Source organism: Equus asinus, chromosome 15 (genome assembly GCF_041296235.1).
Source record: "Equus asinus isolate D_3611 breed Donkey chromosome 15, EquAss-T2T_v2, whole genome shotgun sequence".
NCBI classification, from domain to species: Eukaryota; Metazoa; Chordata; class Mammalia; order Perissodactyla; family Equidae; genus Equus; species Equus asinus.
In genome coordinates, this window is record NC_091804.1 from 35,271,252 (window position 1) to 35,415,127 (window position 143,876).

At 42.5% G+C, this 143,876-nt stretch overlaps 4 protein-coding genes across 5 annotated transcripts; 2 read left to right on the top strand and 2 right to left on the bottom strand.

The window, feature by feature from the left end:
• The first annotated feature begins 470 nt into the window (after positions 1–470).
• Positions 471–87,584, top strand: STK4 (serine/threonine kinase 4). 2 transcript variants are annotated; one of them, XM_014859855.3, is made up of 11 exons: positions 471–611; positions 6,001–6,081; positions 12,074–12,202; positions 13,618–13,732; positions 17,512–17,676; positions 23,720–23,887; positions 25,502–25,639; positions 28,081–28,209; positions 28,872–29,058; positions 49,538–49,695; positions 83,512–87,584. In XM_014859855.3, the coding sequence occupies exons 1-11, from the start codon at positions 577–579 to the stop codon at positions 83,668–83,670; spliced, it is 1,464 nt and encodes a 487-aa protein (XP_014715341.1). In that variant the 5' UTR covers positions 471–576; the 3' UTR covers positions 83,671–87,584. The 2 variants fall into 2 exon arrangements, with proteins under 2 accessions (XP_014715341.1, XP_044603984.1); XM_044748049.2 differs by lacking the exon at positions 83,512–87,584 and adding an exon at positions 68,430–68,588.
• Positions 87,585–96,115: 8,531 nt separating this feature from the next.
• On the bottom strand, positions 96,116–105,138 carry KCNS1 (potassium voltage-gated channel modifier subfamily S member 1). The gene is made up of 3 exons (XM_044748681.2): positions 104,848–105,138; positions 101,580–102,622; positions 96,116–99,364 (listed from the first exon to the last, which is right to left on the bottom strand). The coding sequence occupies exons 2-3, from the start codon at positions 102,603–102,605 to the stop codon at positions 98,894–98,896; spliced, it is 1,497 nt and encodes a 498-aa protein (XP_044604616.1). The 5' UTR covers positions 102,606–102,622; positions 104,848–105,138; the 3' UTR covers positions 96,116–98,893.
• A 6,742-nt stretch (positions 105,139–111,880) lies between these two features.
• On the bottom strand, positions 111,881–117,121 carry WFDC5 (WAP four-disulfide core domain 5). Its single transcript, XM_014859841.3, has 4 exons — positions 116,913–117,121; positions 113,164–113,304; positions 112,935–113,075; positions 111,881–112,548 (listed from the first exon to the last, which is right to left on the bottom strand). Exons 1-4 carry the CDS (start codon positions 116,995–116,997, stop codon positions 112,544–112,546), a joined length of 372 nt encoding a protein of 123 aa, XP_014715327.2. The 5' UTR covers positions 116,998–117,121; the 3' UTR covers positions 111,881–112,543.
• Positions 117,122–140,330: 23,209 nt separating this feature from the next.
• On the top strand, positions 140,331–142,045 carry PI3 (peptidase inhibitor 3). The gene is made up of 3 exons (XM_014859857.3): positions 140,331–140,518; positions 141,377–141,652; positions 141,881–142,045. The coding sequence occupies exons 1-2, from the start codon at positions 140,440–140,442 to the stop codon at positions 141,649–141,651; spliced, it is 354 nt and encodes a 117-aa protein (XP_014715343.1). The 5' UTR covers positions 140,331–140,439; the 3' UTR covers position 141,652; positions 141,881–142,045.
• Positions 142,046–143,876: the final 1,831 nt, after the last annotated feature.

Sequence of the window (143,876 nt, forward strand, 5' to 3'; positions counted from 1 at the left end):
TTAAGGAAGAGGGTGCGGAAATTTGCAGGCTGATGCTCTGTGACACCCAAGAAGGTGTTCGCGGTCCAGCTTCATCTGGAACAAGACTTCTACCAGCTAAGAACGGCGGAAAACCACAAATACTTCCAGAGGTCCCTGGAGCAGCGCTTCCCAGGAATCGCGCGGAACTTGGCTTGAGAATCCGTAGTTTTCATCAAGCCGGCGCTTCGCGAGCAGCCTCAGGACCCCCATCTGAGAAATAAGAGGCCGAGACCGAGGCAGAGATGGCTTCCCAATCTGGGTACCGGGTGGGTGTCTTGGGCCAAGGGGTTCTCAACGACAGCCTCGAGGCCGGCTGAGGACGCTTGCGGGACGAGTCTCCTAGACTGCTGGGTTACGGATCCGCGCCCCGGCGCGCCACGTGACTCAGGGCCCGCACCACGTGATCCAGCCCCGGTCCTTGTGGCCCCGCCCCGCGCCTCGCCGCTTCCGGTAGGGGCGGAAAGCGGAAGTGTGGGAGGGTCTGCTGGGCGGGCTCGGGGAGGTCCCCGGGGAGGATGGAGCAGTGAGCGGGCTTGGGCGGCTGCCGGCAGCGCCATGGAGACGGTGCAGCTGAGGAACCCGCCGCGCCGGTGAGGGGCCACTGGCTCAGAGGAAGGGGGTCGAGGGGAGGGAAAGGCGGGAACTGGCGGAGGAGGGACACGCGTTGTCCAGCCGCCGAGGGGAGGGACCTGCGGGGCGAGGCGATCCGGCTGATGGGGCACCTGCTGAGTCGGGGACCTCTGGCGGGTGGGGGTCCGGGAGAGAGAAGCAGGCGCCGAGGGGGATAAACGTGGGGCTGGTTAGGGAGAGCGCTTGCTGTAGGCAGACATCCAGGGGGACTGCCGAAGGGAGCAGCTGCTGAGGAACGTGGGGACAAGTTAGGGAGAACACCTGCTGAGGGCTGGGGGCCACTGGGGGAAGCTAGCCTAGAAGGGACTCACCGAGGTAGGGGCAATGCTGAACCGAGATGACAGCCTGTGAGGGGTCTGTCTAAGGGATGGGTCGGGAACAAGCTGAGAGGAAGGCTGGGTGGACGGGGTCCCACCTGAGGGGTGCAGCGGGGGAGGATCTGCCGGGGGAAAAGCTTTGCTGCGAAGGCTGAAGGTCTGTCAAGAAAGGTTGAAGGTCTCGCAAGGGAGGGAGGCTTCCTGGAGGATAGCATTTACGAAGATGTTCTTCGTCGTGTCCCCATTCTAGGGTGATGATGGCAGTGATGGCATCTGTCATGCCTGATGTCCAGTGCCTTCCTAATTTTCCTCACATCCTCCTCAGCGCTTCAAACGCAACACTGGGAGGTAGATAAGGAAGTAAGAGGATTTTTTTTTCAAGCTGGGCAAATCGAGGCCCAGAAGAGTTGAGACGCAGACCCCTGTGTTTCCTTCTTTACTCTAGGCTGGGTCAGTGGACCCGGCCAGCCTGTGCCCTTTTCAGGCCTCTCTTGTTTTGTGAGTATCAACTCCAGGTCCTCTTGATACCTGGAATTATTTTAAGTCCAGATCAGGGAGGTGGCTGATCCTAGAAAGTCTGAACTCCTGAGTTGGTTGCAGTTGTATCGTTGATTTGCTCTGTGGACACCAGGGTCTTAGGTCACTCTGCCACATTGGAGGAAAATGGAGAGTAGAGATCGAGGGAGTCGTGCTTCCCTGAGGTGCAGTGTTGTTAGCTTCTGTTTCACAGAGACCTCTGACTTCCTGCAGCAGAATGAGCACTAAAGTAGGAAGTGTTCAGTGTGTGGCAGTGCGGGGCGATGGAGAGGTGAAGCGAAGGGATTGACAGCCTGGGCTACACATTTGGGGTTTGTTTGAAGTGCACAAACACTGCAGAAGGCAGATAGCTGGTTGGGATGGACTCATAATTCACCCTAGTGTAATGTGCTGAGACTGAAATAATAATGATGATATTACAATCAGATAGCACCTACTGGGTGCCAGACACTGTTCTCAGTGCTTTCCTTGTCCCCTGTTGAACCATAGGAAAATGCTGATATTTGACCATTTTTGACCTGTAAATATGGTAATTCTGTATGGCTCAACTTATTGTTGACTCATTTGATCCTCACAACAATCCTATCAAGTAGTTATCTCTATGTCTCTATTTTACAGGTGATAAAACTGAGGCACAAAGAGGTTAGTGGTTTGCCACAGGTCCCACAGTTAGTAAGTGGCAGAGCTGGGATTTTAATCCAGGCTGTCTGGTCCGAAGTCCATGCTCTTCACTGCCTCACTCTGATGCCTTTCTGGAAGTACCCGTGTTTCACAGGGCCTCGTGTATGTTAGCAGATATTTGCCATAGCACCGTAGTGATCCATTTATAAATGTACGCTGGTTATATTTCTTTCTGAAATATGTTGGTTCTTTCTCCTTGGTTTCTTTCTCTGAGGGCTTGCTTTAATTGGAAAGAGGATTAGGAATCTGAGTTTTGTTTCTGCCTTTGCCTTGTGTTGTATGATCTTGGGCAAAAGAGTAGAACTTTTTGCTTTTTGACACTCATTCCTGTACCTTTTGGGTTTTAAAAAATGTATTAAATATGCAAGAGAAGAGCATTGCAAGACAGTTCTTGAATGACTGGTGCTTTCCTGTTTATCGTAACTAATTTGCATCATAACTAATCTGCCTAATTTGCAGCAGATTAAGTTTATTAATCATTTGTATTAGTTTGTTAGGACTGCCATGTTGGTTTCACAGACTGGGTGTCTTAAACAGCAGGAAGTTATTTTCTCTGGAGGCTACAAGTCTAAGATCAAGGTATCAGCACGGTTGTTTCTTTGAGACCTCTTTCCTTGCGTTATAAATGGCTGTCTCCTTCCTATGTCTTCATATGGTCTTCTCTCTGACTGTGTCCTCGTCTCCTCTTAGAAGGACGCCAGTCATATTGGGTTAGGTCTCACCCATATGACCTTGTTTTACCTTAATCACCTCTTTAAAGGCCCTATCTCCAAATATAATTACATTCTGAGGTACTGATGGGTAGGACTTTAGCATATGAATTGGGAGGGGTGTCTTCATTTAATTATCATTTAAAAAACGTCATGAGTTTATCTTATATATTTGTTGTTGTCCATATGAAATTCAGTGTGGAGGGAGGGATAGGTACACATAAATAAAAGGAACCTCACCAGAGTTGTAAGAGGGGAGAAAGAGATTTGAGAATTAGCCAAACCTCTGAGTAACTACTTCATAAACACTCTTATTTGTATTTGGAAAGATGCAGATGTCTTTTCAGAGAGTCAGATGGCCTGTGTTCCCAACAAGGAGTGGCAGTGCCAATGCAGGAAATGCTCTTTGTGTTCACGAGTTTGACATTTGTGTGTGAGTGAGTGATGATAGATTAAAGTCGATGGCTTACGTAGGAGTTTATGATTTTAAAAAGTGAGTCGCCATTAGCTAATCATGGTGTGGTGGAAGGTGTAGAGTGCATTTCTGGGATGCTGGCCATCCACGTGGCCTTCTGACTTAGAAGAGGAACATCCACTGGTATTTGGTCCATGGAGGCTGTGTTGGCCAGGCCTGTGTGGTTTATGAGCAAGCAGTGGCACTAGCTACCTAGGACCTGGGGAAGTCCCACCTGAGAGCTGAATCGTCAGAGTCGGGCTGTTTGGGTTATAGTGCTTCTTCCATGAAGACTCTTGGTATAAAATATCATTGAGTGACTTATCAAAAGATTTTCCAGGGGCCGGCCCCGTGGCTGAGTGGGTAAGTTCGTGTGCTCCACTACGGTGGCCCAGGGTTTTGCTGGTTCGCATCCTGGGCGCGGACATGGCACCATGGCTGAGTGGTTAAGTTCGTGTGCTCCACTAGGGCGGCCCAGGGTTTCGCTGGTTCGCATCCTGGGCGCGGACATGGCACCACTCGTCGGGCCAGATTGAGGCAGCATCCCACATGCCACAACTAGAAGGACCAACAACTAAAATATATAACTATGTACTGGGGTGGGGGTTGGGGAGAAAAAGCAGAAAGAAAAAAAAAGAAGATTGGCAACAGGTGTTAGCCAGGTGCCACTCTTAAAAAAAAAAAAAGATTTTCCATCCATAGAAATCTTATTTGTTGATAATCTAGTAATACTTTTTAGGGCGAAATTGTGTTTTACTTTGAAAACAAAGATTGGTGATAAAGGTTTATGATCCCCATCGTTACATTCATTAATCCATTCAGCAAATATTTGTTGACCACATCTGGGTTATCAGGCACCAGAGATATAAAGATCCCTTAAGCCTGGAACAAAAACAAAGAAAAAACCACTTAGATTGTTTTAAAGGAGTATCTGAGCAGTCATATAAAGTTTGTCAAAGTATTATCAGAGGCTTGCAGCTGTCTCATGGCAGTGGCTCTTTCCTTTGTGGTCTCTGTAATAGTTGAAATAGTGAGTTTTGCTTTTTGTAAACCACAAAGTCAACACTTAAAAGGAACACATTTGATCTTCCTTTATATAAACTGTTTATAAAATTTTAATTATGCTTGAGAAGTGAGGTATTGTCCATTGTTTATACAATTACAATTCAGTGCTTCACAAAAAACCCCTGGCTTCTGGGATGTACATTCTAACTTCTGAGTTCGTAGAAATTTCGCTTCTCAAGTTTAAGAGGAGTTTCACTTCAGCCCTTTTTGTTTTGAAGCTGGGAGTTTTTGTGATGTCAATGGAATTTAATTTTTAGGACCTTTGGATTTTCAAAGGTCAGTGTGGTCATTTTGTTCTGTTAATTTTCAGGTTGTGGCAGTTATTGACTTGCAGCGATTCTGCCTTTCTCTAGGACGTCTCTTCGATGTTTATAAAGTTCAAGAAGATTGTTCTTTTGTGATCAGTGTTTAGGTAGATACAGTTGATGTGTCCAGGGGTTTTTTTTTGTCTTCTGGTTTTGCTGTTTTCTCTAGGAAGGTACACATTTGTTTGTGTGTGTGTGTGTATTTTTTTAATTCAAGTCTTTTCTTGTAAAAATTGGTACTGTCCAGTTTGTTTAAACCTTTTTCTTTGCGAAGAAATCCAGTGTACCTACTTCCATATTTTACCGTTTCCTGCACTCTCTTTTCTTTGTTGTTCTTTGTAGTTTCAGGAAGCCATTGTATAGACTATACACAAACACAAGTATTCCTTTGCAAGCTCCTTCTTTAAGCCTGTTAATAATCTTCAAAGGTCCCAGAGTTTTTTTTAAAAAATTGTTAATTTATAACCTCCCAATTTTGTTATGGTTATCTGGCATAGTCAGAAAAATCTGAATTATCTGAAAGTTGTAAGGAGCCATATATCTTTGATTCTGAGAACTAGGCAAAGGTACATAGCTGCTCATGAGAGAGTCTCTGTGAGACTATTTGAAACTCCCAGCTGCCTAGTTATTTTTCACTTCTGATCATGTGTAAGTGTATCCTTTCCACTTTCTGTTTCTGTGATACCTGTAGAATCCATGTGTTTGGACAAAATATCCAAAACCTTGCTAAAGGAGAGCAAGCGTCTTGCATGTCTTCCTTGGCCTCCAGTCCAAGACCATGTTTCAATTTGTAGTTAACCTTACCCTAAACGTCTTTTCTGAAGAGATAGTTATGCCTTTTTAATTCATGGAATCTCAAGATTTAAATGGATTTGAAAGGTTACGTCGAGTGCTCATATCTACTCTACCGCATTTCAGCCACATGATGATTCATTTTCTGTTTAAATTCTCCAGTGATGGGGAACTCAGAACTTCTGAAGGTGGTCTAAACCATTTCAGAACAACTTTTATTGTTAGAAAATTCTTATACCTGTTGAACTGAAGTCTGCCTCTTGGTAGCTCTCCACCGTCTGGTGTTGATTTTGCTCAAGGGGTGACCCCTTTCTATAGAGCAGCCCTTCTGCTCCCCTTGAAAGTCTCGTAGCTTACCTTTGTTGTTATTTACTATGAAGACTTTGTGGAGAAATTCCTAAGATGCTAACTGTGAAATATTACTGTATTTTGTGTTCTATTTGCTCACAAGTAAAATGTATTTCATGTTTATATTTCTTCATTCACAGGCAGCTGAAAAAGTTGGATGAAGATAGTTTAACTAAACAACCAGAAGAAGTGTTTGATGTCTTAGAGAAACTTGGAGAGGGGTGAGTGTACAGAAAGTAAAGGTAGCCCAGTAGGTCCCATTCTTTTTCCTTAGAGAAAGGATATGAACCTTTCTCATGGCAATAATTTACAAACCTGAGGAGAAGAAAAGGGAGTGTTGCATATCGGCACTGCTCTGGGTGCGGTGGGAGATAGATTTACAACTTGAAATGCCCTTTTCCTCTTCTCCCCCATGAGTATTATAGACAGATGTAGTGATTCTTGGTCTTTTTAACACCAAGGACGTCTATTGTTTTCTCTCCTGTAGAATCCACGGTTTGCATTTTATCTGTTTAACAGATAACACTAATGAGTTTATACTTCATTTAAAATTTTTTATTAATCAGACATTTGTATTTGCTGTTCATAGCTTCTGATTGATATGCAATAATTGTTGTTTCAGTAAAAAACAATAGAATTCAGCATTTTGGTTAGTCATTGCAGCTTTGTGAAATACAGTAAATAAATCAGATAAATCAGTCACTACCTTTGCAGCCTTCTGAGAGATCCAAAACCCCAGGCTGGGAACTAGTGGATTTCATGAAAGAGATTTGTGAATGGGTGTATAAAATATGGGGGAAATGGCACTTAATAGTAGACAGTGGCTGTCATTGACTTTTATGGTACAATAAAGGTTGCATCATACTTTTTTTTACTTTTACATGTCTTTTTAATTTAATCCTTGTGTATTTCTTTCTTCTTTTGTAATGACCCGGACATTAAAATATTAGGGACACACTCTCTTAACTGTTTGTTGTTGTTAATTTTTGAACAGATAATCAATTCATATGATTCAAAATTATAAAAGCATGAAAGTGTATATAATGAAAAAATCTGCCCTTCCCTCTGTGTCTCAGCCACCCCAACGCAACCAGCATAGCAGTTTTTTGTATATCCTTGGGAGATAGTTTATACATATTTAAGCAAATTGTGTGTTTATGTGAGTGTGTGTGTATGTGTGTATATTTAATCTCTTGGGAGTACTTCTGGTTCAAGAGAAGACCTGAAATATTAACTTTTAAAAATGTCTATTATCTAGTTACTGTATGCTCTTGTGTATGCTCTTTAAAATCAGCTTTTATATGTCGTTAGATTATTTTGGGGTTTAGTGTTATTTATGTCTAATATAGATAAATAATGTTAAATCCAATCGTGGATTCCATGAAATAGGTTTTCATGGACTACCTCCTTGTAAAAAACATTAGTCATCATCTTTTTGTAAGTTGGAAAAATACTCTTTGGAATCAAACAGGAAATCAAGCATAGAAGGGAAGTAAAAGATAATCCCAGCTGTGCTGCTATAGTACAGGATGAATGGGAAGACTGCAAGTTGACTTGGCCGCTTTAAAGGTACGGAAGAACGACAGTCCCTCCACGTCTCTTGCCCACCATTTTCAGCTTTAGCTTGGTATCCTTGCTATTTTCCTCAAGGCAATGAGTCCAAGGTCCTTAATCTAACCATGCTTACAGGTTAGACTTGGAATAAGATAAAGAGCGGTAGGCATAATTGACTATGTAACTAACTTGTCTCTTTCATTTTTAATAAACGTGTGTTACGGTAGTAAGAGCATAGACTCTGAAGTTGGACACACCTGGGTTAAAGGCCTTGCTCTGCTGTCTGTTGGTTATAATAAACATGTAAGATTGCTTAATATTTTGAAGCTTCACAAGCCTTAGCTATAAAGTGGGGATAATAATAGTATCTTTTGGGGTTGTGGCGAGTATTACATGAGATAATGGAAGTAAAATACTTAGTATAGTCCTTGTCACATAGTAAGTCCTCACTAAGTGGCAACTCTTATTATTTTATTTTTAAATGTAGACACTGAAGCATTTTTCAGACCTTATCATGTCAAATCAAAGTTAAATTTTAAAGTATATTTAGAGGGGCTGTTGGCACAGCAGTTAAATTTGTATATTTTGCTTTGGCGGCTCTGGGTTTGCCAATTTGGATCCCAGGTGCAGACCTACACAGTGCTTGTCAGGCCATGCTGTGGCAGGCGTCCCACATATAAAGTAGAGGAAGATGGGCACGGATGTTAGCTCAGGGCCAGTCTTCCTCAGCAAAAAAGAGGAGGATTGGTGGCAGATGTTAGCTCAGGGCTAATCTTCCTTAAAAAAAATAAATAAAGTATGTTTAGGTGTTCTTGAAGGGAGCTTGGTTTGGGCTGATGGCGTTTGGGGAATGTCAAAAGGAAACCACAGACAGAGAATCTATCAGGAATATAAGGAAAAGCTAAGCTAATTATGATTATTTTTAATTGTGCTTTAGATCAAAGACCTTGGAAATTTCCCCATAAAGATGTCACCAGAGTAAAAACAAACAAAGCTTCAGATCTTTCTCCCCATGTTGTTGCCATATTATTCTTTTAAATGATACCACAAATGCTCTTGGATTTCTATCATCATGGCAGAATGAACCTGAACAAGCTTCATTTAACCAGCAAGATCTTGAAGGAAGACCTTAACGGCACTTACTTTCTAAACACAAACTGCCATGCTATCCTAAAATTGTTCTGGAAAATGAAAGGATTGCGAGCTCTTGCTGACTTGCACCTTGTGAAATGAGCTCTGGCTCAAGGACCATATTGGATTCTGGAGGCTGCAGTCACTCTGCACTTTGAGGGAATGTGTGGATCTGTGGCCCATAGAGCCAAAGCTCCAGACCAGGATGACGGGACAGCACTGGGAGAGTGTTTTGAATTAGAGCCTAGTGTCCTTTTCCTTCTATTAAAGTTTTACACATTGACTCATTTAAGTTTTTATCATAGGATGATAGTGAAAACATCTTGCCCATGGTTTCATAGCTATTGAGTGGTATTGTTAAGACTTGTACCTGGTTAATTTGGCTTCAGATACTGTATTATTTCTGTGTTTCTACATTGATCCTTGCCTTGTATGGTTTGTGTGAACCACCTACTTCCCTGCTATCTTTGTTCTCTGCCAGTTAAAATTCACTGAGACACTGTAGTTTTTGTTGAACGGAGACAGGTCTTAAGGGACTTGCCTGTAAGTGAGCAGGATTGCTGCAGCCTTCTAAATCCTCTTCAGATTGCGGTTAAGTGCAGTATGTGGAACATGAATCTTAAGTGCTTGTATGAACTATTGGAGCTTTCTTTGCTGTCAAGGTGGCGTAGGATGGGATGAGGCTCCTCAACAGTGAACTAAAGCTGAAATAATTTCCCTGAATACCACTAGAAGGTATCATTTGCCTGGGGAAAAAGCGAAGGTACTGATCTGACGATTTGAACTGGGCCTGGACTGCCTTCAGTTATGGTATCTTGAGGGGCAAAAACCCCAGATTCCTAATGCAAGACTCGGTTTAAGTTGTACGACCTGGATGACTGGGCTAAGGGAATCATGAAACCATCATGACGTCATGAAATGCTCATGACAGTGAGTGTTGTGTAGAGGAAAATCCTTCAAGATAAAAGGAAACCTATGCAAGGAAATCCACTGCCGTGAGATCATCAGCAGACCTAGCAAATGGGAGAATTCACACTGAAGGAAATAGAAATAATGGAACAATCTGAGAAGCAATTTAATGTGTTTGCTTACGATTTTCAAAAAGATGAAAGAAGGTAATAATATCCTTAAAGAACATGAGATTATTAACCTGAGCAATTAGCCACATAAAAAATAAGATATTGGGAATCTTGACAGTGAAAACTACAATAATTAAAGATCTACAGCCCGATAAATTGCATAAACAGTAAACTAGACAAGCTGAAAGAGAATTTGTGAATTGAAAGATAGAAATGAAACTGATCACAAAATGCAGGGCAGAGAAATACAGTGTTGGAAACCAGGAAGACAACATAAATTGAGGCGGTCCAATATAGCTCTAATATGAATTCTAAAAGGACATATTAGAAGAGAGAGAGGAAATAAAGATAGAATGCAGAGAATTTTCCAGACTTGAAGACAGATATGTGCTTTCAGATTGAAGAAGCTTATGAAATGCCAAATAAATCGACTTCTGGTTATAGTAAAATTCTAGAATATTAAGGACAAAGAGGAAATCTTAAAAGCTACAGAAGGAGAGATTACCTATGAAAAACGATAACTTGGTGCTAGCTGACTTCTCAAGAGCAGGAGCTGGAAAACTGCAGTATAAGTGCCGAAGGAAAGCTATTGCCAAAGAAGAATTCTCTATCTAGCAAAACTTAGTCCAGAGTGAAGGTGAAATAAAGACATTTTTACACATATGGGACCTAGTGTATCAAGAATAACTGTGGATGAAAGTAACAGAATACCTAACCATCAGTGGCTAACCATTAAGGGCATTTCATAATAGCAGCTAACCAATAAGGGCAAGTAATAACAAATCTGGTGGTGATATAGATTCCAGAATGGTTAATTGACTCGATAATGGTTTAGCATTTGTGTAATTCTCCTAGTCTCAAGATGGCTGCATTAGTTTCGAGCGTCATGCCTCACATGACAGTAACCAAAGCAGGAAAGGAAGTGGCAGGTAAATGGGCCTTCTTGTGTACTTCTCTCTCATCAGGGAAGAAAGTCTTCCCCAGAAACCTTCGGCAGAATTCCTCTCCGATTTCTCTGGCCAGAACTAGCTCATATGCTTACTACTAGTTAAGTCACTGGCAGAAGGGAATAGGAATACTGTGACTGGCCTGGACCACTGGGACCAAGCATTTCCCACCCTAACAAATTAGGGAGTTATCTTAGCAAGGAAGAAGGGACAGTGGTTGGGTTCTTCCACCATGGTCAGCGGTTGCCTTTCCCTGAAGTTTTATGTAATATTTAAGGATCATTATACTAGTTTTGCCAATATAAAGGATTCTGATGGAATGAAATTTTTTTATGTGTTTTGCATGGACTTTTTTTTTAAAGTTTTGTGTTACTTTCACATTGAAACAATTCTTGAGCATCATTTCGTTAGCTGGAACACTCAGACACTTTGATATGTTAGGTGGCACTGTTATTTTGATCTTTTTTCACCAAGACAGTATGAAGAAACAGGTGTGTTTGGGAAATATGAAAGACAATTTACTCATTATTATTTAACTGACAGCCATCCAGGATTTCAATGAAAATATAACCTGTGTAAGATAATGGTGATATCTCATTTTACTGTCACAATTGTCCTGTAAAGTAGTTCATATTGTCATTTTACAGATGAGAAAATTGAGGTGCAAGGTTAGTGATATGTCTGTAAATGGTAGCTAATATGTAGTGGTGGTAGGACTCAAAACCTAGGTCTTTAGATTCTGAATCTAATGCTCTTTTAGCTCCCAAATTGAATGGATACATATGCTTTTTATTTTGATGATAAACTCTTAAGGGAAGGCGGAGTAAAAGGCCAAAAGGATTTGTATGTGCTCTGTTCACCTGATACTAGCATTTAAAGAGGTTTAGATTTTTAATTAGTTTCTGTAATATTTTAAGTAGTATTACAAGTAAGAGGAGCAAGGACTGAAAAGACTCGTAGTGCTCGAGTGAACACTAGGAAACAAAGACCTCCACTTTTGTGCCCTAGTATAGATGTGGAGAGAACATAGCCTTTTTATTCAGACACAGCTGGATTCAAATCTGGTACTGACCACTTATTTGTCACTTATGTGACCTTGGGCAAGTCATGTAACTGCTCTGAGTCATTTCACATTTACCTGTAAAATAGGGATAATGGTGCCTTCTTCATTGTTTTTCTGTAAGGATGAACTGAGATGATGCACAGTTTCTAGCAGAGGCAGAAGGCGTGCAATGCATGGTAGCTACTATAATAATTATTTCATACTAATACATTCAATAAAATTTCAATGTGAAGTTTTAAAGATGCCATATTGTGTAGTTCTCTTAATGACAGTTTCTTCCCAGAGTGCTTTAGCTATCTCAGTTTTGCGAGTGCAGCTAAGTATACATGTATTAGGCCCTTAGGGATATAAATTCGAACTGTGAGTTGCTTGTGTTTTACCATTTTTTATGTCTTGGCTTGCTTTGACTTTGTAAATGTTTTCCGTCACCCAATTATAGGTCCTATGGCAGCGTATACAAAGCTAGTCATAAAGAGACCAGTCAAATTGTTGCTATTAAGCAAGTTCCTGTGGAATCAGACCTGCAGGAGATAATCAAAGAAATCTCTATAATGCAGCAGTGTGACAGGTAAGCGTGCGGTGTTGCCCTGAGAGAACGCGACTTTACATTTGTCGTGATTTTGGAGTTTGATGCCTGGAGTTGCGTTTACTTGGATATTTTGCAGACGGGCGGGTCTAGTGGAATCACTGTGCGTGTTCTTTTCAGAAAAAAAAAGAAACAGTTTCAGTAGCTAAACTTTTATTGTTTCTATTTTTGCATAGTTTTGTTTTGTTTTTTCAGTAAGCTCTTTTCAAAACTAGGAAGAAGAGGCAAAGGGGCAGAGTTGGTGCTGGTTTTTTTTTTTTTTTTTGATAATGATCTCTTTTACTTCCTACTGAGAAAATATTTCTACACAGACAGCGAAGAAGAGAGAATTCAAATGCCTTTAGCCCTGGAAACCTTAGAGTATCAGATAGATCTATAAGAAGGGAATATTATTTATGTATTATTGTTCCTTTCTTCAGGTTTTTAAGAAATTATTTAAGCCAAGAGCAGTGAAGTATTTTATTTTTGAGGAACTAAGATTTGTCAAATGCTGTAAGCAGGAAGTCAGGCCAACAGGCGACCGCAGAAAAGCACGTGGTTTGCTCTTAAATTCCATGACAACATGAGTGATCACTGTGATGGTAATGCTGTTTAGATTTGAGAGAAACACACAGTTGGGGGCAATACCAGCTCTGGAGAGTTGAAAGGAGAAGGAGAAAGGCTTGCACTTGAGTCTGCATCCATCCTTCTGAAGCTCTTTTGGTCAGCAGATCAACTTGGTGCTTCCTATTTGTGAAGCTTCAACATTAGGGCAGGTGGGCTGCCTACTAGGAAATTTGCCCAGGAGCCCTTAAGTCTCGCAGACTTGGGAATGCAGTCATTTCTCTTCTGCTTGCCTCCCTTTCTTTTATTCTTTATAGTATTTTTTGGGTTACTCTCTACTACATAAAACCCTCGTATTTCTTGATTGGATTGACCAGAGTAAGGTAGCAGTTTTTCTTTTCCTCCTCCATCAGATGCGTTACGGAAGCTCTTTCCAGTTGGCAAATTGGGACTTTGCCATTGTTAATAGACTACACAAGAGCTGTGTTCCAAACAGGGTGTGCACATTTCTCTAATTTCAGAAGAGGTATTTTGAAGAGCCTACTGTGTGCTGAGCACTCTAAGGGAATCCAAAGAAATACAAGGCTGAGTGCTGGTCTTCTGGGAGTTTATAGACTAGACTTAGACATGCTGAGTTAAAGGACCCACACCGGTTTTGCACTTTTGTTATTTATTATTCTCCAGAAAAGGTATACAATTTTACATTGTTATCAAGAGGGTGCCCATTTTAACCTTAAATATGAATAATTGATCTTTTGAGCTGGGTGATTAATTTTCATGGATTTAATGGCATGGATTAATAGAGATGTTTGAAGGCTGTTCCACTAATTTGTATTGTCTCTCTCTCTTTCTAGCCCTCATGTAGTGAAATATTATGGCAGTTATTTTAAGAACACAGACTTGTGGATTGTTATGGAGTACTGTGGGGCTGGTTCTGTGTCTGATATCATTCGATTACGAAATAAAACGGTAAGTGTACCTTCTAGAATAGTGCAGCTGGGCTAGTCTCTTATACCACCTCCTTTTCTCTGCCTTTTGTTCATATGCACTCTCCTGCGTCCTTTTCTACAGAGATGACCGTTGAATTTCCCCCTTTCCATGGTTCTTTCCCCCTCTTTGCTTTTTGATGACTCCTAAATGTGGCAATTTTGATACCAACCCAATCCAGTGGTATTTAGATACTTCGCTTATTTCTGACTAAAAAATGGCTATCAAATCTTGCATCTTGGCTAAGCAATGAGTTTTAAATGTTTGCATTTGGATTTGGTTCCTCCTATCCAGGATGTTTACAGACTAACTTCCGCTACATCCTATTAGTCAGAGACTAATCTCTGTGAAAGATTATTTGCTGTTACTGTGATTGTAGGATAAAAGCTAGGAGTCATGGGTTCTAGTTCAGGGTTAATTGCTTAAACTCTTTGTTTATTCATTTTGTAAACATTTCTAGAACACTCTTCCAGGCCTTAGGGATCCAGGAGTAAATAAGACAATGACCCTGCTCTCATGGCTGTGCATTTCCCAGTAGGGCAACAAAAAGCAAATTAAGGACAGCTAGAAAAGAAATACCAGGTAGCAATAATTGCTATGAAGAAAAAGAGTGTATATAAAGTGATAGCGCTTGACGGCCTACTTGAGAGTCCGTGGTTGGGAAAGGTCACTTAGGGAGGTATAATTTAAAGTAAAACTTGAAGGACAAGGAGCTAAGACTTCTAAAGAACATTCTAGGTAGGGGAATAACCAGTGCAAAGACCCTGAGGCTGGAATGAGTTTGGCCTGAGTGCTGGAAAGAAGGCCACTGACTAGAAAGGAATAGGATGAGGTGAGATGGGTGGGCAGGGCTGGATTAGATTGGGTTGGTAGGCCGTGATAAAGAGCTTGAATTTTATTCCAGGTACAGTAGGAAAACATTGCTGGGTTCTAAGCAAGTGAGTGAGCCATCTGATTTAAAAAGTCTTAAAAAGATAACTGGGGCTTCTGGGTAGAATGTGGGTGGATAAGAGTAGAAGCAGGGGATATCTTAGCCTTTAGTTTAATTTAGTTTTAATAGGAAAAATAGGAATAATAATGGCTATATTAAATATTTGCAGAATTTTGAAAATTAAATATATGCAAGTACTTTGTAAATTGTGAGGTGCTATACAGATTATAAGGTGGGAGTATTTTAAAACTCAGTTATAACTTTTAGATTATCCATACTACTATATCCTTTTCTTAATTTACATTATTTAGGATTCCTGTGATTGTCTAATCCAATAGCAAGCTCTTTAGCTAGGAATAATATCCTAACATAAGATATATTGAAAGAAGTCCCAAAGCTTGAGTGATTTATTGAATTAAAAATTGGATTCCAGGGCTACTTATATGAAGCATTAAGTTATTTTGTTTTAGGTATTTTGAAACAATCCAAAATTAATTTTGATGGTGCTCTGGATGTTTCTTGATGTTTTAATATTAGTTTATGATTTTTATGTAATTTTTTACTATTAAGTACTGATCTTTAATTATTACACATTGTTTTATAATATATTATTTTTTTCTATTTTCTGTTTTTAAAATATTTTATTTTTTATTTTTATTCAAAATAGTTAGTCTGAATTGAGATGTGCTGTAAGTATAAAATACCAGATTTTGAAGAATTAGTACCAAAAAAGAACATTAAAAATCTTTAATTTTTTTTTATATTGATCACATGTTGAAATAATATTTTGGATAAGTATGATTAAGTAAAATCAAAATTAATTTTGCTTGTTTCTTTTTCTTTTTTAAATGTGGCCACTAGAAAACTGAAAGTTACATTTGTGGCTCACATCCTATTTCTGTTGGATAATGTTACCCTAACCAATTGATGAGCTCAGCTGGTTAGAATAAGAGATCACTAAGCAAGTCAGGAGCTTTGTTCTTTTTGGCCACAGAAGGTACCCCAAACTCTAGCTTGCCACCTTGCCAATAGTGGTTGCTTGGGCTTTAGTGAAAGCTTTATCATTTATTAGCTCTGTGACCTCCGGCACAAATTACTTGTCTGTGCTTTAGCTTCTTTATCTATAAAATAGTGATGATAACAATAGTACCTACCTCATTTGATTTTTATCAGGAATAAATGAGACTACAAAAATAGTGCCTACCATAGATTAAATGCTTAATAATTATTAGCTATTTTTAATATTATCAATGTAGTGCCTAGCTCATAATAGATGCTTATTAAATATTTGATTGATTTTTTAGTAGTTATTAAACCCTGTGTATTCTTACATGCCTTGTATCATTTGATTTTTCATGACATTCTTGAAGAAAGGTGATATTCCTATTTATAGATTGAGAAACTGAGAGTAAGAGAAGTTCGATAACTTGCTTAAGTCACATAGCTGGAAAGTAGAGCCAACACTCAAAAACTAGATCTTTCTAATCCCGAGTCCCATGTTTTTTGTACACAGCATACTCCCTCCTAACTGTGAGTTGTTTGTCATAGGGGAACTGATTGCGAGTGTGTTGATTGGTTGAGTCTGTTTAGGACTTGCGTTGGATCTGCACAAGGTCAACACTGGCCTGATCAGATAGTCTGTGTTAATCTCTAGCATTCTTGCTTTCATTTATTCATCATCATTTAACAAATATTTCTTCAGAACCTACTATGTGCCAGGTGACTTTCTTGGTGCTGGGGATACAGTAGGAAACAAATCTAAGATATTTGAAATGGAGCTTATGTTTCTAATAGGGAAGACATCATATAAATAGGTATACAAGTAATGTTTAATATGTCAGATGGTAATAATGCTACATTGACCAATAAGGTAGATAAAGGGGTAGAGAATGATCTAGGAATGGAGGGAGCTAGGGAAGGCCTCTCTGATTTTCTAATGAGAGGTGACATTTGGGCAGAGACAGTGAAATAAGGTGTCAAGTTGTACAGAAATCTGGATGAAGAGCATTGTAGGCAGAGAGAACAGCAGATGAAGAGGCCCAGAAGTGGGAGCGTGCTTAGAGTGTTTCAGGAACAACAAGGAAGCGTACATGGCTGAAACAGGATGAGCAAGGTGGAAAGTGATGGAAGATGAAAGTAGCTGGGAGCCAGGTCATATAAGATCTTGGTGAAGACTAGCTTTAATTTTGAGTGACTTAGGAAGCCATTGGAGGGTTTTGAGCAGATCTGGCTTACCTTTTAAAAGGTTCGTTGTGGCTGCCGTGTGGAAAATACATTGTAGGGCGTCAAGGGCAGAAGCAGTGAGACCGGTTAGGAAACTGTTAGAATAGTTCCGGCAGGACATGCTGGTGGCTTGGACCAGGGTGATTACAGAGGATATGTTTGGATGTATTCTGAAGATAGAGAAGAGCTAAGGCTGACCTCAAGGTTTTTGGCTAGAACACCTGGAAGAATGAAATTGCCTTTTGCTGAGAGACAGAAGCTTGTGTCAAGAGTAGAGTAGGCTGGGTGGGTGATAAGGAAAGGGGTAGGGTGCTGGTAGAAATAAAGAATTTGATTTTGACATGTTATACTTATGATACTTACTGGGTCTTCAACTGGAGATGTTGTGTAGGCAGATACATGACCGATGTTTGGGAGAGATCTGGGCTGGAAATAGAACCTTGGGAGTGGTTAGCGTAGTGCTGTTATTGTAAGTTGTCAAATACTGTTTACACGTTGAATGAGAGTTTATATTTATATTCTAGGAAAGGAGTTTGGATCTATTTTTTTTGCTTTTTCAGATGTCCTGGTGTAAACTGACAATTTTAACTTTTCATTCTTTTTTCAGTTAACAGAAGATGAAATAGCTACAATATTACAATCAACACTTAAAGGACTGGAATACCTTCATTTTATGAGAAAAATACACCGAGATATCAAGGCAGGAAATATTTTGCTAAACACAGAAGGACATGCAAAACTTGCAGATTTTGGGGTAGCAGGTCAACTTACAGTAAGTAAAAATGCTCCTTGTCTTGGTACTTTCAGCTCTCTCCTGAGAAGGAATTCCTTTTGTTTGTTTAAAAAATATAAGACTTGACTTAATTGTATTAGTAAAAAGATTACAGAATGTACCCATAGGTCCAAAAGAGCTAGTAGGTTATTTTAGATCCTTTCCTGGGGTTCAGATCCTATAGTTTAACTTTAACTTTGATAAGAATAAAAACTAAAACAAGAAATGGTGGAGTAGAAGTTTAAATTCTGTTGGGCTACATATCATATTTCTAAAAGGAAGAAAAATTAAATCCATCCTGCCTTCCTTGAATAAGACATAATGTCATCTCATTCAGCCTCCAGGTAGCAGTGGGTGCTTACTTTACTGAAAACGTTCTCCTCATTTGGTTCCAGGACACAGTCTCTTGATTCTCCTCCTACTGCACTAGTGCATGGCAATCAAAAAAACCATGTTTTCAAAACAGGAAGTCTAGAATTATCTGATACTGTAAAATATATAAGTATATATGAAATATATGTAGAAAAATAGAAACAGTTCTGGACAGGTATGTACTAAAATTTGCAACAACATTATATATCAAACAGTTCTCTTGGGTGGTAGAATATATGTGTATATGTATATATATATATATTTGTTTAAGTAGAGGTTGTTTTATGTATTGTTTTAATTTTTTAAAATTTTAGATTTACCTGGAATATGTTAGGGAGTTTCATAGATATTGCAACAACACAAGAATTGCTTTGATTTAAAAAAAAAAAAAAAAAATCAGGAACTTATTCCAGGGCCGGCCTGGTGGCGCAGCGGTTAAGTGTGCACATTCCGCTTCTCATAGGCCTGGGGTTCGCAGGTTTGGATCCCAGGTGCGGACATGGCACTGCTTGGCATGCCATGCTGTGGTAGGTGTCCCACATATAAAATAGAGGAAGATGGGCACGGATGTTAGCTCAGGGCTGGGCTTCCTCAACAAAAAAGAGGAGGACTGACAGTAGTCAGCTCAGGGCTAATCTTCCTCAAAAAAAAAAAAGAAACTTATTCCATATTGTGATTTGTGGGCCCTTCAAAATATTTTGTTAACACATAAGTAAGCAGTACGAAACAATATTATCTAAATTACAATCTTAATAAGGAAACCAAGTTGGAAAAAATATCCTTCTGGTGCTGTATGAAAGGTATAATATTATAATTAAGAATATCAGTTGCATTTAGTAATTATTTTAGTAATTGACATTTTTCACAGAAATAGAAAAAATAATCCTAAAATTTGTATGGAATCACAAAAGACCCTTAATAGCCAAAGCAATCCTGAGAAAGAAGAACAAAGCTGGAGGCATCACACTTCCTGATTTCAAACTATCAAAGCTCAAGTAATCAAAACAGTGTGGTAGTAGCAGAAAAACAGACACACAGACCAATGGAACAGAATCAAGAGCCCAGAAACGAACCCAGGCTTATATGGGCAACTACTATTTAACAAAGGAGCCAAGAATACTCAATGGGAAAAGGATGGTCTCCAATAAATGATCTTGGGAAAACTAGATAAAAACATGCAAAAGAATGAAATTGGACCTCTATCTTACACCACTCACAAAAATTAACTCAAAATAGATTAAAGACGTAAATGTAAGACCTGAAACTGAAAAACTGCTAGAAGAAAACATAGGGAAAAAGCTCCTTGATGTTAGTCTTGGCAACGATTTTTTTGGATATGACACCAAAAGCACGAATAACAAAAGCAAAAATAAACAGTGGGACTCCATTGAGATTTTGATTGTGATTGTGTTGAATTGTAAATCACTTTGGAAAATGTTGCCATTTTAATGACATTGCCTTCCAGTACATGAACACAAGATGTCTTTCTATTTATTTAGATCTTCTTTAATTTCTTTCAGCAATGGTTTTAATTTTCAGTGTGCAAGTCTTGCATTTATTTGGTTAAATTTATTCCTAAGTAGCGTTTTCTTTTTGATGGTATTTTAAATGAAATTGCTGTCTTTATTTTCAGATTGCTCATTGCTAGTATACAGGATTACAGTTGAATTTTCTATATTGTGTCCTGCAACCTTGCTGAACAAAGTTGTTTATCAATTCTTTTTTTTCTTTTTTCTTTTTCCACTAAAATAGTGAGACTGTTGTATAGGGTGATCTGGCTGGGATGTTTCTTTGGGAAACGTCCTGTGCTACTAATTGAGGTTCCTCTGGTGCTGTTAACTTTAGATTTCCTCTCTGACTGATCTTGCCTAGAGGCTGTAGGCCTTATTGTCTGCCTTCAGGGAAGAGGTGGTCACCGTGGGCATTGTTTCAGCATTTAGCACATCCGTGCTCACTTATTGTTCCTGATCACACACTCCTGCCCCTACTCTGCTTTCTAGAGATCCTTGTTTCCTTCTCCAGAGAATATGCATGCATTCTCATAATGCCAGGGTGGGGCAAGGGAAGCCCAAAAGTTGCTTGAAGGAAGAGGTGGGTCTAGGGCTCTAACTGCTTAAAGAGCTTTCAACCCGATCTTCCTGTTGTTAATCTCACTTTCACCCCACCTCTGGATACCTGATGCCACCAGATTCTAAGCCTTTTAGAGGGGTTGGTGTTAAATCAGACTGTTTCTTGGCTTCCCCAGAGACTGACTCAGGATTCCATTCTCATGGTCTGTTTAGTCAGTTACCACTCGTCCATCTGCTTTCTAGCTCACAAGATTTTGTGGCTGTGATTTTTTTTTCCCTTTATATTTTGTTCTTGTGAACTTATTCCTTAAAAAAAAAAATCCTTTTAGTGTCTTTCCAGTGGGTTTTGGGAAGGAGCAAAGTAGAATGTATTTGTTCAATCTGTCTTCTTTCCAGAAATCTACAATATTGTTTCTGATGGCAGCATGGGTATTTCATTGTATGGATGTACTATGATTTATTCAGTTCATTCACTTAGTTGGACATTGGGTGCCCATTTGGGTTGCTTATAATTTTCTGGCCATCATAAACATAAACTCTGTGATAAACATCCTTGCCTCTGAACTTTTCAGCATCCTTCAGTATATCCTTAGGATAATTTCTTAGCATTGGAATCTGGGTCAGAAAATATATGAAATTGTAAGCCTTTTGATGCATATTGCCAAAGTGCTTCTAGAAGGGAGCAATTTATGTTTCTAACTGTAATATATAAATGTGTCCATTTTCCTTTATATTTGCCAATACTGAATGGGCAATCAATTATATCTTTCTTACCATTTTCAAAGCAATTAAATATTTTTACATTTGATTATTGGCCATTTATAATTCGTCTTTTTGTAAATTTACTGTTCATGTTATTTGTCAATTTTTCTAATTATGTTGATTTTTAAAATCTATTTGTTAAAAAAGATAAACCAAAACTGAAAAATTTATATGTTAAAAATTTTTTTTAAAGATTTTATCTTTCCTTTTTCTCCCCAAAGCCCCCTGGTACATAGTTGTATATTTTAGTTGTGGGTCCTTCTAGTTGTGGCATGTGGGACGCCACCTCAGCGTGGCCTGACCAGCAGTGCCATGTCGGCGCCCAGGATCCGAACCGGTGACACCCTGGGCCTCCGCAGCGGAGAACTTAACCACTCAGCCACGGGGCTGGCCCCTAAAATTGTTAATTCTTTGTTATATATGTTGAAACGTCTTTTCTTAGTTTGCTACTTTTTTTTTTTAATTTTAATTATTTTTTTTAAATAGAAGTTTCCAAATTTTATGTGGAGAAATCCGTCTACCTTTTGTCTGGTGGTTTCTGCCTTTGATATCATGATTTAAAAGTCCTTTTCTGGGGGCTGACCCCGGGGCCGAGTGGTTAAGTTCGCGCGCTCCGCTGCAGGCGGCCCAGTGTTTCGTTGGTTCGAATCCTGGGTGCGGACATGGCACTGCTCATCAAACCACGCTGAGGCAGCATCCCACATGCCGCAACTAGAAGGACCCACAACGAAGAATATACAACTATGTACTGGGGGGCTTTGGGGAGAAAAAGGAAAAAAATAAAATCTTTAAAAAAAAAAAAAGTCCTTTTCTGCTCCAACATTATATAATTGTACATCTGTACTTTATTTTAGTACTGGCTTTTATTCTTTATTTTTCAATTGACAACCTATTTGAATTTATTTTGGTAAAAATATGTTGTAGGAATTTAAGTGTGGAGTTTTACAAATGACCAGCCAGATACCCAGTGCTTTTTTTTTTTTTGCATAATCTATCCTGTGCTTGCTGATTTCAAGTGACATTTTAATCATATCTTCAAATTTTATATATATATGTGTGTGTGTGTGTATAGATGTGCATGCCATAGTCTGTTTCTGGACTTAATATTTTTCCGTTGATCTGCTGCTGAACTCATAATTTTGTAATGCAGATCTAGTTGGGTCAGTTTCCACTCATTGCTCTTAATTAAAAAAAATTTCTAGCTATCCAAATAGCCATTTCTAATTGAAATAATCCTGTGAAAACAACTTTGACTACCACCATTTGGAAACACCCCTACAAATTTGAAGTTTAAGAGCTAAGGAAATGACTAAGCAGTAAGTTATTTCCTGTGTTAATTTTTGACATAGGACTGACAAAGTCAGATTGATTTAAAAATGTTACCTATCATTTGCTCCTGACTTAAGGTATAACCTAACTTCAGCCACAGGCATTTCAGAAGGAACAAGGGTGATGATGACGGGAAGCCCTATAGCATATTTAGTTCTGTTTAAAATCCTTCTTTTGCTAAAGTACAGGAACTCTAGGAAGGTTCTCTTTCATTAGGAATGTATGCAGGTAGTTATTTGCCCATGGGTATTATAGCCATGTATTCTTTAAGCCCCAAACTAAGACTTTTGATATAGGTTTTCTATATATATAATATATATAAAATATATAGTTTTTCTCTCTCTATAGAAATATATATATATAACTTTTCTCCGCCCCTCTCCCCTGATTGTACATGTAATCATGCTCATATAAACTATTAGAGTCTTACAGAAGTATATGGATGGAAAAATGTGGGATGGAAATTAAAAGTCCTAAGTCAGTCTACCTTCTAGATAGAACTATTAATAGTTTGGTGATATTGCTTGAGGTTTTTTTTTTTGCTATGCGTATGACAGTTTTTATTATCAGTGGTTGTTTTATTATTGTTATGATCATTATTTTTGTTTTACAAAAGCAAGGCTATATTGTGTATAATATTGCAACTTAGTTTTTTTGCTTCACAGTATATCTTGTATATTTTTTCCATGCTGGAAGAATGTATCTTTTTTTTTAATGTGGCATTTTACTGTATGGATATTTATTGTATTTAACTTATCCCCTTTCAATGGTCATTTGGGTTATTTCCTGTTTTCCGTGTTTTTTCTCCCCTCTATTACAAGTATTTCTACAACACTTGTACATGTATTTGGGACACTTAGGCATAGGATAAATTTCTTTCTTTTTTTTTTTTTTAAGATTTTATTTTTCCTTTTTCTCCAGCCCCCCAGTACATGGTTGTGTATTTTTAGTTGTGGGTCCTTCTAGTTGTGGCATATGGGATGCCACCTCAGCATGGCTTGATGAGCAGTGCCATGTCCACGTCCAGGATTCGAGCCTGCAAAACCCTGGGCCGCCGAAGCAGAGCGCATGAACTTAACCAGTCGGCCATGGGGCTGGCCCCAGGATGAACTTCTAGAAATAGAAAATTTAGATTTATGCATAGGATAAATTTCTGGAAATAAGATCAAAGGATATGGACATTTAAGTTTAATAAATATTGCCAAATTGCCTACTAAAAAATTGAACCATTTTAAACTCCAGTAACATATGTCAGTGCCTGATTTTCTATGCTATTATCAGGATTAGTTATTAATTTTTTAAATCTTTGTCAATCTTATTTTAGTTTGTACTTTAATGATTGAGAATCTTTTATGTTTTTAGGTCATTTGAATCTGTTTTGCAACTTGCTTGATCATGCCTCGAGTGTGGTTTTATATGTATTTCAGGGAAAAGGCATTTCTTATTGTTGGAAAAGTCTCTTTTTCTGTAGTTTTAATGCTTAGTGTTGCCATCTCCCCTTTGTTTTGTAGGATACCATGGCCAAGCGAAATACAGTGATAGGAACACCATTTTGGATGGCTCCAGAAGTGATTCAGGAAATTGGGTACAACTGTGTGGCAGACATCTGGTCGTTGGGAATAACTGCCATAGAAATGGCTGAAGGGAAACCCCCGTATGCAGATATCCATCCAATGAGGGTAAGGAAATGGACAGAAAACCAGGGGGTGGTTAATTACTGGTCATCATTACAAAGTTAGTTAAACGGCTTACCTGGTTAGATGCCACACAACAAATGAATTAATTGTATATAACTGATAAGTGTCAGTCTGGACTCTGGATGATACACTTCCACTGACTGTAGTTGTAGGCACTAATTAATTCAAGTGTGGTCCACCTCTCTCCATTCCAGAGGTTGTGTATTGATAGCCCTCAGGCGGGAGGGCCACTGAAACTGAAATGCTGAGTTTGACTTGTGCAGTATATATATTTTTAATAGTTTAAATGATTGCATTTTAATGTAACGACAGTAACTGGAGCTGAGTAACAGTCCTCTCCTTTACACTGGGCGTGGGCTTTCCCCTTATCCGTCTCCATGATTCCCTCTTCACCAAGTATCAAGTTGTCATTTACTGCAGTGTTTTCTCTGGTTTTTCTCTGAGTACTATTAAGAGGAAAGCAGACTGTTTTTTTGAGCTCATGTCACTAACACCCAGCCTGGTTCATTTGTTGCCATTTTCCTGCCTGGCCCTTACAGGTGTTTGAATTGGTAAGTTCTGGTTTGTGGATCCCCAGTCTCTCTTCATCTAGAGGCTCTGTACTTGTCAACCTCCATCTAGAGTGTTAAGGGCCCATAGACCCAGTTTCCGCTGAAACTCCCTCACTGTGACACCCTAAAGCGTTTCCAGGCTTTGCTCACCCCCAGGACCCCTCATCACAGCACTCTTGTAAGACCTCAGCGCTGCCTCGCTCAGGGCCTCCATAGTCCTCTCCATCCCTCCCAACCCCAGCCCCTCCTCTTCTCTGATTAATTAGTTCTTCTATTAAAAGACTTAACAGTTTTTTGAAAAGTATCCATGTGTGCAAAGATAAACTCCCCTCACTTTCGGAAAGCAGAAGTGGGAGAGGCAGGGGGAGGATTTGCTGGTTACATTTTTAGTTTTAAAGAATAGAATTTAAGCTTCTATTGCAAAGAATTTTATTTTTCAAAAATCCATGGCTCTTCTTTTATTGGAAACTTAATAAGTAATAGTTTTATTTTTTTGAAATGTAGAATTTAACTGCAGTGTCGTGAGCCAGCTTTCTTTTTCCAGGTGTGTTAGATTGGTTTGGCTTGGAGGTAAATGAATCCCTTGTGATTTTGGGGACTTCTGGGTTTATGATCTTGCAGTCACTGCTTACATCCAGTGGTGACGGTAACTTAGCGAGGAGGGAAATTTGATAGCACTGGGGCTGAGGTTATCTTCAGGATATGATACTCCTTGGTCTTGCCTTTTCCCTTTGACGGGCAATGTACCATGGTTAGGAAAACCCAAAAGAAGCTTGATGGATATTGTGAGGTCACGGGACAAGAAACATATGAAAGAGGGAGAGGGAGAAGAGGAGGAGGGGTGGAGAGGGGAGAGAGAGTGAGCTACATCGGGTTCTCCAATCGTCATACTTCCTACTTTGAGATACTTAGAATTTTGTTGGAATTTGGATGGGCTCATCAGTGGATAAGAGAAAAATCATTTTATCAGGCTTCACATGTATTTATAGTCATTTTTATTGGAGTGTGAATCACTTTTATTTTACCAAATCTTTTTTTTAACCAGGCAATCTTCATGATTCCTACAAACCCTCCTCCCACATTCCGAAAGCCAGAACTGTGGTCAGATAACTTCATGGATTTCGTGAAGCAGTGTCTTGTAAAGAGCCCTGAGCAGAGAGCCACAGCCACTCAACTCCTCCAGGTATGAATCACCCTGAGATGCTGCCCTTCTGTTTTATTCACATGGTGACCAAAAGATGCTGTTAACCCACCTACATGGAGATGGTAAAGAAGTGTAAGATGTTCCCTGCCTTTAGGGGAGGTTTGAATCTAACTGAGCAGAAAAGGCATGGAAAAGAAGGCTAAATCATTGAACAAGATAATAGCTCAAGAAAATACAGGATTCTATGGGATTAGAGAATGGGAATTGCTATTTAGTGAGCACCTGCCGTGTGCTGGGTGCTTTGCACATCTTATGCTACTTAATCATCACATAGACCCTGTGAGGGATGGGTATTACTTCACTTCTATAGTGAGAAAACAGATGCTTAGAGAGGTTAACTCGTTTAGAGGCGCTCACTGGCAAACTGCAGAGCCAGGTGTAGAACCTAGGTCTTTTTGACTCCAAAGCAGGAGTGCTATCAGGTCTGCCCAATTCTGACAAAGACCGGAGATTAATGGCAGGTGCTGTTGTAGCTGACGATTGGGGGAGGCCACTTTGGACTGGAGAATCAGGAATGCCTCCCTGGAGGAGGTCACCTCTGGGCTGGATCACAAAGAATGGGTGGGATTTGGCAGGCAGTATGCTCAGGGATTAGGAGCTTCGATTCTGAAGTCACACTGCCCAGGTTTGAATCCTGGCTCCCTCTTCACCAGTTTTAGGACCTTGGGCAAGTAACTTACCTCTCTGTCACTTTAGTTTTCTTTAAAATGGAGATGAGGTACCTGCCTCATATGTTGTGAAGATTAAGTGATAGAATATGTGTAACTTTGAGCAATGTTTTTTACACATATTCAAGATGGTATGATATGGATTCGACAAATATCTGCTCTTATTATTGGGCTAAGCCAATAGTTTTCAACCATGCCAGACCCAATGCCCTCTTTTTATAACCAATATACATATTTTTAACACTCATTACTGTTCTGGAATGAAATATAATAAATAAGACAATAAAATCTATTTATGCCCATAATTTAAGAAAATCAGTATAATGTCTGTGATACAATGGAGAACTGTAAAGATACTAATTTGTAATAAAACAATGTGTGTGTCAGTATAAAAATGCTCTAGCTTGACTGAGCTTGCAGACACAATAAAGTAGTTATACCCCTGTAGCTACCGTCATGAATGAGTTTAAATGTAAGAGCAGTAAAAAGAACAGAAACCATTCCATTCAGGAAATACAGGAAAATGAATGGGTGGACACTAGCATTAACGCCAATGTTAGATAAACAGACCAGACTTATTTGTATATGATAAGAGAAGGGAAATGATCTTATAGATTTTCCAAGTGGAGAGAACAAGGAAACATGATAGTTTTGCAAATGAGCTACGTCTTATTTCTTAATGGCAAATTCTTTTCCTGTCCGGATGGGGCACTGATAAAGTTTTATGGAGAAGAAATCTGTATTGTGATCCCAGCACACCTTGAGACAGACTTTCAATCTCTGGAGTGCTTAGAAAGCCCTTGGAGACTATATCCTTTGATGGGTGGTGGGGAATAGAGAATGGATTGCAAAGAGGACACCGGGGACAATATCAGAGTAAATTTGGAGGACAACAGGCAACCCCCCAAAAGAATTTCCATGTGTACCTCTCACAGCATAGATTTCTTATCATTGTGTTATAAACATAAATGACAGAAATGTAAGATGGTATTAACATTAAAACTTTTAAAGCCATTTCTATAAATGAAATTCAGCAATATCCCTGTGTTTCAAGTGTCTTTGCTGATTGAATACTCTTTGAGCCTACATCTGTTACATATTTCTGCAGTAACTACACCTTTGCACTAAAATCCTTTTTACCTGAATATTTGGTTGGAAGTGTTGTAGTATATTGAATAGAAGAATAAACAGGATGAGTCAATTATTCATGATTTCTAACTGTCTTTATTCCACTTAAGTCCCCTCTTCAAAATCACCTCCCAAATTAACAGACTTTTTCTTATCTCTTGAAAAAAATTTTTGGCATTATTTATTAAAGTGTATGTGTACTCTGAAACATTTGGAAGATGTGCAGAATATGCCATAGGTCATTATTGTACAGGACTCTTTCACGCTTTGCAGGATTGCTGGTATCCCTGCCTCCCCTCCCGTGCTGTTCGTGCTCTCTAAACACTGTAACAAGCTCCCAACACATTTACAAAACTTCCTCTAGGGGGTGGTATGACCCTGTTGAGAATCTCTAGATTTGGAAGAGAGAAAGGAAGGAGACGCTCCAGCCAGGCTAAAAAAGATGGGCAAAGCCTGAATGTGCATCTGCTCTGAGTTATAAAAGGAGTGTGGTTTAGCTGTTGTCCTAGGCATAAAGAGAAAGATGAGATTCATTGATTGACTCAACACGTTATGAAGTACCTAGTATGTTTGGCACTGGGGCCGTATAGACTGTCTCCATTGTTTTCTGCTTTCTTGTTTAAGCACCCATTTGTCAAGAGTGCCAAAGGAGTGTCAATACTGCGGGACTTAATTAATGAAGCCATGGATGTGAAACTGAAACGCCAGGAAGCCCAGCAGCGGGAGGTGGACCAGGACGATGAAGAAAACTCAGTGAGTGGCAGGCATGGCTGTGGGCCTCAGGCATTAATGCTTGTTATTTCATGATTACCAAGCCACGTAAGACGAGTAGGAGATGCTGGAGCCGCCTGGAGCTGGACACTCTTTTTGTATGATTATGTCCTCTCCTGGACCGAGGCTTCCTGGAGGCTTGCTGAATCTGTGCTTGTTTTCCTCACAGTGCTTCCTGAGACACTTACAAATTTTATTCTTTTGCCTCCATATCTTTTATTCAATTTAACTTTTTATTCAGGAAAGAGAATGCTCAGGTCTGAGACTTGGCTTTCCCGTGCCCTTTTGGGGAATCTAGAATCCATACTAAATATGTACATTTTACACTTACAGACTCCCTCACAACCCTGAGTTTCCAGGGGTGCTCACCTCAGCTCCTTACATCTATGTTGAAAACTCTGTTAAGATGGAGAGAAGAAGGGGAGGGGAAGAGAGTCCTTGAGGGTTAGTTATGCTGCTCTCACATCGGTAAATTTAGGATCTTCTTTGGTTAAATAAGAGTGCTCTCAGTTCTACAAAGTAGGTTTAGAACTGAATAAGTGTCAGATCCAGAAATATTTACATCAAGATGAGTGATAGTTATTCAGAAAACTCAAAATCTTTTGATCAAATTAGCCCCAATTTGCTCTTTTGTCCTTTTACAGGAGGAGGATGAAATGGATTCTGGCACGATGGTTCGAGCAGCAGGTGATGAGATGGGCACTGTCCGAGTAGCCAGCACCATGAGTGATGGGGCCAATACTATGATTGAGCACGATGACACGTTGCCGTCACAGCTGGGCACCATGGTGATCAATGCGGAGGACGAGGAAGAGGAAGGGACTATGAAAAGTAAGGCTCTGATGAAATACACTGACTTCTCAGACAGACCATAAATGTTCCAGAGAAAACAGGTTCTCAGGGTCCACACAGGCTCAGTCTTGAGGGCCTCTTCTGCTGTCACAACCACAGGAGGAAAAACATTGGAGGAGTGTGGCAGGGCAGGGGTTTGCGGAGGGAGAAAGCTGGCGTGTGGAGGCAGAGGCAAGAAAGCATCAGCAAGGAGAAGGCATTTACTTTTAAACCTGAGTGGCCATTCTCTCAGTGAATGTTGTCACCTTTTTCTTCTTTTCCTTGATCTGTGGAGTCAAGCACATATGTTGTTTTGATGCATAATTCAAAGTGTAATGAAATTCTGAGCTCTTTACATATCTTCAGTCTATTTTCATGATACCATGTGTGTCTAACCCAGGTTTGCCAGTACTCAGTCAGTCTGTTAAGGATGACTACCAATTTAAAAGCCCTATCAAATCGCTTCTAGTTTAAACCCACCTCTGCGCTTTTCTTATCCTGCTTATCCTTTTTGCCTGTGGCTGAGGCCTAAGACCTGTGCTCAGCTCCCATCTTTTTTTTTTTTGAGGAAGATTAGCCCTGAGCTAACTGCTGCCAATCCTCCTCTTTTCGCTGAGGAAGACTGGCCCTGAGCTAACATCCGTGCCCATCTTCCTCTACTTTATATGTGGGACGCCTACCACAGCATGGCTTTTGCCTAGCAGTGCCATGTCCCCTCCCGGGATCCGAACCGGTGAACCCCAGGCTGCCGAAGCAGAATATGTGCACTTAACTGCTACACCACTGGGCTGGCCCTCAGCTCCCATCTTAAAGTGCCGTCCTCTCCTCTCCAGTTATTTCCCTCCCCCTTACTCTGCATCACAGACTAACTCACAGAGGAAGGGAATTTGGGAGTACAAAATGGTAATAATTGAGTTGTATACGTGTAATTTAGCCTGAATTTTACATAGGTTTAAAGCATCAAGTCTCTATGATCTTCTCATCTCTTTTTTTTTTCTTCCTTTTTGAAAATGTAAAGTTCCTTCCTCTAAACCAGGGATTGGCAAACTATGGTCCACAGGCCAAATTTGGCCCGCGACCTGGCTTGGCAATAAAGTTTTATTGGGACATAACCATGTCCATTCATTTACATATTGTCCTTGACTGCTTTTACCCTATGAAGGCAGAGTTAAGTAGTTGTGACAGAGACCATATGGCTCCCAAAGCCTGAAATGTTTGCTGTCTCATACTTTACAGACAGAAAAAGTTCTCCAACCCCTGCTCTAGACCCCCTGCTTTGTGATTAATTCAATTAATAAATTTTTCTTGAGTACCTACTGTGTCCCAGGTACTTTGCTGGATGCTGAGGATACAGCAGGGAATGAAGAAACTAGTCCTTGCTCTGAAGGAACTCATTGTCTAGTGTGGGGACAGACTCGCTTCAGTGTATGAAGTGAGTTCTAAAAGAGGTAATCTGAGGGTGTTGTGGAAGCAGAACAGAAGAGTATTTAATTTAGACGGGATTACTGAAAAATTCCTGGAGGAGAAAGGCAGGAAGGTTGGCAGTGGGTAGGGTGGGTGGAGATGTTCCAGCAGAGGCAGCAGTGTACACAAAGTCCGAGAGGCAGGAAGCTCGGTGGATGAGTTCAGGGCAGCGGCAGCTGGTGTGTGGTGGCTGGACGGACAGTTCCAGGGCTGCGGTCCTCAGGCGGTCCGCTCTAGTTTTCACCTTTCAGGTCTGTGTATTTATAATCAGCCCTTTGTTTTTGAAGGGAAAAGGTTTTTCTTTTTCTTCTTTCTGTTTTGGGGCCAAGACTCATCATCTGTGTTTGGCTTCTGGTCAGAATTATGGAGCTGGTGAAAGAGTAGTAATACTGTTGATGGATGTGTAAATTGGTGTCACTTTTCTGGAATGTAGTGTGTATCAAGAGTTTAAAAAGTTCAAACCTTTGACCCAGTAAATTCCACTTCTAGGAATCTGGTCCAAGAAAATGATTGAAGATATAGACAAATTATATTCAAGAATTTTTCCAAATGTGTTACTTATAATTGTAAAAAAAAAAATCTGGATTAACTTCACTGTTTAGTAGCAGATGATTGGTCAAATAAATCACGATACATCCTTAGGCTGGAACGCTATACCATACAAAAACATTGGAAATCCTGTTTTTGAGAAATTCTTAGTGAGTTGGGGAGATACTTATGGTATGTTACTGAGTGAAAACGAGAAGGAATCAAAATTGTAGCATGTCTTCAGTTTTACAAAAGTGAAAAATAAATTAACGTATGTTAACGTGCATAGAAAAGACTGAAAAAAACAAAAGTCTGGAGGGACATAAATCAAATATTAAAAGTAGTTATTATTGGTAATAGGATTATAGGTATTTAAAATTTTATTTTCCAAATTATTAACTAGAGTTATTACCAGAAAAATATTCCCACCGAAAATACTGTTGATGTCATAATGTGTCCTGTAAATTAGGACTTTGAACTCTGCATTGCCTTAAGAATCCTTTTTTTCTCCCTTGTTCCTCCTCTTACTGTTTTTTTATAACCTTAAAAATGGATATCTGCAGAGTTTGTAAAAACGTTATCACTCCTGCTAGTCTGTTTAAATTCTTATTGCATCAGTGTTCTTAGGGTGTTTTTCATCTCCTAAACTCAGGATCGAAGCCCCCAGACACATTGTGTGGCGTAAGTTGTCAGGTGAATGCTATGTACTAAATTTGGTTTTTCTTTGTTTCCTTTTAAGTAGCCAGTGTGATTTGTTAGGAAGGTTTGTTTTGTAGTAATGAGCGGCTGACCTTTAGTTCTTTTCATTGACTCTGAGTGCTGTAACTTCTACTTGTTTTAAGGGCTGTAGTTATGCAGATGAATATAATCACCATGTGATATAACTAGGCTGACCTATTAACATGTGTTGTGCATGCACGTGTTATGGAAAATCTGCCTTTTTTATTTAAAGAATTAATTTTGTTCCAAATGTAATTTTCATATTTCAACTGCTAATTAATTCAATAGGTTGTTTGTTCAGTTTTTGAGCTTGGGTAGTTTTAGCATGTCTAATGAAAAACAGGCATCTTTTATTATAGTCATGATAAAAAACATTTAAAAACCTCAACAGTCACAGCTGAGTGACATTAAATAATCTCAGTTGACAGTCTGCTACAGGTCTTATAATTCAGTTTTGGGGTCACAAATTTGACAGATTTGCTACTTATTTTGAGATCTTTACCCCTTATTGTTTTAGTACTTATTTAAACTGTTTTTTATGGAAAATTAAAACATATACACAATTGGACAGAATAAGATTCATGACCCCAATGGACCTGTCACCCAGTTTCAAAAATGATTATCTCACTGCCCATCGTATTTCATCCTCCCCCAAAAGAAAATAACAGACTGAACTAATTGAAAGCATATCTCAGATATCTTATCATTTTTTCAGAACTGAGTTGTAAACATTTAAAGGAGACTATCTGACTATGCCTGGCTCAGGTACTATCTGTGTTGTATTGGATAATTACTTTCCTTGTCTGGGCCTCCGCGCCCTAGTCAGTAAAATTAAAGAATTACTAAGCTTATTTAAATTTTCTTTCTCCCTTACAGCTCTAATAGTCCACACATTTGTAAAAATTATATACCTCACACCTAATAAGAACTGAAGTTTCTAGAAGTTAAAATTTGTGAAAATAGACTTTCATCTAGTGCCACTTATATGAAATGTTTAATCCTTGAAAATTAAAATTATAACTGTTACCCTCTGTAAACTTAAGAAAAGACATATGTACCACTATGGTTGTTTGCATTAGTTTCTAATTTTAAGGAAACTTTCATATTAAACTAGGAAGACTCTTGCATTCATAATTCATATTTAGGGCATCTAGGTCAGAAACTTTTCTGAACTTTTTGGTACACTTTTTGACAACTGACTATATTTTACAGATCTAAAAACATTTATTCCTTGTCTTAGAAAAGTTAGATATTTCATTTTCCTCTATCCTCCTTTACTGTATTAAAAATTGTTATACCAACAGTATTATAGCAATGTTAACGCACTGTTAAGAAAGAAAGCAGTTCACCCTCTCCAGCGGAGAACTCCTTTTCTTGACCGTATGCCTGTATGGTTTCTATACAGTAATTATTTGCTAGATATTCTGTTTTCTGCTTAATAAGCATATGTATTTTTCATGTTGCTGCATAGTCCTTTTTATATTTATCACACTTCACAGTGGTTTTTAATCATTTACCCATTGCTGGGCATTTTGGTTGTTTCTTATTTTTCACTGTTATAAATAACTGCAGGGAACATCTTACATATAAACTGTTCCTTCTTTTTAGTGTTTCCTGGGAAAAATTTCCAGAAGTATTTGAATACTTTGTGTGCATATTGCCATATTGTCCTCCAGAAGGTTTGTACCACGTTCCACCAGGATTAATAACAGCTGTCAGCATCCTTAGTTTCTTCCCTTTATATCCATTTCTCCTTTATATTTTCCATCTTTTAAATCTCTCTGTGCCACTTTGTGTGTTTTCCCTAATTTTCTCTTCTAATTCTATAATTATCTTTTCAGCCACGTCTAATCAACTGTTTGACCCAGAGTTTGTTTCAGTGGCTAAAGTTTTTTCTTCCTAAAGTGTGTTTTTTTTTTTTCCCCAGAAGATTGGCCCTGAGCTAACATCCGTTGCCGATCTTCCTCTTTTTTTTTTTTTTTCTTCTCTCCGAAGCCCCCCAGTACATAGTTGTATATCCTAGTTGTAGGTTCTTCTAGTTCTTCTCTGTGGGATGCTGCCTCAGCATGGCTTAATGAGCAGTGCTAGGTCTGTGCCCAGGATCTGAACCAACGAGCCCCGAGCTGCCAAAGCAGAGTGCATGAACTTAACCAGTCGGCCATGGGGCCAGCCCCTCTTCCTAGAAGTTTTAATTAGTTATTTTAAAATATGCTTTTTCTCCTTCTGTAATGTCCTATTCTTGTCTTACAGATTTTATTCCTTTATCTCTTTGAACATTATAAATGTCTTTATTTTAAGGTATCTTTTAGATCAATCTATTATCTGGAGTACCTTGGGTCTAATTTCTGCTGTTTGTTGTGTCTGCTCTCTCTCATGCTGTTAGACTTCTCATGCTTTGTGATGTTTATTTGTGAGCTTATCTTCAGTGGAAAGTGCTGTCTTTGGTGGTCTCTTGTGTTCCTTGGGTCGTATAGTATCCTGTTGGGGCTTTAAGGGGTATTTCTCTCCAAAGCAGTCTTTAGATTATTTCTCATTTCTAAGGCATGCTTGTGGTATAGCAAAGGGAATTATATTTCTAGAAGTTAACTCTTTCCATACCTTACATGGGCAGAAGCCGTTCCTAAGACATGTCCTTCCTTTAGCTTGTGGGTAGAGTCTTGGCTCTTGTCTTTATGCTGGGAGTTGAGTTCTAGGCCCCTCTTTATAGATATGTCTTAACTTCTGTCTTTATCCTGATTCCTTTTCCTACATCAGCATTAAAACTAGTCTCTGTGGTTTGGTTTTCCCATTGGGTCACTTAGCTCCGTGCTCTGGGTTCCTTTCTTGTTTTTGCCATCTTCCTGTCCTGGTTGTGAGCACTTCATGTTTTTATTTTGTTTTTAAGTCTAGAATTTCTATGTGTTTGGAGCAGGAGGGGAGGCCTGTAGTGCATCAGCTCATTCAATCGTCTTGACGATGATGTTTCTATATTTTCTGTATAAGGGAACAGGTTCAGAGTTGTTATTTGCTCATGGTCACATGGCTAGGAAGTGGTGGATCTGGGAATCGAAAGAACTCCAGAGTCTGTGTTCTTTTCGTTCTCCTGAATTTCTGATTTCTTTTGGAAGCCTACCCTTACATTAGTGGGTATTAGATCCGTAAAATAAAACTCATCAAAATTCAGGGTAAGACTGGTGCTGGCTTCTGAGGAGATTTCAGAAATATCTTTTTCTTGAGAAACAATTATTTATCATATAAAATTATACTCAGGAGGAGAGATAACTTTCTAATCATCATTAATGATTAGGCACTTAAAATATGTCAGGCACTGTGCTTTATCTTTTATAAGCACTTCACATATTTTAATCGTTAGGACCGTGCTGTGTAGTAAGTATAGCCACGCCCCATTTTACAGCAGCAGAAACTGAATCCCTTAAGCAAGAGGTTAAGTAACTTGCTCGTGATTACATAGTGAGCAAGAGAAGAGCCAAGACTTGATGCCAGATATGTTTGGTTTCAGAGCTCATGCTCTTAACCATTATATTATGCTGCTCCTAGCAGAGCCCCTTTGTTAAGTTGTTGAGGGCCAGGACTGAGGCTTATGTTATGGGCCATACATTGGCAATAATATCCCTCTCCTTCTTGGTTGTTTGAATAACTAGCTATGTTTCCCCCAGGATTTCTAGATGCAAAGGGCAAATGGTTTTCAAAGGGGACCTGCCTCTGTAGATGGGGTAATGACATTGTTACATCTGAGGCAGTATGTTTTGGTTGTGTGTATCTGAATCTACAGTAAAGGATCAGATTGTGGTTGGAGGGAGGGGATTAGAGTAGGGTGAGATTTGATTTCTTTAAAAGAGACTCAAGAACACCAGTAAGAACTACAGAGGTGAACCATGGCCCACACTACTGTGAAAACCCATGTCTGCATAAAATGTCAGTTTGGGAACTTTGGAAGGCTATTTGTCTACATAAGTGGTGTTTTTTTGTTTTGTTTTGTTTTTGATAAGGGCAATGGAAGAACTTTGTTTGCTCCCAAGAACTGAAGGGCACATTCCTGAAGTGACGTGAGAGGGTCTCTGTTGGTCTTAGGACCATTGTACTTGCTCTGGGCCAGTAGAGGGAGCTCTGTGATAGGTTATGAGTTAAAATTGTGTTCCCGCTTGTGTGCACAATCCCCTTACCATGGCAGGCTTTATTCTATATCAAGATCTTTATTTATTTTAAAATCTGTTTTAAGTAACCACAGCAACACTAGGACAATGTCTTTATTTTATTTAGGTAGCAGATTGGATACCTCAGACTTGGCACAGTTCAGATAAGACTGAGGTCAGCCAAAACGTCGCAAAATAGTTTAAACCTTTCCTTTCTCTTCCCAGATTTCTTGGTAGACCTTAACCAGAATTGCTGTTCTCTTTCTGCAGCATTTTACCATGCTTATAGTTTTGAAACTATCACCAGCTAAAATGGCCCTAACCAAGTAGTTGAATAAGTTTTTAAGATAAAACTTAAAATTCTTATGCAGAATTGACTTGGGGAAAGTTATTTTATGTATCAAAATAAATATTAATAATGACAATTTATAGCTTTTGTTGCCTAGCCTCTTTAGTTTTCTTCTAATTTATTTCTCTGTTGACTACACAAGAGTCTAATGCTTTCTTTGGGAATAGCCTTTGCCCTTTTTCCTTTTTATTGTCTTTTTTTTTAAACTGATTTGCAGTAGTTCTTTATATGTTGGATACTAATTTTTGTCAGTTATGTGCTTGTCAATATTTTCTCCTAGCTTGTGACGTGTGCTTTTAACTCTGCAGGGTCATTTCTTGGAGGGCAACTTTTATTTCCTGAAGTTACATCTGTCTGAATTTCTTATACAGTATGCTTTTTGCGTCTTCTTCAAGAAATTCTTTGCCGCCTAGATGTCTTAAAAATAGTCTATTTTTTTTTCTAAAAGTTGTGAAGTTTTACTTTTCATATTTAGGACTTTCTTTAATATATCAGGAATTTGATTTTCTTTATAATGTGAGCTATAGTCATCTAATTTGATTTTTCCCATCTGAAAGACTTGCTTTCTCCCTTCATTCAGGTCTTTGGTCCTGTTATCTTCTCAGGCCTTCCTTGACCTAAATTCCCTTTACCCTTCTTATTTTTCTTTCAGCACAGATTACTCTTTGAAAATTGCATCCTTATTCTTTCATATAAATTTTAGCATCTGTGTGTCAAATTTTGTAGAATACAACTGGGATTTGACTGAATTGCATTGAATACATAGATTAATTAGGCAGAATTGCCATCTTTATGATAATTCTTCCTATTCATGAACGTGGTTTTTAGAAATAAACCTCAAGCGTCTGATTTAGGATCGTTCATAAACTGAAGGAGTTTCACTTAAGAGTTTCCTAATAAAATGGTATCTTGAGGTGTCAGGTTTTACTAACCGATTCAGGCATTATTTCTGTCATTAGTATTGATAGAAATATGTGCTTTGGAAAATCAAGCATATCCCAGAGGTTTAGGATAATGTTAATCATTTCTAATGTAATGTCATTCAAAGTAATATATTGCCATTAAATACCATTAGTAGTGCTGTGAAAATAATTAAATTTTGTATATATTGTCTTCTTTGTGTTTTATATCAAATTGTACATGGTTGTTTTTTTTTTTGGTGTGTCTTAATATACAGAAAAATGGTTTCACCTTTTCATTCTCAAGCCAACATCCTTGTGTCTTTTTTTTCCTGAGGAAGATTTGCCCTGAGCCAACATCTGTTGTCAGTCTTTCTCTTTTTGTATGTGAGCCACTGCCACAGCATGGCCTCTATCAGGCGAGTGGTGTAAGTCTGTCCCCAGGAACCAAACCCTGGGCCACTGAAGTGGAGCATGCCAAACTTAACCACTAGGCGACTGGGGCTGGCCCGCAAACATCTTTTTTTAAAGAAAGGTAATTTCTCCTATGTTTAATTTGATCATTTTCAAATAGGTCATTAACATTCAGGAGCTAAAATGAGAACTTGTAGTTCTATACTAGATGCATAAAAAGAATCCACACTTTCAAAACATATTAAAAATATTTTGGTAAATAAAGTATATTATTATATTTAGATAATATATCAAATATAAAGTATATTAGAAAGCAAAAGGAAGATTTTTTTCAGAGGCAGAGATAATCAACAAAAAAAATGTTGGAGCAACTGAGATAGCTTGATTTGCACAAATTTGTAGTTTAGCATTTAAATGCTTCTGGCTCAAACAGGAAATGACCAGCCAAAGGATGGCGACTTATAATATGTGCCCCATCTACTAAAGACTTTGTATGCAACAGTTCTCCCTCCCAAGACTCTGGCTGTGATGTCATAGTTTTCTTGTCCTTACTGCATTCTCAAGAGATGCCTAGCAACCGGTTCCCTGTCCTCATCTCCAGGTGTAATAGGCCAAGGGGAGGCAGAACTTGGACCACTGAACTGAAAGATTGTTTCCACTGATTCACGCCTTTCAAATTAGACTGAGTGAACTAAAGAGAGTGAGTGGATGATTTTCTATTTAAAACTCGAACTTCGTTCATAAATTTCTAATTTTTATTCTAGAGCAGTAGCTGCCTTAATGTCTTTAAAATAGAACTTCAAAGCATAGTGGCATAATTAAGTTAGGGCAACTCAGAAGCATGTTTTGGGTACATTACTGTGATACTATTATGTGGTAGAAACATTTTGTATTTATAGTTCCCCAGAAAGTCCTAAAGCTCATGAAGGCACCTTTTATTGCTGAGAGTTTCCTCCTGTTAAAACCAAAGTGCAGGCTCTTGTTGAAATGATTTTATTTCAACGCTGTCCATCAGATACTAATTTTGGAGCTGCATAAGATGGAAATTCTTGACTCACAGCCTATTTTCTTTCCACCTGCAGTTGTTTGAAGGGGCTTGGTATAACATTGCCTCCCTTGTGTGTTCTCTATCTCATTCTCTCTGACTCAGATGATGACATTTGCAAGGATGGTAAATAGGACATAAAGTACGGCAGGTATGTTAACACTTCTTTTACCACAGTAGCCTTACTGTCTAATTCTGATTCACTCACAATATTTAAAAGTATCATCAGAGACTGTTAAGTGTCTGTGTGTCCTTACCACTCACAGCCAGCATCATATGGGAATTTCAAATAGCATTAGGTTAATTATACATACTAAAGCTAAAACTTTAAACATTTAGTTTTGTTAGAAACGTATCTCTCAGTAGGGGTAAGGGAAAGAAAAAGGAGTAGTGGAAAGAACCTTAATTTTTGGAATCAGAGTCTTTGGTTTGAAACTTGGCTCAGAATCTTATCAGCTTTGTCAGCTTTAGCAAGTTATTTCCTTTTTGAGCCTCAGTTTCCTAGTCTGAAAAAATGGGACAAAAAAGTTCCTACTTTGTAGGGTTGTTAAGATGATATGAGATAATGTATGTAAAATACTTAGCAATGCTTATAAATGCTTAAAAATTATGAGGAGTTTAGTAAGTATATGCATCTTTAAATGTGTGGCAGTAGCTTTTTCATGAGACCTAAAAATTCCTTCAACCAGGGCACTTTTCTGCATCCTAATTCCTTTTCTCTTGCTAGTTATATTTTTTATGTTTTTTAGTTTCCACCCTTGTATTAATGGTGTTCCGTAAGTGCCACCTCTGTGTCTGAGTACAGGCGTGAAAACGGTTGATCTAAAGGAAGGTCACTTGTCAGTTTCAGTGATGTTTTAAAAATGTGCTGAGAGAGAGAAGAGAGGGAGAGTGTGTTTGTCTGTGTGTGTCTGTGGGGGTGTGTGTGTGTGTTTCACATTCCTTGGCAATAAGATGATAGATGTTTTGAAAATCTGTTAAATAGCTCAAAATACAAGATGGCAGATTTTAAGGAAGGCTAGACTTTGGATCCACATGAGCCTTCCTTTGTGAACTTTCAGACGTTATCTTAATGTGTGGAATTTGTTACTGACTGGATTTTTTTCCATCTCTGAAAGATAATCGCTGTGGTTCACTGTGCATTTATCAGAAGCTCCCTCCTGAGTGAGAGGAAGCTCCCTCTTCCATTTACAATAGAAAAGCAGACATTTTGGTCCTTAGACCTTTCTCTCAGTTGCACAAAGAATTTGAGGTCATCCTGCCAGAGTGGAGACTAAATCCTAATTGTTTGTGCAGTTTTTCTAATTGTGTCCAGATGTTGGGCTCACTTTTATCTTTGGAAACCATTAACATTCTTGATTCTTTTGGGATGAGCCAAAAAACACAGACACGTGGTGCCTGCAAATTCATTCAGAACACCCTGCCAGACCACATATTAGGGTATGAAAGTACCAGAGCTCAGTGTGACTTGGGCGAAGGGCTCAAGGCCTCTATTTTTGAGAAGACAAGATGCTCCATTAGAGTTAAATTGGTAAAAGGAGAGCCAGGAATAGCAATGGGGGAAGTGTATTTTCCAAGAGAGGGCAGTAGCATGGTGGGTGATGACAGACAAAGGCAGATGAGTCCCAAAAGGTACGCTTCGGCTCTTTGCCTAAGGGGCAGATCCATCAGTTTGGATCAGTTAGGGGAATGTGTTTCTCTGGTGCTCTAAGCTGTTCTGACCTGCTTGCTCTTGATCAGCAAGAAAATGAAGATGCTTTTGATCAATTTAAATGGGTCTATAAAGAAAAAGTAGATGATTCTCTTAAGTGTTTATGCTCTAAAAAATATCACCTTGGAATCAGTATTTGTTAGAAATAAATATTTAATACCAACCAAGAAGTATTTATTGGGTAGTCACTATGTGTCATTACTGTGCAGTGTACAAAAGCCAAATGAGACATTTACTGCTGACCAGGAATTTATAGGTTAATGGGGGAAGATGACATTTGTCGTTATCATTATCTAAAATTTGCAGAGTGCCTACTGTACTGTAACTGTTGTTTCTAATTCCTTGTAAGTCTGGAGCATTACCCTGGGTGCTTCAGATAGTGGTATTTGATGTTGACATAACTTAGTTGAGGAGCTAAGATAGGACCTCTACATAAGAAGCTAATACAATACTAGGCCAAATGCTGGGTAAGTGGTACAGAAAAGTGTTAAAGATTGTGTGAGAAGGAAAGCAAGGACTTAGATATGCAGAAAGGCTGGAGGAGGATATTCCAGGCAGGTGCAAAATCAGGAGGTAGACACCTAGAATATTGAACATTCAGTTTGGCTGAAGTGAGTGTTGACCAGGTATTGGAGCACCTTGAATGCCAGAATAAGAAATGTGAGTTCGATTCTATTGGTAGTTGGGTGGTGTAAAGAGATTTTAACCAGAAAAGTCATGTGAGAAAGTGGTTTTCTAGGAGGGTCAGTTGGGTGGTGCCAAGTTTGAAAAGACTGAAAGGTGAGACCATTTGGAAATTGTTGCAGTAACCAAGATATGGATCATTCTTACCTGTGAACCTTTTGTATCTTTTCAGATGTGCTGCCTCTATTGCTCTAGTTAGTAACCCTGTGAAATTTGGATTTAGAGCTCTCTGAATAGATGTGTGGCAGATCACCAGAAAAGAACTAGAGCGCCATTGCCCAGAAGTCAAGTCAATCAGTTTAGGTAGAGGCAATTACCAAAACTGGTTATCTGAAGAGTTATTCCAGCTGGCCCCCGGGGAACCTTCTCCTGGGCTCTAGGGAACCTCGTAATGTGATCCCAGCAGTTCTTAGTCAAAGAGCAGTCAAAGGAATATCTAGGGCTGTACATAGAAACTTGGATAATAGCTTGTGCAATTGAATGAGTTAATGCATGTAGAGCAGTTAGGTGCCCAGTAACAAAACAGAACCAAAGCCACACACACATCATAAATGTTAGATTAAAACACCAAAAACAGCCCTACGGCAAGGCATATTATTCCAAGCCGGAAGAAAATATTTGAGGGATTAGTCGAGTTTTTTTTCTTGCAAATATTCATGCGTGAAACAGAGAAGAAAATGCAGACTGCCCAGTTGTCTAGTTTAAACAGAATTAATTACTATGAAGGTAGAAAAGAGTAATTATTGAGAAATTAAGGAAAGTACATTAACCGTTGTGGTTTACTTAGTGGCAGTCTTTAAAATGAATGTTTCAAATGGAAGGGAATAAAGCTTAACTCTAGTGGATGGTCATTCCAAAGGAAAAGGTGGGCTTCAGTCTTTGATCAGGCTCCTTCCCAGTTATGACTACTTTGGCTACATTGAAAGACAGCTTACATGAATCCAGAAATAAAAGTGGTAAATAGTAGAGGAAAGGGATCCTTCAGGTTTTTTTTGAGTTACTGATGTATAATTCACATATAATTCACTGATCTAAAAGATACAATTCAATGGCTTTTAGTATATGTACAGAGTTGTGGAACCATCACCACATTCTAATTTTTAAAAATTTATTATTTTTTAATTGAGATGTAATTCACTATCATAAAATTCACCATTTTAAAGTTACAATTCTGTGGGTTTTTTAGTATATTAACAAGGTTGTGCAACCATAACCACTGTTGAATTCCAGACATTTTCATCACCCACCAAAGAGACCACAATCCTATTAGCAGTCATTTCTCATTACCCCCTCCCCCTCTCCCCAGGCAACTATTAATCTGCTTTCTGTCTCTATGGATTGCCTATTTTGGGCATTTTATATAAATGGAATCATACAAAATGTGGCCTTTGTGTCTGACTTTTTTCACTTAGTTTAATGTTTTCAAGGTTCACCCGTGTAGCCTGTATCAGTACTCCATTCCTTTTTCTTTTCTTTCTTTTTTCTTTTTTTTTTTTTTGAGGAAGATTAGCCCTAAGCTAACATCTGCCACCAATCATCCACTGTTTTGCTGAGGAAGACTGGCCCTGAGCTAACATCCATGCCGACCTTCCTCTACTTTATATGTGGGACACCTGCCACAGCATGACTTGACAAGCTGTGTGTAGGTCTGCACCCAGGATCTGAACCAGTGAACCCTGGGCCACTGAAGTGGAACGTGCGAACTTAACCACTGCATCACTGGGCCGGTGCCTCCATTCCTTTTTATGGCTGAATAATGTTCCATTATATGAATAGACCCTATTTTGTTTACAATCTAATTTTAGAACATTTTGATCACCCCCTAAAGAAACTCTGAATTTGTTAGCAGTCACTTACCATCCCCCCCACTCACCACTCAGCTCTAGGCAACTGCTAATCTACTTTCTGTCTCTACAGATTTCCCTATTCTGAATGTTTCATGTAAATAGAGTCATAGAATATGTAGCCTTTCATGACTGGCTCCTTTCATTTAGCGTAATGTTTTCAAGGTTAATCCATGTTGTACCACGTATCAGTATTTCATTCCTTTTTATTGCCAAATAATATTCCACTGTACAGATATACTCCATTATATTTATCCATTCATAAGTTGATGGACATTTGTGTTGTTGGGTCCTTTTGCTTCTACATAGCATTTTTCAAAGAAAAATAAATGTAGGATACAGTTGCTTATGAATTCACCCCTTTGTCTGTGGGCTTAGACAGATTGTCCATTTAGCTTGCCAGATACTGCTTACAAAGAAAAATGGGCCAGTCACAGCATGGGAATTCATGTATTTCGTGCATCAGATAAAAGCATCAGAACAAGACGTGGCTCTTCTCAAAGTTTGACTTTTCTTTCAGTGCATTCTCCCTATGGCTTCAGGTTTCTGGTATTATCATTCAGCTGAACGTCTTCATTTCCTGGGATACCTCTGAAAGGATGCCCTCACTCAAGCTGAAACAAAAAGCCCAGCAGCCAGCTGAAGCCCTGGGGACGGCTTTGCCTTTACTCAGCGTGGAATGATTCTCTTACACTTTGCAGTCCTGACAGGCTGTCCAACACACTTGATCGTCTAGTCAGGAGTGCTGAAAGAAGAGTTCAAAGATAAGGTTACTGGGAAAATTCCATTCCCCTACTCTTTCTGCACTTAGCTTCCTGGCAGTTCTGACATGTCAAGAATTTTCCATTTGATTTTAGAGAATTTGCAATATGAGATATTGCAGCTCACCAGTCTTAAACTGGATGATTAGGATTCAAAACCTGTCCTTGTTGGTAGCTAGGCACACAATCTTAGGCAAATTTCTCACCTAAAGGTGGAAATAGAGATACATACCTCAAAAGATTTGAGGCTTAAGTGAAGTAGTACAGTGTCTGGCCCTTGGGAGGTGCCTAATAAGCACCAGTCCTTGTCCCTCCTACTTTATTTCTTTATTTACGTGGTATTCGTGAAGTTTGGATCGGACCATCATGTGAAAGCATCTAGTAAAAAGCCTGAAATTTAGAAGGCATTCAATAAATGTTAGTTGAATTTGAACCTGAGTTCCCAAAGAATGGAACGCTTTTTGTAGACATAGAGTGGAGTGTGAGTGTGTGTGTGAGGAAGAGAGAGAGAGACACTGTATCGCTTAGTTTTTGCTGCATAACAAACCACCTCAAAACTTCGTGGTCACTTGGTGCGATAGCAGCTGGGGCTGGCTGACTTATGAAGGCCTCAGCTAAGGCAGTCTGTTGTCCAGGGCCTCTCTCCACATGGTGTCTCATCATCCAGCAGGCTCCCTCAGGTTTGTTACATGGTAGTAGGACGCACAAGCACTTTTCAAGTCCCTGCTTGCAATACCTTTGCTGTTGTCTCAGTGGCCAAAGCAAGTCACATGGCCAGGCCCAGAGTCACTGTGGGATGGTGCTACTAAAGGGCAAGGATACCAGGGGTACGGGGAGGAAATTATTGTGGCCATTTTTGCAAACATTCTATCTTAGGTACTAATTATGATAGTAATGCACATCTCAGCCTATAAAGTTAGACCGAGAACAAGTGCTATAATTTAATTACAGTGTTCTTAAGGACATGTTGGTCACAATAGGAGGGCTCTTTCCTCCATATAAACTTAATCCATCAGTGAAGCAATCTCACTTAAAGAAAGAATCATTGTGGTGTAGGCAGTTAATTTCTGGAATCACTAAATTTGGGATCAAAAATTCATCTGTTTTTGAATGCCTACTGTTTTTGCCAGTTGAGGTGGCTTCCGTTACTAGTTGATTTGTTTATTTCTTCAGCTTTAGTTATATAAAACATTTTTATAACAAGCATCTCTCGATAATATCTTTATTACAGTTTGGGCCAAGGAAAATTTGGTCATCTCTTTCATCTGTTTAAAAAAGCCAAAAAACAGCACTAACCACAACAAAAAGAAGCAAAGAAGCAGACAGTCCTGTCACAAATATTTGTTGAGTCTTAACTGTTTTGCAGTTTGGTCTGGTCTTTGGTTTATGCCCATACACATCTAAGTGTCACAGTCCCTCTGGAGATAAGAACTTCTTTTGAATGGTTGTCAGTAACTGGGCATAAATGTTTTCATAAGCTACCGTCGAGTCTTAGAATCATGGAATTTTCAATGCTGCAATGGGACAGTAGAAATAATCCGGTCCAGTGGCTTCTCTTTGTAGATTGGAACCTGTGGTTTTCCCAAGATCACTTAGTGAGCACCAGGATAGATCTTTGAACCCCAGGATAGGTGTTTTTCTAGTGTATTATTCTGTCTCCAAAATCAACTTCAGCTTTTTTGTAATCTGATACACCCACCATTTAACTAATCATTTCACTACAATTACGTTTCTTATATATGTGTGAATTTTACTCCCAGCTTATGCCTGAATATGTGGTTAGATTAAAATTACTCTTATTACAAAATTCACTATAGTTTTTGGAACTTTGATTTCTAATAAATATTAGGTATTGTCAGCTTCCTGGTGTTGATATCAAAAGATGAAAGAAAGGATATTTTAGGTAGAGTTTCTTATTTGTGACCCTTAGTTGTTGAAAGGGACAAAGAATAATTTGTGTGTTAACTCCAAACATAATAGAAATCTTTAAGGGTGTTGCGAAGTGCTATCATCATCAAATAGAAAGAATTCAAATATGAAGAAAACACATGTTCTCATTTTCTCATCTAGACGGTGATAGAATTAAATGAATGACTATACTCTAGCTTAACAGACTTTTCTTTGATCTTTATGACATGGTTTAGAATTAGACTACGGTGTTTCATCCCTGGTTTAGGAGTTTAATGTCTAAAATCTGCCTATATTGCAACTGAAAGGAATTGATAAAACATCACAGAAGTATATTGTACCAATTATACAATTTTTATTGTTGGATATGATGCTTTTTAAAAAAATTATCTTTATGGTTTTTGTAACAATTCCACAGGGGGAACATATTTTACATTTCCTGTTATTTCTATACAGAATTGCCATTTTTGTTGACGAACTCATTTCAGTCGTTTCTCTGTGCATATATAAAGATGGCTGGATAAACAGACATGAAATGCCAGAAGTAATGAGGAGAGGTTGGTGCATGATATATGCAACTTACCCTCAAACATTCAGGGTGTATTTTCTAAGAAAGGAGATATTCTGTTTTGTATGTATTTCCTAAGAAAGAGGATATTCCCTTTTCTTACCACAATACAGTTGTCAAGTGTGATTTTTCTAAGGAAGGGCTTTTTCCTTCTCTCCCAACCCCCTTCACTGTAGATTATTAGTTTGAGCTCATAGATTCTTTTTGTTCAGTGTATTTTTTTTGATGCTCAAAGTGTCCCAAAATTTACCAGTGGGAACCCCTCAAGGTGGCTTCTGTGTCTTTTTGATATGTCCCTTTAGGTTTTGAGTACTTGGTTTTTTTTTTGGCGCAAAAAGATGTTCCAGGCCTACTTTGTACTTTTCCTGTCCTGGACCTGGAATTGCTTGTTTCTCTTAGGAAGCCTTAGTTCCTCTTACTGGGGAATGGTATTTGGAAACCAGCATCTGAGTGCTAGCTGTGCTCATTGGTAATGGGATGTCGTTGCTTCAATGCCTTTTAATGAAAAAAGCTTGGAATCTTTTTTCTCCCCAAAGCAGCTAAAATAGTTGTATATTTTAGTTGTAAGTCCTTCTAGTTCTTCTATGTGAGCCGCTGCCACAGCATGGCAACTGACAGATGAGTGATGTGGTTCTGTGCCCGGGAACTGAACCCAGACTGCTGAAGCAGAGCATGCTGAACTTTAACCCCTAGGCCATCAGGGCTGACTCGGATTCTTTTTTTAGTTGACCATGAGTTCATGTTAATACCCCAGTTTAAATACAACACACCCAAGCTCTTGTGTACCTTCCCCTATTTCATATTTTGATATTTAGATGTTGCCAGATTCCCTTCGTAGGGCTTGTACTACTCGGCATTCCAGTTCATCGACATATGAGAGTGCCTGTGTCTGTCCCCACAGCCTTACCAATAGATAGCGTGTTGTTAACTTTTTGAATTTTTGCCAATCTGAAATGTTAAGAAATCGCATCTCTAAGTAGTTTTGATTTGAGTTTCTCTTATTATGAGTGAACCTAAGCATTTTCTTCATGTTTAAGGACTAATTGGATATCTTTGTGTGTATACTGTCTTTTCAAGTCTTTAGCCCATTTTTCTTCTTTTTTTTGGTCTTCCTTGATTTTGGGTATTCTTTGTATATTTGGGAGCTTATCTGCCTAATATATAAAAGACTCAAATTTTTTTTTAAACTAGTTCTTTAAAAAAAATTCATGGTATTTGTTGCAATTATTTTCTTCCAGTTCATCGTTTGTCTTTTATCTTGGCTTATAGTATATGTGTACTTATTAATTTTTTAAAATTTGTGATTTCTTCTTCACGCAAAGAGTTTTTATCTATCGATTTTTTATTGCATCTGGGTTTTTGTCACAGTTAGAAAGCCTTTTTCCACACCAGATTTTAAAGGCATTCACGCTGTCTTCTTCTAGTACTTATGGTTTCCATTTTTACAGTTAGAGCTCTTATCCACTTGGAGCTTTTTGGTTTAAGGTACGAGATGTGGATCCAGTTTAATCCTTTTCCAGATACCCATCTGGTTGTTTGGATAGCCATTTGGGCTTTCTCTTCTGTTTCTGGACTTGGTGTTCTGTTCAGCTGGTAGGTGTATCTAGTCAGGGTGTTTTTATAAGAGTACACTGTATACTGTATATGTCAGCAGTCGGTAGCGCTGTGGCAGTGGCTTGGCTCCAGGAGGCTCTCTGAACACTCCTTTTTTATGTGCGGGATTATGTGGGGGCTGGCTGCAGAGTTGTCTCTGAGCCAGTCCTCTCCTCTGGTGGTCCCAGAGGAGGGGACTGATCAAAAGGACTGAGCTTCCTGATGTGTTAGCAAATCCAAAACACCCCCATTTTGACAGGTTTTATTTTGTTGTGGTTCCTTCAGAACTATATTTTAAAATAATACCTTAAATTTAACTTAAAAGTTACACAAAATAAGCATGAAAAGCACTTAACATCACATCTAGAACAAAACAAAACGCACCTTCAGCACATAATCATTGACTGGTCCTAGCACATATTGTGTTTAATCCCTACTAAGTGAGGAGGCAACAGTGAAGTAAGCTATTGGCAGCGTCTGGAAGTGGGCAGATCTGGGCTTGGCTGCTGTTGACCTCGGCAGTGGTGATAGAGAGTAGGATAGACGTCTGTGAGGCAGTCAGGGTGCTGGCTTGAAACCGGACTAGACAAGTGTTAGGAGATAAGATTGCATGGAACGAGGTGCCTGGAGAGAAACACTTGCTGTTCTGAATCTTCTAGACCCCTCCCCATCTACTTCTTAAGGCTCTGAACCTTCTGGTGTTTTTTCTCATTACTGGGAGAAGGGCAATATAAACCCACATGTTCATGGAAAGCCCCGTAAAAAAACCTTCTGTACTTCCCAGTTTTAGAATACTAATCACCAGCACAAAGCTACTTCAACCTGTGAAATAGGACATTCGGCTAGCTAGGTTTTTGTGTTACACCAGGTGAAATGATTCTTCTGCCCTCGTTACTGGTTCTACCTTGTAACTGCGAAATTCTGCTCCATGTGGTAACTGCTGCTACATAACTGCTGATTCTGCTCTGCTACCAGCCGTGCTCAGGGGTGGTTTGAGGCCCACCCTAAGCCGCCTTTGACCAGTCTTTCCTGACCACCCCAGCTTGTAAGATCTCTCCGTCTTCTGGGCACATGTAACTCATAATCGGTTCTATTTCATATTTATCCTGTACTATCTTCTTTAAAAAAATGTTTAAAAGTCAATAGAATCACCTCTACTCCTGCTGTCAGAGACACATCCTATTAGCATTTTGGTATATTTTCTTCTAGTCTTTATTTTTTCTCTTGTGTATAGGATTTTACAGAGTTGAGATCATACTATATATATAATATTGCGTCCTCTTTTTTCTCCTTAACTTTATCATAAACCATTTGTAAATCATATCTTAAAAATTATATAATATTTCATGGAGTGGAATGTGATTTACTTATATTTTCTTTTTCATGCATATTTCCCTCATTAGTCCAGATAGATTGTGAGATTATCAAGGGAAGTCATTCTACTGTATCACCCCCCTTCTGTTCTCCAATGCCTTTAGAGAATATTGTACATGTAGATGGTAATAAATACTTTTGCTTGCTTCTGTTTTTAGTCTAAATGTTATAGCAACTATTTGCTGTAGGGTACCCGGAAAGTATTACTTGCAGCTTACTCAGCATCATTGCATCACCAACTCTTTCCATCTAGAAAAATAGATCCTGGAGAAATCTTTGCATGAATTTTGAGGGCACGTGAGTCCTCTTAAATGCTATAAGAAGTATTCTGAGTGAGCATTTGTGTATTTTCCTTGAAGGAGTCCTTATTTAACAAGAAGAGCCACTGATCCAGTGGCTGTAATCCATCTGGAGATAGATCTGTTTATTAAACTTATCTGAAATCTAAGGTACATATTTCACCTTTTATTTTCTTGGTTTTCAGGAAGAGATGAGACCATGCAGCCTGCAAAACCATCTTTTCTTGAATACTTTGAACAAAAGGAAAAGGAAAATCAGATCAACAGCTTTGGCAAGAGCGTTCCTGGCCCGCTGAAGACCTCTTCTGATTGGAAAGTACCACAGGATGGAGACTACGAATTTGTAAGTAGTGTCGAAGTAGATGTACCGTTTTGTCTGCTGGGGAAAGTGACTTGAAATTATCACACATCCACTTCTGTCACGTCACTGAAAGTGCCTGCGCATTTTCTTGTGTGGTTCAGGTCTCCTCTCTCCGTCCGTGGTGGCAGCTCTTGGCTGAGGCCTCGTAAGTTTTTTATTTTTATTTATTTATTTATTTATTTTTGAGGAGGATTAGCCCTGAGCTAACTACTGCCAATCCTCGTCTTTTTGCTGAGGAAGACTGGCCCTGAGCTAACCTCCATGCCCATCTTCCTCTACGTTATACGTGGGACGCCTACCGCAGCGTGGCTTTTGCCAAGCGGTGCCATGTCCGCACCCAGGATCCGGACCAGTGAACCCCGGGCCGCCGAGAAGCGGAACGTGCACACTTAACTGCCGTGCCACCAGGCCAGCCCCCTGAGGCCCTCGTAAGTTTGAGGCAACAAGGTTTTGACTGATATTTAAGCAGTTCTGGGCTCCCAATTAGTGGCATCTTTTCACTTTAAAAATCTTTTATTCACTTGCCTTTTTTCTTTCTCTTGAGTTTGAAGTTGTTAATGGTAAAAGAAATATTCACCCACCAAGTGAAGGTGCACTGTCTTTAATAGTTTATTTGGGATTGGGATTTTATATTCAAGAATTAGACTGGAGGGCAGTTGATGCTGTTGTGCTAACCCTTATCCTAATTTTAGGCTCTCTAAGAGGATTATTCTGAATTTTGTCCGAGGATGAATATTAAATTGTTCCAAAGTTTCTTATGAAAAACTGGTTGTGTTTTTCCTTTTCTTGCTGTGGAACGTTCTCCCTCAACCACAGACACTTGTTAATGTTCACAGAGATTTAATAAGTAGAGGCAATAAAAAATTGGGGGGAAAGTAAGCTATGGAGTATGCATTCCTTTTCTGAATATTTTTAGAAAAGAATTTTCTCTTTAGGAATATTTAATTTTTACATTGTTAAATTCTATCATAGTTCTGTTGTTGTGTATTAGAGCTTAGTTTGGGCATTATATTTGCATCCTGGGAGGCCTTTCTAGGCCTGGCTTTCCACTGTTCTCCTGACTGACCTAGAGGAAGTGATGTCGTTCTTCCGTAACATAATTTCTACTTTTGTAGAGTGGCAGGCAAGTCATAGTTTATACAACTAATGATAGAGATCTTTTGAGAACCAGAGTAACTCACCTGAGGTTATTTAACCAGTTAGTCACTGACCCCATGTTAGAACCCAGGTTCATTTTTTAAATTATCTCTTCATTCGTTCATTTACTTACTAGTGTTTTAAGTGCCAGTATGTGCTTGACGGTGTTCTAGGGACATAGTAGTGTTCAGAATAGCCAAAAAAAAATCCCGTGCGTCATGGAGGTTTCATTCTAAGAGGGAAAATAAGGAAATAAAGTATTTAGTGTGTCAGATGGTGGTAAGTGTTGTAGAAAATGTAAAGCAGGAAAAGGAGATTGGTGGAGGAGGGGAGGGGACAGTGTGTGTGTGTGCGCGGGGGTGTAAATATGTAGCAGCTCTAAATAGTTAAGGAAGGTTTCATTGGTAGGAAGATGAGGAAGTGAACTATGTGACTATCCAGAGGAAGAGCTTTTCAGGCAGCTGGACTAGCACATGTCAAGGTCCTGAGGCAGGGACTTGCTTGGTGTGTTTGCAGAACAGGATGTCTGGAATGGCCTCAAGGGGGCATGTAGCAGGAATGAGCTCAGAGATGTAAAGGGGAGCCAGATAATGAAGGGCTTCTTGTGTAATAATAAGGGCTTTAGCTTTACTCTGAGTGAAACGGAAAGCTGTTGGCAAGATGTGACTTGATCCTATTGATGTTTTAAAAGTATTATTTTAGCTGCTATATTAATACCATTGGAAGACTAGATTTTCTGAACATGGGTATAGTGTTGTCTGCTGCACAAAGGAGGCCAGATATAGGGCACATCTGCTGCCATTCCTCTGTTCTAGGCCTCTGGCATTCATATTTTCCACTGGGTCAGGATTCAGCTCCAGAATCCTTCTTAACACAGTGTTCCAGGCTGCCCCTGTTAATCAGAGTAGACTCCTGAAATTTGAATTACTGTGTTTGCTATTCCATGTTGCCTGTGTAGTTGTCTTCAGCATACTTGTAAGGACTGATTTTCTCAGTTTAGTGAGCCTTTAGGCAAAGATGATATAACTTCTGGGTACCAAATCGTATTATCATTGTGATGGAATGCCTAAGAATGCTCAAACCTGTCTTCCTAGATCTAGTTTCCTTTTTTTTTTTTTTAATGTTATAGAAGTTAGTGATCCTGAAATTTCAGTCCCTTTAAGCTAAGCGTTATTTTTGGATCAGTAATTCCAGTGATTGAGGACTTCGCTTCTCTCTGCCATAATTTTCCCATACTAAGATCATTGGCAGGGAACTTGTTTCAGTGGGCAAAGCTGCTTATGCAAAGAGGCTTTCGTAGGTCTTTAGAGAGAGTGCTTTTTATTTTGGAAGGAGGTGACTGCTGGAGGGAGTGGGCCCATGAGCGCAGTGACTAGGTTAGCGCACTCCCAGCCTGTGTTACTGCTGGCCTCTGCAGAAGGGTCCTGAGACTTCCCTCTAAAGCAGGGGTGACAAACTGGCAGCATCCAGCCCCCAGACTTTTCTGGGTGTCCTATGCAGTGTTCAAAAATTGTAAATTAGTTGCCTATATTTAAAAACTAAGAGCTTTTAAATCAAATGTTGGATCTCCAGCTTATTTTGAAAACTTGGACGATCTGGCCATAACAGACCTGCATTACTGGGTGATGGTTGTCTGGAGCTGAGGAGCAGCCGCCCTCCTTGGGTATGACTTCCACAGTTCTCAGTATCTGGCCTGCCTCATTCCTTTGTATTAACTCTCTGACCTGCCTGGCTTTTAAGAGCGTTTGATTTGGGGACTCTTGCTCTAAATCATTTGGACTTGTTTGTTATGTCCACATTGCGCTGAGCCAACTCATCCTGACAAAATTTTGTACTATTTTTACCATCAAATTTCAAGAGAATTCATTTTTAAATGTTTTTTGAGAGAATTTCACATGAAGCAATGAAAGAAAATTGAGGTGGGGTGTACATGAGCTGCTTTATCAAAAAGTACCAAAAATCAAATTAAAATTATTTTTAATGCTTTAATATTCTTTTTTTGTTGGTAAGGAAGATTGGCCCTGAGCTAACATCTGTTGCCAATCTTCCTCTTTTTGCTTGAGGAAGATTCTCACTGAGTTAACATCCATGCCAGTCTTCCTCTATTTTGTATGTGGGACCCCACCACAGCATGGCTTGGTAAGTGGTGTGTAGGTCCACACCTGGGGTCTAAACCTGTGAACCCCAGGTCATCAAAGTGGAGTGTGCGAACTTAACCACTGTGCCACCGGCTGGCCCCAGTGCCTGGATGTTCTTGCTCTATAGCTCTTAGCTTAATCCTAAATCAAGCTTTTGAAATAATAGTCTAAAATAATGTTTCTCAAAGTATAGTCCCTAGACCAGCAGTGTCAGCATCACCTGGAAACTTGTTGGAAATGCAGTTTCTCAGGCCCCACCCCAGACGCACTGAACCAGAATCTCTGGGGCCAGGGCCCAGTAATCTGTGTCTTATCCTACCTTATGCATGAGTCTAACCCATGAAATTCATGTAAGTTTCTTTCCCGTTAGGTACTCCAGAAATGCAGAGAGAAGGATGTATTTGTATTTTGTTAACATTGCATGATTTTTAAATTTCCTTTTACTTCCCTTTTGAGTCTCCTGTACTCTAACTGGAGGTACCAAAGGAACACGTCAAATAAGGAAAATGTACATTTGTAAGTGACGTGGCAAAGAAAGAGCCACTCTGTTGAGGGAAGAAAGTGTTCGGAATAATCTCACTAAGCTTAAAGAAGCTTGTGTGTCAGACAAGCTAACGTTTCCCTTCACAGTCTCAGAGAGAAACTTTCTGTGTGGGTGGCAGTATTTAATTATGAAAAAGATATTGTCTTTCTTCCTGTGAAGGCAGCTGCTGTTTTGAAATGAACTTTTCATCCAAAATGGCAAATAGGAAGTAATTTACTCGGGAGTAGCAGAATTTAATACTGACAAAAACCTTCCTATTTTCATCTGAAACGGAATACTTGTTGCACTTCTAAAATTTAATTGCCTTATTTGCCAAGTTGAATAAGCAACCAAGATTTCCTTTAATGTTTAATATATATAGAAATTAAAGTATAAGTAAAAGGTGCTTGAAAATGCAGTATTCTCTAAAATTGGTATTTCATATTCTATAAACAGATTGGATTTTTAGAAATGAATGTTGCTTTTATGAGAATTTAGACCCTCCCATTTTGCCATTTATAAAGCCACAAAAAGCTGTAAACTTAAATCCAGTTTGGCTCATGGATCTTCCAAAAACACACTGTAATATTTTAGTCTGAGATGACTGGAGTGCCAAGAGTGGTGACAAGACAGATGAGGCTCGTGTGTCCTGGAGCTTACCATGTGATGAGGGGAACGGAGTAAGGCAGGTAGTAAATCAGTCCAGGTCAGAATGGCTGTTTAAAGAATAAAAGCATAGTAAAGGAGTGTGACAGAAGGCCCTGCAGAGGAACAGAACGTTCAGCCGAGACCTGAATGAAGAGGGGAAGCAAGCCAGGGGAAGGCGGAGGGAACAGGTGCAGAGACTGAAGCAGGACGTGGTGGGTGTACGTGAGGAAGGAACTAAGTGTGTTATGGCTGGAGCAGAGTGCCACGTAGGACAGCACATCGGTACTCACAATACATGTGAGTGCATTGAAACCTTATTCTATAAAAAGAGCTGATAGTCTCTGTGCCCCACATATTAATTCCACATCCATTCCTGGAAGTCCTCTGTGTGTTGTGCTGTGTGTGTATAGGCAAGACTGCCCGACCCTTGATGGCCGGGACTTTATTTTACTCATCTTTGTATTCCTAACACCTAGTAATTGCCTGCTTGAAGTTAGTACACTATTTTCAATTAATCTCAGACACAGTGTCTGAATTAATTCAATAAATACAGTCACTACCCTGAGAGAGTTCATGGTGTAGCAGAAAAGATAGACATAATCAAATAATTTTGATACCTTGTGCTAATAATAGCTTACATTTATTGAGAGCTTACTATGTACCAGGCGTTGGTCTAACTCCTTTATGTGTATTAGCTCAATCCTCATAACCATCCCAGGAGGTGGGTAACGTTATTGCCATTTTATGGATGGGAAAATTGAGGGTTAAAGGGAGCAAGTAATTCACTGAGGTTATACCGATAGTAAGTGTCACAGCAAGGATTTGAACCAAAGCAGTTTGGCTCCAGAGGCCAGCCTCTCAACTACCTACACTATATGGCTTCTCTCTAGGCTATTCTGTAAATTCTGTTCGTAAAGTGCATATAAAAAGTAGTGTAGGAGCCCAGAAGAGGAAGCAAGAACCCCTGGGAAAGCATCAAGAAGTCTCATTTGAAGTGTATTTTGAAAGATGTGTAGGAATTCTCCAGCCAGAGGAGGGAGAGGGCCTTCTGGGCAGAGAGGGGGCAGTGTGTCTGTGGAGGCACTAAGGAACGTGGAATGGCCGGGCAGTCCTGAGGAATTGTATCTGGAGCGTAGTCTGCGTGTGTGTGTGTGTAAGCGGGGGACTGAGGTAGAGCCCTTCGGGTGAGATGAATGGGGCCCAGTGTGCCCTTATTTTTGCTGGAAATATGTAGTAGTCTTTTAGATTTTTCCTTTCCGGAGAAGTTAAAAATAGAATCCTAATGCAGCACAAAGAGCTAAGCTAATGTCCCTGTGAAGTTGTGTGATAATGGGTCCATCAGGATATAAAACCACTGAACTGTTAGTTCAAAATTAATTTGAGAAAAGTAACAGAACCTGAACAGGATTGATTGTTGGCTTCCCTGGATAGTGATAAGCCATTCAGATGGCTGTTTGTGGCAGGAAGGATACATTTTAGCTCTGAGTTTTCCCCGGGAGGGCTACACAACCTATGATTTCATTAAACTTCATCTTTACCATTCTTTCCTAGATCAGGGCTCCAAATATGATTAAGTAGAGATTTCTTTGGATTTTTATAAAGAAGCTTTACTGAATTGTGGGTACAGTCAATTAGTCATTTTTATTATGTTGCACTTTTTGCTTTTGGCTATACACTTCAGAAATGAGACGTTGGGGGAAGATGAGAATTGTTACTGCCTTATCTGTGATTTACAATCGCGATTGATGGTAGCAGAGGTGCTTTATTTACTCATGTTTAAAGTAATGCTCTCAAGGTTGCATCTTGATGTTTTCTGGGAACCCAGGTATCTACAACTTTAAACTTTATCTGCCATTTTACAGAAACAAAAGAAACACTCCCCAAACATAGTCTTTGAATTATTGTCTGTTTCAAAATGAATTTAAAAAGATTAGTGCATATCCTTAAATATCCCAGCCTCCATTGCTAGAATAGAACCTAATGAAGTTCCCATCGCTCAGCTATGACAGTCATCAACTCATCATCTGTTTGTTTTATCTGATCCTCCACTCCACTCTTCCTCATCCTCACGTGATTATTCTGAAACAAATCCCAGGCAAATTTCATTTCTAAATTTTTCCATATGTATCTATAAAAGATTAAAGGTCCTTTTAAAAAACATAACCACGACACCTTTATCATACCTTTAAAAATTAAGAATAATAATTCTTTAATGCCATAAAATGCCTTGTCAGTGTTCAGTTTTTCCCAGTCATCTCATACTTTTTTTTTTCTTTACAGTTTATTTGAATTAGGGTCCAAATAAGATTCATACATTACAGTTGGTTGATATGTCTTTTAAATCACTTTTAATTTGTATCTTCCCGCCTCTCCTGCCTTGCCTACACACCCACTTTTTGATATTATTGAAGAAACCAGTGTTATCCCGTTTCCCACATTCTGGACATTGCTGGTTGCATCTAAGTGCTGCTGTTAATGTTCCTTGAATTTCGTGTAAATTGGTAGTTTGATCAAGAACCAGGGGTTCTCAGGATCCCTTCACACTTTTAAACATTATTGAGGACACCAAGGAACTTTTGTTTGTGTGGGTTATATCTATTGATATTTACTGAATTAGAAATTAAAACTGAGAAATTTTTAAAAATTAATTCATTTGAAAATAATAAGAAACCAATTACACATTAATATAAAGAACATATTTTTATGAAAAATAACCATATTTCCCCAGACAAAAAGAAGTGAGTGAAAACGGCATTGTTTACATGTTTTCAAATCTGTATGGCTTAATAGAAGACAGCTGATTATTATAGCTGCTTTTGCATCCAATTTGTTAGGATATATTGTTTTGGTTGAAGTATATGAAGGAAGTCTTGCCTAAGATGTAGTTGGAAAAGGTGAAGTGTCTTAATAGTCTTTTTGGATAATTGTGGATATTCTTCTATCTTGGTGCTCCAACTCAACAACTGATGGTTTCCTAAAGGTTAGTTGCAATGTGGAATCTGAAACTGTATCACTGAACTTTTCTTACTCTGCATATGAAAATTCATTGGTCTGTCTTGCACCTTGAATGGAACTTTTGCTCACATAGGATTTTATAAAATCATGCATTGATCTTTTGGAAAATATTGGTTCACTGAGTTACACATATGTTCCAAATGTTGGCATATTTCATTATACAATATAAAATAAATCACATTCCTTGAAATTACCACCAACCTCAACAGAAAATTGTCTAAGTGTAGGGAAGCTGTCAAGCTCACAGGGGTACAATTAAGTTCTCCAAAATTCTAATTTTTGTTTGAAAGTCTGAATTTTATCATTGGCAACAAACACTCTCAACTGTTTTTCTTGAAGTGACAGCCTCACTTTGTTCATTTTTGGGACAATGTCTGCCAAATACCTGTACCTAAGTCTGAATAACCACAATTTGTCAGTCATTCTTTCAAGTAAAAGTGATGTTCCAAGAAGAAAGCAGCTGGTTTTGCTCACAGCTCAATTGCACAAGTGCCTTGCTCAGGACAACCATCCTATTTCAGTGTGCAGCACAAGTGCTTAATGCACACTTCCATTTCATCACAGATACAGTTAAAAGGACATACACTCAAAGGTTGAACCTGGATAAAATTAATACCTTTGACTATTTCATCAAGGACATTCTTAAGGGAATTGGTTTTTGGTTTTGGTTTTTGACTGGAGCCAGTGGTTGTGAAGAGTGCAATAGCTGCTAGTACCACGTGGTGCAATGGTTGATTGGCACTTGATTCATATTGAGGAGCTCGCAATTTGACCCACCACTGCTTTCATACTATCCGTGCAGATGTCAACACAGTAGAAAAGGCAGATACTGTCATGGTATTAATATGAAAAGAGGTTGATCTCACAGGTTCCTTCAGAGAGTGTAAGGGATCTCCCAGAGGTCCGTAGGCCATACTTTGAGAACACTGATCTGGAAGCCTGATCAGACTCAGGTTCAATGCTTTTTGGCAAGGATATTTCGTAGGTGGTATGTGTACTTTCATCAGGAGGACCCAAATATCTGGATATATGCTCATCCCTCTTTTTCTGTTATCAGCCACTTAGCGTCATTACCTAGATGCATTGTTTCATTAGAGGTTGCAAAATGGTGTCTCTCTGCCACAGTTCGGTGCTGTTTATATAAACTAACTAGACTCTAATTTAGTTGTAACACCTGTGTCACAGGACAGTGGGTCATCAATCATTCTCCCCACAAACGTTAGACCACGCCCCGGGTATCCGGGTATCAGAATGTTGACCGGTGGGGATTAATAAGTGAAGGAATCCCTAGAGGGCTGGGCTTCCTAAATGCTGTAATCAGAACCTGAAATTTCTTAAGTTTGAATCTCATTTTGACCAGGGCCAGATTTGGTTCGGTCACTTTAATTTTGCTAAATTTGAAGTCAGAAAAGAAAAAGAAAAACATATACTGTAAGTTTTGTATTATTTACTTTTCATCAATCAGAAGATTCCAAAGGCTAAAAATATTTTTGATGTAAATTCCTTATTAATCTAGAAAGCGTAGTTTTAAATTTTCAGCTGAGGTGACTATAAATTCTTATTGCCGGATCCACAGCCGTGACCTTGAATTGTGATCTCATTCACCTCAACATATCTTTTTCACTCTTCTTCCTTTGATCTGTCACAGATACTTTCTCCAGTCTTTCTTCTCAGCTTCGCCTCCCATTTTTTTTCTCACGTGGATTCTTGACAGTTCAGTAATCTATATTCCTGGGACATGAAGTGTTGAGAAGACAGGGAAAAGATTTATGCCAATCTCCTCACCTCCCTCCAAAGAAAAAGAAAATCTCTGTTAGAATTCTGAAAGAAGTATTTGTTTTTGTAGCCTAGTCCCTTTGAAAGAAAACACATGATGTGGAACTTTTCTCATTACCTGAGATGTAATCCTTATATCGTTTTCCTCTCCCAAAATGACCACATTTTCTTAATAAAAATCCAGATGCTCCAGCACTCAGATGAAGGACAGCAGAACTGAGCATCTTGTTGCTGACAGCGTGTTTACTCAAAGCACCAGTGATTCTGAATGGAAGCCCTATCTCTTCCTTTCTCCGTCTCACTATTGGAGTTTGATGCTGATATTACTGAGACTTCGAGCTGACTGTGTAAAGAACAAGAGGTGTTGAAATGATTCAGACAGGAGAAGGCTCATTGATGGTAATTTATTATATTGCTTCCGAGAAGAAGATACAACTCAGTATTGGTTCTTTTTAGACAAGAATGTATTAGGTTTCATATTTATTTAGAAGTTCTTATAAAGGTGCAATTGAGTCTGTTTGTAAGGAAATAGATGATGCCTATGTGTACCTAAGTGACTGCTTTTTTGGATGAGGTCATATGCCTGGTAGTTAAGATTGCTGCCGTCAGGCTTTTAGGATTCCTGACTTCACCATTTACTGAGTGGTTTTTGGCCAATTTCTTTACCTCTCTGTGCCTCAGTTTCCTCCTCTGTAAAATGGGGGGTAATACTGGTACTTAGAGGATAGATTCTGTATGTGTATGAGAATTGAATGTGGTAATGCATATAAAGTGCCTTCAACATAATAGGCACTTCATAAATGTCAGCTTCCTCCTCTCTCCTTCCACTCGCTCTTCCTTTCTTGAAACGTTGTCCATGGAGTAAATTTCAGTAACCTAAACCCCTTTTCCCAGTGATTCGCCACTGACTTCCGTTATAAAAGCAGAGACATTCCCAAAGAACACTTGCTCCCAAAGAGACTGATTTAAACAACTGCTCTGAAAGAAAGGAATTAGAACTACTACCAAGGGGATTAATTACCTAAAGTGGTCATGGGTGTCATTTTTAGAACTTTCCAGTGCTTTCTTGCTTTCCCTTACATCTCTGTTCCCTATCGTTTTTGTTTCTACCCACCTCTCATTTCATAAACTGTTGGTATTTTTCAAATCTTGAGGCTCTCAGGCTCCTCCTGTTGCAGCACACACTTTTTGCCGATAGATGCCACCCTCTCACTTCTTGTGGGTGCAGTCTCCTACATGGAATTTCCTTATGTACAGAGAGGTTGCCAGCCATGTCAAACGAATGATAAAATTACTTCATCAGCCTGGAAGTTGGGCATTGTGTGAAGCGTGTTTCCTTGAAAATAGGGGTGCCTTGTAGCATAGACCAATAGAATGAGGGTTAAATCATGTCAGAAGAGGGGTGACTGGCCCTGGCATTAGCCGGGACCTTGGATGAGTTTCTCCTCCTTGAGTGTCAGGTTTGTGGTTTGTAAAAATCAAGCGTAAAACCACCTGTCCTCCTTTTCCCAGAGGATTAGAGGGAGGATCAAATATTTGAATCAACTTTATTTTTAGAACTGTGGTAGAATTATACCAGCAGACAATTGTAAGGCTGTTTATGTTTGTCTTTGGTTCGTTGTATATTGAGTATTATTAGTTATTTTTATCATTTCACTTTTTATTTTACCTTTGTAAAAAAAATTAAATCTTTGAAAATAACAAATTATCCAGAGACAGGAGAAGGCCAAAGGAGCAGTTGAGCCCAGACTTCTGGATTTCCTCTGTTTGCTGATGATGGTAATGTTATCATCACTTTAGGTTACTATAACGTTTAATATAGTTAAAGCTGCATTCATATTTTCCTGTTTAATTTGCTGATGCTTACAGCGTTCCTGTGAATGAGGCAAGGCGAGGTTTCTTATCCCTTTTATAGTTTGAGGATCTGAAGTCCAGAGACATTAAAAGGCCATTTTCCTACTTAATGCCAGAATCAAGTCTAGAACCCAGGGCCCCGGGTCACTTCCTGTCTCAGTTAACTCTTGGGTGTTTTCTCAGATGAAAAAACAAAACAAAACAAACCTCATTGTGAGCTTCTGGAACGTACTAGGTAATTAATGTTACAAATCAGGAAAAAGAATCATCTTTCAAATAATGTGTGATGGAATTAATTATAGTGACCACGAAGAATGGTTTCAGGCTTATTGTATCTTACTGGGAATTTTGTAATATTAGAGGAGTATTTGTTATTGACTCAAATGGTTTTTTCAGGCTTATTCAGAACATAATGCAGACTGACAAGTTTTGCGTTTACCTAATTATTATTATTATTATTTGCTGAGGAAGATTCGCCCTGAGCTAACATCTGTCCCAATCTTCCTCTATTGCTTTTTTTGTGTGTGGGATGCCTCCACGGCATGGCTGGTGAGTGGAGTAGGTCCACACCTGGGATCAGAATCTGTGACCCCGGGGCCGCCAAAGTGGAGCACACAGAACTTTAACCACTTGGCCAAGGGACCAGGCCCACATTTCCTTAATTATGTACATAAATAATTCCCCTTGTTTGTTTGTGGGGCTTTTTTGTGAGGAAGATCAGTCCAGAGGTAACATCTGTTACCAATCTTCCTCCTTTTTTTTTCTCCCCAAAGCCCCAGGACATAGTTGTATATCCTAGTTGTAAGTTATTCTAATTCTTCTATGTGGCTGCCACAGCATGGCTTGATGAGTGATGTGTAGGTCCGTGCCCAGGATCTGAACCAGCAAACCCTGGGCCATTGAAGCAGAGCACATGTACTCAACCACTCATCCAGGGGGCTGGCCCCAGTAATTCTCCTTATTGAAACAGCTTAACTTTTACCTTCTTTTGATGTTCTTTATTATTTACTTTGTAACCATGGGTTTTACAGTTATTATGCTGTTGTTCAAGAAATGTCATGCTAAGTTAGCATGACATTTTAGTAAAGGCATTATTTTAAGAACACCTTCAGTTTTGCCCAAATATAACCTCTTTGAAAATAAAGGTGTGTATTATAGAGGAGTCTTGGTGGCCACTGCAGACATCTCATACACTCTCAGATGTCTCTGTCACAGTCTGCTTGTCAGTCTCATTCAGGCTCCTATTCCTGAATTTTTCCTCTCTCATACCCTTATCTATTCAATAGTAGCTTTTCTATAAATTTACTTTTCTTACCTTAGTGGTAAATACTGAATATTTTTAGTAATCTTCATATTGGTTGTTCATTATCTTGTGTTATTTCTCCTCCCACCTCTCCATTTATTTTTATTATTATTATATTATAGTGATAAGAACACTTAACTAGCATCTCCCCTCTTGGCATATTTTTAAGTATACAATACGGGATTGTTAACTGTAGGCCCCATGCTGTAGAGTAGATCTCTAGGACTTACCCATCTCGTATCCCTGAAACTTTGTACCCTTTGTCTATTACCTCCCTCTTTCCCCTTTGTCTTATTTTAAACTTTTTTGGCCTTGTTCTCTTAAGGTGGTAGAATTTTAGATGAAAATGATGAAAGTAGTAGTTATAGAGTGCTTACTGGGTGTTAGTCTCTGTGAATGTCATGTCCCATTTGCCTTTCACAGTGTCCTCGCACAATAGATGTTATTCCCATTCATTTGACAGAGAGGCTCAGAGACGCTAGGTAATGTGTCCTACTCATGGAGCTCGAGCAGAGAGTGACTGAGTCAGGCTTTAAATCTGACTTTTCTCATGTCAAGACCATTTTTTTTCCTCAGAATAGCACGCATTTATTGTGTGAGAAGTGTTATATTTGTGCTGGTGGTCAGCCTTCATCTAATTTAGGGCTGCTTGTTTTCTTTCTCTGGTGTGCCCAGGCCTGGGCCAGTAGCCAGGGCACACAGGTGCTCAGAATGTGTTGTTTGATTACATATTACATTGTTTGAACCCAATTATGCATTCTTTGAAAAGCTTTCCGAATCTTTTCATATTCTCTTTTTGTGATATCCATTTGTCTGTGTGTATAGGAGCATGTTAATTAGCTTATAAATTTGATAGATGTGAACTTTAAATATTTTTCCCATTCTTCAGTAAAATGTCAGTAGAAAACTGATTGGAACTGCAATGTTGGGAATCCCCAGATCAGAGGTGGATAAAGCACGGAAAGCATCAGCAAAGTGCCTGGCAGCCCTACTCTATTATTAACATGCTGGTTGCTTTCCGTCACGGCTTAGATAAAGAGGGCAGTGCGTTGGGAATCAGATCTCAGCTCTGCCAGTAACTACCTTTGTGCCCTTAAAGCAAGCCACCTAATGTTTCTGGAGCTCTTGTTTCTTCCTCTGCTGCATAAAGGAGATGCCTTTATTTAGGTGAGATTAAAGCCTTCAGGAGCCCTCAAGCTCTCTAACTCTTTGTTTGCTGATCTTTAAAATGGAGATAAAATATACCCGTCATAGGGGTTATCTGAGCTTGAAAGAGATGGCCTGTGTAAAGCATAGAAAAGATGCTCAGTATACATAGGGTTTTTTTTTTCGTTTTAAAATGCAGGGAGGTGCTTTGGACACCCTGGAGACCAAAATGAGCATAAGAAGCAATATAGCCTACTGACCAAGAGCCAAATAGACCTGGATTCAATCCTGGCTTCACTTTTTATGAGATCTGTAACTCTAGGCAAGCCACTTAACCTAGAATGAGGATACTAATTATATTTACCTCAGGGTCATTGAGAAGATTAAATTAGAAAATGCTTTTAAAATGCTTAGCAGAGTACCTGAGACAGAGTGGGCATTCAGTAAATGTTATTTACATGTGTGATGCTTAGGAGGGAGAGAATAACTAGCCGAGGAAAAGAGTTAAAGATAGTAGGAGGCTGCCCAAAACAAGAGAAGTGGGAGGCAAGCCCACGGCTCATGTGACAGTTTTGCTGAGGGCCCTGTTGCAGCCGCTCCCACTTCCTAGTTCAGTGTTGTTTGTTTTGCAGTATTTATTTAATACCTAATTTGAGCTTAATTCTGTTGTGACTTTCTTGTTCTGAGGGTTTAAATAGCAAACTTCCTGACTCAAACAGGTCTTTCATGTTTTCTCTGATCAGATTGCTTCCCTTCTGTGCCTGCCCGGAAGCTGTAAGACTCTGAAAGTTTCCACATTGATATTCTTTTTCAAAACAGTTTTAATCCTGATGGTGCGGTTGTTAAATAAAATAGCTTGTGTATGTGTGTGTGTGTGTGTGTGTGTGTGTGTGTGTGTGTGTGTGTGTGTGTGTGTATGAGGGAGAATGAGAAAGAGAGAGAGATACAGACAGACCAGCAGAGAGACACGGAGAGCCATATCTGGGAGCCATCGCCTGTCGAGTGCTCCTCCTCGTGCAGCTGAGTATACATTCACATGACATTGGATCGGAGGTGGCCAGCTGCTGGAGGAAGGGCAAACTCAGATCCACTTTGTAGACCCACCAGTCACTTCCATTTGCTCTTTATTTAGGAAAATCATATTAAAGACTATTCTAGGATTTTGTAGCCTTCAGGCATGGATGTATCTTTTTGAAAATCTTATTTATATTCCCTTTTTAAAACTAAACTTTTTATTTTGAGATAATTGTAGATTCACATGCAGTTGTAAGAAATAATACAGAACGATCCTGTCTACTCTTTACGCAGTTTCTCCAATGGTAACATCTTGCAAAACCATAGTACAGTATCACAAGCAGGATATTGACATTAATACATCAAGATAAAGAGCAGTTCCCTCACTACCAAGATCTCCCCTGTTGGCTTTCATAGGCACACCCTCCCCGCCCCATTTCCTAACTCTTGGCAACCACTAGTCTGTTCTCCTTTTGATGTATCTATTTTGGTGTTTAAAATGAAATAAAGTCAGGAAATTTGCTGTCCTCTCCCAAGTGCCCTTATTCCTGGATGCAGCAGGACCAAGCATAAAGTTACTTTCACACGTTGGGAAGAAATGTGCCATTCCAGATTCAGGTGGAAGTTTTCCACGTTGGAAGTGCTGCTGAGGCTGCACTATACCCGTCCTACAGCCGTTCCAGGATCAATTTACACTGGTTCCTAGGATGATTGAGATCGTGTAAAAATACCATATACCATCTCTGTGGCATTAGCTGTGGCAACCCTTCCCTGTGCCAGCTTGGTTGATGAGGGCAGCAGCTGCCCAGAAGTTTATTGCTGAAGACATGTTTAGCAGTGTACTATGAATTCAGCACTTTATGTGAGGATTTTCAGAAATAGTGCTTGAGTTCCTGGTATTTCATCAATATGTGGAGTTATATAGAAGGCACATGATGCAGAGGATTTCACCTTTTTTCCTTCTTGCCACCTCTCCTCCCATCTCAGTTTTGTTCTTATGGAAAATGGTAATCCCACAAGAAAGCCTAGTCCTTACTCCCTGCCAGCTTCCACTCTGTCACTCTCCCTTTCCTTCACCTCCTTCTGTCTACATTCTGTACCTGGGCCTGTTAAACAAGGCTGAATGACTGTAGCCTCAAGGAAAGCTCAGTGTTGGACTAGATGACCTCTGAGATTTTGTCCCATCCTGAGAGTCGGTGATGCTGCATCAATGAACTCTTTTGTAGCTACTCCAATGTGATAGAATAGATGAGTATTCAGCATTCACAGTAAGGGGATCCTCCTAGGCTGGTTGCAGAGAGACTAGTGAGCAGAACTTAACCCATGGCTATGGATTGCACTTTTAACCCTGGGGGGATGTGGAGGCTAGGGAGGGAGAACCAATTTGGCCATGGCACACAGAAGTTTTAGTTTGAGTTCCCGAAACGGGATGAGCTCTCCAGTTCCCCGCAAATCGTACCACTTCCTGTTTGTTGTTTTATAACTGGCCTGTTGAGCCTATTTTTATTGCCTGCGCCTGCCCCTGAAAACATTTGCGTTTGTGACCTCTGATTTAACTAATCCCCAAATCGTGGACATTTAGCGGCCTCTGGCATTTTACTATTAAGCATTACTTTAGTGAACATCTTTGCACGATATGTATGGCCTTAGAATTAATTTCTGCAAGTAGAATGCTTGGGTCACACTGTTTATAAATTTTAAATTGTGATATGTATTGTTAAATTTCCCTATTGTTTTTGGTGTCTGAATTGCCAGTGTGTGTTATTTATCTAATTATTAATGGAATTCTTATTTTCTATAATGACTTCAAGAGTTCTTCATAAATCAAGTAAGGTTATGAACCTTTTAACATATATGGTAAAGATATTTTCCCAGTTTTTAAAAACTTTACATATGGCATCTAACTGTTCAGATATTTTAAATTTTTAGGTATTTTGATTTAGCAGCGTGTCCTTTGTGGTTTCTGGAATTTTATGCCATGTTTAGAAGTTTTTCACATCCCGATATTATACAAATATTAACCCTTACTTTGTTTTAGAATGTTTATTTATTTTTTTTTTCAACACTTATTCTCTCTGGAACTTGTCTTGGTGTAAACAGTAAGGTAGCGATCTGGCTTCATATTTTTCTAAACAGATAGTCAATTTTTCTAACAACCAATGATTTTTAACATACATGGTGAGTTTACTTACCAAGTCTTGATGGCTTCTAGTGTCTAAAGTGGCTTGTTTTTACAGATAGAAAGTTTTCACTTCAAACTCTGAGTTTCAATATTTTTCTGCTTTTAAAACCTCTCTAAAGGAGCTGTGAACAGAACACCATATTGGTTTTGGCACTAACTTTAAAGCATCTCAAATAGGCTGATTCTACAGAATTTGATGCAGGGTACTTCTATGTCTTGATGCGTTTTTGCCAAGCAAAATTGATTATTTCTAACCAAAAGGCCTTCAGTGTTGGGCTGAAAAGAGTCAGGGGTCCTTCTAGGCTGGTTGCCGATTATGTAATTGAGCATCAAGTACAATGCTTTTTATTTTTCTCATAAGGTATTTTCTAGTCTCTCACTTCCAGTTGTCAACGCCTCTTGTTGCTGAGGACTTTTCGGGAGGCGAATTCAGATCCTCTTTGTCCAAGTCCTAGTAATTGTATCTCTAAAATACTTTTATTTTTTTCTTGGCAGTTTGATGAACAGATATCAGAAGTCTGTCTTTGACAGTTTTCTGGCTTTCTCTTGTATTATAGAATTTAGTTGTGGGTTGACTTTGTTCTGCTGGTTTATTTTCACCCGTGGTGACCCGTGGTGCTCTCACATAAATTCTCTTTATAGCTTTAATTAGAGGTGCTTTTTGTTCCTCTAGTTTGAAAATTTACCTGAGTATCTTAGTACCTTGACACATTCCTCTTTTGTAGTCATAGTCTCCAAAGTTACTCTAGTGTCTTTTAAAGTAGATTTTATCATTGTTGCTCAGTTTTAGGTCAAGCTTACAGGCTGGGAGGCAGATTCTGCTGGTGTGGTTGAGAGGCAGTGTATGTAGTGGTTAAAGCCACCAGAGTCATTCTGTTAGGGTTCATAGCCCATCTTCTCCACCTATTATGTCACTTGGCTAATCCTCCCTTTCTTTACCTGAAAAATATGGATGAAAGTCACACCTATCTCATAGGGCTATTGTGAATATCAAGTGAGATAATGCATGCCCAGCACTAGGACAGTGGCCTGCAGTAAACACTTAATAAGTGGTTTTTTTTGGTCCTCTTTTTTAGTGTTGATTTACTTTTCTGGATGTTGCAATGCCATTTTTTCCCCTCTTAGTTGTAAAAAGAGTACATGCCCATTGTAGAAAGTTTAGAAATTGAAGAGAAGCTTAGAGAAGAAACTTTCTCCTCCCGTTTACTTTGACATATTTGCTTCCAGTTGTTTTTTTGTACACAGCTGATATTCTATATGTGCAATGTGGTATCTTGATGTTTCTCACTTAACGTATCTTAAACATTTTCTCTTATCGTTAAAAACACTTATACAGTCATCACTTTTGATGGTTACATACGAGTCTGTCGCATTGACTTAGTTTGATTGACTTAATCATTTGCCTTTGATTTGGCATTGAGTGTTTGGAAGTTTGGCTGGAGTTGGCTTGCGTGTAGATCATCCCAACTTACTAGGCCAGGCTTTCTTCTTGTCAACGACAGGTTTAGGAGTTGAGGCTTCATGTTTGCTGCTGTTGATGGTTTTTTTGTCTGAGTGTGAATTAAGCCAGGATTTTAAATGTCAGACCCTATATCCTCAGACTCTTGCCTTTCCGTTTTGGACTCTCTCCAGGCTTGTTTGCTTTTTGATCTTTTTCTGATGAGTTTCTTTTCATAATCCTGTGCTAGAGGAGATGAATGGCGACCACGATTAGTATTTTGGTCTCCGACCCCACAGCGCCATGTGAGTGCCCGGGAGCAGCTAGCCAGGATAAACACCAGTTGCATGTTAATGGATCTTTACTGAAGTAATCATGCTGGGCAGTTTCTGGTGAAAGACTGGCCTAAATTGTTCTTGACAGAGTATACTATTTTTGTTTCAAGTTTCTTATTTTTCCTGTAAAGCCAGGTTTAAAGTATGTTAAGGCTGAATTCATTTGTACTGGGGAATATAATGAGATCTTGTACTTTTCACTTTCAGAAAGCCAGCCAAGAACAGCAATCTGAAAAAGAAATATGTATCCTAAATGGCCAGGGAAACCTGCTGTTTAGATATGCTTTCTGAGAAACCACATGGCAAATGAATGTCGTCTTTGTCTCGAGTCCCAGCAGCCTGGTTCTGCTGGTGAATCGCACTAGCTGACTTGAGCTTGGTTTTTAACTCAGTTATTGAAATGGCACTGACAGCAAGACTTAAATGCTGGCAGTCTGTGATCCCAGGAGGTTGCTTAAAATGCTATTAGCCTGTGTGAGCTTGACGCTGTTTTTCATTTCCTTTGTTTGGTCCTGAGGCTGCTTGATCCATGGCTGCTTGGAAGCCTTCTTCTTTAGAGTTCATTCTTCACGGCCACTTAGCTCTGCTCTTCACAGATAGATTGATTTTTATCTCAACCGCATGATGAGCCACAGAGCTGAGTGCAGACCATGTATTTTGTGAATTTTGGTAACAAGAATATGAATAGTGAAAAGAAATGATTTACATCTAGATGGCTCAGAACAGAGGTTCAGAAACGGGTCTGAGACCTGCAAGTGGCACCTGGGCACATTCGGTCCTAGGGAGAGCCGTCCCAAGGCCACCTCCGTGCGGCCTCACTGGAAGCACAGGTGACAAATGGCATATGTCTTAAATCCCTAGGAGCCATCCTCTCCCTCATCTCCCTGTATCCGTCAGAGAATGATGGCTTTCAGAAGGGAAAGGGGCTTTAACGGGCCTGTGTTCTAGCTCCTGCTACGTCTCCACCAAGAGGTATCGTCCAGCGTTTTCTTGACCGTTCTGGTCGTTTCTGACAAGAAGGAGGATTCCACAAGTTGGGAAGTAGTCCATATCATTGCTTAAAAGACACTGTGTTTTAATTTCAGCCACAATTTGTCCCCGGGAACTTCTACCCTTGTGTTTATTTTGATTATTTCTCACAGAGACTCTACAGAAGGTTGGTTGGGATTATCTGGAGTTTCCATTTTGCAGATGGAGAAGGCCAGTCTCTTGCCTTTAACCACTTAGTAGTATGGTAACCTGGTTGAGTAAACCTTGCCAGCTTTATGCTAACTCATTGTTACTGAGGCAAGCAACTGAATCTTGGGTACTCTCTGTATTCAGTATGGCTTTGGTGGTGTCTCTGCGCTTCATTCTCTCTATAATTAAGATTATGAGGGTAAAGCACGTGCCAATAGTAGACGCCAGGTGAGGTTTCATTAAAGTATAGACTGGACTCAGACAGAACCAGATTTGGTTTTGGTCTCTGCTGCTTGTTGACTGCGTTACGTCAAAGTACGTAATTCTGCAGACCTCAAATTCTCCATCTATAGTATCAGGTTAATAATTATAGCTGTAAGATTGAATGAAGAGCAAATGAAATAATACATAAAAAGTGCTAATGTAGTGACCAGCTAATATGGTTAATAGATGTTTAGAAATGCTGGCTTCTTTTCTTGTTACTGTTATTATTACTATAATAATTGTACAGCAAGGTCCTTAAATCCTGCCCTCTCACCAAGGCAATGCCAGGAGGGCTTCTGCTTGTCCTTCTGTCCTAGTCTTCTTCATGTTTTCTGGATTTACTGGGAATGACGATGTTAGCTTTATAAGAAAGGGAGGTAGGCATACAAACAGTGTTTCTGGCCGCTGGAGCTTTCCCTTCTTTCGTAGGAAGAAGTTTCGGTAGTTATCTCAGTAGTCTGCCTTGTTACCGGAACTGGAAATTGGAAGTTAATTTTTCCCCCATTTATAGGAGAAGCACCTTCGCTCAATAAGATCATGGTTGTACCTATTTTCAAAGATGGTTTCGTCCTCTGTGGCTCTATCATTGAAGTGCTCATTTTTAACAGTCCAGCTCATCCTTCTGTGTCCTTGTGGTCCAGATTCCTTAGTCCATGGTCTTTTTGGTTTTATTCCAGATACATCTAGTTTGTTTGTTTCTCTAGAAATCTTGATTTCATCTAAGTTTTAAAATTTTTTGGCATGAAGTTTTGGGTTTTAGATTGTGGTATTTACAGATTGTGGTATCTGTAGTTCTAGCTTGCTTTTAATTCCTAATATTTGTTTCTTTTCTTTTTTTCTTGATCAAACTTATCTGAAATTTTCTATTTTTTTTTTTTAGTTATTTGAAAGAACCACCTTTTGGTTTTATTGATCCTTGCCATCGAGCATTAGCTTTTGAATTCATGATCTTGTGTTCTTACCTTTATCTACTTTCTATGGGTTTATTCTAAGGGGTTTTTTCCTTCTTCAGTTGGACAATTAAGCTTATTAATTTTTAATCCTCTCTTTTCTAATATACGCATATAAGGCTATAAAATTCCTTTTAGGTATTACTTTTAACTTCCTTCCACAATTTTTGATATGTAATATTTTGTAAAGTCAGGTTTATTGAAGTTTAATTTACATACCATAAAATTTACTCCTTTTAAGTGTACAGTTTGATGAGCTTTGACAAATGTATATAGTTGTGTAAACACCACCATAGTCAAGATATAGACCATTTCCATCACCCCAAAATTTCCCTCGTGCCCTGTTTTTGGTCCCGATAGTTTTGTCTTCTCTGTGTTGCCCTGTGAATGGAATCATGCAGTGTGCAGTCTTTGTGTTCGGCCTCCTTCATTCGGCATGCTGCTTTGACATTCATTGCCAGTTGTTGCATGTATCAGGAGTTGTTCCTTGTGATTGCTGAGTAGTTTCATTTGTGTGGCTGTACCACAATTGGTTTATCTATTCACCATTCATATAGTTTTCAGTGGGAGCAAATGTGATTACTTTAATTCTGCACTTGGGCTGTAAATAAACAAACGAGACTCTTCTGGATTTGAAATTATCTGGGCATTTTTCAAATTTAAATGGTTGTTTGAGGTTTGGCGTTTTGGAAGTTTTTCTGTTAGTGGGCAAGCACGTGCTGCTGTGTGCTCACTTGGGCCCTTCCTCCCTGTAGCAGTCTGTGTCCACCAGGAGATGGAAACCATACAGTGGGTTAAACAGGGGAAGTTTGAGACAAGGAATTATTACCTGTGATAAAGAGGTAACTATAAGATGTAGGGAAACTGTATGGTTCCCAAGGCCCAGGGAGTGTACCCCATGAAGGATAGACTACCAGGGGTTCAGACCTCAGTGGAGAAGGTAGGGGTCAGCCCATGGCATAGTAGAGGAGTTTGCTGCGTTGGCTAGACCAGAGCTGGGCTGAAGGCTCTGGGCAAACCATAGATTACCCTCTGGAGGCCATCAGCAGTCAGCGACATGGGTGTGCAGTGGGGGTCTGGGTGCTGGGGGGGTCGGGAGGCCCTCGAGGCTGTGAGCCACGTCAGGGCTCTGGTCTCCACTTTGACAGGGCTGCTGAAAGATTAGGGCCAGGCCGAGGCTGCAAGGTGGCAGAGAAACCAGGTTCTGGACGTCGCAGAGCCACACTCCACCAACTCTCCTCACGTCCACACCACCAGTGCCCATGCCAGATGCTCAAGGGAGCCTCGTCCTCCCTGCACTGTCCCTCCAGCCTCAACTGAGAAAGCTCTGCATCGCACATGTAAAGGAGAGGTGCTTACGGTGTGTGTTTGGTCACGGAGGAGGGTGCATTCAGAGCTGAGAGGCGATAATTGATAACTGATACTCTCTCCCTGTTCTTTTGAAAGGAAATACTGTCAAGTCAGAAGCAGTACTAATCATATACTTGTGCTATTAAATCAGATGCTTCATGAGGGAAAAAGGGTTTATGAAGATCAGAACTTGCAAAGAATCTGTTTATAGACACATATAAACATCATATTGATTATGAAATATACCTTCCCATTATATTACCATACGCATCATGGTACTATCACTATTCTCTCCTCTGCCTGTCCTACACAGTCCAAGTTTTATGTCAGACCCCAGGATGGAGGCAGTTTCTTTCTTTATGATGCTTGCTCCTTAGGGAAAACATTTAGGATACAAATTTTAAAGCACAGTTTCATACCAGAGAAGCTAAGTGTTTTTAACTCTGAGCTTAGGTGAGCTTACTGCTCGGAATATGGTGATCATCTTTTCTGGGGGGGCAGGGGGGAAAGAGGACACTTGGTGCTTTTCAAAAAACTAGGACACATGGTCTTCACAAAGAATTTTTTCTGGTTTGTGAATTTACACACATTTAAAAGTATTACCATGGCATAAATTGTCACATTTAATTATCCATATGGATTAAAACATTTGTTGAAAAGAATAAAGGACTCTCCCAAAGTATCTAGGATGCATACATATTAATGCTTTTACAGAATAAGGAATAAAGCCATTTTTTTAGACTGTCAAATCAGAAAAATAAAAGAAAAAATGACAAAAATCCCTATTTAGCAGTTATGTGGTTTTGACAGAATTGCAAGTCTTAGACACACACACCCCTCTGTCTAGACCTAATTTATGTTCTTGACACTGCAGGGGGTTCACATCCCAAGACTTGATGGCCATTGCAGAAAGATTCTGACATGCCTTGCCAATAGAACTTGTCTGCTCGTGTCGCAGAATTCTTTTTTTCTCAAAGGATATTGAGAGAATATTTCTTTTGGGGTATTTCAGTTATAAATCTCTGACCCTTCATTACATGGGTGTGCCCAGCAGTAGGGCTTACAGAGATTTTTATATACTTTCCAGAAATGGAGTGTTGTTCACTTACAAGTTTTCCCACTTTAAGACAGCCCAAATTGCAGAAATTTAGGTCTGCAAAGTAGCTTACTCAGAGAGCCTTTATTTGCATTCTTAACTAGTTTTCCATAAACATTTTCTTCTTTTAGTATATTTAAATTGGATCCTATTTAGTCTGAAGATACTTTTTAAGACTACCTCTATTAAAGTGAGATTGATTTGTATTTTAACTTACAGATTTTGCTTGGGATTCTTTGGGCTTCTTTTATTTGGCAAGATGAGAGGGAAAAAGCCTCTTTGTAATCTTGGAAATTTCCAGCCCGAGGAAGTGTACAGAGGCGCAGCTGGCAGGGATTCTTAGGCGATTAGCTTGCTCTTTTCCTGAATTATTAAGCTGCATTAAAATAGCAGCGTGGTGCAGTTGGTGTTTCAGGTTTTCATATCTTCTGAAAGATTAATATCCCCGCAAGAATGATGATACTTTTGATGTCTCCCTTTAGTGCTTTCAAATAGCAAGAGCATCATATTCTGCTCTATTCTTATACTCTTATCTTCTTTAGACATTTACAATTATTCTAAGAGGTTTAATCATTCTAGGAGGTTATGTGTTTGCTAACTTCCTGAAAGTTTTCCTCTCACAGTTTGGCTTCCTTAAGTGTGAAATTTATAAACCAATTTAGAGCAACTCTTAAAATAGAATTTTTCTCAAAGAGCAATCATAAGCAACCAAGACTAGAGTGAATTTTTATGTCCATTTTCCTTGTAACTTTATTGCAGTCATGACACTGGAGGAGCTGTTCATTTTGATTTTGCCGTGCATGGATCAATTTGGAGTAAATGACATAGCCTTATTTAACATATTATACTCTTGGGCTTATTTATTGATTACATATTTTCGAAGCTTCTGAAAAGCCCAGTGTCTTACTAGTAATTGAGGGAAGCCAATAAAAAGTCAGTATCATTTTCAAGTAAAGGCTTAAAGATTAAGGATATAGTTCTCTATTAAACATTTATTGAGAGCTCTTTTCTGCTAGCCTGACTCTCTGAAAATATATTAGATGTAGTCCCTACTCTTGGATAGCTTCCACTTTAGTAAAAGGAAAAGGTAGTTGGCGAGAAAGACGAGCTGGAGCTTGAGCTGGGCTGGAAGGTGGAATGGGCATTCCCTAAGCAGAAGACAGAATTATATTCAGCGGAAGTGTGAAAGTGTGAAAAAGTATGGCACCTGAAGGAATTTTGAGTAGCTATTAGTAATACTGACAAATGAACTCCTAAGACCTTTCATTTATTTAATCTGGTTTTATTAGTTCCCTGTATCTCGTGTATGATAGCTACTTGAAATAACAAGATTTGCATTTTATTTTTAAAATTCTGCAAGTCAGACTTTTCCCCGAATTAGAGCGAGCGCCCTTTCTTTGCACTATGAATGCATTAAAGGTAAGGTCTTTCTCTCAGAGACTCTGGCCTCGGGACTCTTCCTTCTCTCACCTCCAGCTCGTGTGGCCGTGATGGAGTTGGCTCGGGCTTTGCAATCAGACATGCCAGGGCTCATTTCCTAACTCAACCACTTATACTTAACTGGCCCTGCGGCCATGGGTGAGTTCCTGTATCTCTCTGAGCCTCAGTTTCCACCTCTGTAGAATGGGGTAGTACTACTTATTTCCTGGACCGTTCTGAGGATTACATGACATAATGCATGTTAAGTGCCGAGCACAATGCCCAGCACATAGCACTCAATTAAAAGTAGCTCTAATTACTGTTAGCAATCAGTAGGCACTTACTCGGTAATACCTCAGACTGTAGCTTGTTTTCATGACTAACTGCATCATTTATCTCCACTTCCAGTGTGAAGGGACCCTGCCATATACTCTTTTGTCCCATACACACCCTTACTCACCCACACCCCTCTATCATCCCTACTCCTGCTTGGCCACGCTTAGCACAAGTGTCTGACACAGAGCATCTACTCACCACACCTTTATAGTTAAAGATATAATGCTAGATGGTCATAATACAGTGCCTCTTGAGATCATTCTTCTTTTGTATTTTGGGTATGAAAGTTCCTTCTAGGTTCTTGCTGTGGAAAGCCAGAGTCATGTTAGGAAAAAATTTGGGTTTGGTCAAAACTTTATCTTTGGCTAAAGGCTATTATAAAACCCACAGAACAAAAACAACAACAAAAAGCAGATGCATTGTGATTTTCAGAATAAGTTGTGAAAGTTCAGGCCAGAACAGAGTTGGAGCAAATTCTAAGCATGCAAAAGTACAACTTCAGAAATTAATTTCTCATGTAAATTTAAGGATGATTTTTAATAAATCACAAAAAATAACAATATGCAAGTAATATACTTTATATTATAGTAAAACCCCATTATTTAGAGAAAAACTTTTGCTTTTTGTCTTTTTGTTTATGCCGTTTATCAGATCATATCCTTCATACACGCTCACACACATGGCCTGCACTGAGGCCTCTCCTGGGAGAGGATGGATGCAATCTTCAGGCTGTTTGAGGCCAATCTTCTGACCCCTGTCAGAATTCTTGTCCTTACATCACCAAATTTCTTTGTTTTTGCCAGGCTTCAGATCTGCATTTCATCCCAGTCTTCTTGGTGAATATTTTATATACATGCAGTCATGTTTTCTTCAGTTAGAATTCTGATAACAATTCCATGTGTTGCTTTGAAGTACTCATAAACTCAAAATGGGATTGAAGTAATGGTAGATAATAGTTTTGCAACTTTTCTTCCTTATTGGAGAAGCATTTGGAAGATTTTATAAGGGACTAGTGGAAGCGTAATTTGGCATGACCACAGTTTGAATCAGAGGAAATCTCTCATTAAAATTCTCAGAGGGTTCATTTAAAGAGCAAGATCTTTTGGAATTGAACAGTCCAGCGCTTCCTTAACCCACACAGGTTGTGATTCAGTGGTCAGTTTCCTTGTTTTCTGCTTGACTGTGTTACTCATCTGCTGAGAGATTGCTGCATCGCCTGAATTTTATCTTCCTGGAGTCACCTCTCCCCAGTCTAGAAGCCACTCCTAGATAGAGACAAATCCACATCAGGAAGGGGTAGGCATCTGTGGTGGCACTCAGACAGTGGCCCTCGATGCCTTTTGACTGACCTTTGTACATTTTTCTGCTGCACTTTTGCTGACCTTCTAGTGGCTGGTGCCGAAGGTATGGAATGGCATGTTGGTGGCTTCATTTGACTTTTACTTTCTATCCAGCTTCCTTGTCATCTTGCTAAATTCCAAAGGTGTGTTCTTTCCTCATTCTTGGCCACCATAAAACATCACCTGTGACAGGGCATCAGCCTAACTCACTTGTCCAGAAGGGATGATGTGTTTGAGAAATCCTGTCTGTGACGTTGGAGGCGGAATTGTGAGTGCTCAAGTACAGTCTGTACGGAATTGACGCTTGTCTGTAAAACCTGTGGCTCTGGGGGTTTTTAAGAGACGTCTCATGGCACCATTTGCACAACAGACTTCTGAGGTGAGATTTTCTAGCAGTGGAACAGAACTTTGAAATAGGTCTAAACCTCGTACCTGGACCAGACCTGTGTGTTCACTATGGGCCTTGTTGCCAAGGCAGGATGAAGCTCTGCTGTCCTTCCTGATGTGTTTGGTTTAGCTTGCCTCTGCTGATCCAGGATAGGCTAATTGTCAGTGCAATCCCTATGAGTTATCTTGTGGTGAAACATCTCAGTTCTCCACACAAGTTGTGCAACTGACATTGACATAGTGTAATTTAGAATTTCAGAGTTGCTAGGGATATTTGAGAAAAAGTAAGTTCCCATCAGCCTTCTGTGTTTGTACTGATGCTGGGAATCTGAGCATTTTCCTGTGGTCTGGCCCGGAGGAAATAAACCACAGTCAGCTGGTTTGGGGCTTCTGACACAGAGTTCACTAGAGACACTTCTGTGTGTGTGGTGTGTGTCCTGCACCAGATTGTGAGCTCATCAGGCTCAGTTCTTATAACAAAGGCAGCTACTATTTATATCACTCATGTATTTCCTTCTTCTTCCAAAAAAAGAATTTAAGGTGGTAGCTCTCACTCATCCACTTTCTCGTGGGCACCAGACACTATGTTATATACATTACCAAAACCTCTAAACCTCACAACTTCCCTTGTGGGATAAATAGTGTTGTCCTCTATTGAAAAATGAGGAAACGGAGGCACATATGAGATGACTTGCCCAAGGGCATCCAGCTACAAGGGCAGAGCTCCCACGGAACCAGGTCCACCTGACCTAAAGCCAGTGCCCTTGCCCCAAGCCTGCTGCTTCTCTGGCAGAGCTTGCTTGTCATGTTCCTGTTGCCCAACAGCGGTCCTGCCTCGTAGAGCTGCCGGGAAAGTTGGTTGATTCGATTTGAATCATGTTTAACAACCTTGAGTTAAGTCGCTCCCCTCAGGCAGCAGTGCTGTGTGAGTAGGAGGCATGTGGTATTTTTACATGAGGAAAGGCGGCAAAGTAGGCAGCATCGTCCCCGTTTTACAAACGAGGAAACCAAATCCCAGAGAGGTCAAATGCCTTGCCTGAAGTCACCCATCATCACTAGCGGTGGCATTTTTGAATGTGAGGGCCATCTGTGACATATTTAATGTCAACCAAATTCCGAATTTTTCTAGCCTTCCCACATTTTTCGCTAACACAGGCCTATTTCCAGAAACCCTTCAGCTGGTGGTTACAGTCCTTCCAGTTCCATGCTGGGTCACTTTGGGCAAATTATCCTTTTATCCACACTGACCTCTTATCCTCATTGACCGCTTATCCTATTGACCTCTTATTGCCCACTCTTTTTTTTTTTTAAGATTTTATTTTTTTCCTTTTTCTCTCCAAAGCCCCCCGGTACATAGTTGTGTATTCTTCGATGTGGGTCCTTCTAGTTGTGGCATGTGGGAACGCCGCCTCAGTGTGGTTTGATGAGCGGTGCCATGTCCGCGCCCAGGATTCGAACCAACGAAACACTGGGCCGCCTGCAGCGGAGCGCGCGAACTTAACCACTCGGCCACGGGGCCGGCACCCCTCTTACTGCCCACTCTTATCCTCGTTGACCTCAGTTGTAAAAGGAGGACAATAATACTGACCTTACAGAAGGATTAAATGAAATCGTGCAGATAAAGCGCTTAGTTCAGTGCTGAACACATGGCATATGCTCAAGTACTTAACGTTTTTCTTGCATGTCTGTGTGTAGAATCCAGTCGTAAGACAGCATTGTATCCTGCAGAAACAGGGGGAGGCTGAATATTGGACTTAAAAAAATGCCTGCTTTAGGATACAGCACATTTCCAGAGACCACATCTTTTAAGAGAAATCTCATCTGCATGAATGTTGTTACCTTTCCTGGTGCAGACGTCTGTCGACAGACATCATAGACTGGGTCCAAGGCAATGGGAGTGACGTCTAGCTGTTTATTAGACAATAGTGAGTGCGTGCGACCACAAACATCAGTGCCATGTCTCAGCCTCAGAGCCCATGCTTCTCCACTTACCCAAGACTGGTGTGTTGCTTAGCATCCAAGTGGTCAGGGAATTCTAAATAACTGTGATTACGAGGCTTATTTCAGTTTCTCCTTCCTTCTGTGACCTCTCCCAGGAAGAGAGTCAGAAATCCCTGTGCTTGGTCTGTTCTCTTCAGCATAGCGCACCTTCAGCAATGAGCCTGTGACTCTGGGCTTGGCATTCATTTTGTCTTGTCTGGAAGGATCATGTCTTATTCTTTTGACTATCTCATTCTTTCCAAAGAGTACTTCTTGTAGTAGAAGTTCTTTTTTGTCTGAATAAAAAATTAAAATGGCCATGCCCTTTAGAGATGACTAAGCCAGGACTGGAGACCTGCTTCTTATCAGTCAGGATAAAACATAGAAATTTTAATCAAGTGAGCAGAAACCTTCGATTTCAAAAGAATGTTGAGAGGAATAAAAGCTCCTTGAGGGCAGAGCTCACTCCTTATTCCACACACAGTCCTCTCGGCACCGCACCCAGAGCCGTGTTGCACGTGGTGGTGCCCAGGGGAAGCCTGCGCCTTGATTTCAGTGGCTTCCATTATTGTTTGACTAGAAATGAGGGGCAGTGTATTCATGCCTTCAACCAGAATTACGCTTAGCATAGTGAACAAGGCAAAGTCACTGCCCTCATAGAACTTTCATCCTAGTAAGAAGAGACACAAGCAAAAGAAAATAACAAAGAATGATTACAGAGTGCCATGATTGTTTTGAAGGAAATAAACTGGAGGCTGAGATAGAGAATAATGGAGAGGAGGCATTCTTTCTAGATAAGATGGTTAGAGAAGGCTTGCTCAAATTTTCTGAGTTGACGTCTGAGCTCAGGCCTCAAAGATTAGGAAGAACTGAGGCAGACGGATCATTAACTGCCTAGCCCTTGCCAGAGAGGATGTGAAATAAAGCATGGCTAGGGGTCCTGAGCCAAGGGGAGAGTGGTAGGTAATGAAGTGGAGGGGGACAGTGGGGCCAGAGATGCAGGGCCTTTGTAGTCCCTGGTGAGTGGTTGGATTTACTTTAAGTGCAGAGGGAAACATAAGAGTGATATGATCTGCTTCACATCTGTGTTTTTAATTATTTTCGTTTCTGCGAGATGATGGTGGCCTGAATTGATGGTTAGTGGTAAAGATGGAAAAAAGTGGTTGGACTTGAGTTGTACATATATACAACTGTATTTCAAAGATGAGATGGAAGCGGGGCAGGGGAGTGGTGAAGGAAAGGGAAGAATCAGGGATGATTCTGAGCACTGGGGAGGATGGTGGTACCATTTCTGAGGTGGAGAAGGCTGGGAAGTAAGGAGAAGAGGTTTAGGGATGAGGGAGGGGTGGGACTCAAGAGTTTCGTTGTGAATGTGTTAAATTACAGATTTCCCTGAGATAATCAGGAACCGAGATAGCCAGTAGGATTGCTCTGGATGTATGAGTCTGGAGTTCGAGGAGAATTCTGGTCTAGAGAGATAAATGTGGGAGTCATAGTATAGAGAGGATGCTTAACTTGTCAGGGATAGATGAGATATAAGGGGTAATATTTCCTCTAGCTGGTGAAAATAGCTCAAGCTACTTGCATAGCCAGTTTGAGAATTTGCTCCTTCAGGATGCTGGCTGTTAGAATACTGTAGAACCACAGTTATTTTAACTGATAGATATCCATTTGAAATTTACTATGCCACCAAGGACCAGGAAGGTGAAATGCTATACTTGGCGCCATAAAACCCTTCTCTGAGCTTGTTTTCAGAAAAATCCATATCTGGATGGTGTCACCGAGTCATTAGCAGTGACTGGCTGGCTGTGTTCTAATAGGTCAGGTGTAACTTAAGCCCCAAAGGCCTTTGGGGAAGTAAATTAGTCTGAAGGTGGCTGAGATAAAGCAAGGGTGCTTGTGGCGGGCCCCAAATCAGAATCAAGGGCAAAAAAGCGGCAGAGAAATTGGAAACCGAGAAGAAGCTTTGATCAGAGACAGGTAGCAATTATTTTGTGAGAATTTTGCTGCCAGGAAAACAAGAAGGAAGATGTAGCATCATGCTTATCAAACTTGAGGATTTATAAGAAACACCTGACTAGGTTCTTTAGCATGCAAGGTCCTGTGCCTCACCTCCCGGGGAGTCTGATCAAGTAGCTCTGGGTTGGGCTCAGGAGTCTGTATTTTTAAGTGATTCTGATGCAGGTGATCGGTGGATCACACAGGGAGAAACACTGAGAAGCCTTTGAGAGCATCTAGGCAGCCCTCACTACAGGTGGGGACCAGCCCTCGGGAGGAGACGGGGCTTGCCTAAAGTTGCAGAACGAGTTGGAAGGCCAGTGCGGTTCCGCTCACTCACAGTTCTTCATTCTGCAGTTGACTCTTCATCCTAATGGAGGGATAGAAAGCGGGTCTCCCCCGCCAATTCCCAGCCCTTCTTCCGTCACTGCAGTTTTTCTTTCTTTTTCGTATCACTTTCTAATGTAAGAGTAATTTACGGATTTATTGTGTTGTCATTTGTGTCACCTCACTAAAATGTCAGCTTCACAAGGGCAATGATTTTTTTTATTTGTCTCACTGAAGTATTTAGGTGCCTGGCCCATTCTAGGTACTCACTGAATATTTGGTAAATGGATGGATGGATGAAAAAATTTCATTAAACTGTAAATAAGTGAACAGGCGCTGTGGGAAGGTGCTCGCCCTTAGGTATTGTTAGCCCAGGATACAGTAGATATTTTCTTTCTCACTTCTTTGATTCTGACTAGGATCAGAGGTTATAGGAACAGTTTGTTTATGGGAGATTAAGTAGAGATTTTTCCAATAATATTGATAGCAACGATATTAATAACAGCAACAGTAACAGTTATTAATAACATAATAACGACCATTTATGGAGTGCTTACTACCTGCCAAATACATATGCTATGAAGTTCTACACTAAGAACATCACGTCCATTAACTCATCTAATCCTCTTTGCTGCCCAACGTTGGAGAAACTTAGTATTTGTCTGTTTTCCAGAGGAGGAAATGGAGGCTCAAAGAGGTATATTTGTCCAAGGTTACACAGCCAGTAGGATCTGTGATCCTAAAGATTAAGTCCTTAACTACCAGTAACATTCACTGTTAGGTTTGGGGTGTTCTCGGTTTGGAGAACGAATTGAAAAAGCTAAAGACTAGGCAAGCATCACTTTTAGGGGTGTCTCTGGGCCAAGAACACCAACCTCCTAGATGGTATAAAACCACAGGCTGCGTTTTTTTCAGCCCAACTTTCCAGCTTTCTCCCCCACTCTCCAGTCTTTCCACTCTCACATTACAAAGAACCTTTCGTGTGGCTTTTCTCACTTCTCAGACCACCTCCCTGCAGCGGGCCAGGGGAAATTCCTGTGGTGACAGGTCAGTAAACCATTTCTAGGGAGGCCACTGGAGCACTTCACACTCATTCACACCGCACTGTCTGAAGGCAGTGAGGACAGAAAGAGGCTCCCGCACCCACCTTCCTATCCCACTTCCCTGTTGGGGCCTCAGGAAGGGGCTGTGGGAGATGATGATTCTATAAATCTCTCATAAGACTTGAGCGAGCCTTTGAGTTCTTGAAACACTGTACCTATTAAACTGGCTGTGAGCTCACAGAATTTATCACCACCTGCTGTGGATAACGTCGGCATTCCTTCCCACCCCTGCCAGCCAGAGCTGGCCTTGCTTAGATTCAGTGAATGCTCTATACATACGGCAGCGAAGCCACTTGCCCAACAGTGGCAACACAGGTTGAACCCGAGTGTGCTCCTGGGCTCTAGTGTAGAGAGAGGGCTGTAACACACACTGCCATCTTTAAGCACACAGTGCACCAGGCGCTGTGCTAACAGTTTCACAACCATGATCTCATTTAATTCTTAGAATAAACAGGAGGCGTTGCTGCTCCTGTTCTGTGGATGAGGAAGACCTGGAGAGATTGGTAACTTGCCCGAGACTCAACGTTTGCAAGAGGCAAAGCCATGTTTTAAACACAGGTTGAGCTGGTTCTACAGCCTATGCTTTGCTGGTCTGCTCTTCTGCAATGCTGGTTAAGAGCATGGACTCTGGTGCCGCACTGCCTGGGTCTGAATCTTGACTCTGCCGCTGACTAGCCATGAGATACGGGGCAAGTTACTTAGCCACCATCTTCCTCGGCTTGTTCATCCATAACGTGGGATAATAATGTACTCAGATCATAGCGTTGTTGTGAGGATTAAATGAATCAATATACGTAAAGCACTTAGAGTCTGGCACATGGAAAGCATTATACAAGTGCTAGGAATTATTATTAATTTATATATCAAGTCCTGTCTTTTTCTCCGGATGATGGAAACTTAATCTCAGAAGTTTCAGGGTTTCTCCATTACCCGACCTGGCTACCCAAGGGTTTTGTCTATATTCCCAAGACACTTACGTAGATAGTCCATATAAAGTGCTTAGACTGGTGCCTGGGATATGATTAGCCCGCGGTAAATGTTAGTGATGATTAGTGGGACAGTGCCAAGACGTTGGGGGTGTGGGAAGGCAGGGTTGGGGGAGAGCACCTGATCCTCAGTGAGCAGCCATCCTCGCTGGTGTGGTATCCGGAAAGAGGTGTGGTCACCATCCAGACGCTCCTCTCATGGGAAGGACAAGACCTAGGAGGCAAGCATTATCTTGCGGACACCAAGTTACTCTCCTGTAAGTGCCCTCACAATGAGTACGTACGTAATTAATTCACAAGATAGGGGAGAGGAAAGTATTATTCATTAATTTCTTGGTCAAGGCACAGTAAATCAAAGAGATTAGCACTTAGAACTCTTCTGGGGATGAATTGTCTCAAAAAACCTTGGTGGTGTGCCATTCATTTGAATGAATTGTCACTTTCCAACCACTCCCACCCCAAACTTGATTCCTCCTACTTCCTTCCCTCTGGATGCCTGGCAAGCCTGGGCCGCTCTGCTGTTCTGCCGCTGATCTGAGCTTTGTCTTGACTAATCTTTCTACTTCTTTTCTAGCTGAAGAGTTGGACAGTGGAGGACCTTCAGAAGAGGCTCTTGGCCCTCGACCCCATGATGGAACAGGAGATTGAAGAGATCCGGCAGAAGTACCAGTCGAAGCGGCAGCCCATCCTGGATGCCATCGAGGCTAAGAAGCGGCGGCAACAAAACTTCTGAGCACGGCCAGGCCGGGAGGGCCCCTCCTCCACTCGGGCCTGTGTGGTGAACTCTGGATTGCTCGCCACTCACGTTTGTTAGCCGCCACTTCTGCTCCGTCATTTCTCCACAGCACCTTTGTGAACTCAGGAACGTGCGCCAGTGGGAAGGGCTGCCTTGACAGTCAGCGTGCATCTTGATGTGTGTATTTCAGTTGGTGAGCTGGATCATTTCTAAGGATTTATACTGGTGCTTTTAAACTCAGAGTTTTAAACCCCAGGAACAGAGACTCCTAGTTGAGTGATAGCTGGGAAAGTTTTACATAATGTCTTTTGTTTTTCTTCCCCCATTAGCTTACAATTATTCTTTCTGGAAGACTTTTAAAAAATATATAAATATGCATATATGTATAAATTATAACTGGATTCCCCACTCAGTGTGGTGGCATCTCTGTACAGGTACCGTTTTAAACAGTTTGCCTCTTTTCTGTAAGATTATGGTACTGTGGAACATGAGGGCAGAGGACACCGGGAGGCTGTTGGGGTCACTTGAGCCCCAGAAGCCCTCCTCCCCCTTTTGCAGGGCTGCATTTAAAAATCAGGTTTGGACCAGTTCTTTCCCCACAGTTTCAGCCTTGTGGGCCATCCCGGCTTCTGGAGCTGTGGGTGATGTCCAAGGGAAAGCCTTGGAGGTTTATGTTTACTGTTTGAGTCCTAGGAGAAGCCGGCGCCCTCTTTGCAACTTGGCCTTTGTGGTTTCAACGCCTTTCATCCATCTCCACTCTCCCCACTGCCTAGAGTCACAGCACAGATACTGCCCAGTGCCTTAAGAGGAGACACGATCCAGTGAGGGCCAGGCCTGCCAGGCACGCCCAGCCACCATGGGGCTGCGTCAGTCTGCAGAAGGGAAGGGTTCGAAGTTCTCGTTGTTCATGTGAAGATCACATACGTGGCATTTTGTTCCACATTCCTTACAGACAGGGTTAGAGGGCATTGCTTTTGTGATCCACTTTCAAATATGTGACTGTTTTCTTTTTTATTTTACTGGTAAGGGGTCTGGAAAGGATACGTGAGTTTCAGACTAAGATTTGTTCTCCATGAGGCTCAACCCAGACACGTAGAATGCCAGAGCTGGAAGGGACCATAAACATCACCTGGCCTGCCTGAGGCTCAGGATGGGGAAGTGACATGGCCCAAATCGCAAAGCAGGTGAAACTAAGAGCTGGGACTAGACCTCGGGGCTTCTTCCTCCTGGGCCACTGACTCACGCAGCCCCTTCTCCAAGAGAAGACGCTTGTGTCAGTTTGGGTTAAGTTGTTCCAGAGAACCTGCTAATGGAAACTTGCTCTGTGTCTCTTCAGTGGATGACTAACTGTGAAGAGATTCCCAGGGGGAGCCAGATGGTTCCGTTTCATCCGTTCTGTGAGGCTCTGCGGCATCTGCCAGATAGCAGACAGGCCTCATGCAGGCAGATTAGGGCCTAAAGCAGATCAGAAGGCTTTGTAAAAGACCGCCCTGAGCCATCCCTCTGCAGTGTTGGCTCAAGGCCACATGTCGTTTAGTCACAGCAAAGAGTAGACAGTTAGGAAAAGCAAATGTCTTTTTATTTTCTAACATCTCCTCCCCTCAGATAGGGGAGCTATGACTCAGTTGCACCGAAGAATACTGTAATTTGACTCTGTAATTGCCTTTGCTTCCCAAACCTGGGAATCAATGGAAAGGCAGGGAATGTTCCTCTTCTGTGGCCAGGTTCTGTTCTTTGCAATTACAGCAAATTTTTAAAAATGCAAAGGCAGTTGTTGGTCCGCAGGGCTTGGCCAGTTATGTGGCAGATACAGAGGCTCCAGACAATTTGAGGATCCCGCTGTAATAATAAATGGCAGCTAGCATTCTTTGACCATGTATTTATATGTCAGGCACTGAGCTAGGCAGGCTCTCTCTATATGGCAGCTCCAAACTTCACAATAACTCTGTGAGTTAAGTACTTTATCTTCATTTCATAGATGAAGAAACAGGTTCGGAGAGAAAAAGTTCTTTCCCAAGCCAGTACAGCTAGTAAGTGGTAGAATCAGGATTCATAGTGTCACCATATGGGACCAGTGTTTATAGGGAAAAGGAAAATTACAAGTCTTCTTAAAATGAAGTGGCCAGCTTTTCTTGCACAGACTAAATAACTCTAACTGGCATTTTTCGGTTGGGAAACAGCTGAATTAGTAGTTAAGTCTGACAGCCAAGTGAGTTTTAGAAACCACAGTGTGGAGCATGCACTCCCCCATACCATCTGCTGTGTTGATTAGCAGTCCTGCCTCAGTCTCTTTCTTTTTTAGAAAGGACTTTGCAGTTGGCCAGACAGGAGAGGAATGCCCATTTTCTCCCTCCCTAAGCTAGATCCGAGTAAAAGAAGGTTCAGTTCTTCCCCATAAACGTTCTTAGGTCGTGAATCTTGATCTGGAGTTTGTTTTGTTCCAAGCATGTGTGCACTCCCCATGCTGGTCCGACAAGGTACATTGCTCCCCAGTCCAGCTAGGCAGAGCCCTTTGGCCAGAAGTCCATTTCTTTGGGATCAGATAAATTTCCAGACAAGGTGTATTTGTTTTCTAGTGACAGGCAGAAGAGCAAGTCCTAGTCATTTTTTCCCTGAATACTAAATTCAAGACAGATCAACTTGCCTTTATTGAGCCCTGAGCTTCAGTCATTGCTTGAGCATTTGTGACTCAAGCTTCCAGTGAACTCTAAGCCCCTCACTTGTTATCTCCTTCTAAGAAACAATGATCCACACCCAACTGTATCATTAAAAAGTCTCAAATTCTCTAGGAATATCTTAATTGCTTCTTCATCAGTAATTTTGAAGCAAATATCTATTTTTCTTATCCTTTGTCCCTTTTCCCAACCACCAGTTGGATGGATGGATAGATAGATAGACAGACAGACAGACAGGATCAATACTCTGAAGCAACTTAAAAAACTATAGCCTTGACTCCTTGAGACTGTAGACTTGGATCCAGGAAACATTTATTTAGCACCTGCCAGATGCCAGAAGTTTATTAGATCATTTAGAACTCAATAGCTCTTACCAGTATCAGGAATAAGAGCAGTGACATCATTATAGATCCTACAGATATTAAATGGTTAATAACAATATTATGAACAACTTTATGCTCATAAATTCAGCAACCTAAATAATATGGACAAATTCCTTGAAAGATACAAAGTCCCAAAGCTCACTCAAGAAGAAATAGATAATCTGAATAGCGCTATGTCTATTAAAACTTAATAGCTCTGGGGGGTGTAGGTATTATTGTCCTCATTTTACAGATAAGGAAACTGAGGCTCAGAGAGAGAAAGTCTGTTGCTCAAGGTAGCAAAGCTAAAATATGGCAGAGCTAGGATTCAAATCCAGGTCTTCTGATTCTCATTCCAGTGCCCTTTCAGTATACCGTGTTGCCTCTAAAGATTGCAGCTCCTTATTTACTGGAAAGTTGTTCCTGCCCAGTCCACACCCTCCCACCCCATCTTCCTTGAGCCCTCTGTCTGTGTTTTCATCAGGATTATATTCATTGTATTTGGAATCCGTGTTCTTTTTTGTGTTGGGAAAAACAAATCTCTTCTACCAGCTTGCACTCAGACCAACTTGGAAAAAAAAGTTTAAATGCTGTTGCAGATGTACAACTTAAAAATGTGAAGTTTGTAGCTTTAACTTTTGTAACTAAAATTAATAACACTGGCTTAAGTGCTGACTAGAAATGCTATTTTATAAAGTTTGGATGTAAATAATCAGTCGAGGTCAGCAGTTTGTATATGTATGAGACAGCTTCCTCCATTGCCTTTTTTTTTTAAATTTGAAATGCTTTCTCTGTGCTTTTGTTAGAATTGTTGTTCTTCCTCTTTCCTACACCGTGTCACCTTTGTTTTAAATAAACTGTCCTTCGGACCACAGACTATCTATCCTCTTTTTAAAAATGAGATCCTCCATCTATAGCCTGGATGACGATATTGTAAATCTTCACGGTACTGACTCTGTGGTGTGTTTATTCTAGAATCCAAAGCCGGGGGAGAGATAGGTAGGGTCATCTCTGTGGAACACCGACTGTGTGCCAGGGACCGAGCTGGCTGTCAGGAATGTAGAGATGGACCCGGCGCGGTTCTTGCAGACCAGCTGGGGCCTCAGTCAAGCACTTGACACTGGAAATGCTACGGTAAAAGGAGATACACAGCCCGTGGACACAGGAGGGAGAGACAATCAGTTCTGCTGGAGGGTCCAAGGAAGCTTTTCTGGAGGAGGTAATACATCCTGAACTTAGAAAATGAGGAAGAGATGACCAGGTCGAGAAAGGGTGAGCAGTGAGGGAGAGAAGGCATCCTGGGCAGAGTGACCAGCCTGTACGAAGGGTGTGGTGAGAGTCTGGCTGTGGGACCTCCTTGGAATCCTTCATCTCTCTCTGTTGTTGCACGAAGCCGGTCCAGGCACGGCCCAGCCTTCAGGGGGAGCAGCAGCAGGGTCCTGCCCTTGTGTGGCCCATCCTTATCCAGAAATAATTCCCTAGCTTGACCATGGGTTCTCTTAGTCTTAAAAGTTTTCTCCACACCAAGGAAAGAACAGAGTTACACTGAAAAGTAAGTATAGGTCTCCTGAGTCAAATTGCTATAAAGTCTTTCCACAATCTCTTTGCGTAACTGCCATGCCATTCTTCCAGCTTTTCTGGGAGTGGGGGTGATGTGTGTTTCTCGTTGCTTAATTTACTCACCTCACTCCCTGAACTATTCAGCCTACCTTCCTTCCTGTTGCCACGGCTGACGGTAGGTGTTCCCTATTGGTCAGACTGAGAACCTGTGGCCAGAGGAGGGAAGGGAGGAAGTACATTCATCTTTACTAAGCACTTATATGCTGGACATGATGCAGAGCCTTTCAGATTATTTCATTTTTTCTCACAGACTGAAGTATATAGTCCTACACCCTTTCTGTAGGTAGGTGATTCTCAGAGTGTACAGTACTGCTCCCTAGGAAGTGTCAGGAAATGTGTGAGAGTTGTGATAGCAATTGCAGGGCTCTGTCAGGACTTCGTGGGCAGAGGCAGGGATGCTAGGTATCCTGCAGTGCATTCTGGGACAGTCCTACACGACACAAAGTTGTCCTGCATCCAGCACCACATTCACATGTCCACTGGACATTTATGTTGGTGAGAAACTTGTAAACACCTGATGCTAAACCAAATCTCATTTACATCTCTACACAAAGTACTTCGTACAAGGTATTTTCCTCTTTAATCCTCCAGGAATGAACTCTGTAGAAACGGAGAGACACTTTTAGTTTGTTTTGTTTGGCGCTTTACCAAGAGTTGGTCTCCATTTCAGAAAATCTCATCCTCAGTGGCAGCAATGCCTGCAATATTTGAGTCACTAGTGGAAGTAACACCAAGATTGGTTAGATTTGTAGCTGTCATAGTCGTAGTGATTCTGCCTAACACGTAAACAAATAAGTGATCGTTGCAGAGAATGATGAAGTACCATAAAGAAAATAAAAGAGGAATGAGATTGACAGCAGTGTGTGTGTGTATGTGTGTATAGGGAGAGGCAGCTTTATATAGAGTGATCTAGGCAGCCTCTGAAGAGATGACTTTTGAAGTGAGGCCTGAATGACAGGAAGGAGCCAGCCAGGTGGAAGACGTGGATGATATGCCTTCCAAGCTGAGGGAACAGCAAGAACAAAGGCCCTGAGGCAAGAACAAATGTTGGACTCAGAAGGATGGCCACCATGCCTGGAACAGAGTGTACAAAGGAGAGAGAAGGTGGCAGTGAGGTCAGAGAGGTGGAGGAAGAAGAGTATGCAGGGCCTTGCAGTCCCCAGGAAGGGGTTGGGGTGTTACTCTTGATCAGCCAGCCAGCCATCAGAGGGAACCCTGTGCAAATGTAAGGAATGGTTACTCTTAGCCCATTCATTGGTCTCAGCCAGCATCCTGCTTTGATGAATGATGCAACTGAGGCCCAAGGTTTGGCCATGTTGAGTATGGACGCAAACCCAGACTTCTTGACCTACTGTTCATTCTGAGACCCCATCTGTGGCCTCAAGTACAGAGTGAGTTTGCTTTGTTGTTGTGGGGTTTTTTTTGAGGAAGATTAGCCCCGAGCTAACATCTGCCGCCAATCCTCCTCTTTTTTGCTGAGGAAGACTGGCCCTGAGCTAATATCTGTGCCCATCCTCCTCTACTTTATATGTGGGACACCTCCCACAGCATGGCTTGACAAGCGGTGTGTAGGTCTGCACCCAGGATCCGAGCCGGTGAACCCCAGGCAGCCGAAGGGGAATGTGCGAACTTAACTGCTGTGCCCCCTGGCCGGCCCCAGAATGAGTGTGCTTTGTGATCTGTACACATTCAAACTACTTCCTTCCTGACACCCTCTGCTAAGAGTTGTTTTTCCACTCCCAAGGAAAACAAGAGCTCTGGTGAGGCGCTGACTTCTCTTTCCTTCCTATGCATTTTTTTGGTTAATATTTAACACTTATTATGCCAGGCATTTTCACATATATTCTCTCACTTGAACTTGACATTAAGACTCTGAGGTGTAGCTGTTATTAGATCAAGACAAGTGAAGTAACAGGCTCAGAGAGACAAAGAAACCCAAGATCACACAGCTCCTAAGTAGCAGAGACAAGCCAAAGTCTGGCTGACCTCAGGGCCCATATTCTTTCCTCTGTACCACGTGGTATCACGCATGTTCTCCCATCATATTCAAATAATTTTAATAACTCCCTGCCTGAGAAAGAAGCCAACACAGGAATGCAGAGCAGAGAGCAGCAGGGAGAGAAGACCTGTTGACCTCAGTTTGAACCTTTGGACCCACGTGTATGTAAGTTACTTTGTGGTTTTCTGTCACTTGTGACTGAAAGATTCCTTACCAATCTAAGAAGGTAGGAGAAGATGGGGGAGGGCTTTGGATACCAGCCCAGTTGGAGGTTGGCCCTGAGATGTGCTTCTTGGAGATGAACAGGTCCAATCCAAGGTCATGCAGCTGGTAAGCGGCAGGGCCACTATCTGAACCCAGGTCTGACTCCAAGAACAGGTGTGTGCAGACTCTCCTCTGGAACGCATGACTTCCTGGGGTTCTGAACCCCGTCCTTTTGAGCAAGGTTAAGCACCATCCACATCTACCCTTGTCCTTCTTTTCTAGCAGACAGGATTCTGAAAGACCATCCCTTTCATCTCAAAGGCTCCTGTCTTATGAACTTAGCTTCTCAACTTACTAAACTTCCTGGAGAATTCTTTCCGCACTCAGGATCAGGACCTGGCTGGCCTGAAATATGAGGTCTGGTGGTCATCAAGGACAGTCCCAGCCGGCACCTAGAGGCTATGTCCAGAGCCTGAGGAGAGAAGAAGTGCATAAGAGGCCCACACTTCAAAGCTACGTCCCTCAACGGTGCCTGAGGAATTAAGTTTGCCAAACAAAGTAATAAAAAAATAGTGGGATGTGGTGCCAAGTGTAGTCCAGTATTAGGAAGACTGAGTTTGAATCCCTCATTCACTGCTTTGACTGTCTGACCATGGACCACAGTTTCCCCATCTGTCCAGTAATGATAATACTATTTTATTAATTTTTATTATATATTTAATATATAATATTTAATTTATTTACTGTTGCTATCTTTCAGGGTTCTTCTGAGCAGTATATGAGATAATGGATGTGAAATTCACTTTGTAAACTCTAGAGTGCCACTGACATGTGAAGGGTGGTTATTATTATTCATTGATAGGTCATCTTCACTCTTAGGAGCCTCAAAAAGTACCTCATGGGTCAACCAGATTCCCTTCTACCCACATTTTCCAGTATGAACACTCTGCTTGGCCCTTATCTGAGCTGAAAAGCTCTTCTCTGCACAAATGGACTCGGGTATGACCTTGAACCTCTCCAGGTCTGTTTTCTGATCTGTAATATGGGGCTGGGCATGGGCAGATCTTAAGTCTGATCGTCCCTAAGGAACACTATGTCTCACCAGTGAAGTCCTCACCCTACGGTCACTGCCAACAGGGAGATACTATCACAGACATCACATCCCAGAGCCCCAGACCCCCTGAGGTGTGCTGTGTACTCTGCAGACCCAGGGCCCCACTACCCGTGAATATCTCAGGACGTCAACTCTACATTTTACAGAAGATGAAACTGAGGCCCAAGAGAGCAAGACTGCAAGGGATAACTATGGGATCTGTCCACTCCCTTCCTCCTCTGGAAATTGCTCACTCCCGCACCAGACAGTTTCAAATGGTGGCTGCCGTGTTCTGACAGACCCAGCCCTTTGCCACAGTTGAGTGATCCAGTCACCTCATGTGGAACTGGGCCAGTCAGACAGAGCTCTGCTGACACATTTTTCAAACCGGAACTGGAACGGAGTTCTCTGGTGGAGGCGCTACGAGATGTGGAATTGGGAGATTTTGGTAACCTTGTTGTCTGGCATGTGATGCAGAAATCTTTCTTTCTCTCTCTCTGTCTCTCATTCCAGGTTTCTGTTGTTTAGGTCAATCCACCTAGCTACCATCTCCCTGCAGTGGTATTGTCATAGATACTTGCTGGTTTTGCACCCCCGGGACCCCTTTCCCTCATTTTCATGAAAGCACCCGCCTTTTTCTTCAGGGACCTCCACCTCTGCCGTCTGTGTCCTGGTGAGATTGTATGTGGTAGTTCCTCCACCCTTCCCCCCAGCCGTCTGATGGGCATGTGACCCAAACTGGTCTAACTGGACTCAATCTTCAGGGAATTTTTAGCTTGAGCAGAGTGACACACAAAATGGAGGCAGTCATCACCAAGGCATTCTATTGCAGTGCCCTAAGAGGTGATTCATGGGTTCCTACTACCTCCATCCCTGTGTTGCCCTCATCCCTATCTTTCTCAAAGACTGGCTGTTTAATTTTACTTCGATCCGATCCTGTACCTACCTGATGCAGTCATTCTTTGCTTAAGTTTCCCAGAGTTGGATTCTGTTGTTTGAACCAAAGGCTCCTAACTGGTACAGAAATTGGAATCATAGGCAATATGTCCTCCAGGAAATGTGGGGTATTAAGAATGATGGGGCTTCACGGGGCAAAACAGTGAGGCTGCTGCTCATGCTCTCACCCTGGAGACCAGCAAACCATGGGACTCAGTGGTAAAGGGCTATTTCCGGTATCACAGGATATCATTTGACCACTGAGGTCATGGCTCTCAGAGAAAGGGTAGCTTCCACCACAGTTCAATTTAGGCAGTGAGGAATGCCCAGGCTGCAGGTTAGAATATTTTATTTCTAACTGCACAGGATAATGTAAAGGGAAAGTCAACAAAGCAAGCCCCTAAATAATTTTTTTGACATAGAATGAAATGTAGAGCGTTTCTATGACCACAGTGGAAGAATCTCTCCTGACTTGCAGAAGGGCTGAGAGCTCCAAAAACCGGTGTTGGCAATTGACCGCGCAGGTTGCTGAATTCACAGGCCTGCTGCACTTTACGAAGTTAGACATTGGTAGAAAGAGTGGGATTATGACAAGGGGAATGGCCATATCTGAAGACGTGGGAGAAACACAAGGCAGTCTAAAACACTGGGTGGAAGCAGCGCCCACCCTCCTTTACTGGAGAAAGCTCCTGAACTTCTGCTCGCTCCACCCCTCAAGGCTGCTTAGCTGGAAGGTGGGGATCAGTTTTGGCTTCAAGGGAGAAAAATAGACTCTGAGTAGGAAAGAATCTTGGACCCATACAGACTTGCAGAAACTTGTTAATTGATACCATCAGAAATTTGGGGAATATTCAGGGAAATGGATTTTTGTGGTGCTTTCCCTTCAGGAAGAGGAAATGTAATTTTGGACCAGGCTGATCTTCTTGATATGGACACATGGATCAGGCATTCTGCATTCTCTGTGCTAGCTCCTGGAGCTGGTGGGTTCTAACCATTGATGGGTTGGCTAATGCAAAGTTGGACCAAATGCTAGCCCACATGAAATGGAATTTAAATGCCCCAAATCCCTTGGTATCATGTAGAGGAAGGGATTTAAAGATTTCTGAAGAGAAGGAAGCTGGATTGGATCTATTTTGTGCCTCCTTCTCACAAATACCTCCAACTGTGGCCCTCAGTGAACCCAGAACGCTTTACCTTCACTTTGAGGTGAGTCTAGATCAGGAGCGCTGGGTGGAAGGGCTGTGATTTGACGTGGGTTCCCTGATCTCAGAGGGGAAGATAAGGTAGGGGTGTAGGAGGCCAGGTGTTGGCACTTAGCCCTCAGACATAAGTGGGAGTAGTCATCACAATATTCAGCAGGCCCTGAATGAGGCAAGATCTCATGCTGGACGGCCCTAAAAAGTTACATCAAAGGTGACCACCGAAGTATTACTTGATTTGTATAACCACAAAGCATGAGAAATGAAAAGCCCTGGCAAAAAAGTCCTGACTTGAGCCACCGTGATAGTTACAGATCATCACTGGATACCTAGGCTTGAGTTCATTGATTGATGTAAGGCCCTTTGAATGAAGGATATGCTGCTTGTGCTTGACGAAGGACTCGCTATCCTACTACATGATCATTTAATCTTAATGTAATGTAATGTGATCATTTCTCTTGCTGTCTCCGAAAGGACCCATGGCCATTTACCAGGGTAACTGGGTGTTGAAGAAAGGGAAATACCCAAACTGTTCAGGAAACCTTGGATGAAGATTTTGAGCCACTACCAATTTTTTGGGTCCAAGAGTACTGTAGGTCCACCAATCATGTGAAACATAGTGTTTTAACCTTCCTCCATGTCACCGGAAGTCTAGTGGGATCCCAAACTTATCCTGTATCTCTGGATGTATCTCTGGAATGGTAGCTGGAGAAGATCCCCACATTGGCTCCCTGACCCATGGAGCCATTATAATATAAAAGGCCAATAGAATCCAATTGAGCAGCTATTTCAAAACTGAAAAAACAGCGGCCCCACATCTTTGTGGAGGCTGCAGAAATTAGCGCCTCCACCAAAAACTCTGCAGGGTGATGCCTCCTATCAAAACACCATTAGTTTCCCCTGTTTGGCTGGCACAAAATTAGATGGGTCTTGGAAAATAACAGCAGATTATTCTAATCAAGTGGCAATTCCAATTTTAACTGCTGTGTTAGATATGCGCTTCTTATTACAGTCCCTGGAGCTAAGTGCATTTACTGGCTTCATTCCAAGAAACAGAAACCATTGGGAGCATTTTGCTATTAGCCGGAGGGCTAACAGTTTTCCTTTACTATTCAACTCAGGACACCTCAGTTCTCCAGCTTTGTACAAGGAAGACTGTGATTCCCTGATCATCCCTATTCTATAAGACGTCAAACTGATCCCCTACATTGATTAAATCACACTAATAGGGCCTGAAGAGCAAAAAGTGAATTTCTAGTTATGTATGAAACAGTTTCCTTATGTTAGGAACATTTAAAAAACTGTGTGTATGGGGAGGTGTGAGCACATGGTGTGCTGGGCAGCCAACATTTGGAATGTAGTGGATACCTGCTATTTTTGCCTATTAACGTCCCCCCCACCCCCTGTTTATTTTGGTGACATCACGTGGCCTTTTCTTCGACTAATTACCTTTCTTCCACCCCATGTGGTCTGTGGCAGATGTGACTCCAGGTTCCCTGCCCTCCATCTCCACCTAGGGAGAGGCATATGACTCAACCTAGGCAGATCAACCTCTCCCCTGGGACTGGGACAGTGAGTAGAAAGATCCAGGAAGGAAAGTGATGGGAGGCAGGTCATTTGGATGGCAGTGTCCTAAACAGACGGTTCACGGGTCCTGCTACTGAGGTCCCTAGAGCTCCCCTCTTGCCTATATTTCCTGAGGCCTGGCCAGTCATCTTTCCCTTTGATGGGTGAACATCACCAATACCCTTCTGTAGGGCTGAACGGTGGTCCCAAAGATATGTCCACATCCTAATCTCCAGAAGCTATAAATGTTACCTTATTTAGAAAAAGGGTCTTTTTGCAGACGTGATCAAGTTAAGGATCTTGAGATGAGATCATCTTGGATTATCCGAGTGGACCCTAAACGCCATCACAAGTGTCCTTACGAGACAGAAGCATGAAGAGATTTGACCCACACAGAGGAGAAAGCAACATGATGACAGAGGCAGAGATTGGAGTGATGCAACCACAAGCCAAGGAATGCCAGCAGCCACCAGAAGCTAGAAGAGGCGAGGACAGGATTCTCCCCTAGAGCCTCCGGAGGGATGTGGTCCTCCTGACACTTGATTTTGGATTTCTGGCCCTCATTGTTTGCTTAACTTAGTTTCTGTTGCTTGCAACCAAAGAACCCAAATTATAACAGTTGTTCATCATTTCAATTATTTACTCTAAGGAATTATCCTTTTTGACTAAGTTAGTTCCAGCTGGATCCCTGTCACTTGCAACCTGTGCCAAATCCAAGATTAGAATCAGAAAATGTGTCTGAATCCCTCCACATATCCCCCACCCTACCCAATCCCCCAGACAGCACAGCAGGCAGCCAGCTCGGCACAGGCAGAAACAGGTCCCTGGGCCAGCCTCTTTATTTGCATGATGGTTTTCAGTGATACATGGGCACGGGAAAGAGTTGCTGCTTTTCTTCCAGGACCACACACAACCTCACGATGGACGCAGGTCACACGAACCTCCCCTGAGCTCTCCCCACACCAGCATTAGGGACTTGTCTGTGGGGTCAGAGAGTCTGGACGCTATGTGGCTCCTTGATATGTTCAGCAAGACCATAAGGGTGGTGCATGCAGCTCTTCTGGTCTCTGTGCCCCAACCTGGGCAGAGCTGGGCGCAGACGTTGAAAGGTGAGCGTGCAGGAGGGCTGGTGTGTGCGTGGTGAACTCATGAGCAGCCCCTTGGCTTAGCTCCAGTCTCTGCTCCAATCTGGAGACTCGGAATCCACCACGTGTGGAGGCCTACGATGCACCAGGCCCTGAGTATGAGACGAGGCCTTCACACGGGCCATTATCTCTGCTTGGAATACACTTCCTGGAACCCCCACTGGCTAATTAGCTATTTATCCGTATGATGGCAGGTTAAATCATCACTTGCTCAGGAAAGTCTTCTCTGACCGTCTCGGTTAATGGTCCCTGCTACATCGTCCGTGCTTCTAGTCCCCTGTACGTGGTAGAGCTCACTGTTACATGTTTACGTGATTACTGGATTAAAATCTGTCTCCCCCACCAGTCTGTAAGCTTCACAAGTACAGGGATATATATTCTGTTCCTTATCATATCTCTTGAACCCAGTAAGCAGTCAATAAATAGGAGGCCAAGTGGGCTCAGTAAATCTGAGAAGTGGCAGGGCTAAGACGGTGGTGTGTGTGTGTTGGGGGGGGACACAGTGTGGGGGACTGGAGAGTGCATGCTCACCCAAAGGCATTCGAATTGAAAAAATATACTAAAAATACTGTTCAGCTAAATAAAATGTGTCTGCAGGCCACAAGGGAAGCCCCAGCTTATGATTCTTCTAAAAGATAGTTGTTGAATGAGTGAGTGAAGAATCTGCAAGGAAATCGGTGTAAAAGCCTCAAAAAGCAAGGAGGAAGAGGGGGCAGAACTGAAAGGACCTCCTTTTCAGTCTTGTCTACACCTCTCGGGGGCTGGGTCTCTCTGGTTATTTCGTTTCCTCTTTCTCCCCAGTGCTTGGCACACAGTTAAGTTGTAGGAACTGGTTGATCCACTCAACGCTGACTAGACACCTGCTCCCCACCAAGCCCGGGTTCAACCAGACAATGTCTTCCATCGTGAAGCTCACGGTGCTGGGACAGTCAGAGCCACAGTCAGGCAATGACAGCACAGTGACGGGTGTTCTGGCAACAGTATGTGAAAAGTGCTACGGGAAGCATCCCCTCCCAACTTTCCCAGCAAGTGGAGAGAAGATGCAGCAGGGGAATATGCCATATGTCCCCCGCAAGGACGAGGGCGTGGAGCTGGCCAAAGGGCAGGAGTCTCAAGCATTTGCCTGCATGGTAAGAAGGGAACTGCCAAGGTGAGATTGAGGGATCCGAGGTGGGGGACAGGTGTCCACGCTTGGCAGCCCCTTGCCACCAACATTTCAGAGTCGAGCTGGCTTTAAGTCACTGCCTCCTCTGCTCCACTGGGCTTTCGGCTCCCTCCAGGGCACGGATTGTGATGATGGGCTGAAATCTGGAGATGCGGCAAGAACTCGCTCACTTCACACATCAGGTCCTAGCATAGCCAGGTCGAGACCTCAGGCCTCAGGCTAGGGCCCCTTCAGATGTTCTGTATCTCAAGCCAGCCCTGGGAGGAAGCTGCAGGAGACTACTGCTTAACAAATCTTGCACATTAGCTAAAGGGGCAGCTCCCACCCTCTTCCTCCCAGACTTCATCTTTGAGAAAAGAACCACATCTTCTTTTTTTGTGTGTAAAGATTAGCCCTGAGCTAACATCTGCCGCCAATCTGGTTTTTTTTGTTTTTTTTTTTTTTTTTGCTGAGGAGGACTGGCCCTGAGCTAACATCTGTGCCCATCTTCCTCTACTTTATATGTGGGACACCTGCCACAGCATGGCTTGATAAGTGGTGCATAGGTCTGAACCCAGGATCTGAACCTGCAAACCCCAGGCTGTGGAAGCGGAGCATGCGAACTTAACCACTGCACCACTGGGCTGGCCCCTGGGCTCCTACTTCTGAATTCCCTGTCTGGTCCTTTCTCTAGCTCTGACAGAGGGTTCTAACTCCACAGATCAACTCTGGGGGATCCATGAACCCCCTAAAACCCCATGCAAACTTTGTGAGGGCAGAAGGAAGACAAGGCAGAAGGAACATTGGTCTTGGCAGAGCAACAACCCAGATTACAAACTTGGCGCCACTACTAGTTGTGTGACATTTGGGCAAGTCAGTGCACCTCTCTGAGCCTCAGTTTCCTCATCTGTGAAATGGGGATAATTCTCATCCTCCAGCATAGGCCCAAATGTGAGATAGCTAAGAGAGAGGAGATGCTCAGGAATTGTTAGCCTCCTTTCCACTTTCTCCCTTTGGCTCATGCGTGCTTCTCGGATGGCCTGGAGGCTCACTTATAAAGGTCTCTGGGTTGTTCTCCAGGCTCACAGAATCTAGGGTAACACTGTCCTGCCCTGGACCTTTGGCGGAAGGGACCCAGCCTCTGGGTCTCATTTCTCAGGCTGGGGTGAGTAACCCTGAGAGGGCATGCCACCAGGAAGGACTTAAGCAGGGGAGGAATCTCAGCTTTGTTGCAGCTGACTGTAGGGATGTGGGAAGAGGCCCATGGAGCCTTGGTTTTAATAAATCTGAGACTTTGGAGGCCCACTGGGGGCCTGGGCCTGCAGGTCTGCAGACCTTCCCTCCTGGGAGGTCTCGTGGGATGTCTCCAGAGATGCCTCCGACACTCCATCAACGCTGCTCAGCAGGTCCTCAAATTCCCGGTGGCCGCTGTTGCGCACAGCAGCCTCCAGAGCCTTCTGGCGCCGGTAGAAGTGGGAGAACTTGTTGAAGATGATGGTGATGGGGAGCGCTACCACCAGGATGCCCCCCAGGATGCAGCCCGAGGCTGCCAGCTTGCCAGCCACTGTCACAGGCACCACGTCCCCGTAGCCCACAGTGGTCATGCTCACTGTGCCCCACCACCAGCAGGCTGGGATGGTGTCAAAGCCCACCTCCTCCTCCTTCTCAGCTGTGTAGGCCACACAGGAGAACACTGACACACCCACGGCCAGATACAGCAGTAAGATGCCCACCTCACGGTAGCTGTGCTGGAAGAGAATGTAAGAAGTCAAGTCAGCGCTGGGTGGGCTTACAGACCTGGTATTGGGCACAGGGGGAAACTGAGGCCCAGAGAGTATGAGGGACAGGTCTGAAGCCACAGAGCAAGGCAGAGCTGGTGCCAAGACCCAGGTCCCCTGACTCCAAACTAAGATCTCTCAACTACAAAAGGCAGCAAAACTCCCTGGGACACAGGCCTAATTTCTGTTGTCCGAGGTGCCCACTAAGCCACAGCTGTTCCTTCTAACGCAGGGGCACTGGTGGCACCAGCCAGGTGATGAAAAGTGTGTGGTTTTTACATGGTTGCAGAACCAAGAGAGCACCACAGCTTATATTCCACTCTGCAGAGGTGCTTTCATGTACTGCTGACTGGTCTGTCACATTTCTGAAAAGTACAAAAATATTTTCCACCTCTCAAGGAAGCTGAGAGGACAGACCACCCATTAAACACACTTGCCTATGGGTGTGGCCAAGCCCTAGGGCAGTGGTTCTCACATAGGGCAATTCTGCCTCCGGCCGTGTGGCAGTGTCTGGAGACATTTTTGGCTGTCACAACTAGGGCAGGTGTGCTCCTGGCATCTAGCGGGTGGAGCCCAGGGATGCTGCTAAACCTCCTACAATGCAGGACAGCCCCACAACAAAGAATTATCTGGCTCCAAATGTCACTCGTGCTGAGGCTGAGAACCCCTAGTCTAGAACAGGGCCTTCCAAACGAATGTGTGGAGGGATCCTGTAGAGATCTTGTTTGAAAGGCAGAACCCAACTGAGTAGGTCTGGGGTATGGCCAGAGATTCTGCAATTCTAGCAAGCTTCCAGGGGATGAGAAAGCTGCCTGCTGGTCAGCGGCCTCGCTTTGAGTAGCAAGGCTCTTGTCTATAGTCTGACACCTGTGTCTTGGACCCTGCAGTCAATACTCTTCTCACTCCTTGCAGAAAAACCTAACAGCCTCAGGCTCTGGTTCCCTGCATGATGGAGGCAAGACGGAGTTCTGGAGCAGAGGGAGAAGTGCAGAGTTCAGGGTGTCTGGCTAATGGAATTCCCTGTACCTGCCCATCGCCCTAGCATTCTGGCCAGGTCCCCTGCCTGCACCCAGCCTCCTGGCTGCCCTGCCATGATGGCATGAAAAAGGCTCTACTAAACCAGAGGTGGAAGGAATCTTTCAGCACCTTCTAGGGATCCTTAGCAGGGCCGCATGGAGCTCTAGGAGAAAGAGGATGAGGTGCTGGAGTCAGGCACTGCTGGGGTCTCCTCTGGGCTCTGCCACTTACTCACGGAGGAACCTCTGACAAATCGTGTCACCTCTTGGGGCCTCAGTTTCCACATCTGCAAAGCAGTGACAATATCATGTCCCCTGGCTTAAACCCCTTAGTCTCTCTTATTCCCTCAGGATAAAGTCCAAAATCATGGGCCAAGAGTTCATGGCCCTTCAGTACCCTATCCCACTCACTTCTTCAACCTCATCAGTTGGCACCCTCTTCCTTCCATGTCCCCTCCCAGCATTCATCCTGCTCTCTCTCTGGGCCTTTGTTCAAACTCTTCACATTTTCTCCCTCCCCAAACCAGGCTAATTGCACCTGTTGGAGGGTAAGCTTGCCAGGGCAGTGAGTCACCCCTACTGCAGGGCTGGCACAAGGAGAGCGCTCAATAAATTGCAACCAGGCTTAAAAAAGCCAAGCCTCCAACCTCAGGTTCTTCATCTATGGGAAGGGAATAAATACTAGCATCTTCCTGAGGAAGCTGTCCTGGGGACGAAATCAATGACGATGCGAAATTGGCACAGAACTAGCACTCAGTAAGTGTTAGCTCTGGGGCTGTTGCTGGACTGACCCTGCTAAGGGTGACTTTTGATATCTGTGGCCCCTGATAATGCCTGAAGAAAGGCTCAGTGGAGAAGCCAGTTAGCATCTTGCTTTGCATATTTTGTGCTATGTACTATTTGATATTTGACAGATCAAAAGTGATCTTTGACTTTTTCTTTCTCCCCTGGGAAATAGAAATACCAGAAAGCGTTCCTTACATGGCTGTTGGGAATGTCAGACTGGACATGAAATGTACACCTGGCATCTAGCCCTGTGCCCGGCACAAAGAATGTCCCCTCAGTTCATCGTGCGCCTGGACACAGCAGGCTTGTAAGTTCACCTGCTCACCTGCCAGATGGTTATACTCACCTCCCCCAGACCCCCAACCCGGCCTCAGAGGCCCTACCTTGAGCGTGGCACCCAGGGAGCGGAGCCCGGTGGAGTGACGCGCCAACTTGAGCACGCGGAAGATGCGCATGAGGCGGAACACCTGCACCACCTTGCCTAGGTCGCCGAGCTCCTCGCCGCTCGCGCTGCCCTGGTTGCCGAGCGCCGCGCCGGCCACCAGAGTGAAATAGAAGGGCAGCACGGACACGATGTCAATGAGGTTGAGCGGGTGGCAGAAGAAGTTGCGCGTGCTGGGCGCCAGAAGGAGGCGCGACGACACCTCGAAGCTGAACCAGGCGATACAGAAGTACTCGAGGCGCCGCAGCACCGGGTCATCGCGCACGCCTTCCGCGCTGCGGCCGGCGGCCACCGCAGCCACGGCGGCCGCCGCCTCGCGGGCCTGGTACTCGGGCAGGCTGTGGATGCACATGGCGGCGATGGAGGCGAGCACCACGCCGATGGAGACGCAGCTGAAGAGCTTGCTGGGCAGCGAGTATCCCGGGTTCTCCATGGTGAGCCAGAGGCGGCGGCGCAGGCGGCCACAGCGCGCCGCGCCATAGAGCGCCAGCTCACGCTGCACGTCGGAGATCTCGTCGGGGCACGGGTCCACGCTGCTCGGCGTGTCGCTGTCCTCGTCCCAGGCGCGCGGCCGCGCCACGCGCCGCTCCAGGTACCGCGCGCGGCAGCACGCGGCCAGCGCGCTCTCGCCCAGGCCCCAGTAGTCGGCCTCCTGGCCGAAGGCGAAGACGCACAGCTCGTCGAGCACGTGCAGGCGGCCGGTGCGGTAGAAGTGCAGCAGGCCCAGGAAGAAGCCCGGGTGCCGGTCGAAGTAGAACTCGCGCGCCGCCGCGTCGTAGTCGTCGCACAGCCGCCGCGCCTGCTCCTCCGTCGCCGCGGCCTGCAGGCGGCCCAGCCGCGTGCCCGGGAAGCGCGCCAGGGCGCGCGCGCTCAGCCGCCGCCGCACGCCGCCCACGTTCACGCGCAGCGCCTCGTCGCTTCGCCGCCAGGGGACCCCGGCGCCGGGCCCCGGGGACTCGCTCACCATGGCTGCCGCGCGCCGACCTGTGGATACGGGAGGGGCGCACTGAGGGCGTCCCCGGACCTCCCTTCCAAGAAGACCGGCTATAAATCCCCTGCTCCATCTACCAGCCAGGGGAGTTGGAGGCTGTGTGAAGCCTCTGGTATGCAGTAGGCGCTCAGTAGGTGTCAAGTGCCCTCTAGACTCAAGAGTCTGGCTTGGGTTTGAATAGCCCACACTCCCCCTCTGGGGGACTTGGGCCAAATCACTGAGCTTGCCCACCCCCATTTCATTTGCGTAAAACAAATGCGGAGATCTATCTTGGAGGATTATGAAAGCGACTGAATGGCAGGATGTCCTGGTACCTGGTGGTTGCTCCTATAGAATGGCCCCCTTTCCCAGACCACCTTGGATTTTCGTATACCAGAGGTCTCCTGTGGGATCTTCGATACGCCAGCACTCTGAACGTCAGTTTCGTCCTCGGCAAAGTGGGGACAGTAAGGCTTACTGCCCAGGGTTGTTGGGAGAATCACTATAGACCAGTAATTCTCAAAGTGTGTTGCCTGGTCTAGCAGCATCAGCCTTACCTGGAAATCTGTCGAAGATGCAGATTCTCAGCCTGCTGTAGACTGCTGGGGTCCAGCAGTCTGAGTTTTAACAAACCGGGAGGGTGATTCTGATCATGGTCAAGTTTGAGAGCCTTTGGCAAGGCTATTTAAAGCATCTGTAGAGTCAGCCAGATTCAACTTTGGCTCTCCTGTGTGACCACAGGCAAGTCGTGTCACCTCTCTGAGCTTTTCTCAAGCAGAGAGAAAAATATCCACCTCCAAGTATGTTAAAAAGATTAAATGAACTAACGTCTTTATCGGGCCTGGCTGCCAGAAGAGGTTTAGTAAATTATCCACCTGTTCTGCTATCTCATGGAGGCAGGCAGCCCGGGGTGTCTCTCCAGCCTAGATGCACCTGGGGCCTTGAGGAAGCTGCTTTTCTCCAGGTCACAGTTTCCTGCATGATGCACAATGCACAAAGCAGGCACTAGCACCTGCCCCCAAGGATGGCTGTTGGATGGAGGTGCTCGGCTTTAGTGGATGCTCGGGGAATGTTAGATCCTTCCACTGCCCACTGTCTGTAGGCTCTGCTGGACTTGAGGGCCAGTGACTCGCCTCCTGACCCTCAGTAATCTGGTCTGCACTGTGGTTCGGTAATGCTGCCCGGGTGGCTGGAGGATTGCGTGTGCCTCAAGCCGCTGGCCCAGTGCCTGGCAAGAAGAGGGCGGGATGACGTAGCTACCCTGGACTTGACATTAATTGGGTCTGGGTTGTGTCCTGAGCTCTGTCACTTGTGTGACCTCAGGCCAGTGTCCTCCCCATCTGGGCTTTAGCTCTCTCATCTATAGAATGGGGATACTAGCACTTTGGGTGAAAGGTTATTGGGAGTATGTGTGCAAAGCCTCTGGAACACAGTAGGTACTCCATAAATGTTAATCCCTTGCACTGCCCTCTGGTTGGACCTGGGTTCAAATTCTGAGTCTGCCACATACTGTTGACCTTGAGAGGATCCATTTCCTTCGCTGAACTTCACTTTCCCCATCTGTAAACTGGGGAACATCCTACTTTCCAGGAGAGGTTATGAGGGTTAAGTGAGGATGATGTTTATCAGCTGCGCAGCCCCTGGCACATAATTTGTGCACAATAAGTATGTATGTGATGCAGGTCCACTCCCACCCCCGCCACCTAGACTTGGCATCAAAAGATGAAGTCTGTAATCTAGTTCCATCACCCATTAGCTGCATGCCCATGGGGAAATCCCTTTCTCTTTCTGGAACTCACCTTCCTGCTCTATGAAATGGGTTAATTAATTCAACAAACCTTCCCGGATAAGAATCTGAATATTAGTAAGAACGATTAAGTCACTTGCTCAAAATTACCCAGCTGGTCCATGGCACGGTTTAGGTTCAAAACGACACTTTTTGATTCAAGATTCTGTCCACACACTTATTTAGAGTACCTACTATGTGCTGGTCTCTTTGCTGGGCTCCAGGTACACTTCGCTTGGTTTAAACCCTACACCAACCCTGCCAGGGAGGTTTTCTAATCCCTTTTTACAGGTGAGGCAACAGGACCAGCCCTAAAGCGCGGCCGTCCCACTTTGCTCCCTCCTTAGGGGGTCTTATGGGGCGGGCAGTGGGAGGGCGGCGGCACAGGCACCTGAACGCGGGGCAGCCCCCGCCCCTTCCCCGGTCCATGCCCTTCCCAGGGAGGCCCCTTACCTGTCGGGGCCCCTCCAGGGCTCTGCGTCTGTCCCCGAAGGCGCCCGGGCTGGGGAACCGCTGGCCGCGCCCGGGCTCGCCTCTGCCCCGGCGGCCCCGCCGAGCGTCGCTGCTGCCGGAGGCCCCGCTGCCCTCTCCTTCCCTGTGTTCCTCCGTCCCCAGCGGCTGAGGCCGCATCGATCGCTGCCGGGGGCGGGAGCGAGGCCGCGGGCGGCCGGGAGGCGGTGGTTTCTATTCCTGACTCAGTTTGGGGGGGTGGTGTCTGGAGCCTGGGCCCCACAGCCGGGGCATCCCCCTAAGTTAGGGACCAGGGGATGCGGGGTTACTTAGGGGACGGGGTTCCCCTAGAGATGGATTTCAGCCGGAGCTTCTCCGACACATGAACAACAGTAACAGGAGCTTCCTGAGTGCAGTCCTTCAATGTGCCAGGCACTCTGCTTTGGGTGACTTATCTAAGTTATTTGTACACAGATTTCACAGGGACAGGGTCTCACGTTCCCCATTTCCCAGACGAGGCTCGGTCACCTGCTCAGGGCACTTAGCTGGGAGTAGTGGACCTGGGATTGGAACTCACATCTTTCAGGACTGCGGCTGGGCCTCTGCATTGGGAGCTGGAGACTGTGGCCTCCTCTCCCTGTGAGCCCGGCCCTTCCCCTGCCGGCTGTCAGGCCTGCAACAGATCATTTTGCCCCTTGAAGTTCAGTGTCCTCTGCTGCCCACAGATTTCTGATTCCTGCCTTCCCAGTGGGTTGTGAGGGTAAGGGAGAACTGTGCCAAAGAGCTTTGTTAAGGTTGTCTAATCTGCAAGCATTTATTGAGCACCTACTGTGTGCCTGGTTGGGGAGAGGGTGCTGGAGATTCAGACCTGGTTACAAGAAAGGATTTCTACTTTATAACTATTACTACTAATAATGATATTAACCAACATTTATTGAGCACTTGCCGTGGGCCTCATCTATTCTACGGGCCTCATCTCATTTAAGCTGCAAATACATGTGTGGGGTAGGTCTATTATTATTCTAGTCTCCCAGATAAGAAATGTAAGGCTTTGAGCGGTTCACCTGAGGTCATATGACTCAATTCTGAGTCCTCTAGGCTAGCACTATCCAATATATATAACGCGAGCCGCACATATAATTGAAAATTTTCTGATAGCAACATTAAAAAAGGTAAAAAGAACAGGTGAAATTAGTCTTAATACTGTATTTCATTTAAGCCGGTATGTCCAAAATATTATAATTTCAACACGGAATCAGTAAAGAAATTATTAATGAGATATTTTACATTTCCATTTATTTTCTCCTTTTTTCCCCACAGCCCCCAGCATGTAGTTGTATATTTTAGCTGTGGGTCCTTCTAGTTGTGGCATGTGGGATGCCGCCTCAGCGTGGCGGGATGAGCGGTGCTAGGTCTGCGCGCAGAATCCAAATCAGCAAAACCCTGGGCAGCCAAAGTGGAGTGCGCAAACTTAACCACTCGGCCACAGGGCCAGCCCCTACATTTTCCTTTTTGGGCTAAGTCTTAAAATCCAGGGTATTTTTGTTGCTGTGTGACAAGTTACCACAAACTTAGTAGCTTGATACAAATGGATTATCTCACGGTTTCTATAGGTCAGAAATCTGGGCACGGCATGGCTGGCTTCCCAGCTCAGGGTCTCACCAGCTTGAAGTCAACGTGTCAGCCAAGGCTGTGGTTCTCATCTGGGGTTTGGGGTTCTCTTCCAAGCTCACAGATTGTTGGCAGAATTCATTCCCTTGTGGTTGTAGGACTGAGGTCCCCCTTTTCCTGCTGTCTGCTGGGGATCGCTCTCAGCCCCTAGAGGCTGCCTGCGGTTTCTTGCCACGTGGCCCCACAGGCGGTTCACAAGATGGATGTTTGCTTTCTTCCAGCCAAACCAGAATGCTGACTTCCTCTTCTAGGACCAGCCAGAGAAACTGCTCTGCTTTTAAAGAACTCACTTGCTTAGGCCAGGCCCACCCAGGACAACGTCCCTTTTGCTGTATAACACACATTCAGATTCTACATACACTCAAAGAGGAGATTATACAGGGGCAGGGGCACTGGGAATCATCTTAGAATTCTGCCTCCTCCATCCACCTACAGTAAATCTCAATTTGGATTAGTCACATTTCACGTGCTCAGTAGCCACATGTAGCTAGTGGCTACCTTACTGGACAGTGCAGCTCTAGGCGGTGCCCCCTCAATTCTTCCCTCAAAGTAGTAAGTCAGAGCAGGAAGATGCTTAGCCATCATCCTACCCAATTCCCTCGTTTTGTCAACAAAGAAACTGAGACAGATCTGCGGAGAAGTACTTCTCCCGTTTCCTGGCCTGGAGCTCTCTCTGCTGCCTCCACTGCCCCCCATACTCAGGGAGATCCCCCTGGGGTTGGAGAGGTAGTTTCCAAGAAGAGAAAAGATAGACCTATTTCCCAAGGGCAGAAGAGAATGGAACCAGGATCCGTTTCACTCCCAGATCACATGAGAGGTAAACAGAGTGTTGGATGAATTAATGAGTGACAGGAGTGGGAAGAGGGGCATTCTGGGCCTCTGGGGCTAAAGGGGTATCCATACCCTTTACATGCCGTGGATGGGCTGTCCCCAAATTCTCCTTCAGTCCTGGCCAGAAATGGCCATCTGAACCCATGAGGTTTTACCCTAAAGAGTAAGCTTGATGTTGCATAAGGTGCAGACCTTTTTGTAATTAAGTAGGCAGCTTCTAGAATGTCACCCAATGATCTCTGCCTCCTGGTATTCATGCTCTTGTGTAATCCCTTCTCCTTGAGTGTGCGCAGGATTTACTGATTTGCTTGTAATGAACAGAATATGGCAAAGGCGACGGAACGTTGCTTCTGGCATTAGGTTACACAAGATTGTGACTTCCTGCTGCCTTGATGGAGCTAGTTGCTGTGCTGGAAACACAAGGATATGAGGACAACTTCCAGCCAACAACCAGCCAGGACCTGAGGAAGTCAGCCCAAGAGCCCTCAAGGAACTGAAATTCTGCTAACAACCCCGTAAACTTGAAAGTGGCTCTCTCCAGTCGAGGCTCAGATGAAACCCCAGCCCCGGCCAACACCTTAATTTCAGCCTTGTGAGACCCTGAAGCAGACGACCCAGCTAATCCTGGATTCTTGACCCACAGAAACTGTGAGATAATAAATGTGTGTTGTTTTAAGCCACTATGTGTGTGGTAATTTGTTACACAGATAACTGATACCACTGTGTTTGAATCCTGCCTTTACCACTGAATTGCTGTGAGACCATGGGCCAAGTGACATCTCCTCTTGGATTCTTATCTTCCTCATCTGTAAAATGGGAACAATACTGCCTTTCAGAATTGTGGTGAGGAATAGCATATGCTGTTCCCTCTCCGTGAGCAACTCTTCCTGCCTTTTCTTTACCCAGTATGTCAGTTAGGATTTAATTCAGCAGCAAAAACAAAAACTGAACCATAGAGCTGAGTAATCAGAGAGAAGCTGACATTTTTTGGCAGTCCAGAGATGGTGCAGCTGCCCAAGAATGGCACTGAAGACCCAGCCTCCTTGTCACTTCCTCCTCCACTGTCCTTGTGTGGCTCCCATTCTAGTAGCAGAGGAGGCCAGTGCTTTGTCCATATCCCCTTGGATCCCTTTACCACATTTGTGCACGCTGGCTCCTGGCATGCTTTCCCTCCCAACGGCTAGTATCTGCATCTCTTTGTCAAAGGGCTACTGTAAGGCTACAGAGCCTGCTATGCCAGCACACAAGGAGAGCCTGAAGTGCCCGGGAATTTATGGGCCCCAACCCCCACCCCCAAGTTCTTAACTGATAACTGAAGGGTACAGAGGCTTACATGCTGCAGCGTCCTTGCTCCATGGGGACAACTCAGAAGAGTCACTACACTTGTCTCTAGGCCCCTCCTGTGGGACTTTGCTTATGTCACACCCTTACTGGTCTCCCTCCCTTCCTGGTACACTTCTCCACTCCCATACCCATTTCTCCTGGTAGCATTTCCAAATCATCACCATCCTGTGATCTTCATCTCAAGATTTGCTTCTGGGGAAAACCCACCTAAAGCAGTCCTCAAGGTCACCAGACAGTGGTTCTGGCTGCAGCAGCCATGCAGGAGGGCGAAGGGTGAATGGATGATGGGCAAAAGGCTGAATCTATCCCATTCCTTAGAAAAACAATAGCCTTCTGGGAAGTCCCACCCGCTAGCCATCCTCTAACTTCTGACTGGCCAGTTCTAGGTCACATGGCCATCCCTAGCTGCAAGGGAGCCTGAGGAGGAGGAAACAATTTTTTAAAAAATTAATTTACTTAAAAAAATTGAAGTATAGTGTTCTTATAGTAAATCTTAAGTTACAGCTAAATTAATTTTTTTACAAATTTATGCATCCATGTGACTGCCCTCCGGGTCAAAATATAGAATGTCACCAGCACCCCAGTCACTTGGGTGGGGGGGGGTGGCCAAATGTTTCCAACTGGGGACATTGCTGTTGTTAAGGAAGAAGAGGAAAATGGATGACCAGCAGTGTCATACTTGGCTAACTCTTACTAAAACCCAAGGTCTCGGCTTGGCTGTCACCTCCTTCAGGAAGTCTTCTCTGGTCTCCAGGCTGAGGTAGGTCCCTCCTGGCCTTGCAGAGTCTTCTGGGTTCCTCCAGCCGGATGCTCATCACGCAGCTCTCTAGCTAGGGGGTTGTCTCTTTCTCTAGTGCATGAGCTCTGTGAAGGAACCGCCTGGAGCTCAGCAGACATGAATGAGTGAGGGAGGAAAGCAAGATTGGAGACGGAGGACCTAGGCGCCCGGATGCAGGTGGCCAGCCTCCCAGGAGACTTTCCAGAAGGGCAGTGGAGATGGAGCTGGGCGGACTGGAATGTGGTAGTTGAGGACAGACCTGTGCGCAGACCTGATAGAACAGGTAGTGCGTTAGCCAGGAAGCTGAGCACGTGACTCTAGAATGGACTGTGTAGATGCTGCCACCTGCAGCCAGAGACCATGGCCTGCGCCTGCCACCTCCTGCTGCTCCAAGAACTAGCTCAGAACTCAGGGCCTCAGAACAGCCATGGTGCCCTTAGCAGCCGAGTGCTAACTGGCCCACCTGGGAGCTTCCTCCTGGGGCTTCTCAATTTCCCTCCTGATGCCTTTCAGGAAAGAAACGCAGGGCAATGAGCTGCATACCATCAGACTCAGGTTCCAGCTGCCTAGAACTGGGGCTGGTCGTATAACCTCCTTGGGTCTTTGTAATCCCCATTTTTCAGATGTGGAAACTGAGTCTTTAGCGCTGAAGGCAATTTTCAAAAACAGAATGTAATTAGAGTAATCAATAAGGTGTAAGCTTTGGTGTCTCTCCTTGGGGTTCAATCCCAGTTCTACTAACTATAATCTGTACAACCTTGGCCAAGTTAACCTCTTTGTGCCTCAGTTTCTTCATATGTGAAATGGACAAAAATGATAAGGCCTATGTGGTCAACCTGCAAGGATTTAATGAGATTATACTTGTAAAGTAATTAAAGTGACAGCTGGCACAGGGTAAGTGTGCTGTAATTTTAACTGCTGTTGATTTTATCAGTATCTAAGGAGGAACGTGGTTGGTTTAATCCGGGCTATTTCACCCCTTAGCTGGGAATCTTGGGCAAGTCTCGTCTCAAAGCCTCTGTTTCCTCATCGTCAAATGGGAATAACAATGCCCACCTTTCCCAGGGTTAAAGGATAGATGAATGAAAAGAGGTTTTAATGTGTGAGGCAGAGTGGGCATCATCCGAATTAGACAAGCTCTTGCTGCGATAAATCGGTAATGAACAACCCCCAGATCTCGCTAGCTTCCTCTCACAAACATTTCTTTCCCTCTCGCAAGTCTGGGGATTAGCTGGGACAGCTCAGCTTAGGGATGCTGCAGGTGTCTTTTATCCTGAGACCAGTGGCTTCTGGGCAAGCTCTTCTCATGGTAGGTGGAGGCTCCAAGAAGGCTGGTGCCTTGCCTTGAAACTGGTGCACTGTCACTTGCACCCATATCCCATTAGCCAAAACACAGCCCAGGGCCAAACCCCAAATCACAGGGCCAGGGATGTATGCTGTTCCCCAGGGAAGCCATGCTCAGGATAGGGAGGAAGTAGAGATTGTGGGCAAACAGTACCATGTACCTTCTTACCTGTGTTAACCACCTGAGATTATAGATGGGGAAACTGAGGCCCAGAAAGAGGGAGGGAGAGATCCACGCTCACAGGGAGTCAGCGACTCCCAGATGGTTCTCCTTCGCTCCTCCCCCAGCTCCAGCTTGTTATCCATATAATTAACATTTGCTGCTCTTCACTCAGCCCTCAGGCACTTGAATCCCGTGGGCAGGACCACGGCAGTGAGGAAGTAGAATTCTTTCTGTCTTCCCACAGGGCAAGCAGAGGCCCAGAGCGGTGACTCACCTGTGACCACCCTGCCCAGTCAAGGGAACAAAGAAAGAAGACCCAAGATACCCAGCCTCCCCTCCAGGGTTGACTGCCCAGCCCCAGATTCTTCCATCTGCTGAGGAGACCCAGTCGATAAACCAGGAAGGAGTCTGCCCACCTCCTTCTCCTCCCCAAGCAGGTCCTGGGGAAATAGGACTGTCAGGAATTCAGCTATCTGGGCCCAGGAATGTCCCTTAGATGGCTGGCATTCCTTCATTGACACCCGCCCCACCCCCCTCACTAGGCCCTGACTACAGACCGGGCCCTCAAGAAATCGAGGTGAATGAGGTCTCCTCCAAGGGTACAGACAGCCCCTCCCATCAAAACGACATCCCACCTGTTCAAGCAACATTTCCCCAAATGTGGAGCAATTCGAGCTGATCTTAGGGTGTACCCGGATGCAACATTGTGCAACATTGACTCTTGGAGTGAGAAAATTGTAGTTCTTTTCAGACTTTCTGATTACCCCAGGGAGGAAGTCTCAGTTTAGAGATCTGTATCTTTAACATCTCTTAACCCTTGCTCAGCTTCATTTATTACAACAGAGAGAGAGAACAAGCTTCAGGCTCGCGGTCTTGGCAGGTGGCAGCATCCAGCTAGAATTCAATAACATTATTTAACATTGTTTAATCTGGCATGATTTACTTTAATGGAACTTAGCTGTTTTCCTTGCATTTGCTTTTACAGTTCCACTCTATTTGTGGCAAGTGATCCCGCGCACGCATTTATAGTAGCGATATCAAGGTTTTCCTTTGAAATAAATGTACTCATATACGAAGGTGAGTCCATTTAAAGAAAAACCTTAGGTGAGTAGTAGTACAGGCCGTACGCAAAATCATGGAGCTGTTTGGCAGGTATGGTGGAAACTGTGAAAGGGGTATGTGAATATTCTGATGTTTGGAAAACTCTGCTAGAACATATGCTCGGGGTGGCTGGCTGCCTGAGGAAGGGATCAGGACTCCACAAGGAGGGGCCTGCTTGTCTTGGGCATTTTAGGTGGAAGAAATGTGTATACAACAAGAATGTGAAAGTGGGCGTTGGAAAGGATTAGCAGTTCAGTGTGCAGGAGAGGGGTCCTTTGCGGTCTGGCAAACTGTGGGGGGGGGGGGTGTTGCAGGAGGAATGACTCCAGATCAGTTTATCGGAAGGTTGGAACGGCCGCTGGCAGAGAGAGTGCGGCCTGGGTGGCAGGGTCCCAAGCCCGTCATCATCATCTTTTGCTGCTGGGAACATCAACCCGAGGTTCAGAGCCGTGGATCCTAAACCAGAATCAGCCTGAGGAGGAAGGAGGGAAGGGTTAACCCCCTCCCATAATAGGGCTCTGGGGTCTGGGCTTGATCCCCATCCAGACCCCATCGGCCCAGTCCTGGTGGCCTCTAAGGCAGGACACCCCACCCTCCTTTACAAGGACAAACTGAAGCTGAGAGCCGTTTAGGATCGTGGTCCACGTAACACAGCAAGTTCAGTAAGAGAACCAAGGTTCCCCAGTTCCTCCGTCATCCTAACAGGACCCCTCCCACTCTATCCACTTCCCCAATTCTGGCTACAGGGAGGCCCAGGCTGCTGGGAAGGTATCCTGTTAAGCGTGTTGAGCTGGAAGGATATCATGAGCTGGGGCTCAGAGTGGGAAAGAACCTGCCCCAGGTGCACAGGAACCATACCTTTGACAGGGTTTCGGCAGTCCCGGCCGCAGGCGCCGAGGCAGCACCGGCTGGAGCCCCGGCAGTCTGAGTCCTGGTGGCACAGGTGCTGAATGGGGCTGAGGCAGCGCAGGGGGTCCTTGGGGCAGCTGCCCTGCTTGACTGCAACACAGGGGCTGGGTGAGCCCTGCCTGTGCCCGGCCCGGGGGCTCGGGGCTTGGGCGGCCAGCAAGGTGGAGGGGGACCTTACCTGAGACCAGATGGACACACTGGCGATAGCAAGCCCGGTAGCAGCACTTCATCCTTGAGGGACACTGGCTGTCGTCCATGCACTGGTCCGGCACCGATTGGAGGCACGGCCCATCATCCGGTGGACAGCCCCCCAATTTCTCTGTAAGAGAACCCCCAAATCTTACAGCTGGAGGCAGGTCAGACCACCAATCTGTTCTCTGTATCTATGCACTTGGTTTCTTTTGTTTTTTCAGATTACACATAAGTGAGATCATGCGTATTTGTTTTTCTCTGTCTGACTTATTTCACTTAGCATAATGCCCTCAAGGTCCATCCACGTTGTCACAAATGGTTAAGCTTTTTGACTCCAAGCCTCAGTTTTCTGTCTGTGAAATGGGAAGTTGGACTCCTTCTTCCCAGGCCTGGTTTGAAACTCAGATGACGTAAAGAACAGGAAAAAATGAAGTCCAAAGTCTCCACTTGGGCCCATCTCTGGCCTCACCCTCTCCGCTCCTTCTGCTTTGCGGCTCCTGACCTGGTCCAAGCTGCTTCTCTTCGCAGGGCCTCGCTTGGCTGTGCCCTCTGCCTGGTGCTCTCTCCTACACCCCATTCGTCAGGCCTCAGGTGAAACAGCACGTCCTCAGCAGACCCTATTCTCTGACGCCTGATTAACTAAGTCAGTCCCCTCTGCCCCCTACCACCTGCTTTGCTCACCGTCAGGCTGAAGCACAACTCTTGACACAAAACACTAGGGCTCGGTGGTGATTGCAAAGAAAGGGTTTTGAAGGGAGATCGAGCATCACAGGTATGTCAGCTGTTGCCAGCCTGGTGCATTGTCACACAGCCACAGTCGGCCACATCTGGGCCGTGTGCTTGTCATCATTGCAGAGGGCATTGTTTCAGGAATCTGCATTAACTTGGTCTTTGAGGCACTCTTCTGAAGGGCTCTAGAATGTTCTGTCCCAGAGCTTACCTAGCCACTCTTCTTCTTAGGATTTTGGGCCATTTCTGGATTTCACACAGAGAGCTTGAGTCAGTATCTTCTTCCCTTCAGAGGGAGAATTCAACGCCTGACAGGAGAGAGACTACCCTGACCCATGCGTGCCTGGCCAGGACTCTGAGTCCTCATCTCCCAGGGCGGTGCTCCCTCTGACCTCCCATGCCTCTGCTCTGGCTGCCACTGAGCCCTGGGGACGGGGACTGGTCCTGGGCCTTGACTTCAGTCAAGTGTCTGAGAAAAGATTCAAGAGGCCCCAGCCGCAGCCGGATCCAGGGCTGTGGCTTTCCTTGGTGTCCACCTGCCCTCTGCAGCCCCTGACTGGGTGCCAGGCGCCCCACTTGCTGGGTCACACTCAAGTCTTCATCTGCCTTTTCTAACGTTCCCTCTAAATTCAGGCTCCTCGCTCACGGACGGATGCATAGAGACGCGGCCATACACACACCAACAGCCGCGCAGTGCCCGCAAGTCTGGTGGATATGTAGACCCAGAGAATGAAAGAATCACACCCAGACACAAATACGTATACACACACAGATGCGGATGCACATACACGGTCAAATAGGCAAACACACTCAGGTGTATATACACAATTACCCGTGGGCTCAACCACATGAAATTGCTGATAGTCGACTTTTTTGATCTACAAAAGTTGCAATTTCATATGATTTAACCTATGCATATACATAGACACACATACCCAGAGGTTCACAAGACAGTTATATATATGTACAAACACAGACAGTCATATATGTACATATGAATTGGGACATATTCACATCATCAAATATAGAGGCATCCCCTCATAATACAGGCCTGCAGACATACATATAGAGACACAGATAATTGCACATGCACTCAGACGTGCACAGTCATATATATACAAACATGTAGCATACGTGTGGGTGTGAACAGAGGCATACACTCGCACACACAGTCATATACACACAATCATATGCACAGCGCTCCCCAGACACAGATCTATCCATCGGTACCATATAACCATTGAATTCACTTGTAGACACTATTTATCAGGGACTGCGCCAGGCTCTTTAAGTCAGGGACCCTTAGATGTTTGAGTAGAGGGGGTTATTTTAAACAGAGGTGCCTGGGCTTCCACAGACAGCAAAACTGAGACTTCCCTCCCCTCAACCCTGTCACTCCTCCACCGTCTGAAGTTCTACCCAGAGTCAGGCAGTGGCTCATGGGAACCAGGGAAGGATGGAGATGTGGTGAACTGGGGGAGAGACCAGTGTGGACCACTTGGCTGTGAGAGAGGTTCTGAGCAGGCTCCGGTCCTGCAGGTGCCAACTCTCATCTCTGAGCAGCTGGGCTGACTGTCAGGGTGTTCGCTCCAAGTGCCCGCAGCAGCTCTCCCGATTGCCCACTACGTTACTGTATGCCAGGCCCTTATTCCTCAAGACACCGTTTACTCCTGAGAGAGAGGCATGAGACCTCATTTTACAAGGAGTAAGTTGGGGAGGTGAGACTTCCCGATTCTGAAGACCTGCACTCAAATGCCGCTTACAGACTAACTCAGAGTCAGTCTTTGGCCTTGGGCAAGTGGTTTCCCACTGAGCCTTGCGTTCCACATCTGAAAAATGGGGATAAAAATAGTCCCGACCTCACAGCATCGCAGTGAGGAGGCAGGTGGTGATGGCGCATGAATCACAGCCGGCGCGGGCTCCGGCCTGGGAACTTGCAGCACCCTTCCCTCCTCAGCCTGGGGTCTCTGAGCAGTCTGCTCCCCAAGCCTGCTCACGCCCAGGAAGAGAGCCCTGCCTCCGAGGAGGGCCTAAGTTACGCTAGAGGGGGCAGAGAGGACGTAGGAGCCTGTCGCCATGATTGTCCCCTCCCGCCAAGCAGAGGCAGGACTGCACAGGTGGATGCCGGTCGGAGAGTTCCAGCCCCAGACAGGGATGGAGGGGGAGGCCTCGCCCGGGTCGGGCGGCGCAGTCCAGCTGCTCAGGCAGCCCCTCCTCCCTCGCTTGTTGACAGGTGAGCCTCAGCCTTTTCCAGGAGGTGGGGGAGAAGAGGGGGGTGTCGAGACTCCTCCCCACAGATCCCAGAGCCCGGAGACCACGCCCCCTACTCAGGTCCACAGTCCCTTCCACACACTGGGCTGCGGGACTGAGAAGGCCCAAGAAGGACAGAAGCAAGATGGGCAGAGGCCAGACCAGGCACGGCCTTCTTGGCCACACAAGATGACGGAAAAGGTCATCTCCCCGCCCTGCGGACCCTCAGATCCAGACACCTCCATGGAGACAAACAGGGAAGAGCGGGTGCCGAGAGGTTCGCTCCCCCTCCCCAGAGGCACAGAGACACGTGTTCACATGCGTACAGGCATACAGGCTCGACATACACGTGTGATGCAGTCATACCTAAGTATACATGTGCAGACACAGATTCGCACAGACAAGCAGGCACAATGATACACATAAACACGGAGACAGGCGCATGCGTGCACACACAATCTCACATTCAGACATGTAGACAGACACAGACAAACACTGAGAAACTGGCCGGAAGATATTTACAGATAAAGACACGGGCAGACTGGCAGGCATGACGATACACAAACAGAATGCAAGCAGCTGGAAGCACCAAGAGGCAGGCACACACACAGACACACACAGAGACACACGCACAGGCATACACACACAGACACACACACACACACACTGCATTGCCTGCCTTCCTCAAACCCTTGCTGTCCCCAGAGAAGTAGATACCGCCTGGTCTCTGGAGCAGAGGAACGGACCCACACTCACCTCTCTTCCTGCTGCCCAAGGCAGCAGGCAGCTGGCTCCCCAAAGCCAGGAAGGCCACCAGGAGGAGGAGGCTCCAGGCCCTCATGGTTCTGCTGCCAGTATCTAATAAGGTCAGGGCCCAGGGGCCTCTAAATTAACACCTGCAGCTCCAGGAAGGCTAGAGCAGCTGAGTCAGGGGAGGAAGAAGAAGGGGTGGATGGAGTGGCACATGTCTGCTTTGTCCTGGCCCCACCTCCCGCCCAAGAGCCTCAAGGGTGCTTGTGCAAGAACCGATGATGGGTGGGGGCAGGTCCTGGGTGTGGGGGGCTAGGATCCAGTCCTGCCTGTATTGCTGACTTGGGCTGTGATCTTGGGCACGTCTTCTCCCTCTTTGGGCCTCAGTTTTCCTCATCTGCATAAAGGGTGAAGGCTGTTGAGTCAGACCCTCCCTTTCCTGGGTCTCTAAGATGTTGAAGCCCCAGCAGGGGATGGAACTCAGCTTTGAACGGCAAGGAGGGCGTTGCAGAGTCCTGGATGCCCAGGCAGCATTGGGGTTGGGGTCAGAGCTCCCTGCTGGAGAAGGCTGGCCCAGGCTGGCACAGTGAGTGAGGCCAGCCCGGGACCCCGTGGGTGGGAGAGAGAGCCCCCCGCCTTCGGTGAGATCCTCTCCAGTGGATCTGGCAGAACTGCCCTCTGCCAGCTGCCTCAGCTGTCGGGAGTGGATGGAGCACGGGTTTTGGTTTGGCTGAGGTTGCTGGTCACAGCAGATGTAGGTGGCTTCTGGGACCCCCTCCCCTGGCCCTAACGGATCCTGAGCAAAAAGTCATCTCAGCCAAAAACACCACCTTGGATTTCACATTATTTGCCTCCTGCATTTGGTGAAAGAGAGGCAAGCTGGGGCTCAGGGTCTTAAGGGCCCCAAACAGAAACCCCACTGAACCAAAGTACTTTACCAGGACTGGAGGAGAGCAAGGCCATCCTCCCACCCTCCCATTTGAAAGATGAGGAAACCGGAGGCCAGAGGTAGGAGGGGACTGGCTCAAGGACACAGTTAATTCCTAACTAATCTGTGACTTCTGTCATTGCATCCTGATAATTCCTATTCAGTTCCTGGACCTTTGAAGCAAGGCGTTACCTTGTCTGACCCTGAGAGAGGAAGAGGATATTGCAGGCCAGGACAACCCTCACAGTCAGGAAGTTCTTCCGTGGGTTTAACTTGAATCCCTCATGCTGTTTTCTAAGCTCTCAGGAAAAGAGGAGCCCTATATTCTATGATCTGATGTTACTTTGGGGATCCTAGCATCCCCTTGGCAGCTTTATTTAGAAGGCGCATTTTTTTGAGGCTTTTTTTTCCTGATTACAAACTACACATATACATTGAAGTACTGCTTTTTCAATTAAGATTATTTTGAGGACATTTTCATGTGTCGTGAAGTGTCCTCCAATAGCATCATTCCTAATGGTTACGTGGTATTTTCTAAGATCGATATGCCAAAACGTATATCATCAGTTCCCTATTAGGAAACATATAGGTTTCCATTTTTTTCACTCCCATAAATAAAGCTATGACAACAATCTTTGCACACACAGTTTGAGTCACATCTCTAACTATTCTCTTAGGGTAAATTTGTCAAAGTAGAAATGCTAGGTCAGTGAAAAGGTAGAAACCTCCAGTTATAAAATAAAGAAGTCCTGGGGGTGTAATGGACAGCACGATGACTATCGTTAACAATACTGTATTGCATATTTGAAAGTCGCTAGCAGAGTAGAGCTTAAAAGTTCTCATCATAAGAAAAAAGTCTGTAACCACGCATAGTGACAAACGTTAACTAGACATTATGGTGATCACTTTGCAATGTAACTAAATACAAATCATTATGTCGTACACCTGAAACTAATGTCATGTTACATGTCAATTTTACCTCAATAAAAAATAAAACAAACAACAAAGAGAAATGCTAGGTCAAAGGATGTGATCGTTTTTCTGGCTTTGAATATCCGGTCAAATGGCCTTTCAGAAAGGAAGTAAATGAGGGTAGGGGAGCCTACACCTGCTCTGTGTAGACGTGTCTTGTTTTTGTCTGCCCAGCATCCGTTCTTTTGGTGGAGTCATTGCCCCCCAACTCCTCTAATTCTGGGTGGCTGCTGATCACCAGGTACTTCCCTATGACAGGTGAGGGCATTTGGCCCAGGTTAGAGCCACTGGACTCTTCCATGACCTCTAGCCTGCCCACCTGTCCATTCAATTCTGATCAGAGAAGGCAGTGCTCTAAAGAGAAGAGTCTAGGGGCCGGCCCCGTGACCGAGTAGTTAAGTTCACGTGCTCTGCTTTGGCGGCCCAGGGTTTCACCAGTTCGAATTCTGGGCGCAGATATGGCACTGCTCTTCAAGCCATGCTGAGGTGGCATTCCACATGCCACAACTAGAAGGACCCACAACTAAAAATATACAACTATGTACTGGGGAACTTTGGGAGAAAAAGGAAAAATTTTAAAAATTAAAAATAAAGAGAACAGTCTGAAATTCAGCTCCTGTTGCTCACAAACAAAGCTACTTAACAGATACACCCACCAAGTATAGGATATTAAGAAAGAAGTAAATCAAATCTTTGCCAATGGAAAACAGTGTCTCATTTTAATTTTCCTTCTTCTGAATATTGGTGAGGGAGAGCATTTCTTTATCTGTTTATACTGATTAATTGTATTTCTTCTCTCGTGAATTGCCTGTTTTTCTATCTTACCCATTTTTATTGGGGGAACTTTTATTTTTATTATTGAGTTTTAAGAGCTGTTTATATATTAAGGATACTACTAACTTATACACAAGAGGCAGTATGGTAACGTGGCTAGCAGATGTAAACTGGAGTCAGGCAGCCCTGGTTTGGAATCCTAGTGCTACCAGGTTCTAGCTATGTGACTTTGGACAAGTTTCTCAACTTTTCTGAACCTCAGTTTTCTATAAGATAGAGACAATAATATTTATTTTAGAGGACGGTTCTGATGATTGAATGAATGAGCTTGATAAATGCTTATTCTAATCCCATCCTGCAAATATTTGTTTCCTTGTTTTTGCTTTGGACCAAAGTTTTAAACTCTGGAGTAGGCAACTCAGTCTTCTCTTTCATGTTTTAATCCCTTTGTTTTTATGCTGAAAAAAGTCTTTCTTGACTGATGTCAGATAAATATTCACCTTATTTACTTATAGTTCTTTTGTGATTTTTGAAAAACATGCTAAATCTTCAATTCACCAGAAATTTATTTTGGTCTAGGGAGTGAGATAGGGAAACACCTTTTTTCTAAGTTATTAAGGAGTTGTTCTAGTATCATTTAGTGAATAATTCAAACCTTTGCTATTTATTGGAAATCAGAATTTTATTAAAAACTCGTCTTATATGTAACAGGAGCTTGTTTCTGGGTTTTCTGTTCTTTCCATTTGTTTATTTTCGTGTCAGTACCACTTTTGTAGCTGCAGCTTCACAATACATTTTAGTGACTGATGGTGTCGTTACCCTTCATTAATCTATGTTTTCAGTTGTCCATGACACAAGTATTCCATTCTTCCATATGAACCTAATAATCACTTTTTTTAAGTTCCAAAAATAAATCCATTGTCTTTTGTTAAACATTTTGTCATAAAGATTTTCAAAAATACGTAAAAGAACAGTAAATATTTTTATGAAGCCCTATCACCCGTCACCCAGATTCAACAATTAACATTTTCCCCAGCTTTATTAAGGTATGATTGACAGGGGGACAGTGTTAAGATAGTGGTGTAGGCAGACTCTGAACTCACCTCTTCCCACAGACACAGCAAATTTACAACTACTCTTGGAACAATTACCCCTGAGAGAACTGAAGTCTGGACAAAAAGAACCCCTGCAAGAAGGGACAGTCCTAACTGAGGTGGAAGAGGCAGAAATTCCTTTCTGAAGAGAAAAAAATGCCACCTTTGTGAGACACAGTGCTTCATGGCCAGTTGGAAGCAACCCTAAGGTACGCAGCCTTCCCTGGAGGAGTCGGGGGCCTGAGTGGGGGAGTGGTACCACTATAAACATCCTTCAGACTCAGCACAACTGAGACAAGTGTCATAATATCTAGCTTTGTTGGCTACTAACTAAAAAGGGAAATACCCCCAGAAAAGCTAGCAGACATAAGGAAGAAAAGCCTGGCTCTTAAAGGACCCACCCATTTTGGAAAGCAACCTAAAATCACCAGAAAGAAAGGTTCACAGTCTTTTGGTGAAAAAAGACTCACCTTATGGGCTCTGAGTGCATCTCAGTGAGAGGTGAGACCTCTCTAGGAACCGAGACATTGGTGGTGGCTATTATTGTGACCTAGTACAGGTGTGGTGACACAGATGCTGGCAGATGCCATTGGAGTTCTTCCCCTGGCCTGTTAGCCCAGGGTTTACTCCACCCACTAGAGCACTGATGTAATCCAGCTCAGCCAGGACAGGCAGCCTGCCCTAGGGACAGGCCCCACCCAACAGCAAGCCCTCAGACAACTTGTGGACCTGCATAGGCAGGGTTCCTGGAACCTCAGCAGCTGAGCGAGTGGGTCTGACTCTGCGGGGCAGGGTACACACAAGGGGCAGGCCTGCACTGGTGGACTGTGTGAGGCCTAAGCAGTGGGGCAACTGGGTCTGCCTCAGCAGGTTGGGGCACATGCACAGGGCAGGACTGTGTTGATGGGGTGTGTGGCCCTGTGGGTGGTGGGGCTTGTCAGTTGCAGCAGACTTGTGTTTCTCAAGCAGCCACAAAGGGAATTGGCTCCACCTTCTAAAGCCTGAAACAATTCTGTGCTCCCATGCCTGGGACCCGCCCCGCTCAGTGGCAATCCTGAAAGAGCTGACAACAGCCTTGCAGGCTGGAGGCCTACAGCAATTGCAAGCCGCTGAGCCTAGCAACCAGCCACGCTGTGGGCCTACTCACTTAACAGAAAAAATGCAATAGCATTGTGCTATTAGACCTTGCAGCCACCTGTGCTGCCGTTCCCCATGACTGATAAAGTGACTGAAGTGTCCATAGTAGCCACACACAGCTGAGCCTTACAACCAGCCAGCCAGGGGGACAGCCTAGCCTTCCAGAGCACCTGTAGCATGAGCAATTCTGTCACAACAGAAGGACACATATAGCCCACAGAGGGTACACTCCTGGAACATTTGGAACTGGTGATGATTGGGAAGCACACTGCTGGGTCTCAGAAATCATCTCTTACATAAGGCCATCTCTCCAAGGTCAGGAGACAAGGCTGACCTACCTAATACGTGGATATAAGCATAGAGAAAGAGGCAAAATCAGGAGACAAAGGAATATGTCCTAAGTAAGGGAACAGGACAAACCCCCAGAAAAAGAACTAAATGAAACAGAAATAAACAATCTACCTGACAAAGAGTTCAAATAGGAAGTCATAAGAATGGATGAACTCAGTGAGAAATTCAAGAAAGAATTGGAAAACATAAAAAACAACCAATTAGAAATGAAGAATACAATATTGGAAATGAAACTTCACTAGAGAGGTTCAATAGCAGTATAGATGATACAGAAGAATGGATCAGTGAGCTGGATGAAAGACGAGAGGAAATCACCCAAGCTGAACAGACAAAAGAAAAAAGGAAAATAACAAGGACAGCCTAAGGGACCTCTGTGACAGCATCAAGAGCACTCATATCCATTTTATAGGTGTCCCAGAAGGAGGAGAGAGAGACAAAGGGGCAGAGAATCTACTTGAAGAAATAATAGCTGAAAACTTTCCTAACCTAAGGAAGGTAACAGGCATCCAGGTACAGGAAGCACAGAGGCCCACACCAAGACACATTATAATTAAAATGTCAAGAATTAAACATGAAGAGAGAATCCTAAAAGCCACAAGAGAAAGGCAACAAGTTACACACAAAAGAAACCCCATAAGGCTATCAGCTGACTTTTCCACAGAAACCTTACAGGCTAGAAGGGAGTGGCATGATATATTTAAAGTGCTGAAAGGAAAAAACCCACGGCCAATAATACTCTACCTGGCAAGGTTATCATTGAATGGAGAGAGGGATAAAGAGTTTCCCAGAGAAGCAAAAACTAAGGGAGTTTATCACCAAGAAACCAGTTCTATAAGAAATGCTAAAGGGACTTTTTAAGTGGAAAAGAGAATACCACAAATAGGAAAAAGAAAATTATAACAAAAAAAAACAATAAAATCACTGGTGAATGGAAACATACGGTAAAGGTAGCAGATCAACCACCTATGAAGACAATATGATGGTCAAAAGACAAAAGTGCTAAAATTATCTATTTCTGTGACAAGAGGGTAACCAATACATATACAGTAAAAAAAGAGGTTAGATATGATATCAAAAACATAAAATGTGGGAGGAAGGGAGTAAAAGAGTAGAGCTTTTAGAAAGAGGTCAAACTAAAGAGACCATCAACTTAATATAGATAGCTATATGCGTAGGTTATTATATACGAACCTCATGGTAATCACAAACAAGACCTATAATAAATGCACAAAAAAGTAAGAGAAAGGAACCCAAACAGAATACTAAAGAAAGCCATCAAACCACAAGGGAAGAGAGCAAGAGAAGAAGAAAGGAATAGAGAGGGGCTGGCCCCGTGGCCGAGTGGTTGGGTTCGCGCGCTCCGCTGCAGGCGGCCCAGTGTTTCGTCGGTTCGAATCCTGGGCGCGGACATGGCACTGCTCGTCAGACCACGCTGAGGCAGCGTCCCGCATGCCACAGCTAGAGGAACCCACAACGGAGAATACACAGCTATGTACCGGGGGGCTTTGAGGAGAAAAAGGAAAAAATAAAATCTTTAAAAAAAAAAAAAAAAAAGAAGAAAGGAATAGAGAAAAACTACTAAAACACCCAGAAAAAAGTAACAAAATGGCAATAAGTACATACTTACCAATAGCTACTTTAAATGTCAATGGACTAAATGCTCCAATCAAAAGGCATAGGGTAGCCAACTGGATAAAAAAACAAGACCCATATATATTCTGCTTATAAGAAACATACTTTAGACCTAAGGACGTTCACAAATTGAAAGTGAAAGGATGGAAAAAGACACTCTTTGCAAATGGCAAAGAAAAGAAATCGGGGGTAGCGATACTTATATCAGACAAAATAGATTTTAAAACAAAAACTGTAACAAGAGACAAAGAAGATCACTCCATAAGGATAACGGGAACAATCCAACAAGAGGATATAACACTTGTAAATATCTATGCACCCAACATAGAAACACCTAAATATAGAACGCAATTGTTAACCAACAGAAATGGAGAAATAGAGAGTAACACAATAATAGTAGGGGACTTTAACACTCCACTTACACCAATGGATAGACTATCCAAACAGAAGATCAATAAGGAAACATTGGGCTTAAATGACTCATTAGACCAGATATATATAGAACATTGCATCCAAAAACCACAGGATACACATTTTTTTCAAATGCACATGGAACATTCTCCAGGATTGATCACATATTAGGCTGTGAAACAAGTGTCAATAAATTTAAGAAGACTGGAATAATAAGCATCTTTTCTGACCACGATGGTGTGAAACTAGAAATCAACTGCAGAAAGAAAATCAGAAAAGCCACAAATATGTGGAGATTAAACTAAATGTTACTGAACAATGAATGGGTCAATGAATAAATCAAAGGAGAAATTAAATAATACCTGGAGACAAGTGAAAATGAAAATACAACAGTCCAAAATTTATGGGATACAGCAAAAGTGGTTCGAAGAGGGACGTTTATAGCAATGCCTCAAGAAAAATCTTAAATAAATAATATAACTGTGTACCTAATGGAACTAGAAAAGAAGAAGAAACAAAGTCCCAAATCAGTAGAAGGAAGGAAATAATAAAAACCAGAGCAGAAATAAATGAAATAGAGACTAAAAAATAAAAAGGAAAGGAAAAGAATAAATCAATGAAACTAAGAGCTGATTCTTTGAAAAGATAAACAAAATTGACAAACCTTTAGCTAGACTCACCAAGAAAAAAAGAGAAGGATCAAATAAATAAAGTCAGAAATGAAAGAGAAGAAATTACAACAGACACCTCAGAAATGCAAATGTTTATCAGAGAATACTACAAAAAGCTATACACCAACAGATTGGATAATCTAGAAGAAATGGATAAATTCTTAGAATCATACAACTTTGCAAAACTGAATCAAGAAAAATAGAGAATTTGAATAGACCAATCACCAGTGAGGAGATTGAAACAGGAATCAAAAACCTCCCAAAACATAAAAGTCCAGGACCAAATGACTTCCCTTGTGAATGCTACCAAAAATTCAAAGAAGACCTAATATCTATGCTTCTCAAACCCTTCCAAAAACTTAAAGGGGAGGGGAAGCTTCATAACTCATTCTATGAAGCCAACGTTATCCTGATACCAAAACCAGACAAAGACAGCACAAAAAAAGAAAATTACAGCCCAATATCACTGATGAACATCAGTGCAAAAATCCTCAACAAAATACTAGCGAATCAAATACAACAATGCGTTAAAAAGATCATACACTATGATCAAGTGAGATTCATTCCAGGGATGCAGGGATGGTTCAACATCTGCAAATCAATCAACATGATACACCACATTAACAAAATGAAGAATAAAAATCACATGATCTTCTCAATAGATGCAGAGAATGCATTTGACAAGATACAGCATCCATTTGTGATAAGAACTCTGAATAGAAGGAAAGTACCTCAACATAAAAAAAGGCCATATATGACAAACCCACAGCTAATATCATTCTCAATGGAGAAAAACTGAAATCTATCCCTCTAAGAACAGGAACCAGACAAGGATGCCCACTTTCACCACTCTTATTTAACATCATATTGGAAGTCCTAGCCAGAGCAATCAGGCAAGAAAAAGAAATAAAAGGGATCCAAATTGGAAAGGAAGAAGTGAAACTATCACTGTTTGCAGATGACATGACTTTATATGTAGAAAATCCTAAAGAATTCACCAAAAACTTCCAGAAATAATAAATGAATACAGTAAAGTTGCAGGATACAAAATCAACATGCAAAAATCAGCTGCATTTCTATACACTAACAACAAAGTAGCAGAAGGAGAAATTAAGAATACAATCCCATTTACAATTGCAACGAAAAGAATAAAATACCTAGGAATAAACTTAACCAAAGAGGTGAAAGATCTGCACACTGAAACTATAAAACATTGTTGAAAGAAATTGAAGAGGACGCAAAGAAATGGAAGGTTTTCCATCTTCTTGGATTGGAAGAATTAACATAGTTAAAATGTCCATACTTCCTAAAGCGATCTACAGATTCAATGCAATCCCTATCAAAGTTCCAATGACATTTTTAACAGAAATAGAATAAAGAATGCTGAAATTTATATGAAACAACAAAAGACCCTGAATAGCCAAAGGAATCCTGAGAAAAAAGAACAAAGCTGGAGGTATCACACTCCCTGATTTCAAAATATACTACAAAGCTATAGTAACCGAAACAGCATGGCACTGGCACAAAAACAGACACGCAGATCAACAGAACAGAATCAAGAGCCCAGAAATAAACCCACACATCTATGGACAGCTAATTTTTGACAAGGGAGCCAAGAACATACAATGGAGAAAGGAAAATCTCTTCAATAAATGGTGTTGGGAAAACTGGACAGGCAGATGAAAAGAATGAAAGTAGACCATTATCTTACACCATACACAAAAATTAACTCAAAACAGATTAAAGACTTGAATGTAAGACCTGAAACCATGAAACTTCTAGAAGAAAATGTAGGCAGTATGCTTTTCAACATTGGTCTTTTGAGGCATACTTTCAAGTACTACATCTGACCGGGCAAGGGAAGCAATAGAAAAAACAAACAAATGGAATTACATCAAACTAAAAAGCTTCTGCACAGCAAAGGAAACCATCAACAAAATGAAAAGACAGCCTAACAATTGGGAGAAGATATTTGCAAACCACATATCAGATAAGGGGTTAATGTCCAAAATATATAAAGAACACATACATCTCAACAACAAAAAAACTAACAACCCAATTGAAAAATGAGCAAAAGATCTGAACAGACATCTCCAAGGAAGATATACAGACTGCCAACAGGCAAATGAAGAGATATTTAACACCATTAACTATCAGAGAAATGCAAATCAAAACTACAATGAGATATCGCCTTACTCCCATCAGAGTGGCTACAATTAACAAGACAGGCAATAAGAAGTTTTGGAGAGGATATGGAGAGAAGGGAACTCTCACACACTGCTGGTGGGAGTGCAAACTGGTGCAGCCACTATGGGAAACAGTATGGAGATCCTCAAAAAATTAAGAAGAGAACTACTATACGATCCAGCTATTCCACTATTGGGCATTACCCAAAGAACATGAAAACATGAATGTGTAAAGATACACGCACCCCTATGTTCACTGCAGCGTTATTCACAATAGCCAAGACTTGGAAGCAACCTAGGTGCCCATCAAGGGAGGAACGGATAAAGAAGATGTGGTATATGTACACAATGGAATACTACTCAGCCACAATAAACGATGAAATCCGGCCATTTGTGACAACATGGCTGGAACTTGAGGGTATTATGTTAAGCTAAGTAAGTCAGAGGGAGAAAGTCAAATACCGTATGATCTCACTCGTAAGTAGAAGATAAAAACAACAAACAATCACATAGAGGCAGAGATTGGATTGACGGTTACCAGAGGGGAAGGGGGGAGGGAGGAGGGCAAAAGGTGATCAGCCACATGTGTGCGGTGATGGATTGTAATTAGTCTTTGGGACGTGAACATGACGTAATCTACACAGCAATAAAAATATAACGATGTATGACTGAAATTTATATCATGTTATAAACCAATGTTACCGCAATAAAAGGAGAGAAGGAAGGAAGGAAGAAATCAATCAATGCATCAATGAGTTAATGATACAACTTCCTTCAAGAAGGTTATACATCAGAGGAAAAAAGGTGGAATTGCTGATTGTTTTAGGGATGAAAATAAATTTAGGTATCTTAAACAAAGGAACAGAAGCATTTTAAAATTGTCATACATGCCGCGTAAACCACCCAAAAGAGCTTTTTTTCTCAAACCAGGAAGCAAAGTGGTTAGGGAGTACTCTAGTGACTCTCCGAAAGAAGATATTCAAAAGCTTGGAACTGTCTAGATCAAATTTGGCTTTCTTACTAACTCTTTTACTTGCATTTGTGAAATTTTTAGTCTAACGGCTATGAGACGACTGAATTTCTTACATACTCAGATCCCTAGAATTACATTTAATCCAAACTTCTAGTTATAATGGTCATTTCCTAAAAAGTATAATTGACCACAACCCTGTTCAACTCCAAGTTCAAGACCTATTCCTTGCGTTTGACTGGCTCAGAATCCTTGGTGTGTTGAATGGGTATTTTGCTTTCATTACAGTATTTGCCTTGATCCCCAATTTACAGCCAGAAAATTCATCTTTCTCTAAGGCCCAGAAAAAGTAAAAACGTAATGGAAAGTCATGCGGCTGGTGATAAAGGAACCAGGACACAAACTACTTAGCCTTGTTCTTCCTGCAGTACTGAGCACTGCCATTGTGCCCATAGCATTACGGGTTCAATAAAATTAGATTAACTGGGAAATAAATAATTATCCCTCTTCAAAGCTGCTCAGGAGTCTGGCCTGATTTCGGACATGGAAATGTTAGTACTTTATTAATATTGCATCATACAAATGAGCGTTTATTATGCACAGCACTTCATAGCTTTGCTCTTTTGGAAAATTTTTAAACCTCCTTTAAAGTTATTTACTTAAGGAAGATGGTATTTTCTGCTCTTTCTTTTTAGTGAAAGATTGTTTGATCCAAGTGATGAGAAGTATGTCTTTAAGGCGTGGGACCTCATTTTTCCCTCCCGACGGAGGCATACATCAGAGGCTCATTTCAAGACTCTAAATTGCTTGGTCGACAAAGAGTGAGCATAATCCAGCAAGAAAAAAAAGCTCTGCTCTCATAGCAACTTTCAAGCATACACTACAGTATTGATGACTATGGTCCTCAGGCTGTACATCAGATCCCCAGAACTTGTTCATCTTATAACTGAAAGTCTCAGCAATCAACATTTTACAACACTTCCTTCTTGCATATCCTCACCCTTTTTTTGGCTAACGTGTTTTAAAGTAAATTCAATGTGTCTCACATTTTACCTGAAAATGGTTCAGTATGCATCTCAAAGGATAAGAAGATTTTCTCACATAATCACAATACTGTTGCCATGCCTAACAAAATTAACAGTAATTTCTTAACATCGTCTAATATTCTATTTGTATCCTATTTTTCTTCTTTTTTTTCTGAAGAAGATTCACCCTGAACTGACATCTGTTGCCAATCTTCCTTTTTTTTGCTTGAGGAAGATTTGCCCTGAGCAAACATCTGTGCCAATCTTCCTCTATTTTGTATGTGGGTTGCTGCCACAGCATGGCCGCCAATGAGTGCTGTGGGTCTGTGCCCTGGAACCGAACCCAGGCCGCTGAAGCAGCAAGCCAAACTTAACTACCAGGCCACCGGGCCATCCCCCCTACTTTTCTATCATCTCAAAAATGACTTTATTTGGTTGGTTTGTTCAAATCAGAATCCAAACAAGGCGTACACATTGCATTGGTTGTAATGTCTTGTAAGTTTCTTTTAATCTAGAACATTCTCTTCAATTCCTGCGTCTCCTCTTCTTTCCCTTCCTCCTCCTCCTTCTTCATGCTATTTATTTGTTGAACAAAACAGAGGAGTTGTTCTTTAGAGTGTCCCACATTGCTCCCTGGTGATGTCTTTCAACTTACTTCTCGATCCTTCACATTTCCGTAGATGAATGTTAGCTCTAGAGGTTTGATGAGGTCAAGTTCAACTGTCTTCGTGTTGCATCACCTCCGGGGGAGCATGGGTCTCACCAACCCACTTTTACTGTGGTGAAGATCAATTAATACATTTTAGGTGGTGTCCCCTAATACTCCCACTGTAAGGTTGTGCTTTCCTACTTACTTGTCTGTAGCGTGACCATTTGGCACCCTGGAAATATCTGGTCCCAGCCAAACTTTCACCAAATGATTTTCGAAGCCCTGGATGATCGCTGCCCGAATCAATTATTTCATGAGGGGTTGCAAAACCCACCGGGCTTTGATTTTGATTATATTTAGGGTATGAATCGTGTTCGCCAAGATGGACGTCTTTACTTTGTGAAGGCTTCTTCTTTTGGGAAGACCGAACCTTTTTTTATTATAGAAAATTTCAAAGTCTTTTTATCCAGATCTTTCTTTATGTCACTCAGTAAAGTTTCGTAGGATTTTCTGAAAATTTCTGTACATTTCTAGATATGTTTATCTGTAGATATTTTATATATTTTGATAATGTTGAATGGGAATTTTTTTTTACTTTCAAGTTGTCTAACTAGTTATTACTCGTAATTAATAATATGAGTCACTCTTACTAATTTGCCCAGAGCATTCTTGAAATTACTTAACCTCTGTAAGTCTTAGCTTTATGTTTGCAGAACTGGGAAAAAAGTAAGTGCCACCTGGAGGGTTGTTAATAGGGTTGTTAATAAGGTTGAGATAATGCATATGCTGTACTTGGTAGAGAGCTGGAGACATAGAAAATGTGAAAAAAAAATATGTCATTGTTACCACTAAGAACACTTTTTTATTGACAGGGCCTGGAGGTCAGGCACCAGCTCTGGCCTGGACTCCAAGCTGCCCTGGTGGTCTACCCCGGCCCACTCTCTTCCCTGTGTCCCCAGAAAATGGCAGAGAGGTAGAGTCATGGCTTGTGTCTTCCTAGAGGGGTAAGAAGAGGCATGGGCTCCTTACTTGCCCACCTTCACCCTTCAGCCTCTGCTTCCCGCCTCCACTCACAGCAGGAAGCCAACCCCTCAAGAGACAAATTTAAAAAGTTAACTTTAGGGACTGGCCTGGCAGCGTAGTGGTTAAGTTCCGTGTGCTCTCCTTCTGCGGCCCAGGTTCACAGGTTCGGATCCCAGGTGCAGACCTCCTCCACTCATCAGCCATGCTGTGGCGGTGACCCACATATGAAATAGAGGAAGACTGGCCCCAGGGTTAATCTTCCTCAAGCGAAAAGACGAAGATTGGTGACAGACGTTAGCTCAGGGCTAATCGTCCTCAGAAAACAAAAAAAAGTCAGCTTTATTCAGGTATAATTTCTTTTTATTAATTTTTTTCAAAAAGAGTTCATTTAATTCTTAACGGAGGAGTTGGTTATTCCGACCCCATAACGTCAGGGCTAGTATGGCCCTTTGCATCCAAGCTCCTCAAATTCAATAGAAAACAAAAACTGAGGCTCTGAAAGGGAAAGCTATTGGCCTGAGGTCACCCAGCAAGTTGGGTGACAAAGCTCAGACTGGAACTGACTTCTGGGCCAGTGGTCTCTCCACAACACTCGAAGCGGCTCCTCCTGAGGCTTTGGCTCCTTGGAGCTTCCTTGGAGCAGGCCAGTGAGTCGGCTGAACAGACAGCAGGGCGGTGGGGGCAGCCAAGGGTGTCTGGGAAACTCCTTCTCTGCTTTAGGCTCCTGCCACCCCCAAGTCTGCCCTACCCCCAAGTTACAGGTGTCTGAGGAGACCGCTCGCTCTACTAAATTATCCTGAAGTGTCAGAGACTTAGGGCATTTTGCTTCATCATTTATTTCTCAAAAGAGACCACGGGAAGGAGTTACAGCTTCATCCAGGGGGATCGGGTGCCAGTGGGGACTGAATCTCAGGCTCTACTGGGGGAGAAGCTGAGGGAGCAGGGACCTCCCCGTGGCTGCTGCATCATGACTTTTCTGCTATTTCTGGGACATAATTAGATGCTAGGGGTCCCTAGAGAAGAGGCAGAAGGGGACTGACTGCAGGGTGCGTCTCAGGATTTGTCTGGTGAGACGGCAGAACTGGCAGAGCTAGGGTCCTCGGTCAGAGCCAGAAGTTGGGGTGAAAGTGGGTGGGCCCAGCAGGGAGCCGCCTGAAGCTGTGGAGAAGGGATTTCCAGAAGTCCCAGACCCAGCGTGGAGGCTTCATTTTCCTCCACTCGCTGTGTTGGTTTCTGCGCCTTAGATAAAGCAGTCACCTCTCCCAGTCTTGACAGCACGGTTCGTGTAGGAGATGCACCTTGTCGTTCAGCCCCGCCCAAACTTGGTTGTCTCTCAAACCTTCAAGATTGTCCAAGCCGCCTTCTTTGTTCTTAATGGTTCCCAGTGCGCCAAGAGGGTGCGCCAAGACCCATTTCAATGTGGGTATTTTCTTTTTTGTCCAATGTGTAGCATTTGCTCAGCTAGTTTCTAGACTTCTTTCAGAAGGAATTGTTCTGTGTGTAGCTGAAGGTTCAGTGTGTCCGTGGGAGGAGATGAGTTCAGGAGCCTGCTGTGTTGCCATCGTGGACCGGAACCTCCTGTTCCTGATCAGTTATGTTAGGTTTATATCTAAGAGTGGAATTGCTGAGTCATCTGGTAATTCTATATTGACCTTTTTGAGGAACTGGCAAACTGTTTTCCACAGAGGCTGCACAATTTTACTTTCTTACCAGCAGTGAACAAGGGTTCCAATTTCTCCACGTCCTTGCCAACACATTCTTTTCCATTAAACATTTTTTTTATTATAGTCACACTATTGGGTGTGAAGTGGTATGTTGTGATTTTGATTTGCATTTTCCTAATGACTAAGGATGTTGAGTATCTTTTCATGTGCTTACCTTCTTGTGTACCTTCTTCAGGGAAACGTCTATTCAAGTCCTTTGCCTATTTTAAAATTGGGCTGCTTATCTTTTTATTGTTGAGTTGTAAGCGTTCTTTATATATTCTGGATACTAGGCCTTTATCAGATACCTGATTTGCAAATATTTTCTCCTACTCTGTAGACGGTCTTCACACTGTCCTTTGATGCACAAACATTTTTAATTTTCTTGAAGCTTTTGTGTTTTAAATATCCCTTGACTTGAAGCTATGATATATAAAGCAGTCAGCAAGCTTACTCTTTTATCCGCTTTCTCTCCCCTGTCCTCCTATTTGATGAAAGTGTTGCTATTTCTACATTTTCACAGCAGATCATATTTACACATCATTTGTTACTCCTTCATCTTAGACTTAGTTCTGTAGTTAAAAAGTTCTGTGCTGAATGGAGTCATTTTGCTAATTCCCTGAAATGTTTCTTGGTTGCGTAAATCTTGTCCCTTATCAACTCCTCAGGAAAGCTCTTGGAAACAATATTCGTTGAGTTCTTGCTTGTTCGGAAATACAGTCTTGTCGTCTTTTTACTGCAAGGGCAAATTAGTTACGCAAAAAAATCCTCAGTGCACACTTTCCCTCCTTGAGCGTCTTTAAGTTTTGCTCCACTGTTTTCTGGCATTGAGTGGTGCTGTCCCACAATCTGATGTTTTTAGATTTTGTTTTTCTGTTTGAGGGAGGGGATTGGCTTCCTGAAGGCTCATATTTTTATCTTTAAAGTCCGAAAATTTTACTTGTATAATCTTGTGTTTACCGTGATGTGAAATTTCAATATGCAGTCTCAAGGTTTCCATTTCAGAAATATTTCCGTCAATTATAGTTTTAAACAATTGTTCTCTTTTGTCCTTTTGGTTTTCCTCTTTATGGGGCTTGATTTATACGTCTGTTGGATCTCCATTGGCTTTTTTGTATTTATTTATATTTATTTTTTATATTTAAGACTTTCTCTGCAATCGTTTTTGAGCTATTTCTTTATTTTTATTTCATGTTTTCAGCTTTTCTTATTTTTTTTCCTTACTTGAGTTTTTATTTCTGAAATGTTTCTGTCCTTTTCTTCAGTTTCTCTCCTGAGCTCAGTCAGATTCCATGTCACATCTTCCCGTTACCTTGTTATCTCTTCTTTGACTTTCTGTATTTCTGCCTCATGGTGGTTCTTCATAACTTCAACTTGCTTCAATAATCTTAAACATTCACTCTAGATTATCAGTTTTCCTCGGCTTTGTGGTGACATTTTACTGGAGATTTAAAAAAATCCTGTTTTAAATGCTTTTAAGCTTTGCTACTCATTTCTGCTTTAAAAAAATAGTAATTTTGTATGGCTTATGTGATTTCCAAATTTCTGTCTCATTTTAAAATCAGTAGATTTTCATGGACCAGCTATTGAAAGGAATGTATTACTGGATTGGGAGGGATGGGAAGTTAGAATAGGTTTCTTAATTTCTTAGCTCAAGGGCTCCCTCCTCTGTTGCTACAATAACAGGCTGTCTCTTCGGTATATGGACTTTTTCTGATGCTTAGGCACTATCTGAAACAGGAGGACTCTACTGTCAGCCATTGCCACTAAGAGGTATTGCTCCAGCATTTCAAGGGGATGCTCTCTCATAAGGACGCCTTCTCCTTCTCCCTGATGCATTTTCTATTTCTTTTCTCTCTACATCTCCTAGGGCTTGTGTCTGACCTTTCTTCTTCTCAGAGCTGCTCACCTCAGCTCTCACTCAAGGTGGGCACTTTTCTTTCTGGGAGGTGAATATTGGCTGATGTTTGGAAGTGTAAGTACGGGAAGGAGAGAGGTATGAATATCGCAAAGAAGAAAAGAGTAGATTGTGGCATGTGTGGTGCGGTGTCTTAAGCGACATGCATTTCAGCTACTCGCAGAATGTCTTCCTGCAGAGGCTGGAAATCAAGTGACTTATCTTTCCCCAGACTCTTTCACATCCAGGATTTCAGACGTGATTCAGGTCCTGACAATCACATGTACTCATGCAAGAGCTGAATTCTTTTTCTGCTTGAACTATCTAGAATGATTTCTTTTGACTGCATCTAGAATTGTGCCTGACACATTATGTTTGTACTTTATGACATTTATATTTTAAGCATCCCTTCCTAACACTTGCATTAATGGTTACATGTAGATAGTCCTTTATTTCAATACAACTGTCAATTAATACTGTTTTCTTCACTCACATGATTCCTTGAGTTCTTTATTCTAATTTATTATTAATTTTAATTTTCTTTATTTGGTATTTTCAGATCATAATAGTAGTGACTTTTTGTTGTGACAAGTGAAAAAATTAGAAACTACTATGTGTAAAGGAAAAGCTACTCATGCTTGTCCTCTTTCCACTCCCTTCTCCATGAAGCAACCAATGTTAACAGCACAGTGTGCATTCCTTCATGCTTTTCTCCTTTTTCATACATAAATCTAGGTGTATATGGGAGTTTTATGTGTTTCTACTGAAAAATTATCAAAACATGTGTGTTACTCTTCAACTTGGCTTTTTTTCTGTTGGTAAGAGTTTGTGGACATTGCTAGAAGTCAGTAAACAGTGATATTTGTTCTTTTTCTAATATATTTATAAACATAACAGGATCATATCAGATATGATGAGATTTTGTGAAGAAGTTTTTATGTATTTCTCTTTATTTGCCTTCTCCCTCCTTCTAGCTCATCTTCTTAACCTTTATCTTCCTATCAACCACTCAGGGAACCTGTATTAATATTGCGATGTGCAGCCTTCTTAATATAACCACAGCCATATTTGCTTACTATAACCATATTAAAATATACTCTCACTGTGTGCAGTCATCTGTTTGGACTCTCTATTCTGTTTCACTTTCATATTTATCTATTATTGTTCTAATACACTTTATCATAATTACTGCAGCTTTAAAATGAGCCTTGATATCTGCATATCAAGTCCTAGTAAATTGTTGTTCTTCAAGACTATCTTCGCTATCTTGCCTTTTGCATTTTTTGTATACATTTTAGAATCATATTGCCAATTTTTTTTCTTTTTCTTCTTCTCCCCAAAGCCCCCCATTACGTAGTTGCATATTCTAGTTGTTGGTCCTTCTAGTTCTGCTATGTGGGACACTGCCTCAGCATGGCTTGATGATCAGTGCTAGGTCCAGGATTCGAACTGGCTAAACCCTGGGCCGCCAAAGTGGAGTGTGTGAACTTAACCACTTGGCCATGCGGCCGGCCCCATATTGCCAATTTTTTTTTGTTTTACTTTTACAAAAACCTTTCTAGGGGAGTTAACTGGGATTACATTGAATGTAAAAATCAATTTGAAGGGAATTGGCATCTTTATTGTGCCTTCCAATCCATGAGCATGGTATACCTTTCTAATTGGGGGGTGTTAAAAAATGTCTCACACTAAAGTTTTATAATTTTCTCTGTAGCGTCCAGCACAGAATTTATTAAATTTATTTATAAGCTCTCCATATTTTTATATGATTATAAAAATCATTAAAATTTCATTTACTGATTTGTGTTGATGTATAGAATACAATTGATTTTTGTATATTTCCTTTGTATACATCTGTCACAATAAACTCTCATTGAGTCTAATAATTTATCTGTAGATTTGTTTGGAATTTTATGAACACAATTGCATCATGTGCGAATAATGACAGTTTTTTTTTCTTTCCAATACTTGTACCTTTTATTTCTTCTACTTGTCTGCATTTGTAGAATAAGGTATCCAGAATAATATTGAACAGAATTGGGGGTAGTTCCTGATTTTACAAAGAGGTTAAAACATGTCACATTTATCTGTGATGTTTGCTATGGGATAGTTTTTCTCACTTTAAAGGAATTATTCTCCATTCCTAATTTGCTATTTCTATATCACAATTTTTTCTTCAATTTGTTAATGTGATGAATTACATCAATTGAATTTCTAGCATAAACTACCTTGGTGTAACTCAGAAAAATTAAAATTAGTCACAAAGTATTGTCCTTTTTCGTATTGCTGCATTCAGTTGGTAAATGACTTATTCAGGATTTTTGCGTCTATGCTCATGAGTGAGATCAGCTTAGAACCTTCCTTTTTCATAGTATCCTTGTTGAGATTTTTATCTTTATTTTTTAACAGCTTTATTGAGACATAGCTGTCATAAATCCTTGTTAAGTTCTGGTGTCGAGGTTATGCTTACTTCATAACACACGCTGGCAATTATTTCTTGTTTTCTGTTTACGTAATATTAGAATTATTTGTTCCTCGATTGCTCTTATAGAATATGCTTATGAAGAGGTCAGACCCTGTGCTTCTATTGTTGGATGATTGTTGACTATTGATTCCATTTCTAGGATGATTATAAGATCATTTAGATTTTCAACTTTTTCTTGTGTCAGTTTCAATTTAGAAAGTTATTTTTCCTATGATATTTTTTGTTTAATTTAGATTTTTAAATATTTTGGTACGTGAATTGAAAAAATGTAATGAACCAGTTGTACCAGGTTAAGACTATCATGAAGCAGAAACGCAGAAGTCCAGACCAGAAACAGCCAAACAAAAGGAGGTAATGTCCAGATAAGAGGAGGAAAGGATGCCACCCTGAGCTGTTTTGAGCCCGTCTCAGAATAAGGTTAAAATTTTTATTTGCAAACCATATCACAGACAAAGGACCTTTCTCTATAATATATAAAAAATGCTTAGAAATTGAGAAGAAAAAAGCTAATGAATCTATAGCAAAATGGGCAAAGGAAATTAGGGTTTCAGAGAAAGAAATGTGGCCTTTAAAATATTTAAAAATGCTTGAAATAATTGATAATAGAGAAATGCTAACTAAAAACTTCAGTGAGGTATCATTTCTCATCTATCAGATTGATAAAAATCTAAAAATTATGCACACTCCCTGTGCAAGAGGCTGGATGTAAATAGGCAGTTTCGTCCACTACTGGTGGGAGTACAAAATAGTACAACACCTATCGAGGGAAATATAACAATATCATCAAAATTTCAAAATCATTTTAAAAATGATAACTATGTGAGGTGATAGATATGTTAATTAGCTTGATTGCGGTCATCTTTTCACAATGTATACATATATTAAAACATCACATTGTAAGCATTAAATGTATACAGTATTCACTTGTCAAACCTCAATAAGCTGGGGGGGGGCGGTGGGAATCAAATGCACTTAACTTTTGTACTAGCAAACCTTTGTACTACTTCTGGGAATCTAGCTTACAAGGTAATGCAAAAAGGCCACCTATGGTGTAGTTTGTAACAGCAAAAGACTGGAAACAACCTAAGAGTGTAGCCATGTTGGTTTACGGAAAGCTAAGGTAATCCACAAGTGATTTATCCTGCAGTCGTAAAACACTCACACACACACACACACACGCACACACACACACACGTGAAATCATCAATCCACCCAAGAACTAGACCATTGCCAATAACCAAAAACTTAAACCAACCCAAGTTCTTCTCACCCATTCAAAATGTTTCTTCCCTCACTTCCAGAGTTAACCACTCCCCTGAATTTCCTGTTTATAGTATCCTTGTTTTCACTTACGCCTTTTTGAGTTTTACTACATATATAAGTATGCCCAGACAACCTACTACTTAGTTTTCCTTGGTTTTGAGCTTTACAACAAGCATATAATTCTAAATATTTTTGAGGGGGAATTCATTTTTCGCTCAATGTTATTTTAATTAGAGTCCTATTGTGACTATGTTTATATTTAGAAATTATATTTAGAAATATATTTACATATTTATATACAAATATTAAATGGCTATGTTTCTGTTATTTTTGCAGTTGTATAATATTTCAGTGTATAAATATGCTGCACTGTTTTTCTGTTGGTATAGGGACTCTTTCCAGCATTTTATTGGAAACAGTATTTTCGTGAACATTCTTGTGCATGTCTCCTGGTAAACATGAGGAAATATTTATCTTAGGTATATACTTAGGAGTGTAATTGTTGGAGCACAGATTTTGCACATGTTCAATTTTAATAGCTGATGCCAAGCTGATTTTCAAATCGGTTGCGCCAATACAGACTCTCACTAGTAATATGTGAGAGTTTTTTCCCCTACAAATCAATAAGAAAAAGATAGACAACCCAATTAAAAATGGGCAAGATACTTGAATAGACGGATTACCAGAAAATCCAGGAAAATGGTTACCTCTGGGGAGAACGGCGAGGGGAGCAATTGGAGAGGATCATACGTCAATATAGCATATATTCAAAGAAATATGGTCCTTCATTACCTGGCAGGCGAGTACAGACTGCCCACTTTAATGTCATTCTTTGACGAATATAGGTATGTTCTGCACACTTTTTGTTTGTATGATTTATTTTGCAAAGAGTTTTTTTTTTTAAGTAGACAATGAACTCCAACATTCTGACATTTGTTTATATCTCCTTAATGTTTCAGCATTGTTGGGCATGTGGTCTGAGTCCAGAAAAACAAAGGATGGGGATATAATCAAGTGGCTTACTACCTAGTAATTAGTCTGCTTTCTTCCATGTCTCACTCTGAACTCAACTCAGTCACTTCCTCATTGCAGGTTCTGTCCTTGGCAACACCCAACTTCTGGGTATGCATTTTTGTTACTCTCAGCTGCCAACTCAGACTAGCTTAGGCAGAAAGCCAATTTATTGGCTCACAAACCAACTGTGGGAAGGGTGTGGGAGAGCTGCTTTTAGCGGAAAGGGGAATGAAGGGCTAGCCGGTGCCTTCTGAAATTTCTCTCTCTGTCTTTTCTCTGCTTCTCTCAGTGTATTAGGTTCCTTTTTCTCAGACAGTTGACCTCCTCCCAGACTGGAACCAAAGCTTCTGGAGTTCCCAGGCTCATATCTACCACCTTTACCAAAAGAAGGGACTTCCCTCTTACCCTGAGTGTCCATCCAGATAAAAGACTTCAATAGAACACACGCGCGCACACACACCCCCCATCTGTGACTGAGTGTCAGGCTTTGACGATTAGCAGTCTCCATTAGACTCATAAGTTGGTACAAAGAAACAAGAGTCCTTCAGAAGAAATGGGGTGCTGTTATAAGAAGGAGGAAGGCATGCTGGATATATACACTGTGGTTTACCTTATGGATGATTTTCTTTGTAGATCCTTATAGATCTGTTTTCTTCCTTTTCCTGTTCTGAGTGTTTTCTCCCTGCCTACTCAGATTTCCAGGGCAGCATCCCCTTCCAGAGCTGGAATTCCACCTTCCCTATTACTTTCTCGGTGCATCCCAGAGACGGCCTGTGAAATGGCAAAATGCAGTGATTAGCCACCAGGCTTTCAAGGCAAATTGACCTTTGAGAGTTTTTCTCGGGGTCGGTGGAGGATGAAAGAAAATTCCAGCTTGATGTTGAAAGGGTTAACTGTTAGCATCGGTCTGGATGGGGCTTGCAGGAACGGAGAGTAATTGGGGAACACTTGGTTTTGAAATCAGAACACTGGACCCACCACCGACTTGCTGACTGATCTTGGGTGATTCCTCTCTCTTTTCTAGGCTTCATACTCTTTCTAAATATGAAGAATTTGGTCATGATAGTATCAAAGAGCCAGCCAGCCCTGCTTCTCCGTGAGAATGTGGGATAGTTCTCGGGGCTATCAGAGATGATGTAACAGTGTCTGCCATTTCTCCCCGTGAATAATCCTTGGGGAAAGCCCCAAGGTCCCTCCCAGGGTGGGGATGAATATTTCCTGGCAGAACTAATGAAATGTATGTCTTGTCCATTGTAAAACCACAGACCCGCCCCTGGTGCCAGGCCCAGCTGGGCCTCCATAAAACTGGGGTTGGCCTCAGCTCTTAGCCATCCACCTTCCTGACAACATGCGGTCCAGCAGCTTCTTGATCCTGGTGGTGTTCCTCGTCCTTGGGACACTGGCGGCACAGGCAGCTGTCGCAGGAGGTGAGTGGACAAGTGATCTAGAAGGGGCTGGGTTAGGCTGAGGAGAGGCTGTCAGGGGCAACCTGGGTCCTGAAGGGGAGCACTCTGGAAGAGCAGGCGGGGCTGGAGCCCACACTTCAACCTGTGGCTGCTTCCACTATATCCAGAGAAAGTAGGAAGTTACCCAGGGGACTCCACGCACTTTGCAGACCTGGACTGAGATAGCAGGACTGTTTGTGGAAAAAGTGTTACATGGCCTTGGCCTCAGGTGTTGATACCTGTGCAGAACGTGCAATGAAATGAGGAGCCCCTGGAATCTGGGCCCTAGCTATGGGGTCTGTCCCCTGCCTGTCTGCCCCACAGAAGCACCTGAGTAATCAGTCCTCTAAGAGGAAGTTAAGAACCAGTGGGGCCTCAGAAATCATGTAGTTTGAAGACCCCCATTTTACTAAGACGGATACTCAGACCTAGAAGGAGTAAGGAATTGTCAAGGCAATCTCCAGAGCCAAGATGGAGCTCTAGTCTCTTGGCATGTGTCTTAGGGCTCTTTTCCCCTCCACTAAGTTTCCTCAGAGGTGACAATGTGTTCTTCTCACCTCTGGAATCACTCCAGTCATTTATCTCCTCGTGAGAGCCCCAGGAGTTGGACTGGAGGGAAGAAGACACTTGCGGGAACCCTGGTCCTGTAGACCCTTTCCTTAAAGCCCAAGGAACAGACTTCCAAGAGCACAGACCCCAGCGAGCCCTGGTGACCCTCCCCTATCTCAGGTCATGGTCTGGGGGATGCTGCAGGGAGCAGTGGCTGGCCCGAGAGGAAAGATTCAATAGTAGAAGCAGGGATACTGGGTCTCAATGTGGGTACATGTCTTCTTTCAACAGTTCCTCCTAAAGGTCAAGGTACTGACAAAGGTCATGCTCTGGTCAAAGGACGAGATCCGGTTAGAGGTCAAGATCCAGTCAAAGGGCAAGATTCAGTCAAAGCCCAAAGTCTACGCAAAGTTCCCATCGTCGCTAAGCCTGGCCTCTGCCCCAAGATTCTGATCCGCTGCGCCATGTTAAATCCGCCTAACCGCTGTTTGAGGGACACTGAGTGCCCAGGGGCCAAGAAGTGCTGTGTGGGCTCTTGCGGGCGGGTCTGTATGGATCCCAAGTGAGGTGAGAACTGGGTGGAGGAACAGGTGACCCCTGAGGACACAGAGAAGGCTCAGTGGTCGGGGTAGATCCCAGGTTGGTGGGAGAGAGGATATGGGGAGGGGAAGGAGAGACTAAGGGGTCTCAGATGCTATAACTGAGAGGGGTGACGTGTGAACTCGATCCTGCCTCCCAGTGCCTCCGAGTGCTTTGACTGCTGAATCACGTCCCCGTTCTCTTCTCTCCTGCCAGATGGAGCCTATCCTTGCTGCACCTGAGAAGTCCCCGGGGCTGCAGACCCTGGTCCCTGTAACACTACCATCTCTCACACTGCCCGTTCTTCCTCTCGTTCAGGAAGCCCAAGCCCGGGGCTGCCTCCCTCATTGACTTTCCAATAAAAGACTGCTTTGTGCTCCATTTGTTTCTGGCTCCTATGACTTCTGGGCTCCTGGAAGCTCCAGGGAGATGGGTGTGGACTTGGGACTTCCTCTTCCCTGGAGAGGGGAGAGGGACCTGTTCTTCATGGGTGAAGGTGAGCGGGGGCAGAAACAAGAGACTAATTCCTAGGGCTTAATATTAGAAGTCCAATAATCAAACCAAGACCAGCAGTGTCCATTTCACCAGGAAATGGAAATTTTCCCTTTAGCCTAGGACCAGGGTGGTGGGGAGCAGGGAAATATTCCATAAACTACAGGCAGTTCCCTTCCTTCCCAATGGACCCCTAGTCCTGACCTAGCTATTGTCAGCCCTGCCAGTGTGACCAACTAACCCTTGTGGCTGAAGCTATCGCTCCCTCCTTCCTTTCCCATAATGTTTCCCAAGGATCTGTATCCTCGCAAGAAGACATAGAAAGACAGATGCTGGGAAATCCTTGCTTGTGAAGAATTTCATCTGTTTGTACCTCAGATGCCTCCATTAGCACATAATTCCTTTGGGTTAAGCAATATCCTCTCCCAGCTTTCTATTTAAGATGTGAATGAGGAGGCAAGACACACCAGGTCTTTAGTGTGCATGGTGAATAGTGTTCTCTGGAGACATACAGGTTGGGGGCAGGGAAGACTCGGATGGTGGAGGGTATAGTTGGGCAAACGTGAATGACTTCATGGCTCTGCTGTTGGCCCCACTGCCCCACTGCCCTCGTACAAGGAAGCTTTCGGGAAAGGCCGAAGCTACAGGAGGAGAAGATTCTGGGTGTAGTGAAAAGAACTCAGGCATGGAGTCAGCTGACCTGAGCTCTAGCCTCAGACTAGCCTCCCCTCTTGCGGGATGACATCAGACAAATCTCTTTCCCTCTCTGATCCTCGGTCATCTATTCAATTCGAGGGGATTGGATGCAATTATTCTGGAAGTGCAACCTAACCCAGACATTCTGGCCCTGAAACAACTCTTCTTTTTGTGTTGGGCTCCTGCTGTGAGTGGAAGTAGGGGGCAGAGTCTTGGGGTGAAAGAGCAGAGAGCCCTGTGGCCCCTTCACTCCTTCCAGAAGGGACTGATGGAGCTCTTAGAGACACTCTCCAGCTCCCTCATTTTACAGTTGATAGAACTGAGGCGCACAGAAGGGAAAGAATTTGCCCAATGTCATTGGTGAGTCAAATATGTGTGGTAAAATGCAAGGGAAACAGAAGGATTTTTGAACTGGTGTTTAATGATCAATGAGATCTTTCCTATTGATTCAGGTGTTAACACTTTTTTCCCTGTGAACTACCTTTCATGTCCCTGTTCCCTTTTCCCTAATAGAGTTTGTCCTGATTATTTTAATTGCTTTGTTAAAGCTCTTTCTTTTAAAATTTATTTTATTATTTTTTTTGAGATTGGCACCTGAGCTAACAACTATTGCCAATCTTTTTCTTTTTCTGCTTTTTCTTCCCAAATCCCCCCAGTATATAGCTGTATCTTATTGGTTGTGGGTCCTTCCAGCTGTAGCATGCGGGACACCACCTCAACGTGGCCTGAGAGCGGCGCCATGTCCGCGCTCAGGATCCGAACCAGTGAAACCCTGGGCCGCCGAAGCGGAGCACGTGAACTTAACTGCTTGGCCACGGGGCCGGCCCCTATTTTATTTTTTAACTGAAACATATTTGACATATAACATTATGCACATTTAAGGTGCACTACATGCTAATTTGATACGTTTATATATTGAAATATGATTGCCATTGAAGCCATAATTCGCACCTCTGTCACATTATATAATTAACATTTCTTTTTACTGGTTGGAATAATTAAGTTCTAGTCCCCATGCAAGTTT

Coding starts and splice junctions, on each gene's coding strand:
- WFDC5 (XM_014859841.3), bottom strand. CDS start 116,997: ATGAGGGCCTGGAGCCTCCTCCTCCTGGTGGCCTTCCTGGCTTTGGGG. Junction 113,305..116,912: donor CTTGGGCAGCAGGAAGAGAG/GTGAGTGTGGGT, acceptor GTTCTCTTACAG/AGAAATTGGGGGGCTGTCCA. Junction 113,076..113,163: donor GTGTGTCCATCTGGTCTCAG/GTAAGGTCCCCC, acceptor CCTGTGTTGCAG/TCAAGCAGGGCAGCTGCCCC.
- PI3 (XM_014859857.3), top strand. CDS start 140,440: ATGCGGTCCAGCAGCTTCTTGATCCTGGTGGTGTTCCTCGTCCTTGGG. Junction 140,519..141,376: donor ACAGGCAGCTGTCGCAGGAG/GTGAGTGGACAA, acceptor TTCTTTCAACAG/TTCCTCCTAAAGGTCAAGGT.
- STK4 (XM_014859855.3), top strand. CDS start 577: ATGGAGACGGTGCAGCTGAGGAACCCGCCGCGCCG. Junction 6,082..12,073: donor TTAGAGAAACTTGGAGAGGG/GTGAGTGTACAG, acceptor ACCCAATTATAG/GTCCTATGGCAGCGTATACA. Junction 13,733..17,511: donor TTCGATTACGAAATAAAACG/GTAAGTGTACCT, acceptor TTCTTTTTTCAG/TTAACAGAAGATGAAATAGC.
- KCNS1 (XM_044748681.2), bottom strand. CDS start 102,605: ATGGTGAGCGAGTCCCCGGGGCCCGGCGCCGGGGTCCCCTGGCGGCGA. Junction 99,365..101,579: donor CCCTGGGTGCCACGCTCAAG/GTAGGGCCTCTG, acceptor ATTCTCTTCCAG/CACAGCTACCGTGAGGTGGG.